The sequence below is a fragment of the Mytilus trossulus genome, chromosome 1, assembly GCF_036588685.1.
Source record: "Mytilus trossulus isolate FHL-02 chromosome 1, PNRI_Mtr1.1.1.hap1, whole genome shotgun sequence".
NCBI classification, from domain to species: domain Eukaryota; kingdom Metazoa; phylum Mollusca; class Bivalvia; order Mytilida; family Mytilidae; genus Mytilus; species Mytilus trossulus.
Genome location: NC_086373.1, coordinates 60,591,487 through 60,707,210, shown reverse-complemented (window position 1 = coordinate 60,707,210; position 115,724 = coordinate 60,591,487). Strand labels below are relative to the sequence as shown.

The 115,724-nt window shown below is 32.3% G+C and overlaps 8 protein-coding genes across 10 annotated transcripts; 3 read left to right on the top strand and 5 right to left on the bottom strand.

Annotated features, from left to right (window-relative positions):
• Positions 1 to 3,406: 3,406 nt before the first annotated feature.
• Positions 3,407 to 13,884, bottom strand: LOC134709251 (RNA 3'-terminal phosphate cyclase-like protein). Its single transcript, XM_063569423.1, has 9 exons — positions 13,673 to 13,884; positions 12,087 to 12,158; positions 11,578 to 11,753; positions 11,082 to 11,156; positions 9,716 to 9,840; positions 9,080 to 9,205; positions 8,351 to 8,504; positions 4,247 to 4,350; positions 3,407 to 3,575 (listed from the first exon to the last, which is right to left on the bottom strand). Exons 1-9 carry the CDS (start codon positions 13,800 to 13,802, stop codon positions 3,413 to 3,415), a joined length of 1,125 nt encoding a protein of 374 aa, XP_063425493.1. The 5' UTR covers positions 13,803 to 13,884; the 3' UTR covers positions 3,407 to 3,412.
• A 256-nt stretch (positions 13,885 to 14,140) lies between these two features.
• On the top strand, positions 14,141 to 21,914 carry LOC134680978 (DNA excision repair protein ERCC-8-like). Its single transcript, XM_063540306.1, has 5 exons — positions 14,141 to 14,446; positions 16,960 to 17,185; positions 17,783 to 18,000; positions 19,525 to 19,625; positions 20,333 to 21,914. The coding sequence occupies exons 1-5, from the start codon at positions 14,274 to 14,276 to the stop codon at positions 20,836 to 20,838; spliced, it is 1,224 nt and encodes a 407-aa protein (XP_063396376.1). The 5' UTR covers positions 14,141 to 14,273; the 3' UTR covers positions 20,839 to 21,914.
• A 6,254-nt stretch (positions 21,915 to 28,168) lies between these two features.
• On the bottom strand, positions 28,169 to 36,425 carry LOC134680962 (choline dehydrogenase, mitochondrial-like). Of its 2 annotated transcripts, XM_063540287.1 has the most exons (4): positions 36,290 to 36,425; positions 34,464 to 34,556; positions 31,204 to 31,378; positions 28,169 to 30,662 (listed from the first exon to the last, which is right to left on the bottom strand). In XM_063540287.1, the coding sequence occupies exons 2-4, from the start codon at positions 34,528 to 34,530 to the stop codon at positions 28,217 to 28,219; spliced, it is 2,688 nt and encodes an 895-aa protein (XP_063396357.1). In that variant the 5' UTR covers positions 34,531 to 34,556; positions 36,290 to 36,425; the 3' UTR covers positions 28,169 to 28,216. The 2 variants fall into 2 exon arrangements, with proteins under 2 accessions (XP_063396357.1, XP_063396365.1); XM_063540295.1 differs by lacking the exons at positions 34,464 to 34,556; positions 36,290 to 36,425 and having other exon boundaries at positions 31,200 to 31,320.
• Positions 36,426 to 37,225: 800 nt separating this feature from the next.
• Positions 37,226 to 40,928, bottom strand: LOC134709242 (calponin homology domain-containing protein DDB_G0272472-like). Its single transcript, XM_063569413.1, has 6 exons — positions 40,808 to 40,928; positions 40,494 to 40,693; positions 39,516 to 39,839; positions 39,114 to 39,166; positions 38,080 to 38,350; positions 37,226 to 37,627 (listed from the first exon to the last, which is right to left on the bottom strand). The coding sequence occupies exons 2-6, from the start codon at positions 40,660 to 40,662 to the stop codon at positions 37,290 to 37,292; spliced, it is 1,155 nt and encodes a 384-aa protein (XP_063425483.1). The 5' UTR covers positions 40,663 to 40,693; positions 40,808 to 40,928; the 3' UTR covers positions 37,226 to 37,289.
• A 6,571-nt stretch (positions 40,929 to 47,499) lies between these two features.
• LOC134680955 (GPI mannosyltransferase 3-like) lies at positions 47,500 to 64,805 on the bottom strand. Its single transcript, XM_063540273.1, has 8 exons — positions 64,667 to 64,805; positions 60,534 to 60,912; positions 59,508 to 59,625; positions 58,251 to 58,477; positions 51,478 to 51,627; positions 50,687 to 50,944; positions 49,748 to 50,299; positions 47,500 to 48,970 (listed from the first exon to the last, which is right to left on the bottom strand). Exons 2-8 carry the CDS (start codon positions 60,863 to 60,865, stop codon positions 48,676 to 48,678), a joined length of 1,932 nt encoding a protein of 643 aa, XP_063396343.1. The 5' UTR covers positions 60,866 to 60,912; positions 64,667 to 64,805; the 3' UTR covers positions 47,500 to 48,675.
• Positions 64,806 to 68,270: 3,465 nt separating this feature from the next.
• LOC134683259 (uncharacterized) lies at positions 68,271 to 73,742 on the bottom strand. The gene has a single exon (XM_063542476.1). The coding sequence runs from the start codon at positions 73,740 to 73,742 to the stop codon at positions 68,271 to 68,273; it is 5,472 nt and encodes a 1,823-aa protein (XP_063398546.1).
• Positions 73,743 to 74,447: 705 nt separating this feature from the next.
• On the top strand, positions 74,448 to 90,821 carry LOC134680940 (putative oxidoreductase YteT). 2 transcript variants are annotated; one of them, XM_063540263.1, is made up of 11 exons: positions 74,448 to 74,655; positions 75,579 to 75,663; positions 78,094 to 78,167; positions 78,861 to 78,920; positions 79,620 to 79,784; positions 80,440 to 80,625; positions 83,108 to 83,206; positions 83,726 to 83,956; positions 85,869 to 85,935; positions 89,109 to 89,203; positions 90,443 to 90,821. In XM_063540263.1, exons 1-11 carry the CDS (start codon positions 74,530 to 74,532, stop codon positions 90,572 to 90,574), a joined length of 1,320 nt encoding a protein of 439 aa, XP_063396333.1. In that variant the 5' UTR covers positions 74,448 to 74,529; the 3' UTR covers positions 90,575 to 90,821. The 2 variants fall into 2 exon arrangements, with proteins under 2 accessions (XP_063396333.1, XP_063396328.1); XM_063540258.1 differs by lacking the exon at positions 80,440 to 80,625 and adding an exon at positions 80,213 to 80,401 and having other exon boundaries at positions 74,451 to 74,655.
• A 4,450-nt stretch (positions 90,822 to 95,271) lies between these two features.
• On the top strand, positions 95,272 to 114,605 carry LOC134680931 (NADH dehydrogenase [ubiquinone] 1 alpha subcomplex subunit 7-like). Its single transcript, XM_063540246.1, has 4 exons — positions 95,272 to 95,419; positions 107,572 to 107,636; positions 110,409 to 110,570; positions 114,472 to 114,605. Exons 1-4 carry the CDS (start codon positions 95,342 to 95,344, stop codon positions 114,524 to 114,526), a joined length of 360 nt encoding a protein of 119 aa, XP_063396316.1. The 5' UTR covers positions 95,272 to 95,341; the 3' UTR covers positions 114,527 to 114,605.
• The last annotated feature ends 1,119 nt before the right edge of the window (positions 114,606 to 115,724 follow it).

The window sequence follows — 115,724 nt, the reverse complement described above, 5'->3', positions numbered from 1 at the left end:
GGCATAAGCTCACTTGGCCCTTCGGGCCAGGTGAGCTAAAAAAGGGGTCACTGTTCATTTAAGTTCACACTCTGCTTTCGAAAAAAACATACATATTTGAAAAAAGACTTTTTTTCTGTTGAACTAATAGGAGAAATAAAGGTAATGTCGAAATAAAAAAAGAACTCAATTACAGAAATCACTCAAATTTTACTATAGTTTAGTTTAATTACAGCTTATTTGAAAATGGTAATAAAAAATAAAGGTCACCAATGAGTTAAAAAATACATTCCCATTTTAATGCCAAAAAATGGCATTTTTGCACCAAAGGCCAAGGGAGATAATTTGGAGCTTTTCAATGATACATTTTGAAAGTCATCTGGGGCCAAAACGAAATTGATTTTATGAATGATTTTTGTTTCATATGATAGAGTAAGAACTAATTTGTGATGAAAACAAAAAAGTTCAAGTTTTTTTCTGAAAATTTTATACCCGCAAGCCTCCTTAAATTATTTTATTAAATTCTATTTAATATCTCTTGAAATGGCTGTTTGTTTAGTTTTCCATTTAAGCTAATGCTCAATACTATGCCATTGAAGATTTTTTGCAAATGTGCAATATTGTGATATTAGTTTAAACATATTTATTTATAGTAGATAGGGAAACAAGTTTTGCAACTTATATTAATCCCTTTCCACTTTGCGGGTGCGAGTGCTGCCTTGTAGCAGCATTAGCCTACTCTTTTTTGAAATCTACAAGGGTGCAAGAGATATGGCTCTCTCTTAACACGGGTCAGCCATTTATCGTCCCCTTTCGACGGACTATCATGGTTTCCTAAAGACCATACTCGCAAATGGTGTCAAGGGAGAGATGAAATATGAGTTCCTGAAATTTTCATCGAGAACGGGAATCGAACCAGGAACCTTTGTGTTAGTATTCCGATGCAATAACCACTACACCACGGCTCTCAATACTGTGCAATTGAAGATTTCGTTATTACGAAATACTGAGTGTGCAATTGAAGATTTCTTGCAATTGCACAATACTCACAGTAATAATTTACACATCCTCTTTGGTGTGTTTCTCCTGCCATATCAGTATTTTTTGCATTTATATATAAATCAGATATAATCAATGGAAAAATGGAAATAGTTATCAAAGGTACCAGGATTGTAATTTATTACGCCAGACGCGCGTTTCGTCTACATAAGACTTATCAGTGACGCTCATATCAAAATATTTTAAAAGCCAAACAAGTACAAAGTTGAAGAGCATTGAGGATCCAAAATTCCAAAAAGTTGTGCCAAATACGGCTAAGGTAATCTATGCCTGGGATAAGAAAATCCTTAGTTTTTCAAGAATTCAAAATTTTGTAACAGGAAATTTTTTAAAATGGCCACATTATTGATATTCATGTCAACACCGAAGTGTTGACTACTGGGTTGGTGATACCCTCGGGGACGAAACGTCCACCAGCAGTGGCATCGACCCAGTGGTGTAAATAGTTATCAAAGGTACCAGGATTATAATTTAGTACGCCAGACGCGCGTTTCGTCTACATAAGACTCATCAGTGATGCTCATATCAAAATATTTTTAAAGCCAAACAAGTACAAAGTTGAAGAGCATTGAGGATCTGAAATTCCAAAAAGTTGTGCCAAATACGGCTAAGGTAATCTATGCCTGGGATAAGAAAATCCTTAGTTTTTCAAAAAAAATCATAATTTTGTAACAGGAAATTTTTTAAAATGGCCACATTATTGATATTCATGTCAACACCGGAAAGTTTGAAAGAAAAAAAAAAGAAAAAAATTATCCACACCCCATTTTTTTTAAATTTGTAACCCCCTTAGAGTAATTACCCCTAAACTTTCCCTTTGTAGTATAGTACCTTGCAGTCTAATTTCAGAGGGATCCAAACATTTAAACACAAGTTATTGTCTGAAAACTTGTAAAAAGACTTGCTTTGGTCCCCTTTAGGCCCCTTATTCCTAAATGTTTAAGGCAATTACCCCCAAACTCAATTCAAGCCTTTCCTTTGTGATATGAAGCCTGGCACTACAATTCCAGAAACACAAGTTTTGTCTGGAAACAGAAAAATGCTGGTTTGTGGCCCCCTAATTCCTTAACACTTGGGACAGTTACCCCCAAACTCAATCCAAGCATTTTCTTTATGATAAGGAACATTGTGGTACAGAGAGATCAAACACTTTAGTACAAGTTATTATCCCAAAAACTGCAAAAGAGCTTGTTTGCCACCTTTTTTTGCTCCTCCCAAAAGCAATTCAAATCTTGCGTTTGTGATATTGAACCTTCTAGTAAAATTTCATAGAGATCCATTTGCTAAACCTAAAGTTATTGTCTGGAAACCAAATGTGTCGTCAAAACATCATACCAATATACAACGCAAAAACCTTTTTTGTGGTCATACAAAAATTCAGCAATTCTTTTTTAAAAAGGGACATAACTCAAGAAAGGTAAAGGTGACGCCACCCAATTTCAAGCTTGATCTATATTATGACTTAATAAGCATTTTGTAGAAGTTTCATAACATTTGATTGAGACCAACTACAGTTAGAGAACGGAAGCAAAATTCAGCAACTTTTCCAAATGTAAAGGACATAACTCTAAAAAGATTAGTGACGCCATCAGAATTCAAACATGATCTGTGTATTTGGGTAATTAGCATTGTTTATAAAGTTCTTACATTTTGTTGAGGCAAACTAAAGTTAGAGAAAAGAAACAAACTTTGGGACGTATGTATGGACAGATGGACCAAATTGACAAGGGTAAAACTTAATGCCCCCTCTACTAATGCGGGGGCATAAAAATTTAAAATAACAACTAATATGTTGTTATTGTCAAAGTGACATTGTGTTATCTATAAAATTCCAACAAAATTAAATTATGAAAAAAGAGAATATAATGCGCTGACGATTTTCATTCAAATATGGTCAGAAATTAATCATATAAATATATAGCCCATGTATGAGACTAATAATATAATAGACTGAAGAATTACAAAACAGGAGTACCATATGATCAATTCAGCAACACATATTGTTACTTTACCAATACAGGTTGATTAATGGGATCATCAAACAAACTTTAAGAAACCTTGAATCAAAATGGAAACTGGTTTAAAGGGAGACAACTTTCAAACTTATCTACAGCAGATAATGGAATGGACTGTGGATGCAACAAATGTAGCTCAAACTTAGGACAAATTCAATGTTTTTTCTACAAAACTTTGTAAAAAGGCATAAAACTTTGTTTAAAAGGCAGAAAACTTTGTAAAAAGGCATACAACTTTGTTTAAAAGGCAGAAAACTTTGTAAAAAGGCATACAACTTTGTTTAAAAGGCAGAAAACTTTGTAAAAAGGCATACAACTTTGTTTAAAAGGCATAAAAAACATCAACACTATCACAGTGGTCAAGATATAGCTTTACTGACATTAGCATAGCCCACCCCAACACAAGTCAATATTAGTTTATCTCCACCAAGTTGTAAATCTTCATTTTCTTCTGTTTTTTTCTCTGTTTCTATTTTGAACATCACTTGGAAAAAGTCTCTTATGTGCTTTAAAAATTGAATCCTGAAAAATACATAGAAATATTTCATTTTAAAAATGTAATGTGCTAGCTTAGCCTATCTGTAATTGATAAGATTTCTATAAGATTTTATTTGAGTTGTATGATGATAATACACATGGTTTGGTTTATTAAAAACATGCATATGTTCATATTCCTTGATAAATGAAAAAGCACAAAAAGGTAGCACCTTAAACAAATGAAGTGAATATATTCTCAATAGTACCAATTTTTGTGAACTGAGGCAAACTTGCGTTTTTGTGGATATTTGATTTAATGGTTTTGCTAAAGTCTGCATAAAAAGGTATAGGAAATATTTAATTTCTTCGACATTTAAATTCATTGTTAGTCTGTACTGGCGAAATACATGAAAAGTGGTATTCATTTCAGGACCCTTTAAAGCTTATTATGGTGTATGGGTTTTATGGTGTCTTATAGTTGTTAATGGTATGCCATTTGGTCTCCGGTGGCTTATTGTCTCATTGGCAAACACCACATCTTCTTTTTATTATATTACCAAATTAAACAAATCGTTTTCTGATTTTTCAATTTGTTTCTATTTATGTAACTTATGCATTATTGTAGAAAACACTTGGTTATATTTTCTGTTCGATTATATCACTTCTTGTTTATCTTCATCATAAATATTTGAAAATGTCATAAATGTTAAGCCTACATGTATGGTGACAATTCTCCTATTTGAACTTTAGAAACATCTTGCTGGCCTAGTACCATAAATAAAGCTGTCAAAGCCTGGTTGTTGGAGTCCACACAGCCACCCTTAAATTATGCAAAATATAATTTATTATTATAACACAATTTCACTAAAATATTAAAAAGAAGTTGCATTAAAGCATACACAGAACTTTCAAAGTTGTTTATAAAATGATTTCCCAAATCGATTTTTGAATTCCTAATCCTTTTCAACACATTTTCCCCCAGATATTTGACACAGAAAACAAACTTGCATCAGAAAATTTGAGATTGGTTGATTGATTGTTTGGTTGCTTTATGCCGCATTAGCACAAAAAGGCTACCCGTCTTTTGGTATGTATAACGCGCACATTTATACCCTAGGTCATGTTTCTTGTAAGAGGGGTGCGTGTTATACGTGTACATGACTACAAACAATTTCTTAGTCTTTTTTTCAGGTCCAAACTCCGACAAAGAAATTTCAAAGTGAAGTGAAGAGTATGGAATATTTTTGCTAAAACCTCGATTGTTTTTATGTTTTACATGTCATAATTGTAATATATATCGTATTGTTCTTGATTTGTCATGTTTTATTCAAATAAAATACATTTTATATCTTTGTTGTTACGTTTATTGTGTAAATTTGTCCATCTGTTTTGCAATCCAGAAATTTTCCAAGTCTTAATAAAGACACAATAAGGCCCGAGACCACAATTAATTCTATCATTTCTTTATAACGTTTTGTCGCATTAAAAAAAATTTGCCTGCTCTTTTTGTCTAATTTTTTGTGTGAGTAATGTACAGTTCAAGTCCCAAAACATATGCAATTTTCAGAGAAATTGCATGTTTACATCATACAAATTTAACCAATACACATCCATACCCCTATAGGCAAGTCAAGAGATGTTCCGAAAAGTGTAAATAGAACCTTTTTGCACCTGGCCTAATCACTCTTTCCTTATTATTTCCTCAGTTAAAATAAAACATCCAAAAGTTTATTTCAGCTCTCTTCTTTCATTCCCACCCCAGAAAAGCTAAGAAATGAATGAGAAAGGGAAAGAAAAAATACACTATAATTAAAGGGAACTATATTCGTGAACAACGAAAAGCCGGGTCATTAATTGTGGTCTTGGGCCTATTAGGGGCCAAAAACTTGACCAATTCCAATAAAACTTGGCATGATTTAAGCTTAGTGTTTTATGAGTTAGTTTACAAAGTTTCATAGCCATATGATATATATTAGATAATGTGTCATTTTTTATATCTCAACTTTGGTTGCTAAATTGTGACGTATAGATAGAAAAATTTCAACTTTCAAATTTTGGCTTCAAAAATCCCCCCAAAACACCAAATTGCACTTTTTTATGTCTCAATGTATAAGATATTATCTATTCAAAGTAAAGGATAGAATACTTAATGTATGAGACTTATAAAAATTTGACAAAAGTTAATTTTATATGTGCCTATGCCAAAAAATAGAGGTTTTCAAATGAAGGGAGGCCTTATATGAAATGTAATATTTTCCACTTACAACAATTTTCTGAAGTTGTTAAGTTAAAACAAAACATTTAACATATCATAAATATTCTTTTCATGTAAATATAAGTTTCAAATAGTATAACACATGAGTTTTACTTGGTCTTAAGCAATGTCAAGCTTAAAATAACAAGTTGTCAATTTCGGCCGTTCCCTATAATTCCATATTTAATTGCATATAAATGATATTGGAGATGGAAATATGCTTCTTTTTGCCCAAATCCTTGCTGAGATATGATCAAATATGAAGCCTGGATGTAACAAGACTGTTGCTTTTAACTATATATGTAGACAGTATGGTCTGATGCAAAGTTTTTTCAATTTACTGTTTAGAACCTGCATGAAATTTCAGTCTTAAAATGTCAATATTTTAACCACCAGCCATCCAACAGAAGAAAATAAAGGTATTCTGTGAAACAGACAAGTTTAAACAACCAGTAATAAGTGCTTTTGATATAGATTCAGTGCAATCTGTTTAAAGAAATACAATTTTTAAGTGCATAGAACTTCATATTTCACTTGCTTCGTACGGACTGCTAGACCTAGACTATTAAAACAGCACATTTTGCACTCTTTTTATGCTTTTATCCACTTTTCTTTGTGTTCAGAGTTCACAAATGAGTAAAACACATGAAATAAATACCACAAACACAAATAGATATCAGAAAAAAAAATGTCAGAGAAAAATTAAGAATGCTGCTTTTGCAAAAATATTGAAAAAAGTGAAAAAGCTACTTTTTGGGCATATTAGCTGAAAAGTGACTTTTTTTACAAATTTCTATCAAATAAAAGTGGAAACCGTTTCTTCTCATATAGTTTGACAAATAAATACCAATAGATCATTCAGAGAAGTTGTCAAAGTATAAATTCAAAATTTGCTGAAATGCACCTCTTAGGCCCGAGACCACAATTAATTCTTCTATCATTTCTTTATAATGTTTTGTCGCATTAAAAAAAATTTGCCTGCTCTTTTTGTCTAATTTTTTGTGTGAGTAATGTACAGTTCAAGTCCCAAAACATATGCAATTTTCAGAAAAATTGCATGTTTACATCATACAAATTTAACCAATACACATCCATACCCCTATAGGCAAGTCAAGAGATGTTCCGAAAAGTGTAAATATAACCTTTTTGCACCTGGCCTAATCACTCTTTCCTTATTAAAATCAGTTAAAATAAAACATCCAAAAGTTTATTTCAGCTCTCTTCTTTCATTCCCACCCCAGAAAAGCTAAGAAATGAATGAGAAAGGGAAAGAAAAAAAATAAAGAAAAAATACACTATAATTAAAGGGAACTATATTCGTGAACAACAAAATGCCGGGTCATTAAATGTGGTCTTGGGCCATAAAGCTTTTGCTGTTGATTAAATTAGCCTCTGTATTCCTTGTTGTCATAACTTACTGTTTTTGTATGTTTTCATCATAGAGAGTTGAAGATAAAGTGTAAGAAAATTGAATAAACCACGCTCGTTTTGAAAAGATAAACCGCCATTTTTTCTAATGTATTGATCAGGTGACCGCAAGTCATGTGGGTCAGTCATGTGACTTAATATTGTAAAGTGATGATTTACTCTATGAAAAATTTATTATTAAAAATATGTTTTTACTTTGTAACTTTTAAACTTTTAAACAACTGTTTAAAACCATTCAAGAAATTATGTTTGAAAACATGATAATCCCATAATTGCATGAATTGTAACCTGAAAGAATTTAATTAGGAACAAGGTCAACCTGTCACTGATTTGTTTTGACATCGATTAGACCCGTTGATTGAGGTGTGATAATCCGGATTAACAGCTAAAATCATCAAAGAAAAAATAAAAACAATGAGATTTTAACAATTTATTACAGCACTAATGACATTAATTATAATTATTAGACTGATTCATAATTATTTTATTGTTTGAATCAGAACAATAATTTGGACATTTAATCTTGTCCTTGATACTCAAACAATTTATTAAATTTGGATTAAAATATTTATCTCAATCTAATAAAATTCTTATTCATTTGTTAAAATACTTTCAATTTCATATTAATTACGTATTCCGTACGGAATTCTCGGACATTGGTGTCCATTTAAAAAACTTCCTGTTTACTGATAAACTTCCTGTTTGCCGATTTTGAGCTGTAACTTTTCCGAAAATGTCTAGGAATATTATATGACCATTAAACTTTTTTTTTCTCTCGTTTCTTGGACCACAAAGGGGGTGTGCACTATACACACCAAAAGACGGTATATCGAGGCGAAGAAAATTTAAGAATTTCTTTTATATATTTTTAAAATCACAAATAACAAAAATGTATAAGGTAGATATGCTCTAACATTTTCATGAAAGACATTTTCTGAAGGACACTTAAAGGGAGATCTAGATAAATATTGTTTTTTTGGGAAATTTCGTTCTTATCTAACCCCAATCAAACTCAAAGACTTTTACGTATACATAATAAGAACACTTTCTTTATCACGTATGTTGACTTAAACCTTAATCTACACTGCAAATGATAATGTTTATAATAAACTGCAGATTGCAGAAGAAGTCAACATACCCTATATATTTCCTCCAGTAATAATTTGGCTCCATTTATGCCAACATCTTCAGGAACAGAAGGTCCTGACCCTTTAGGATTAGACACTACCTCTGCTGTAAGAAAGGTTCCATTTAATGTCTCAGCTACTAATGTTAAACCATATCCTGGAGATCTGTAATATAAAATATATGAATAACCTTTCAAGAATAAATTTATCTGTCCTTAGACCCAATTTTGCATTATAAATAAACCATTCTCGTTTGAATTGTTTTACATTGTCATATTGTGGCCTTTTATAGCTGACTATGTGGTATGGGCTATGCTCATTGTTGAAGGCTGTACTGCGACCTATAGTTGTTAATGTCTGTGTCATTTTGGTCTCTTGTGGACAGTTGTCTCATTGGCAATCCTACCACATCTTCTTTTTTACATTAGTGTTGTTTTACAAAAAATAAATATTTTTCCATTGAATAGTTCTTTAATTTCATTTGAAATTTAATTGTTATCCGACAGATGAGTGCAGATCTCACACTGAAGGGTTTCATTTTCACAGAAATATTGTATATTTCTTTTAATTTCAATTGTACTCATCTTTTTTATGTGGCAAAGAATGACAAATTTTAAACTCTTTTTTTTTTTAAATGGAAAGAGCATATATATTCCTGAACCGTAACAACACAGTTTTTAGATAGATATCAAAATATTCGATTTTGCAGTGCTATGCATTACTTGACATCAATTACTTACTTTCCAGAGTGGCTTCCCTTGTAATGATCTGTATAAATATATATATCTGGTATAAATTTATTCAGTATACTTCTGGCTGCCTCAATTATTCTGTTATTTGTTACTGGTGAAACTCTCACAGACCATCTAGATAGTGTTAAGGTCAAATAAAACTGTAGAAAAAACTTCTATAACTGATCAAGTACATTAGAATTGGTGTGTGACTTCAATCAAGAGCATATTCAAACCTATGGTTTATTGTGATATTTTTTATTCAATCTTTAAGTTCCTTCGTAATAAGGGGAACTAGTATTCATATTTTCATTTTTGTTTCTAATTCCCTTAATATTTTCAGTCATTCTTTATAATAATATTTTCCCTCTTAAGTTACTTTTCAAATTTCATAGTTTCCTACTTTCTTTATTTATACTTTAGAGGTATGTGACAGTGTTACTAACACAATTGTTTCTTTTAGCTTTTTAGTTAATATTGTTAAGTTATTATTAACAATAAAACAATGTATAAGTTTAAATTAATGATTCACTAAAATTCTAAAATGGCATACTCTAAAAATATCAATAACACTTCCTTAGAATGTACATTTCATACAATTTAAAAAAAAAACAATCACAATTATAATGTTCAACATAAGGATACGCCACACCCCTGATACGTTTAATCTTCCCTGGGTCTGTATACTGCAATGGACGTAGTTTCTGTCGACATGGACATGTAAAAAAGATTTCACCACCACCCTCTGGGGCCGCTCCTCTTTTTAATATCTATTAAAAAAATCATAAATCATAATAATTCATTGCATTGGTGAAATTCTATCAAGTTTTCTAATTCATGGTCTTCTAACATGTATATCATTTTTTGTTATTTGTTGTAATAATATCAATTATAGTAAGTGGTGTACCAAAAATCAATATAATCAAAACATATTTTATTTCTAAATTTTCAGTGACAATGGATTATTAATTTTCAAAATCAACCATTGCTGAACATTTCAGGAAAAAGATATTTTATTCAGCAAACTGTAAGACAGCTGTTTTTTTGTTTTTTTAAGTGTGTCACTCACTAAGACATTAAGTATGGAGACTATCGCAAGAAATGCAGGCATTATTTGTTTCAATTTAATAATGTCTACATTTCATTATTGAAAAGCCAAAACATTTTAAAGATTAACTAAAATTCACAAACACTAGAACTTTTTTCCCAAAGTGTCATTCAAATTATCTTTGAAAATCCAGCTGCTACTTAATGAAGAGTTGCTGATACAAAATTAGGTATGGGACCAACAAAGGGACAGTCTAATCATACTACATTCCAGATCTGATATATAAGAGCAAATATCTGTTTTTTTTCTCCTCTGACCACTTTGTTTAAAAACTAGAGGCTCTAAAGAGCCTGTGTCGCTCACCTTGGTCTATGTGAATATTAAACAAAGGACGCAGATTGATTCATGACAAAATTGTGTTTTGGTGATGGTGATGTGTTTGTACATCTTAATTTACTGAACATTCTAGCTGCTTACAATTATCTCTATCTATAATTAACTTGGCCCAGTAGTTTCTAAGGAGAAGATTTTTGTAAAACATTACTAAGATTTACGAAAAATGGTTAAAAATTGACTATAAAGGACAATAACTCCTAAATGGGTCAACTGACCATTTCGGTCATGTTGACTTATTTGTGAATCTTACTTTGCTGAACATTATTGCTGTTTACAGTTTATCTCTATCTATAATAATATTCAAGATAATAACCAAAAGAAGAGGAGAAGATTTTTGTAAAAGTTAATGACGCCGGACGCCGCCAAGTGATGAGAAAAGCTCACTTGGCCCTTCGGGCCAGGTGAGCTAAAAAACAATTTGCAAAATCTAAAATATTTTAATTTCTCCTTACTTTTTTAATGATGGATCTAGCAAATTTAACCTGTAGACAAGGGATACATATTTTTATCTATATTGACCCTAACAAATATGGTACATACATGTATATATATATATTTAACACTAACCTTCAACTCCAGGAATTCATCTGTACCCAAGAATCTCTTTAATACTGGTAGTGTTGACAGTTTTATCAGGTCGACCTGTAAATATAAACCATTGTTCAAGTAAATTATCCATTAGGACTAGTAAGGTTATGTTAAACCCTTTTTCCTTTAATCATTGATAACAATGACCTTGACCATTGCCAAACCAAAAATTTTCTTCTCCCTTTCCTATATCTACAATGTGTATAATTTTCATTCCAACCAAACAAGGAATACCAAAGTTATCATGAAATGATATGTTTTAAACAGATAGCATGCATAGTTGGATAGACAAAACATTACCAAAATATTTTTTGGAAGCAAAATAAATAACACAAAGATGTGAGGGTGATTGAGTTTTTTGTTACCCCTCTGCTTTCTCTCCTGACAATGTTTTTCTCAGGGTAACAATAAGCTCTATCACCCTCTAATTAATATGTTTTATTAATAAAATAGACTTATCCCCAGGCCAACTTACTGATGGATCTGTCTGGTCATTAGTTACACCTCTAAGTGTAGCTCTCAATGGTGTCTTTGTAAAAGGTGCCAAACATATTAAACCTTCCAGGAAATAACCAATACCTCTTTGTGGATTACAATCATGTTCTATTTTCCCTCCAATTAATATGCCAGGCTGGTATAATAAACTGGTTCCTAAAAATTGAAAACAAAACAACAATTTGCATTTATTTAATGTTGATACATTGTAGCTTAATGCAAATTCTAATGTAGAAAATTAAATTGGCAATAATTTCCAAGGACACATGATTGATTAGCAATGGACCATGATGAAGGGTCAGGTTGTAAATTATTCATGGTCATGATGGAAATAAAAAATGCAAATGTTATAACAAATCAACTGCATATACCAAATATCCCATTTTTCCTCAATTTCAAACTAACCCATTTTTTCATTTTTAAACCATATACCCAAAACATTTTCAAGAATAAATAATGTAACATATATTTACATCGCATTAAGCATACCTGTTTCACTTATTACAACTTTTGAACCATTTGTCACTTTATCCACCAATCTTATGAAACTAGCTTCAAATTCTGAAATAAAAATAATCATGTACATGCATGACATGTGAGAATTGCAAAGAATTTAACACAATCAGCTATATCTTGTTATAAAATTACTTACTGAAGTGGTGACATCTTTACTGCTCATATTACATGTATTACTTATATTTCAGTGAATTTTAAGTCTGCTACTGTTTGTAAAAATTTTCATTTTTGCAATGCGAAATGCTGAAAATCAATTAAAAAGGGGCTCTGAAATCCCTTATATCATGTATATAAACACAAAACACAAGTGGAGTACTTCACCTGACTTATCAACATATCATTGCATTTGATGTTGACAGAAACATGTATCTAGGATGTCTGAACTAAAACTAGATGTATAAGAATGAGACACAAATGATCCTGGTTAGAAGTGTTCAGTAAAAACTATTATTTTAATGAAATTTTCAACATCCAATAATTTTGAAGCCTTTTAAAGTCTCAGGGGTGGATCCAGCCATTTTTAAAAACAATAACTCACCTTCATTTAATTTTGATAGCTTAATGCATGATTGAAGATGAAATGCTGCTGAGTCTGTAGAATAATGTAATGACAGATAAGATTTTGACTATCTTATGTATCTGCAGTCTTCATGCTTAACCATATCAAAGGCATTTCAAATTTCCTTTCAGCCCTGAAAAATCGTCTCCTCAAGCATTGTCAAGCAAACAGAATCTAGCTTAAACTTTACAAAAAGTGAGCTACGGGCCTGTAAATTTTACAGTGAGTCAAGAAATTATAATGTATATCATGTATATAGCCTGACAACTTTGTGGCTGCGCTATAAAAAGTGGAGAAACTTTCTTATTGCTCACAACATACATATTTATGATCATACATCCTTTGAGTCAGATTCAAAAGATCATACAAGCAATATCTATGTTTTACAATTTTACAATATACACAATAAAGTCACATGTACACATACATGGCAGTTGGTAATCATAAATAATCTAATGCATAACTGGGTATGAATACAACAAGGACAATATTGAGTGATTGTTATATGCATAAGCATTATATGGGGACGAAGTCGCCTATTACAGTATAAAATGAATGAATGAACTCAAAATCGTTCAATTTTTTTTGTCGCGTTTTTGAATTTCCGGATCTGCGCAGAAATCTACTTCCGTTTTAGTCCAAATAATTATGACGTCTTGAAAGGCTATTATAATTTTTTTCTTTGACGCCTTACTTCGACATGTAAGGCGTCAAAGAAAAAAATTATAATAGCCTTTCAAGACGTCATAATTATTTGGACTACTTCCGTTTCTGCTCTTGTTTGCATGAGACTTTGAATAAAATGTATTTATCATTCTAAAAAAGGAACTAATACTAATTCATTTAAAAAAAATAATGATTGTTTATTAAAAAACTTTACCTGATGACAGCGTTTCTTTGTTTACATTGAATATGACATCATAACTTAAATAAAGTCATGTCTATTTGTTCAAAAGCCAAAAGGGGGAGGGTATTTAGAAAAGTGTGTTTTATTGTTAACCTTTCAAACCAGGATCATCGTCTCTTGCACGGATTTTCTTTATTTTAACAGATTTTCCACTTAATGTTGCTAGAATAATTCTTTGTCGCATATAATTGCATCCTTCGTATGTTAATGTATTCCTCGCCATGTGGATTTTTGTCTTTTTATTTTTCTTCGGTGTCAAATATTACTTTCCACATTCCTCTGCAAATATCGCCTTTTCAAGCGTAATTGCGACGCAATAATATAACACAAATTATGTCAAACATTACCGGTAAAACATTTTTTATACTTTTTTCAATAAAAACATGATATTACTATATTTTTAAATCTAATATATTTTTCTGAAATTTCAAACTGCAGTCAAAACAACAATTTCCGTCGAAAAGGTAAATATTATTACTAGCTATAAGTTACAGACTAAAAATATCTAATAAAACTCAGGGTCGGGGTATTAATTCATAATTTATGACAAAGTATTGAATGTAAACAAAATGCACTGTCAACAAAATCATATGAAACAGTGAGGGTCATGTTTTCTTTAAGCTATTACACAAGAACTGTGTGATGATGAGAAACATTAGAAAAATTAAGACGTGATCAACTGTAAATCTTAAAAATGTTGAAATTTCTGTTTGAAAGAGAGCAAGGTTTACTTGATCCACTGAACTTGAGAAGAGCTGAATCAACAAGAAGGACATTTGCCTTAGAATTAAGTAGACATAGAGATGTAGAAATGACCAGTCAGGGCGCTGTTAATTCCATAGATATTGATTTGATAGAATCAAGATAGTAGGTGTTAAAACATTTTCTAATTTCCATTTACGATTTACTAGTCCGAGATAACTTAGTCAGAGATTATGCTGACGTCCAACAGCTGTTTTGCCAGGCCGTTTGACGTCAAAGTAATCTCAGACTAGGGATAACTCTTGAGTTCAATGGCTGTTTTGTCAGACAAGCTGAGAGGTCCCACAGCCCCACTAGCAAAACAGCTGTTGGACGTCAGCATAATTTGGACTAATGATTTACCAGCTGTAAGCTTTCATTTCAATCTGGCGCCAAGTCGATCCAGCCCCATATTTAAAGTCGATCCCAATTTAAAAAGTACATGAGAAAGTTATAATTACAATAACAGATTAGCATACATGATGACATGTGAATCTCCCGACGGGAGTACAAAACTCCCGTTTTCAGGGGTCCCCTCCCGTCCTCCCTTTGAAGAGGAAAAACTCCCTTGCAGAAAAATATTCATGAATGAAATTTTCAGTCGCCATTTTTACTATTTTGTTTACAAATAAATATACTCTAATATGAATTATAGTACATTGTACATAAACATGTAGTCCAAATAATTATGACGTCTGGGAAGGCAATGCGGCTATTTCAATTCTATGGATCAATCTGGGGCCAGAAACTACATTCAGTATATTTAAAGTCCAAGTGTTCTGAATAGACTTATTTTTTAGCCAATTTAATTATACAATTTTTTTGAAAGGTTATGCAGTATTCTGTGGTAGGACATTTGGTTAAGTAAGTAATTAGAACAACTAAAAGAAGAAAAATCAAACTTACATTAGCTGAAATGGTGTAAAGAAAAAATATTTTGAAACATCTTCTTGCTTTAAAAATATTGCTGAATGTAAGTCAGCGTGATATTTTTTGTTGTGATGCCAGAAATTCTCTTCCGACACAACCTACGTTCATGACAATATATATTGAAACACTGACACATATTTATTATTCTCAGAAAAATTAATGAATGATCAACTTAGATTCTAGCTACATTTGATCAAAATTGAACATCATAATTTATTACATGTACATGTACAAAAATGATGTAAGAATGTAAGATATATACAAATTGTTGAGATACCAATGATCAGAACTACATGTATGAGGTTTGCCTTGCTGAAGCACATGCTTACATTTATTACATTTACATGTTAGATTGATTCCAGTCAGGCCAATGCCTCGTGCAAATATAGTTTTTTTTCCTAGAATTCCTGCAAAAAATAAAAATGTAAGAGTGAGTGTTGAGCAATAACAAATAAAGCTAAAAAAATGTTTTTACACGAAGCATTAGATGAAATTTATTAAACAGATAACTTGAGGGAAACTGATGACAGATATAGGAAGATGTGGTGTGAGTGCCAATGAGACAACTCTCCATCCAAGTAACAATTTAAAAAGTAAACCATTATAGGTTAAAGTACAGCCTTCAACACGGAGCCTTGGCTCACACCGAACAACAAGCTATAAAGGGCCCCAAAATTACTAGTGTAAAACCATTCAAACGGGAAAACCAACGGTCTAATCTATATAAACTAGTTTTGTCAAATCGTTCATTTTTGCCTAACTGGTTACTCGGATAATCGTTCGACCGATTAACCGGTTAACCGGTAGTTTTAAGTTGTTGTTTGAAAGCCTTATCTATAGTACCCTATATATATACACACATTGATATATATAAGAAGTGGTATCAGAGTCAATTGACAACCTTCCGTCCAAGTCATAAATTTACAAATTTAGAATTGAAGTTTGTCCTTTGGCATTATCAGGCATAAACCGATTATTCTTTCCTTTTCTCTTGTTGTCGATACTGTGAAGTGTTTCAATTTGAAATGATTAAGCATTGTTACTCGTACTATCACGTATACAATGAGTACATTCACACTGGTTTGCATAACCAAAATTTTTAAGTTAACATTTCGTTTATAGTAAAACTAAGCCTTGCACGACGGAGGTTGAACATTCAGATGTGGGTCTACACAATATTAGATCAAAAATGAAAGGATGAAGTGAATCGTAAACTTTAATATTATTACTGATTTAAAGTAACTGTTAAAAAAACATGTATACTAATTATGTTTCTGTAAGATATTGCCCAAAGCTGAGTGACAAGTTCTAATTAATTTTATGTTTTTAGGATTAACAATAGCAATCAATATACTGGAAAATTGATCTGTCAAATTAATTACCACGACAACAATTTTTAAATAAAACACAAATATTTAATGATTTCAATAAAAATTTATATCAAATCTATCAAAATTGAACAAAAGTCCGGTTAACCGGTTAGCGTTTTTGTTATTTGGTATTCGGTCGTTCGACCGGTTAATCGTTGACAACACTAATATAAACAAAACGAGAAACACATATATATTACATAAACAAACATCAACTACTGTACATCAGATTCCTGACTTAGGACAGGTGCAAACATTTGCAGCACATCAATGATTATGGATCTTTTTTGCTATAAAGATTTTCCTAAACTGAAATGATTTCTCTTTATTTTTTTTCAGTCTTTTATCAGGATTTTCTGATGGTACAGCAGCAATTCATGACGTAGTGAATCAGACGGGAAATGTAAAATACACCTGTAAAGTGGTGTGTAAAATAGACAGACATAATCGTTATAAACATAAGACAAGTATACAGTCAGTATGTTGGTACCCACTAGATACTGGAATCTTTACAACCAGTGGAACAGACAAACTTCTCAAAGTCTGGGACACAAATAATTTGATAGTAAGTATAAACATGATAAATGAAAATTACAAGACATTGAAGCTTATTAGGAACACACATCTTCTGACATGTACATCTACAATGTTTGTTACTTGTAAAATTTTATTTATTGTCAAAGACTCAATGTTTGAAAATCGAAATTGAAATCAAATTCTTTCAAACATTCTTATGATTATTGTTAAGTACCAAACATGCTAAACAAATTAATCAAATATGTCTACAGAGACTCATATTCAATAAATAACCATGAATATTTGTATGACAATACATGTTACAGTGTGTATCAGGTATTTTTTACTTGTAGAACTAAATGACATGAGATCCTATTTGACATGTAGAAGTTTGTTTTTTATTGATGGGAGATAACTCATGAAACCAAATAATCTGACTTGTATTATAACAAACAAAAAAAACTGTCTTTTTTTATGTCAGAGCTCTGACTGATATTGATCAACAAATCATGTTACTCTATTTGATGATTAATATATATATATAACTACAGTGCTTGTGATGTTGATTATCTCTCTCTTTTTTACAACCAGTGAATGCATGTTGTGTTGGTTTGTAATTTATGAATATCACCCTTTTTTGTTTCAGCCAGTGGATGAGTATGAGTTCAGTGGAATTGTATATCAACATGACCTCTCCCCTGTTGCCACAAAACATTGCCTTATAGCAGTTGGTTGTCAGAGTTCAAGGCTGAAGCTGGTTGATTTAAAATCAGGGGCAAGTTCACACATGTTAAAAGGTCACCAAAGTTCTATATATTGTGTTAAATGGTCTCCGAAAGATGAATTTATCTTAGCCTCTGGTGGGTAAGTGAATATACAATGTTTAGAGAATTTTCCTCCTTTGGAGTTAATTTTTTTTGTGATTAAAATTAATAGAATAAAAGTTTTGTATATATCTGTATTAAAATAGATATAAGAAGATATGGTATGAGTTCTGATGAGACAACTCTCCATCCCAGTCACAATTTTTAAAAGAAAAACCATTATAGGTGAAAGTACGGTCTTCAACACAGAGCTTCAAGATGCATGTAGATATAGTTCAGGAAAAAGTTTGATATTTGGCTGTTTAAACATTAGCTGCTTCCATTACAACATAAAGATTAATATTCACATAATTTAATTGTATACAGATAATTCAACTGTAGAAATGTCTGTTAAGAAATTACAAAGAAGTGTAATCATTTATTCTTTTTGCAGAAAATTTTGCAAGATAAAAAGGACATAATTAATATAAGAGGAGAAGCATTAGTCCATCCACACGTTGTATGTACATTGATGTATGAAGAAGGGAAATTATTCAAGTCATACATCATGTACATTTAAAAAAACAACCCACTTAATTGAAATCAACATTATGCATCTGTGTAACATTATTTATATGACCAGTAGTTTACAATTTCTCTCTTATTTCCAGAGCTGGTAACCGTGTATTTATATGACCAGTAGTTTACAATTTCTATCATATTTCCAGTGCTGATAACCGTGTATTTATATGACCAGTGGTTTACAATTTCTCTCTTATTTCCAGAGCTGGTAAACGTGTATTTATATGACCAGTAGTTTACAATTTCTCTCTTATTTCCAGAGCTGGTAACCGTGTATTTATATATGACCAGTGGTTTACAATTTCTCTCTTATTTCCAGAGCTGGTAAACGTGTATTTATATGACCAGTAGTTGACAATTTCTATCTTATTTCCAGAGCTGGTAACCGTGTATTTATATGACCAGTAGTTTACAATTTCTATCATATTTCCAGTGCTGATAACCGTGTATTTATATGACCAGTAGTTTACAATTTCTTTCTTATTTCCAGAGCTGGTAACCGTGTATTTATATGACCAGTAGTTTACAATTTCTATCATATTTCCAGTGCTGATAACCGTGTATTTATATGACCAGTAGTTTACAATTTCTTTCTTATTTCCAGAGCTGGTAACCGTGTATTTATATGACCAGTAGTTTACAATTTCTCTCTTATTTCCAGAGCTGATAACCGTGTATTATTATGACCAGTAGTTGACAATTTCTATCTTATTTCCAGAGCTGATAACCGTGTATTTATATGACCAGTAGTTTACAATTTCTCTCTTATTTCCAGAGCTGGTAACCGTGTATTTATATGACCAGTAGTATACAATTTCTCTCTTATTTCCAGAGATGATAACCGTGTATTTATATGACCAGTAGTATACAATTTCTATCTTATTTCCAGAGCTGATAACCGTGTATTTATATGACCAGTAGTTTACAATTTCTCTCTTATTTCCAGAGCTGATAACCGTGTATTATTATGACCAGTAGTTGACAATTTCTATCTTATTTCCAGAGCTGATAACCGTGTATTATTATGGGATGTAAGAAGTGCTAAAGGTGCCATGAAGGTGTTAGATCAGTATAATGGTAAAGCACCATCAGATAATACAACTGGTTAGTAAATTAAAGACATAGAAAATATGGTTAGGCCTACTATGAGTATCATTTGTACAAAGCAGAGATAAAAAAAGTATTCAATTCAATTCATGACATTACATTGTTATGTCACAAAATGCAACCATGAAATTTCACAAGTTTCTTCAAATATTTTGTTTATTTTAATTCAATGTTATGAAATTGCCTCACTAATGGACATGTTGTCTGCCAACCAAAATAATTGATCCCTATGAAACATACATGCCATGTTATTTTTGTTATATATCTTACTCAGCATTTGGAAAGGGTATTGAAGTTGCAATATCATTCAAAGGTGTTTAATGAGGGTGGATTTTGTAATGCAATGATATTTTTTACCTAAATATTTTTTACTTTTTACCCTTGCCAAAAATACTGTTTTGTATATGTTTTATTCTAAACCTTTCTCTGACTATCTATATCAAATAAGGAGTGCAAGTGTCAGTTTGATAAGATGTTAGATCTGTTTTGAATTAATTATACATGTAGTGAAATGATTGTAAAAAATGCAATGAATTTATACAGAAAGTTGTTATTTAAGTTGTATTGTTGAGGTGAGGTTTTGCTTTATGTAATCATGTAGATGTGTTTCCTTTTTCCTATTTTGTTATTTGAATAAATGGCCTGGTTAACCTGGGGTTTTATTACATGTATTTATTTAAAATATATATTATTTTTACTTTTAGGTAACACAGCACATCATGGTGCCATAAATGGACTTACATTTACATCAGATGGTCTACATCTTATTTCGTATGGTACAGATAACTGTATCAGACTGTGGGATGCTAACTCAGGGAAAAATTGTCTCATAAACTATGGAAATGTTCCAAACGATACGAAAAAACTAGTGCAATTGAGTGTGAGTAATGGATGCTCACCAGACGTCTTATTCATTCCAAACCGATCAAATATTGACATGTTCGACGTTTATTCTGGTGAAAAAATTGACAGATTGAAAGGTCATTATAATTCTGTGAACTGTTGTAAATTTCATTCCCCTACGCAAGATGTATACAGTGGCGGTAATGACAGAAATATATTGATATGGACACCAGATACAGACTCATCATATGATGACCACTTAAAAACTCAAAGTGAGTTACATATAAAAGAGAACTCTGCTGATAAAGTACGGTCAGCCAGACCTACTGTTATGATTGACACTTGGAGTAGCGATGAAGATGATTAAATTTGATTTTTCATAATGTTGTATAATCTTTGACAAGTGTAATTTTGTTGATGGTGTGAAAGTGATGAGAAAGATAAAAATTTGTTAAAGGGATATCCAAATGCATAATATAGTCATAAAAAAAACCTGTGCCATAAACGAGGGTTTGGATGGGGTTAAATGATTAAAGAATAATGCCCTTAAAAAATGAAGATAAGAGAATAATGGGCACAAAAATAGAAGATTAGAGAAAAAAAGGGTTAATTTTTGGAAGATTAGAGAAAAAAGGGGTTAATTTTTTAAAGATTAGAGAAAAAAGGGGTGAAAATTAAATGTTTACAGAATAACAGACCCCCCCATCCAGACCCTCATAAACTGCCATTGCAAAAATTGAAAACCATCAAAGACAAATAACAGTATACAAAACTCAATACTAAGCAACACAAATCCCACCATAAACCCGAAGGTGCTCTTATGTGCTCTGGAAGGATTAGAAAATCCTATTTCCCATCGGACATCTGTCTTGTTACTACTTTACATTTACACTATAATGTATTATATACATTTGTATTATAGATGAGACTTAAATAAAATATTGAATTGAATTGAATACAGTAAGTTACAAATGTATATCAAGCATGTTAAGAGATTAAGCATTACACAATATCTGAATGTGGTAATTGAGTCTTATTTAAATAAGCCTAATACATCACCAAAACCATTGTTCATGTAAATTTTCTAAACAAAAGATTTGGACCTACTCATGTACTGTGAAATTTGGTAATTGAAACACTTTTTTTTCTAATCTGAGATAGGAGTAGATTGTTGATGATGTGATATAGGTATTACTTTATGGCAATGGTGCAAACAAATGGTGTTAACCATTGATTTTTTCATTACGGTTTATATATTTCACTTGGAAAAAACTGTTTAAAAAACATACTTTTTCATTAGATGATTCATTATGTTATGTGTTACTTGATCTTAATTTTGTGCTTAATTGATTATGCAATATATTTGTGTGTACTTGTATGAATTATTTATAAGTAGACTTTGTTATTTAAAAATGTACTGAAATAAAAAAACAATGCAGCTATTTTATTGAATTAGTTAAACATGTTAAACTCAAGATTGTTGTCCTTGTTACTTACTATTATCCATGATCATTCATGGTCAAATAAAGGGAGTTAAAGCAATACAATGGTACTTGTAGCAGAAATAGGATATTTAACAAAACCACCTACACTCAACTCTGAGAAGTGAAAGGGGCTGGTCAGTATGCATTGTTGATTGTTATCTTTTCTGTAACTTAATAATACTCTTTCACTAAAAGATAATGTAGGAAGTCATTTACAGGTATACAACTGCTTAATGGGCCATCTCTATTTCTGCATCTTTGAACTGAAAAGGTCATTCTGCACACATGAAATATATGAAAGGATCTTAGAATTGAACATGTAGATGTACAATGTATATCTAATTACATTATTCAACACTACCTAGATAAATGAAGTAATTTCATTATTTAATACATTTATTTTTATAAATATAAGAAAATGTTTTTTTACCAATGAGTTGACCCTCAACCAGAGAAAAAATGACCCAAAAAAAATTGTTGCTATCTGAAAATTTGAAGTTTGCCCTCTCCTTGCTCAACTATTCAATCAATTTTAAAGTGCAACATAGTGATGCATTAGTCAACTTAGATGATCTTCTCACTGACTAATTTAATTAAAATATTTTTTTTCTGCTTAAAAATTCTTTTTATGACTTTTACTTACTTGTATTTAAATTTTAATGTCAATCTACTATATATTATTTATAACTTAGTCTATACATTTGCTGTGTTCTATTTTTGATGGAAAGAAGCTAAGTCACTCAATCCTGACTCCACAGATCGATTTTCATTCAGTATAAGTCATAAGTTGTGACTATTTGGTTGTAAGCGGTTTTGGTGTAGTCTCAAAGGTGTTATCTGACCATGTCTGTACATTTCATTGATTCTTTTAATAAAAAAGAGCCCAAAAGACTTGGATGAAAATTGCTTTAGTGCACCATACGACCTTCAACAATGAGTAAAACCCATACCATATTGTCAGCTATAAAAAGGTAAAATGACAAAACACCTAACTGTTACCAAAAAAACCCAACAACAGCTAGATTTATGACAACACAATAAAATAAATCAAGGAAACCAAGGAAAAACGGGCTTCCTACCTGGGACTGGTATATTTGTACATAAATAATGTAGCAGGTAAAAACATGGCAAATACGTTTGTGAGTTTTTAACCCTCTCCTAACCTGGTACAATTGAGTAACTGCACAAAATAAAAATAAACTAAGAATTTTGTTGGAAGTGGCTTGACTCATCAGATTGCCACATGCACAAAGAATTTAAAAAAAAAAACTATAAGAAAAAAAAAACTGTTCCTCAGATTGTGTTCCTTTGTCAAAGTATTTAAATTTTTGCAAGTTCATCTCTCCTACTGTATAGATACAATAGCCATGATAGCTATTATTCTCTTTGGAACTTATTCAATTTAACAATTAAAATTTCTCCCTGGAAAACCACTCATTTATTTTTATACGACCGCAAAAAATTAAATTTTTTGATAGTATATTGGTATTACGTTGGCGTCATCGTTGTTTAAATACTTTTGGCTTTCGCACTATAACTTTAGTTTAAGTATATAGAAATCTATGGAATTTAAACACAAGGTTTATGACCATAAAAGGAAGGTTGGGATTGATTTTGGGAGTTTTGGTCCCAACAGTTTGGGAATAAGGGGCCAAAAGGGTCCAAAACTAAACTTGTTTTGTTGTTTGATTTCATAAAAAAATGAATAATTGGGGTTCTTTGATATGCCAAATCTAACTGTGTATGTAGATTCTTAATTTTTGGTCCCTTTTTCAAATTGGTCTACATTAAGGTCCAAAGGGTCCAAAATTAAACTAAGTTTGATTTTAACAAAAAATTAATTCTTGGTCTTCTTTGATATGCTGAATCTAAACATGTAGTTAGATATTTGTTAATTGGCCCAGTTTTCAAGTTGGTCCAAATCAGGATTCAAAATTATTTAGTAAGTATTGTGCAATAGCAAGAAATTTTCAATTGCACAGTATTCAGCAATAGCAAGAAATCTTCAATTGTACAGTATTGTTCAATATCAAGAAATCTTCAATTGCACAGTATTGCATAAAAGCAAGAAATATCTAATTGCTCAATATTGTGCAATAGCAAGAAATTTTCAATTGGAGTTATCTTTCTGTGTCCAGAATAGAAGTTGGATCAACTTAAATCATTGTTTTATACAATATACAATGTATTTTCACTTTTACTACCAACTGATGAATTAAAACAATCTTTACCATTCAGTGATAACAAGCACTTTTTTTTTAACATTTTAATATTTTATGATGTATTTAAATGAGCAGTTATTGTTGCAAACTCCATTATAAATTTGACTTGAGATCAGTTTTGGAATAAGGGAAAGGGGATGTGAAAAAAAAATTGGTGGTGGGGGGGGGGGGGGGGGTGTCAATTTTTCTCATTTCAGATTTCATAAATAAAAAGAAAATTTCTTCAAACATTTTTTTTTAGAGGATTAATATTCAACAGCATAGTGAATTGCTCAAAGGCAAAACATTTTTTTTAAGTTCATTAGACCACATTCATTCTGTGTCAGAAACCTATGCTGTGTTAACAATTTAAGGATTATGTACCCTTCTGTTGATTCAATGCTAAACATATGGAAATTTTATAGAAAATCCACTGCCTTTATCCTTGTACTGTCATATTTGGCAATTTAATGACTGATTGATATAGGAATATTGCATGCAGTGCTAGAATTAATTTCCTTAAAACAAGTTTATTCATGTAGTTATTGGCTAAAACAAATAAAAATATGGACCAAATCAAGTACACCTTTTAGGGTGCGCTCGACTCTAGTGACTCAGCACGAAGTATTTTTGAATTTACAGGTTGGTTAGAACTTTTTGTAAAAAATAAACACTAGCACATCATAGAAAAGCAAGTAAGTAATCTATGTTTCAAATTTTATAACAACAATCTCTGTATTAAAGGCTATTATTCATTATATCCACAAGTGCCTGTGATTATATCTATAGGTTTGATACAATTGATGTTTGAAAAATTCGTACAAAAATGGCTACAGAAGGGTACATCAAACTTAATCACAATCCAAATATAGAGCAGAATCCAGCTTGAATGTTGTGTCCATACTTGTCCCAACCGGTCAGGGTTCAACCTCTGCGGTCGTATAAAACTGCGCCCTGCGGAGCATCTGGTGATAGCTGAAATTTTGGTTTGTCATGAGTAGAGAAATGATATCATAACAATTTTTTAAGCTTTACATTAATCTCTTTGTTCAGTGATTTTTGTCTATTATCATAAAGAAAACCTAGTGTAGAGTGCCACATGCAGGGTGTTGGCTATGACACGAGAAGGTGGCTTAAAACAAGAGAGCACACACTGAAATGTCTCGCCTTCTTTACCAACCTTGATATTATGTTGATAGTTCTAAATATAAAGCTTTACTACAATTATCACATAAACTTAACATGATCCAAAAAAATGATGCCAAAGGTCAGATAAACCAAACTGGAAATACATGTACACCTTAATAGACCTTAATACAATCATTCCATACACCACATATGCTATAAATATAGTTGACCTATTGCATATCTAAGAAACAAACGTTACCGCTGAGGTGTTTGAAGTACATGTATAAGCAGGAAAAGAAAATGCGTGCATCCTTCTTGAAATGTCGAAGATTTAACCACTGTTGTGGTGTTAAAATTTATTTTCACTAATTTTTTCAGTACATTAATTTTTCAATCATTGCATTAATTTCGATGTGAAATATTAGAATCTAATATGCAAGGAATATAATCAGAGGTTTAATATGAAATTTGCAATAACATTTTTTTGTGTCTTATTTCAAATTCCATATTTTTTTTATAATAATTTCACAAAAAAGTATTTGATATGTTAATATATAACTATAAACTTAGTTTTGTTTATTTGAAAGAGGCAAATACAAATTTTGGTTAAAAGTATACATTTCAGGGGAGATAATAAAGTTTCATTTAAATTAGTATACTAAATAGATCAGTAAAGTATAGATCTAGATCACAGGAGTTTGAAATCCATGACAACCACTGAAGTCACTGAATTACATGCTCTTGACTTTGGACAGGCACATACATAAAATTGAGAATGTGTCAAATCGACAACAACCCGATCATAGAGCAGACAAGAGCCGAAGACTCTTGGGGCCGAAGACCACCAATGGGTCTTTAATGTAGCGAAAAACTTCCGCACCCGTAGTCGTCCTTCAGCTGGCCCCTTAAACAACATATATACTATTACAGTGATAAAGCACGACATATTAAACGCCAAATTATCATGACACAAGAAACTAAAATTAAAAATCATACAAGACTAACAATGACCAGATGCTCCTGACTTGGGACAGGCGCAAAATTGCGGCGGGGTTAAACATGTTAATGAGATCTCAACCCTTTCCCTATACCTCTAGCCAATGTAGAAAAGTAAACGCATAACAATACGACCATTAAAATTCAGTTCAAGAGAAGTCCGAGTCCGATGTCATACATATAAATGTGGCGGGGTTAAACATGTTAGCAAAATCCCAACCCTTAGCTCCCCTAACCTGGGACAGTGTATAACAGTACAACATATGAAAGAATTATAAAAATCAGTTGAAAAAGGCATAACTCATCAGTTGGACAAACATACAAGTGAACGTGACCGGGTACATCCAAACAACAATAAGACACTAGATCTGAGAGTACTCGAAGTTATAGGGACAGCTATGTACATTTTAAAGTAGTGATATGCTATCAATTTTAATGTTAGTAAAAACAAGTTTTATCAGAAGTTCAGAATATTGATACAAGTGTGCATGGTGTGATCTGATGTTGTACTATAATGTCATTCATTTTAGATTTTAATTAAATTGTACGTACAAATCATTTCAGTAAACGTCATAATTTTTTTTTTTTATTATAATAAGAGTATTAAATTTTGTACAAATTCAAAGATTTTAACACAATGATTTTACAATCTGATTAAATTCAGATCCATCTGTACTCACTGCATCATAAATGTAAATGTTCATCAAATTAAACTTTCCCTAAAAATACCACTTCTTAATGCGTTCTTATGAAACTAACAGCAATATAGGCAAATCATGACAGTGTTTGTTATGTTCCTTTGTCAACTTTTATATTATATCCCAGTTTTTTAAACACAGATGTTGCATTTTTTTATGCATGGGAAAGAATTGTGAATACTAGTATATTTAAGCTTCTGGCTTTGTTCAATTTGCTGTGCGGTTTGAGCTATATCTGTGTCTGGCAGATTGAATTTAAGAATGTTGTATTAAATTATAAGCCTGACACCTTGTGGTAACTATTTACACGACCAAGTCGTTGCCACTGCTGGTGGACGTTTCGACCAGTCACCTCGAGGGTATCAACAGCCCAGTAGTCAGCACTTCGGTGCTGACATGAATATCATTTATATGGTATTTTTTTTTTATAAATTTACTGTTTGCAAAAGTATAAATTTTTCGAATTACTAAGAATTTTCTTATCCCAGGCGTAGTCGTATTTGGTCAAACTTTTTGGAATTTTGAGTTAATGCTCTTCAACTTTGTACTTGTTTGGATTTCTACCTAATTTGATCTAAGCGTCACTGATGAGTCTTAGGTACATGAAACGCGTGTCTGACGTATTGAAGTATAAGCCTGGTACCTTTTGACAACTATTACAGACCAAGCCGTGTCTTCGAAATGAATGATAGTACTCACAAAAAACCTAACTAATAAAATAATACGAAAAGATTTGCAGCTAAAATAATTTACCATTAATATAGAAGAGTCGATCTATCAAGAAAACTCGCTTGAACTATACGAGATGTTAGGTAGCTGTGTCCGTGTGTTATATATATTTGTATTTGAGAAAAAGGAAATACAAGTATGTCGTGCAATTGGAATAAAAATATAGTCGATTAAATTAGATATCTAATGATTTAAACTAGAAAATTGATCAAATTAGTTTAAAATTTCAAATTTTACATTGACTGTGGAAAGCTCTTCCAAATGTATCCATATTTTTTCTTCTCTCTCTTTGGTCTATTCCTGCATGCATGCATTTCGCGGGTATTCAATATTAATTTTGCTATTGGAGAAAATACGACAATCAATAGTCATCCTACCATGCTTTGCTTACCTAGATTTGTTATTTTCAAATGTTAGGCATGTATATAATTAAGAAATCAAAACTGTAGCAGGATTGCATGTACAGGAACTTATGTTTAATTTGAATCATATATGCTGAGTTACAATGCTTATCGCTGTGTTTCCAAAGTTTCAGGTCTAAAAACTGGGACTTCAGACTTTGGAAGTGGTTTATGTCCCATGATAATGTCCGATGCTTTTTCCGCAATCATTATTGTGGGTCCATTTAAATTTCCGCTTATAATTGCAGGCATTATGGATGCATCTACTACTCGCAATCCCTCTAAACCAAATACTTTAGTTTGTGAATCAACCACAGCCATCTCGTCTGATGACTGTCCCATTTTACAAGTACAGGATGGATGATAGTTGGTATCAGCCGTTCTTCTAACGTATTCGTCAATTTCAGCATCACTTTGAACATTTTTGCTAGGGTTAATTTCATCTCCGACGAATGGTTTAAATGCCTTCTGTTGGAATATCTCTCGAGATAGTCTTACAGATGCCCTCATGTCTTCAATATCTTCCTGAGTTGATAAATAATTTGCAACAATTTTAGGATGATCCTTAAAGTTTTTTGTTTTCAATGAAACGTGTCCTCGGCTAGTTGGTCTCATGGTTCCAACATGCATCTGACAGGCATGTCTGTCCAACATTTCCCTACCATGATTATCCACTCCCGTGGGAACAAAATGGAATTGGATATCTGGATGTGTTACACCTGGTTTACTGCGGATGAATCCACCAGATTCAAAATGAGCAGTGGCCGCATCGCCAGAGTACGTAGAAAACCATTGCAATCCCGCCGTAATCATGTTAATGGGATACTTCCATTGATATTTATAAAGGGATATTGGCTGTGTCAACTCATATTGTACACGTACATCTAAATGATCTTGGAGATTTTGTCCCACTCCTGGCAAATGTTGGACCACTGGTATATCAAGTTTTCTCAAATCATCTGCGTTTCCAACTCCAGAAAGCATTAACAAATGAGGCGAATTAATAGCTCCTGCACTTAATATGACTTCTTTGTTCGCGTAAACCTTTCTCGATTCTCCATTATGTTCATATTCAATCCCAACTGCTCTTTGTTTTTCAAATAAAATCCTCTTTGTAAAAGCCTCGACTTCTGTCGTTAGGTTTTCCCGCCTAAGTACCGGTCTTAGATAAGCAGAAGCTGTACTCCAACGTTTACCGTAGTGAATTGTCATGTCCATCCAACCAACCCCTTCTTGCTGGTACCCATTCATATCATCAGTTAAAGGATATCCAGCCTGTATGCCTGCATCAATAAACGCTTGAAATAGTGGATTTTTAGAGGTACCACGACTCACATTCAGGGGTCCCTTTCCCCCTCTGTAATCATTCCCACCAAGTTGATGACATTGAGCCTTTCGGAAATAGGGCAAACAATCGGAATACGACCAGGATTCTGCTCCTAACGTTTCCCAATTATCATAATCTAATGCATTTCCTCTAATATAAACCATTGCATTGAGAGATGACGATCCGCCCCAAACTCTTCCTCTAGGCCAGTACATAACACGGTTATTAGTACCGGGCTCTGGTTCTGTGTTGTAGTACCAGTTATATTTGTCGTCATAAAGATTGTACATTAATGCAGCTGGCATATGTATTTTCCAAGAATTATCTTTGGGACCAGCTTCTAAAAGCAGTACTGAATTGTCTTTGTTTTCTGACAATCGGTTTGCTAGAACACATCCTGCAGATCCAGCTCCGACAATCACATAATCATAAGTATTGCTACCAGAATGTGTACTGTATTTTTTACTCGATAATTTAGAAAAAGAAGTTGAAAGACCTATTGGGTAATTTCGTGCATATGTAGAAAATTTTTGCTTTCTTATTACATTTGAATCACTGAAACGATTTTCTTTTACATGATGAACATATCGATTCTTGTCTTTCTCTGGAATATCCATAATTAAAGGAAATATTCCATCTATATCATCAATAACATGGTCAGAACCGTGTAGATCCTCTTTTTTACCGACACCACTCAAAACACCTATCATCAAACCAAGATCAGCGTTCTGTGACATTTGTACATCAGCTTTCGTATCGCCTACCATCACAGTCTTAAGTGGATCAACATTAAGTTCCTTGCATATTCTTAGCGCATTGTCAGGCGCAGGTTTAGGCACACTGTCGTGGTCATTTCCACACATCAACCGGCTTATGTATCTATCAAGGTCAAGTTCTGTAAGAACCGCTTCGGTTCCTTCTCTGTTGTCAGAAGTGCATACTGCTACCTTGATCCCATGATCGATTAAAGTTTCAAATACCCATTTAGGGTTTCCAACAGCCTTCAAATATTTCTTGTGTTCCCCTTCTGTCCAAATATCTTCGATTATTTTCATTGATTCTTGTTCTGGTACTCCATGGCTATTCAAAAGTTTGGCGAGTTCAATTTTAGAATGCAATGCTGTTCCTTCGGCGAACAACCCCGGAAGCATTTTGTCTGAAACGGGACAGAAACCAATGGTCTTATAAATTTTGTCATCTATGCTCAATCCAGTTGCTTTTTGTACTCTGGAAAAAGAAAAAGGAAACAAACAATAAAACGTATTCTAAATCCTTTTGTAATTTTTTATTTAAAAAAAACTACTCAAATATAGTATAGTACTGTAAGTAATTATTGTATTAAACCTTTAGTTAGCAAGACTCCAACACAGGTGTTTGATGCAAGGGACCTGTTGTTATCTCTATCTTTCAAATTAAACACATATAAAAAAAGAAAAAGGAAACAGGTGAGTTTTTTCACCCAAACGACTATGGACTCAAAAGTATAACGCATCTTCAATTATCGGTTGAATTAATGATGTTTTTTTTTGTTTTTACAAAACTGTGATTTTCGAATGGTCCAATTCAGATGCGTATGACTGCAACAATTTTAACGGATTTCGTTGTTTTATTCGTATCATAGGATGTCAGCCGTATTTGATTTTTAATAGACGTGTTGCATATTTTGAACACTTCACACTTAATCGGTTTAAATGTCAACCCGATCGTCATAACAAGATGGACCTACTTCTGAATTAAAACCTATATAAGTTAAACAATTTGTACCTACTTTACAGCAAGTTCCCTCGACCATGGTGCCCACATTGTATGAAAACATATAATTGTTCCATCTTTGTCAAATATAACTAGTTCTGTGTCTGTTAACCTTTTGACAGTAGCAATGCCTCTGTGATGCAGTTTGATGCACCTTCCATTTAATAGCATACGAGGAATAACATTTTGACCTGCAAATATAATGCCTCATTATTGTTACACAATATATATATATAGAGACAGGAATCTTTGGACATTGAGTGCGTAATGAAAATTTTACAATCTGACGAGGAATTCGCCCTTTTTTATAATCAAAGATGAGTAAAACAAATGCAGCAAAGTCAATACAAACTTCAAGAATTAAAAAAATAAGTAACAGATCGCATGACTTTTCCGAAATCATTAAGTACAAAATCAATTTTCATATAATTTTGTCGTAAAAATTTCTTCAAAGTTATAAAAATATCTAACACGTAATAAGATATCTCAAGGTATACAAGATATATTTCATTAATTTTAGAAGATTTCTCTCTTTTCTAATTTTAAGAGATATTTAAAGAATTTTAAAAGACATCTCATAAAGTATATCAACTATCTTAAACTGTATGAAACAGTTTGTAAAGGAACTTATACCAGATATCTTATAAAAATGAACAAGATATCCCACACAGTTGAGGGAATCGTATCGAAAACAAAATTAACTATGAACGCTCTCTTCAACACGAATATAAAATGGCAGGTAAATCAACCATTTCTTAACTTATATGTGCATCAGGATCCGATAGTCATTTGTAACTATCCAAATGTTCTAAGCGATATGATATCATCTTGTTCTAAAAGAAATCCTCTAACCTCACAAGGTATCACAGAGAAGAATTAAGTATTTTACAAAGTTGTTCTGCACAAATTATTATACCTTTAATAAAGACAACAGTAGTATACCGCTGTTCGAAAGTCATCAATTGATTGAGAGAAAACAAATCCGGGTTATAAACTAAAACTGAAGTAAACACATCAACTATAAGAGGAAAACAAGAGTGCACACACTGAAATGTCTCGCCTTCTTTATTAATCATTGATATTATGTTGATAGTCCTAAGTATAAAGCTTTATTACAACTGTCACATAAACTTAACATTAATCAAGATAGCTAAACAGAGACCAATGAACCATGAAAATGAGGTAAAGGTCAGATGAACCATGCCAGGCAGAAATGTACAGCTAACAATGATTCCATACAACAAATATGACCTATTACTTATAGTTCAAGAAAAATAGACCAAAATACAAAAACTTAACACTGTGCAATGAACCGTGAAATTGAGGTCATGGTAAAAAAAAACCTGCGGGACTGACATATAGATCATATAATATATCCATACATCAAATATAGTTGACCTTTGGAATATAATATTAGATAAAAAGACCAAAACTTAAAAACTTAACTTTGACCACTCAACCATGAAAGGAGGTCACGGTCAGATGACATCTATCCTCTAGACATGTACACCTTACAATCATTCCATACAACAAATATAGAAGACCTATTGCATAAAGTATAAGGAAAACAGACCAAAAACACAAAAACTTAACTATAACCACTGAACCATGACACCTGCCAGTTGGACATGTACACCTTAGAGTCCTTCCATACGCCAAATATACTAGCCCTATTGCTTAGAGTATCTGAGACATGGACTTGACCACTAAAATTTAACCTTGTTAACTGATGCATAAAATTAGGTCGAGGTCAAGTGAAAACTGTCTGACGGGCATGAGGACCTTGCAAGGTACGTACATACCAAATAAAGTTATCCTATTACTTATAATAGGAGAGATTTCAACATAACAAACATTCTGAATTCTTTTTTCAAATGGTCACTGAACCATGAAAATGAGGTCAAGGACATTGGACATGTGACTAACGGAAACTTCGTAACATGAGGCATCTATATATAAAGTATGAAGCATCCAGGTCTTTCACCTTCTAAAATATAAACCTTTTAAGAAGTTAGTTAACACCGCCGCCTCCGCAGCCGGATCACTATCCCTTTGTCGAGCTTTCTGCAACAAAAGTTGCAGGCTCGACAAAAAAACGAAACAACAATGCAACACACACAGAAACGAGCTTTAAGATAACAACTGCCATTTTCCTGACTTGGTACAGGACATTTTAAGAAAAATGGTAGGTTGAACCTTGTTTTTGGGCTAGCCAAACCTCGCGCTTTTATGGCAATGTTAACTATAACACTAAAATGAAAACATTACATGACAGGACTACAGTAAAAAAAAATGCAAGAATATTCAGGACAGAGAAATATACAAATAAACTTTAAACTAGGACAGAGAAATACACAAATAAACTTTAAACTAGGACAGAGAAATACACAAATAAACTTTAAACTAGGACAGAGAAATACACAAATATACTTTAAACTAGGACATTGTTATTAAAGGTATCATGCTCATAATGTAATACACTATACGCGTTTGATTATTGTCCACATAAGACTCACTCATTCCAAAAAAGTTGCGCCAAATACGGCTAAGGTTATCAATGCCTGAGATAAAGCATATTATATACGATATACATATAGTATCATATTCATTATATCTCTTTTAAAGTTTATAAGATAACTGGACCATAAAAAGTAGAAGATCACTCACTCTCTACATCAAAATGACACAGATATTTACAACTATAAACCACCGTAACTCCATCAACAAGATGTAAACCTCATACTGCATAGACAACTATAAAAGACAAATGTAAAACAATTCAAACGGGAACACTAAGGCCTAATGTATACACAAAATAATGATAGAAAAAACAAATATGATATACACAGAAACAAACGAAAACCCTGAATTACTTATGAACTTTTAAGTATATATTAGATACCTAATACACATAATCTATATGTAAATATATGTGAAATAAATGAAAGAAAGTAAATAACTAAAATAACTTTCTAATAATTTAATTTTAGATATCGAATGAAATATCAAAGATATCACATACCGACGAAGGTTGATTTGAATATGTTATGTTATAAAGTATAATCTTAAAGTTTTTATCTTCAGTTAATAACTGTAACGAATGTCGCATTTTTCAAATGTCAAGATGATCACAACTTCACAAGTCAAGGTTCAATATTTGCATCTGGATGACTCATAAAAATGAATGATTTTTTTTAACAAGCGTAGAATTATCAAACGTTCAATTTCTTCAATGTCTTTCCATGATGTTTATAGATCGATGTAAATTAAGCTTACCCCGGTTGCTGCATATGTCCTTTCTGATGCATTTACTGAAACCGAAAAGCCTTCTGTGGAACAACATGGCTTTCAATAGTATGACACCTCAATCTGCAATAAAATTGAAGTTAATTAAATCGATATAACGTGAAATATATGATTGTACCTAGATATCCAGTACTGAACTAAACTTTTAGATGAAAACGAATCTCTGAAACCACAAGCATTACAGTTCCTAAACGAACTCGTATTTCTAAGGTGTATTTTTTTTACAAAGACTTTTATGTTTCATACGTGACAAGAAGTTCCACAATCTATGGAAGATTCTCTTTCTATAAGTATATACATGCATAACACACATATAAAGCCTAACTGTGTATTGCTACCTTAAGTGTAAAATATCAGCATCAAAGGCTTCGCGTTTATGAACTGAACAAAATATCATTTTACAATCACATTCACATATATTGTTTCAAATACAAAACAACGATAATACCATCTTTTTCACTGTGGTAGGGTCACAGTGAGTATGGTCTCTAGTCAGGAGCCTCTGGCCTTTGTTAATCTTGTATGATTTTTAATTTTAATTTCTTGTGTATAATTCGGAGTTAAGTATGATGTCCATTCTCACTGAATTAGTATAGATATTTGTTTAGGGGTCAGCTGAAGGACGCCTCCGGTGCGGAAGCTTCTCGCTGCATTGAACACATATTGGTGACACTCTGCTGTTGTCTGTTCTATGGTCGGGTAGTTGTCTCTTTGACACATTCACCATTTCTATTCTTAATTTGATCGGGAGAGATACGTTTGCGCCACAACTTTTTATCTCTATTGGCCCATAGGGATGGCGGGAACAAAGCACTGTCATCTACATATGTGGCCAAACAATCTGCTAAAGCTTCTATTTTCTTGTCGTATTAAATCTTCAGCAAAGCAATCACCTACTTCATCTGGGTTCAGACAAGCTAATCCAAAAAAATGGTGTAACCACTTGCTAACATCACTAAGAATTAATAAGACAAAAATGATACTAAATATACATTAATCTTTCATATATATGTGTTCTGGAAAATTGGCGCAAATGATACCCCTGAAAACCAGTAATTGGCAATGGCGCAAAAGGAGTGCTGCCATTTGATCTTCCTATAGCATATAAAGGCATGTCCACAGGCGTTTCGCTTGTATGGCTTGCATGGGTAACTATTTCAGAAGGTCAAATATAATTAAATGGAGTTCAATTACACGGAGATTATAATAATTGTATAGATCAAATTAATGTTTATATGCCAATTGGTCATTAATGTTCATTTCTGCAAAAATGCCTGTGAAGTAAAAACTGTGTTTTTTGTATGTAATTGATATATTTGATCCCGTGCGGTTATGTACAGATTGGATTTCTTTGAAAAAAATATGAATGGAGAATGAATTTCTTATAGTAGAGATATTCGTTAGAATGAACCCCAGCACGACGTCTGTACCCGTAAATGTGTGTTGAGATCCCACCCTTGTTATTGAACGTACTCTTTTTTTTTCTTTTTTTTTTAAAAGGCCATAACTGAGTTTTGATGTTATAGAATACTCTTCCATTACTTAAAACTAAGACGATCCAAATATTGATTAATGAATATGGGACCCTTTCATATGAATGATAAAGCGATTTTGGCCACTACATATAGATTTAAAAATAAGTATTATAGGTGGTAAAAATGTCCTCCATATACAAAATTGTGATTGAGAAATAAAAAGATCTAGTTTCTTTGTGTATAATAAATATGCACACTAAAACAAACTGCTACTATTTTTGATAAAATTTATAACTATTATATAGAAGAAAAAAACATTACCTGTTAATCGATGACCGTTATTACTAAACATAAAGTTGGTTTGTGTGTACTCGGAGGTGTTTTTATATAATACAAAGTACGAAGGGCAAGATAGACAAATTTTATCCATATAGATAAAAGTTTTACAATTATATCATGATTTTGAAGAATATATAATATTGGTTTAAGTCTATGATTAGGCATAATGTATCTTATCTTCTTGTTATAAAATGGGCAGTTTTTTTCTCATTTACATTGTTTCACATTTTTTAAGTCTTTTATTATTGTCTATATACAGTGTGGATTTTGCTCATTGTTGAAGGCCGTACGGCGGCTATACTTGCTTTCAATGACATTATTTGAATTTGGCTGGAAAAAGTTCTAATTAGCCGTAATACACCACAGCGCACTTTTTAAAACACATGTCGCTAGGCCATGTATAGGCGACAATCGAGGCCGTTTCGTTTTACCTGAGTCCGTGTGTGCGTCCGTCTGTACGTCCGTCCGTACGTCCCGAAATTGGTTTTCATCAGTTTATCTCAACTAAATATTGTGAAGCATGTACACATTATCTCAATACCCCCAAAAAAACCACAGAATTATGAAGGCCGAGTTTGGGTGACGCCACTTTTAATTTTCTCTTGTTATGTTCTTGTATTTGGAAACAATGATGAATATACCTCAATCAAGATATAAAAAGATTATACACAATGCATATTACCACCAAACACAGATCATGTTCGGTTTTTTTTTGTGGCGTCACTTTTACTGTTTCCTGTTATGTACTACCTGTATATGAGAAGTTGTTGTGGTAATTTGTGGAGGAAGCCGGGGAACCGTCGACCTTCAGCAGCAAAACTTAAATCCTAGTTATATATAAATGCATAATTCCATTTTGACGTCTCATTCAGAAAAAAAAACCCATGAAAAACATAGATAACAAAAATATAGAAAATTTAATATAATACAAAACACAGTGATGAAAATAAAGAAAATTTGGTATAATACAAGAAATGATTTATCAAACTACAGCTGCATCCTTTTCCTGACCGGTGTTGCAAGAAAAGATTTGCAAAAATGCCTGAATGTTTGCTGAAATTGAGTTTTTCTTTCCGCCATTATCAATGTTTTCCATGGTTTGGGACTCTTTCTTCTTTTCATCTTTGTTTTTCTTTGTTTTGTTTTTCTTCATAGCCTTTACACCATCATTATTGCGTGCCTCTTTCATCTCCTGACCCTCATTATTCTCTTTCTTTGTTTTACTTTTCTTTATATCATGTTTTTTGTCCTTTTCAAGCATAATGGGGGTCTTTTTCTTCTTTTCATCTGTTACATCTACTTTCTTTATCCTCTTCATTTCTGTAAACACAAGTGTTAGTATATATCATGCATTTTTAAGGTCACATAATATTAAACTAGGGAAAGTATTAAATGAGACCACTTATTGATTAAAGACCAATAAACAAAATATTTTTTTTTTTTTTTTTTTTGTATTCAAAGTTTAGTTCAGTTTTAACTTGGTATCAGCTATTTAATCCTGTTTTAATAATATACATAAAGTCATGTTTGATAAAGAAAATGCTGCTATTCAAAGAACATGAAACAGTACAATATATATTGCGCTAAAAATTAACTGGACAAGGAACTGAACTTTTAACAATTTAATAAAACAATTCTAGTTTGTACTATATACTATGTTTCTTTCCCCAAATATCCTGACATTTGAAAATACTACTCGTCCTGTCAAAGGCGTCCATATAGAATCGTTTAAGGAAAAAAACTGGAAGTGTACATTTCAATAAAATGAATACCTTTCTCCAACATCTTCTGAGCTTTTATTTCAATCTTGACAATCTTCTTTCTCCTCTTTTCTTCTTTTTTTCGTTGTACTTTGACGTCCTTGTTGTACCGTTTCATAATTTGATCTACCAACTTTAAGTGCAATTGTACAACTTTTTCCTCCTTTTTAGCAATTTTTTCTCTTAATTTCTCGTCTTTTTTAATATTTCTTTTTATCCTCTTTTTGTCCTTTTTTGTTTGTTTGTTAAGAGCTCCATTCTGTTCAGAATTCTGGACAATATCCTATGAAAATATCACAACATGTATATATAGTTGTTATAATATAGTTGTACTTGAACATGTTACACTTTCACATGTAAAAAAATATTTATTAACCATACCTTTACAGGAATGATACTAAACATATTGGACAGTATACAAGATCCCATCAACTATGCCTTCTGACTACGCCGAAGAAATAAATTGATTGATTGATGGTTGCTTAACGTCCAGTAGCAAATATTTCATGCATGTTCTGTACGAGAACGAGTTGACAATAAACACAATACTAGGTAGGTCTTGTAAAAGAGGCCATCCGGGGTGATGGTCGGGGAAATTTGGATTGCCATTGGAATAGATGGTATTTGGATAGGGACAGAAATTTGCCGTGTAACTGACCACCTACGGATCATAAAGCAGTTGTTGTTGCAAGGGTTCTTCACGCGCAGAGAGCATGTCACTTTCATTTCCCGAGGCATCATGCATATTTAGCGTCCCCATTCTGATCGGTTGTGGCTGTATACTTGATACATTCGGCAGTCAAACGGAAGCCCCATTTTGGCAAGCGTTTTACTCCTGGTCGGAAGAACAATAAGCGGCCATATTTCTATTCCTTAATAACCCTTGTGGCCCGAAGAAGAAAAAGACACAAATCAATACAAACAATATTTTATTTAGAGAACAGCCCTGTCGCTCGTGGTGAAATATTAAGCAAAAAGTGCAAAACCGTGTCCAGATCAGAAAAGTTCAATCCCCCATGACTTATTTCTTAAATATTGTATTGTACCTGGAAAAGATATCCGGCATTCTTTAGCAATTTTTCTGTTGGTCCTAAAGCCTCTAAAAATAAAATACCCTCATGAATATAACGATCAGTAGTGATCAGAATTGTCATTTTCATTAAAAAAAAAACTACAGAAAAACCTGACAAGATAACATAAGATTTACAGGTCCAGTAAATGATGATAAGGATTTCCACTCTCTAACAACGAAAATACCGAAAACGGCTTAACATTTTTTTCAAAATATACTAACAGAAAATATGCTACTGTTCAGGTAAGAGTAAAAAAATCAACAAAAAACACGGACATATTAAGGAAGAACTGTTTATGATGTTAAAGTGTAAAACAAATCAGAATTAAACCTTTTAAAATAAAACAAGTGGCAATGGAATAAATTATGTCATTACCTGCTAATTTTATGTATGCCTCTTTTTGTTCTTCTACACTCATAGATTCCTCTTGTTCTGCTGCACTCGCAGATGCCTCTAGCTGTTCTGGTGCGCTCAAAGATTCCTTTTGATGTTCTGCTCTAATTAATGCCTCTTGTTGCTCTGCTGCACTCATAGGTGCACCTTGACGTTCTGGTCTTAAAGATGCCATCTGCTGTTCTGCCACGTCTAATGCCTCGTCCAAGTCTTTCAATTCGTCAGATATATTACCAGTCTCGTCTTGAACTTTCAGCCCATACTCTTCACTTTCTAAATCGGTTGTTCCATGTTCTTTTAATTTGTCTAAATAGAGCAACACGAGAGTATAATTTTCATTTTCTTGCACATTTAGTGCTGCCAGAGACATATATTAAGGCCATACTAGGTACATTTCAATTAGAATACAACCTATCAACTCAAGAAAAGTATCTGGAAAATTAACAACTCGTATAAATACGATTTTGACAAGATTTGGTCTACGGTTACGAAAAATATAAGTAGTTCGAAATGTTTATAAGAGACAATCTTGATTTTTTATTTCACTCAGGAGTGTAAGCAATGACAGGGTAGGGAGATTACTGACATACCTAACTCCTTTATCAGGACAGATTCTCTATCCTCAGCTATGACAGGGGAGGGAGATTACTGGCATACCTAACTCCTTTATCAGGGGAGATTACTGACATACCTAACTCCTTTATCAGGACAGATTCTCTATCCTCAGCTATGACAGGGGAGGGAGATTACTGACATACCTAACTCCTTTATCAGGGCAGATTCCCTATCCTCAGCAAAGACAGGGGAGGGAGATTACTGACATACCTAACTCCTTTATCAGGGGAGATTACTGACATACCTAACTCCTTTATCAGGGCAGATTCTCTATCCTCAGCTGTGACAGGGGAGGGAGATTACTGACATACCTAACTCCTTTATCAGGGGAGATTACTGACATACCTAACTCCTTTATCAGGGTAGATTCTCTATCCTCAGCTGCTCTTATGTCTCCTTCTACATTTGCCCACTGTTCGTATGTGAATTCAAATGACGCAACACAAATGATTGCTTCACTGAACCCACCTACTACTTTATGTACTCTTTCTTCTTTTTCTGCTGTCCACTCCATTCTGAAGTTGTCCTGTTGATTGTTGAGTCAACTGCAAATTAAAAAAAAGCATTATGAAATCCGTTTAAACCCCCTCCCTTTACCCCCTTTAAAAATTTGAACAACAAATCAAAGAACTTAAGAAAAATACTTTAAAGTAACTTACCACTCTTCGCTTCCAAAGTCTATTTTCTTCAGAAATGCTGCACGAGATCAATTTAGACGTCTAAAAATTTATCCTTGTGCAACTTATCGAAGATACATCGACGATAACGTTGTCAGAAGAGATGTTTATGACGTAGATGAATGGTTTAGTCACTATAGGGAGCAACCAATATACTTTAAAAGGGGTGTGGGTTATTGCTTTTTGTTTGAGTCAGAAAATTTTATTTTTATTTTTTTAATCAATCAAATTATTTGCTCAAAATTTAACACTATAAGGTATGGAGGAAATCAGGATTCAGAATCCTTTTTTTTGTCCTCTGATTGTGATTGAACAGAAGAATATTTGTTTCATTAATTTGGCAATACATGTAAGAATACCTTTTTCACTATCCCCCTCTTTTGGTTCCTCACAAGAGCAAAGTTTTTTCGGACTTTCTCAGATTCCTACTTTGTGGTATAAAGATCATAAATTTTCATTTTCATTTCATTTCTGAATTAATAGTAAATAGTTAATGATACGTCACCTTTTAGAGTGACAAAGGATTCCGTCTGTATGTTTGTTTGTCCGTTCGTTATTGTATAAATTTTGTATCCGCATCTGCTGGACAAAAACTACCCCCCCCCCCCCCCCCCCCCAGCAGATGCGAATATAAAATTTACATATTATTTTTTTTACTAAATACTATTGACATTATTTGTTTTTGCACCTATCATATCATTTTGTCATTAGAATACATTTTTGGTTTAATTTCAAATGACATCATATCTGCATATAACAAAATGACGGTATATCTGCCTATCCTCCTTAACCTCTATTCAAACTTAGAAAGACATCTTAACCATATAATGATTTGTATTCTTTCTTAAGTTTATTTTTTTGGGATTGTAGAGGGACGCGGATGATTCTTAGTAAAGAACCTTGCCATTGCATAATGTTTGATCTACCGATATTTTTCCTTCGTTACTCCTCTTAAACCCCTTATTACAATTTATCTGGACACAGTATATATATGTTCCTGTATTTATTTAACTTTATAACAATCTTAATCATATATACATGCGACCTTTTTTATTTCATCATAATAGGTTTGGGGTTTCCATGACAATTGTAACTTTTGCAAGGCGTTGGGGTATAATTTTGTTAGTTCTGATCGCCCAGTACGTCTAGTTTTTATCAAAATTATTATTTTCTTTTCCCTGTTGAACATTGTATCTTTAATATTGTGTGTAATGTTGTACGCTGGTAATATTTTCGTCTTTGTGTTAGTCTGTTTTACTTCAACTCAGTGTGCCGTGTGCAATCTTGTCGCCTATTCTACTTCTTAAACATTTACCCATAGAATAAAAATTTTATTCAGCAGTGACAGTATCACAGGGAAAGTAAGGGTATAAAGGAGTGCGTAACTCTGCGGCATTTTCATTTCTCAAATATTTGTTACTGAAAGGCAGTGGCTATTTGACCGGCACTGGCAAAATAGCAAATTTGCTATTTAGCCTGCTCTGATTAAAATATATCTTACTGGAATTAAAATGGAAGATTAATAATTAAATATCGGAATTTTATATGTAAAAAACTTTGTTCCAGGAATGACAAAAATGAATCCCATTTGAAAACGAGACCAGTTACCTGATTTATGTTAAAACAATAAACGAATTGTACAAGTCTGTGCTATTGTACAATAATGTGCTATTGTTTAATCATGTGAAATGGTTAAATCATTTGCTATTGTAGGTATATTGTACAATCCTATGTTATTGAACAATCATGTGCTTTTGCACAATACTGTGCAATTGCAATCATGACTCCCTAACATGCAGTTGCAATAGAAGATTTCTTGTTCTTGCCGAATAAATATTGGAAAATACTGTGCTATAGCGCAATATTGTGCAATAGAAGATTTTTGGCTTTTGCCTAATACTGTGCAAATTGAAGATTTCTTGCTATTGTGCATTACTGTGCAATTTGAGATTTCTTGGCTATTATCCAATACTGTGCAATTGAAGATTTCTTGCTATTGTGCATTACTGTGCAATTTAAGATCTCTTGGCTATTATCCAATACTGTGCAATTGAAGATTTCTTGCTATTGTGCATTACGTAGCAATTGGAGATCTCTTGGCTATTATCCAACACTGTGCAATTGAAGATTTCTTGCTATTGTGCACCACTGTGCAATTGGAGATCTCTTGGCTATTATCCAATACTGTGCAATTGAAGATTTCTTGCTATTGTGCATCACTGTGCAATTGGAGATCTCTTGGCTTTTATCCAATACTGTGCAGTTGGAGATCTCTTGTGATTAGGCATTACTGAGCAATTGGAGATCTCTTGGCCATTATCCAATACATCTGCAATTGAAGATTTCTTGCTATTGTGCATTACTGTGCAATTGGAGATCTCTTGGCTATTATCCAATACTGTGCAGTTGGAGATCTCTTGTGATTAGCCATTACTGTGCAATTGGAGATCTCTTGGCTATTATCCAATACTGTGCAGTTGGAGATCTCTTGTGATTAGGCATTACTGTGCAATTGGAGATCTCTTGGCTATTATCCAATACTGTGCAGTTGGAGATCTCTTGTGATTAGGCATTACTGTGCAATTGGAGATCTCTTGGCTATTATCCAATACTGTGCAGTTGGAGATCTCTTGTGATTAGGCATAACTGTGCAATTGGAGATCTCTTGGCCATTATCCAATACTGTGCAATTGAAGATTTCTTGCTATTGTGCATTACTGTGCAATTGGAGATCTCTTGGCTATTATCCAATACTGTGCAGTTGGAGATCTCTTGTGATTAGGCATTACTGTGCAATTGGAGATCTCTTGGCTATTACCCAATACTGTGCAGTTGGAGATCTCTTGTGATTAGGCATTACTGTGCAATTGGAGATCTCTTGGCTATAATCCAATACTGTGCAGTTGGAGATCTCTTGTGATTAGGCAATACTGTGATATAGTGCAATACTATGCAATTAAAGATTTCTTGTGATTAGGCAATACTATGATATAGTGCAATACTATGCAATTAAAGATTTCTTGTGATTAGGCAATACTGTGATATAGTGCAATACTGTGTAATAGAAGATATTTGCTTGTGACCAATACTGTGTGATAGAAGATTACTTGCTTTTGCCCAATACTGTGTGATTGAAGATCCTTGTGGTTGGGCAATACTGTGCTATAGCGCAATATTTCTTGCTTTTGCCCAATACTACATGCAATTGAAGAATTCTTGTGGTTGGTCAATTCAGTGCAATAGAAGATTTCTTGCTTTTGCCCCAAACTGTGCTATTGCACAATGTTGTGCAATTGATGATTTCTTGTGGTTGATCAATTCTGTGCAATAGAAGATTTTTTGTTTTTGATCCCAATACTGTGCTCTTGCACAATACTGTGCAATTGAAGTTTTTTGGTTCTTGTGTAATACTGTGCAATTGGAGATTTCTTCTTGAAACTTTCAAAATAATTCAAAATTTCAAACCCCCAAAAATTTCCCCCACTTTTTGAACACCCCCTTGGAGCTTTGCCCCTAAACTCAAAAATTTCAGCCTTCCCTTTGTGGTTTATGGCCCTTTCGGTTCCTAATTCCTTAACCTATAAGGCAATATCATCCAACATCAATCCCAGCCTTCCCTTTCTGATATCGAATTTTGTAGTACAAGTTCAGAGAGATACATTCTATTACACAAAAGTTTTGTCCAGTAACTACAAAAATCCCTGTTGTTGACCCCTTAACTGTTGGTACTTTAACCCCTTACATCAATTCCAACCTAATATTTGGTGTATTGAACCTTCTGGTAAAATATTATAAGGATCCATTCACTTTTACTAAAGTTATTGTCTAGAAACCAAATTTGTATGCATCTTCAAATGCTGCCAACATGGACACAGACATCATAGCATTAGACGAACCCAAAATTTGATTGAGGTCATATAAAAATTGTGTTTTACCTGTATTCTCTGTTTAGCCTTCTTTGGCCATCTTGGTTGGCAGACGAGGTCATTGGACACATTTTTAAAACTAGATACTCAATTGATGGTTGATGTGGCAAAGGTTTGTTAAATTTGGCCCAAAAATTTCAGAGGAGAAGATTTTTGTAACAGTTGACAGGCGATATCGGACACTGGAGACCAAGTCATGAGCCATTAGGCCAGGTGAGCTCAAAAGAAATATTAGAACACGGTCTCACCAATAATATTTTGGCCAGGAGAGCTAAAAAGAAATATTGGAATATTGTCTCAAAATTTAAAATAAAAGACAATTATTATTCAATAACTAAATTTGGATGTAGTGCGTCTTCTGACTGGCTGACATTATTTTGTTATCAGCCCATGGACATAATTTAGTCATGTGACAGTGACATCATCAACATTTTTCATGGTTTTCTACGGTTTAGAATGGAATTTAGAATTAAATAATAAGAAATGAATGTAATATTTTTTTCTGTATATTTGAAATAACATAAAAAATGTGGTGCACACTGTCAAATAACCTGCCACACACATTAATCAGTGTGCACCAAATTTTTTATGTTATTTCTTTATAGACAGAAAAAATATTACAGTCATTCCTTAAATAAAGAATTGATTTACAAGGTTAACCGAGCCTAATGGTTTGTTTACATCACAAACTTTACAATTTTTAATACCTAAAAATTCAGAAGACCTGATCAGTATACAAGTAAAAAAAATCTAAATATATTTATATCTTTATTAAAATAATTTGAAAAATAAAATAGCTACAACAACAAATAATAATATAACAAATAATTATCACAAAGTAAGGAAATAGTGTGTTAAAGCCATATACATATAAAGTTATACACCTGATCATATTAACAGGTATATTAAAACTTATATATAAAAGGTTTGATCAGTTTACAATAATATTTCACACATATAATTCAATGATAAAAATCAGACAAACACCTTTTTTTCCTTTGTGTGAATTGTGTCCCCTTTTTAAATAATTGACATTTGAAAATATAATTCCTCATCATGATTTTATTAAGGACTGCTTCATAAGACAGAATATTTATTCAGATAATGATTGATAGTTTGTAGTGTTTGTCAATATCCAAGTTTATCTTTCCTCTATAAAAATTTTAAATGTCTCCTTAAAAAATGTATTATTTTCACCTGCCTTTTTCTTCTGATAAAATTCACTGGTCTATTTTTTCCAACTATTGTCTTTCTTATCTCAGATAGTTTTTAAAAATTAAATGATCAGGAAAAATAACTAATTTAAGAGGAATAATTTGCTTTATATCAGTGGCAAAAAAGAGGCTTTGTAATTGAGGATGATTTCTTACATTATATCTTTATTTTGGTTTTCAAATCATTTAAAGATCAGCTCGGACTACTATTACCTCCAATTTTGTGAGACATATATTAAAGAAAATGAAATGCTGGTGACAATTTCTCTGTGAACACATATACATAATCTAATATACATTAATTATATAGTGTATTAATCTGAACCAAACATGTGCTGGCCATCTAAAAAATACTGATTCTTTTTTATATCGGACTGTCTGGCGAATTTGTTCTACAGCTGTGACTGAAGTACTAATAGTAGTTAACAGAAGTATTAACAGTAGCTATAACAGTCATTAACAGAAGTATTAACAGATGTTAGCAGTATAAACAGTCGTTATTAGAAGTATAAACAGTGGTTATTAGAAGTATTAACAGTCGTTAACAGAAGTATTAAGTCATTAACATAAGCATTAACAGGTGTTAGAAGTAGTAACAGAAGTTTTAACAGATGTTAGAAGTATTAACAGTCGTTAACAGAAGTAGAAAGTCATTAGCAGAAGTATTAACAGTCGTTAACAGATGTATTAACAGAAGGATGTAAACAGTGATCTAATATCTTAGATAAGCTGCAGTAGTTAAAATAACAACAAAATGACGTTCTGATGCCAATCTGATCTTTTTAAAAATACTCTTCACCATTCATTAGTAATTTATGACTGATTGTTAGTAATTCTAGAATCCAATATATTATGGAATTGTCATTTTATAAACAAGAAAATTGAAAAAATTACTAAATTCCCATGCTTTCTTTAAAGTGGGATTTTAGTGTGTTTTGATGTCCTAAAGTAAAGGATCAATTTATAAATGCAGAACATTTTTCTGAAATTAGTCCAGATACTTCTTTTTCTTATCTTTTTCCTCAAAAAGCATTTTTCTATGTCTCAAAAGGATGACCTGGAATTCTTGTAATCAGATAGTGTACAAACAAGGCCATGATCCTACTTTTTATAATGGTGGTATCCAGAAATTAGATTAACTGATATTCTTTTGATTGTATTAAATACGAAATATGCAATTGTCAAAACAGCAGATAGTGTCTGATCAGAAATTTTTAAGTTATGATATTGATAAATAATAACTATCAAAGAAACAACAACTGACAATAAAAAAAAATAAACATAGTAGAAAGACATACAAAGAAATGCTTTAATATTCAAATTCTTTCATTGAAAGAGTTATTTCCCTTACTTCATAAATGTGTTTTACTACCATTGTAACTTTGTTTTTTCCCTTATTAATAGATTTTGTTAAATTTTCACTTTTTAAAAAATTGTACAGAATTTATTTCTGTTTGAAATAAAGAATTACTTGGCATGAGTAAATTGTTATCCTATTTAGTACTAAGACAAAATTTTACATAGCCTTATAACCCTCACTGGAATTTACCAATCAATTCAAGGGAATATTTTTTTCAACCCTTTTTCATATGCAACCTGATGTGACATACTATGATTTGGTGGTACATGTATTACACCTAAAGGATTACCAATTCAAAAGTTCTTCTTAAATCTCATTTTCAAATCTTACATGATCAATGGACACAACAGTGTAAAAAACAACATTTTGACATTTTAAAAAAATATTGCAAGGGACTTAACTCTGAATGGAAAATAATATATATACTTGAGTTGCTATCTCTAAATTCTCACATACATCAAAATTCACCCAAAATGCATCAAACATCAACTACCACTTCTAAACTGTATTTCAAACAGAGGTATCACATAATTATTTCTAGGACGGATATTGTTATTTTTATATGAGCTTGGTCAGATAGAAACCAACCTTATGCAAGTGCACATATACATGTTCTTGTTAACTACTTTGATTAATTTTGGAACATTCAAATACAATAAATGAAGAAGAATTTTGGTCTTTGTTGTAGTTTTTTTTTTTATAAAAATGCAATTTTTCGAACAGTTACAGCTTTTCTGTGGAGATATTTTCCAACCCGAAATGAATTAACAGGCACATTGTATGTTGATATTCAATTGCATAATGTCCATTTCTATCTAACACAGCTTATATCATGATAATGATCAAAAAATATTTTATCAAAAATAGAAACATCAGCAGCAAGATGATTTTTTTCTGCATAGAATATTGTAAGTCTCCACGCCATAATTACAAAAATAACATGTTATGTAAAAACAAAATATGTTCATTTAAAATGTTCTACACGCTTTTTGGGACAAATACCATAATCCTTAAAGATATTTAATACAAGAACATGTCTTAGAAAAAATTGAAAATGAAAAGTTTCTTAACTATTTTATAGTCTTTTACTAATAAAATTTGAAAGTGATAACTTTAATTGCAGTTGTCTACACTTATAACATTTTTCACAGTTTTTTTCCTTAATCTGATAAGTAATTTCTACTGAAAAAGTGTCATATTCAACATCTATATCTTTCTTTTGGAGGGGGTCTCAATAATTTTAAAGAATTTGTGTGCTATACAAAACCAATAAGCTATTCAGTGATATGCAATTAAAAAATGGTCCCGATTGATAAAAATTGATAAAAATATAACACGTGAAAACAGTTATCATCTACAACTAACGATAACATGGCTGCCTGTTCTACCCTCGGGTAAATGTGTGTGGAAAAACTTGCCACACTGTCTGTACCCACTCTGAGATAAAAATAAAGAAATATCAAACTGTAGAGTATTAAAATAAACAAGATGGCTTGGTAATTGTCTCTTCTGCTGCTTATATTCTATTTTTAGCCAATCTTCTGGATCTTCGTAAAATATGTCCGCTTCGTCTATGTAGTCTTCTTCCTGTTTCAGGTTGGGTTCACATGTGAGAAATCTCATGGTAATGTTCTGATGTAGGTAACTAAAATAACAAATTATGTAAAATTACTATCAAGTATCTGCAGTCCTAAAATCTTAAAATCATGTTGAGACCTTGTTCTTTGAGCTTAAAATAACAAAACTTTTTGTGCATTTGATATCATAGATTTAATTCTTTTAATATATAAGAAATACTGTGGATTCATTATTATTCATGCAGCACAACTTTTTGTTGATTTCATGGGGAAAGGTGATCATTATAAGTTTTCAAAGAAATACAAAATTTGTAAAAACCTTTAAACCAGATGATACGTGAAAAGTAAACTTTGGAAATTAGTAAGGCGTTCATTATCACTGAACAAGTATATATTTATTTAGGGGCCAGCTGAAAGACGCCTCCGGGTGCGAGAATTTCTTGATACATTGAAGACCTGTTGGTGACCTTCTGCGGGTTTTTCTATGGTTAGGATGTTGTCTCTTTGACACATTCCCAATTTCCATTCTCAATTTTATTTCAATGGCAATGAAACGGGTGCCAACTCTAACAAGATTTTTGTTTTTATTGGAGTGCAGAAGTAATCTCATTTTGTATGCATCATATAAAACAAGCTAGATACTTTTCTGCAGATACTTTACAGATATAAATGTGGATTTTTTTTTATAAGGATGCTTATGTAGTAGGCCTTTCAAGGTAACTTTTCAATGCTTTTCTCAGTAGAACTTTTCAAATTTGAAACGGGTGAAGAATTATTTTTTTTAAATTTCTCCTAATTTTTTATTATTCAGTTACAAATTGATAATCTTATTTGTAGTTCCTTACCTGTAATAAGGTGTGGAATGGCATGGCATTAAAAATAAAACATCCATATCCTTCTCTAGGCTTTCATCATACAAGTACTTCATAACAACAGTCGTCCCCCTTTGGTGCAACACTCCAAAATACATGGCAGGTATCAAATTTAGTCCAATTAATATGAACACTAAATATTTAGCTACTGTCAAATTATGTTTGTGTTTTCTTTGTTGTTTTTCAAACGGATCTTCACTTGGTGATTTGGAGGATGGACTAGAAGATTGTGTGGTGTCAGTGACTTCAGCAGCACCATCTACTTCCTGTGATTCATCAATTGCACCATCAATGACATGAACAGTTCCTGTTGACTGGTGTATGATGGGTGTAGTGGAATTATCACTGCTGACTAGACTGTCTGAGCTACTTGTAGTTTTTGTTTGTTTACTTTCAGACCGTTTCTTTAGCTTTTTCTTTTTAATTCTTGGTTTTCTGCATAAACTGTTGAAGTATACTCCACAATAATGCATGGACATTGGTAATGCAGGTAGTAGGAATCTGAACTCCTTGTGTGATAAGAAGCTGTGAGGTAGAAAGGAAAAAATATTAATATTGAAATTAATATACAAGTAATTGATACCTGACTAGTGTTCTACTACACTTTGTCTCGTTTAATTCAACTTGGACAATGTAGAAACAACCACTTTTTACAGACATTACATATAATAACAAAAGTGTTCAATTAAGTTTAAATACAGAAGGCTGTACACACAATATAATTATCCTTGTCAAACCAACTTGAGTGAAGAAACGGCCCCTAACATTGCGTTAAAGCATTAAAAACTCTCAATTCAGCTATAAAAAATTAGAGTATAATAAGCCTAAAACTTGAAAACATAAAAGTTCCTTTTTTTTTAACACTAAATGAAAACATAAGCATTACATTGTAATTTTTAAAAACTTACTTACCTGTAGAAAAATATCGTCCAAACAATGAGAAATAAGAGAACTTTATTTCTGGCCTTCCATGCCCCCATTACAAAAGGAAATAGATGACTGGTCATAATGACAGGATAACCTTGTGTGATGTACCAATGCCAGGGGTGTGTCCCGTAAAATGAACCTCCTCCTTTAAGGACATTGAATTCTATGAAGTTGTATTGCACTAAAATCCAGTCTCCATAATACCAACGGTCAATGATACAGCTAAATACCAACATGACAGAACTGCAAGAAATTCAGAAATGATGAAAATTAAAATGGGTAAACAGACATACTTTTGCATGTCAAGTTCAGTTTCATTCTTTTATGACTTCAGTAAACAGCAAACTTTTCAATCTAAAGTTTTAAAGATTTTGGTCAAAGATTGAAGCAAGCAGAAAAAAAACCTCAGTAGATAATTAAAATTAAAATGAGATGAAGGATGTCTGTTGATAACATTGCCATTGATCTCACTATGCATAAATACAAGAAAAAATCCCAAAAAGTTATTGTGAGATCAACAAAAGATCTTTACTGAAGGTTAAGGAGATATTAACCTGACTAAATAGAAAAAGTGGTGCAACTCAAACTGTTCGTTTTGAAACAACAGTAGTAATTTTCTTTAAATTCTTTTGGAAAATTTGCATGGAAGCTATTTTTCCCATCATCAATTCAAATATGTCATAAAAAATACATTCATGTGCTACTTTAAGCGATAAATGGGGTCAATATTTTTAAATTGCATTTAACTAAAAAAGCAAATATATAACATAACTTACCCAATGAAAAAATAGTGTTTAAGAATTTTGAATATGTTGTGAGATGATTGTTGTAGATGCCAAGAACACATTAATAACCAAATGATGGCTGCTGTTGGTCGGACTAGAACTGATAAGGATGCAAATACTAAAAACTTTGTCAATGATGTACTGAAATTAAAAAAATAATAATTAGTAACCTCTGTCATCTTATATATGACATTTTATAAACTTTTTCTTGCATAAATTAAAGCCTTTATAGGATTATATATTTTTTTACATTGGTCAGTTCAAATTGAAATATATTCAATACTAAGGAAATCAAATTGACCCACATGTCTGGTGGAAAGAGTGGACTTGAATAATTTTAAATCATGTTTAGGTAAAGTGTGGACATAAACAATCCCTGATAGGTCCATGTAACACAGTTGTATTTTCTGTAGTTATTTAGAAGAATAAGTATTAAGTATGTGGATGAAATGGACTAAATGTGAGAGAGAAAGAGAGATTGGGGATGTCATCTCCCAAAAATAACATGTAAAGGTTGCTAGTTATATTCTCCCAAAAATAATATGTAAAGAATACTTGTTATCTTCTTCCAAAAATAATATGTAAAGGTTGCTTGTTATCTTTTACCAAAAATAATATGTAAAGGTTGCTTGTTATCTTCTCCCAAAAATAATATGTAAAGGTTGCTTGTTATCTTCTCCCAAAAATAATATGTAAAGGTTGCTTGTTATCTTTTACCAAAAATAATATGTAAAGGTTGCTTGTTATCTTCTTCCAAAAATAATATGTAAAGGTTGCTTGTTATCTTTTACCAAAAATAATATTTAAAGGTTGCTTGTTATCTTCTCCCAAAAATAATATTTAAAGGTTGCTTGTTATCTTCTTCCAAAAATAATATGTAAAGGTTGCTTGTTATCTTCTCCCAAAAATAATATGTAAAGGTTGCTTGTTATCTTTTACCAAAAATAATATGTAAAGGTTGCTTGTTATCTTCTTCCAAAAATAATATGTAAAGGTTGCTTGTTATCTTCTTCCAAAAATAATATGTAAAGGTTGCTTGTTATCTTTTACCAAAAATAATATGTAAAGGTTGCTTGTTATCTTCTCCCAAAAATAATATTTTAAGGTTGCTTGTTATCTTCTCCCAAAAATAATATGTAAAGAATACTTGTTATCTTCTCCCAAAAATAATATGTAAAGGTTGCTTGTTATCTTCTCCCAAAAATAATATGTGAAGGTTGCTTGTTATCTTCTTCCAAAAATAATATGTAAAGGTTGCTTGTTATCTTCTTCCAAAAATAATATGCAAAGTTTGCTTGTTATCTTTTCCCAAAAATAATATGTAAAGGTTGCTTGTTATCTTCTCCCAAAAATAATATGTAAAGGTTGCTTGTTATCTTTTCCCAAAAATAATATGTAAAGGTTGCTTGTTATCTTCTCCCAAAAATAATATGTAAAGGTTGCTTGTTATCTTTTCCCAAAAATAATATGTAACGGTTGCTTGTTATCTTTTCCCCAAAATAATATTTAAAGGTTGCTTTTTATCTTTTCCCAAAAATAATATGTAAAGGTTGCTTGTTATCTTCTCCCAAAAATAATATGTAAAGAATGCTTGTTATCTTCTCCCAAAAATAATATGTAAAGGTTGCTTGTTATCTTCTCCCAAAAATAATATGTAAAGAATACTTGTTATCTTCTCCCAAAAATAATATGTAAAGGTTGCTTGTTATCTTCTCAGGGTTGCTTATTGAATTTGAAAACAGGGCCCAGAGTAACTTTCATGTCCATATTTTTACTTTATAAGAGTTTTTTTCTCTTGTCTAAACATTGCTAAAGATTATGAATTTTTAATTTTTATGGTATAATTCTTTTAATATTTCTACTTCAGAAATCGAACTGATATTTTGCGTATCTTCTTATTAACATTTGTTATTACCAGGTAATGATTTATAACGTAAGAATGTAAGAACATTTTCAAAAGACATTGTAGAGTATTTTCATTGAATTTGAAATTTTTCAGAAAAGCTTATTGAAAATGTACATTTCTAAAACAATTTTGTTTTACCAAAGAAGTCATGTAAGTGTATATGATGCTTATAAAAGAGTTCAAATAAGTTAACATCAATGTATATTTGGGTATAAAAAACTGTTAAAGATAAAATAAATTAAAGCATGCTGTTCAACCGAAGCATTGACAATTTGTGTACCTAACAAGTCATGAAAGTGTTTCTAATGTTTTAAGTAAACATGGTAAAGATTTCAAATTAGTTAACATCAGGGAATATTTGGGTATAAATAACTGTTTTAATGTCAATATCTTAAAGATAATATCTCTGAGGGTGCCACTTCCTATATAAACATGATAAAAGGTGATAGAACGTGCTGTGCTATTGGAATAGGTCACATTCTCCAACTTGATAATTATGTGAAAAGTTGGGGAAAACTATCAGAAATATATCATAAGGACAATGAAGTTCCAATGACTTGTTATATGAATAGCGCTGTAGTTTTGTTTTTCACATCCAAAAGGCTTGCCGAAAGTAAACATTACATAAGGAATCTAAGCCTCAGAGCTTTACACTCACAGCAAAGGGACAATTCCTCCATTATATGGGAAAAGGTACATTTCTACCTTCGAAATATATGACATGTATGAAAAGATATACATTTTTAAAATCTAAATTTTATGAAAAGAGAGGGGTAATAGGAGCTCAGTGCTCTCTTTACCAATTAAGTATGGTAGTGATTCCAAGGATGAAATAACCTGAAGCCAGGCCACACTTAAAAATAGTTTGGTTTGCCCAAACCCTACCCAAAGGTAAAAACAGTGGGTAGGTAGGTAGGCATTTTCTTTTTTTTTTGGCATAAGGAAATTGATGTGTCAGATGTTATTTCACTCTTCTTGCATATTGATTGAAAAAAAAAATCACATCAGGACAATAAAAGATTTAGAGTCTGCAGCTATGTTTTGGGAAGGTAGGGTTCGGGCAAAAAACAAACCTATTCTTTTTATAGCCCCAGCAGTTTCATCTTATCAATATTAATTTGAAGTACCGAAGAAGTCCAGCAAGTGTTTATAGTTCTATCTGTAAATGAGTTCAAATGAGTAAACATCTGTGTATATTTGGGAATAACTGTTGTAATTATTATCACATGTTCTAGTAAACAGAAGTAAGCTTTTCTGGTTAACAATATTAATGTTGATATATCTAACAAGTCATGCAAGTGTTTATAATACACTAAGTTAAAGAGTTCAAATAAGTTAACACTTGTGTATAGGTTAAACAGTTAAACCAGTACAAACACATGTACATGATGTACATGACACGCAAATGTACTCTTCTTTCAGTAATCAAAATATAGCTAATGAATATTTTGTCCTCATTCTTATTTTAAGATTTATTGGTTACATGTTCCTGATCATGGACAATAACAATTTACACATAGATATAGGAAGATGTGGTGTGAGTGTCAATGAGACAACTCTCCATCCAAATAACAATTTATAGAAGTTAACCATTATAGGTCAATGTACTGCCTTCAGCATGGAGCCTTGGCTCACACCGAACAAAAAGCTATATAGGGCCCCAAAATGACTAGTGTAAAACCATTCAAACGGGAAAACCAACAGTCTAATCTATATAAAAAAAGAGAAACATGAAACACGTATAAATTACATAAACAAACGACAACTACTGTACATCAGATTATATACATGTATATATGATGTGACTACTTCAATGTAGTGGGTCTCATTGGGGTCTAAGCATGATGTGGGATTGCCAATTTTTTGTAAGCGTAACACGTGAAAGTCAAATTATTGTTTCCTGATAACAGGAAATCAGGTCCAGCGGGACATGGGGAATGACAAAAAAAAATGAGAATTGCTTACATACATAGTGTAGGCAGGATACCGGAATCTGACAAAACAGTAAGTGGGATCCAGGATTGGAACCTCCCAATGAGACCCCCAATGTAGCATAGATGACTTTTGTATAGAATGAGATGTATACCACTGTATACAGATAAACATAAATATTGTAAGATACATGTACATGTACTTATTTAAGTTTTGATAATACAATTTATATTTCAACTCAACTATTTTTATCATATAATCGATTATCAAATTACCTTACACATTAATTTGGTTACCAAAACTTTCATTTAATATCTAATTTATTAATCAAAGAACAAATTGATAACTGCATCCATCTAAAGCTGATCAATAATCTAATTTACATTACATATTATTGTTTTACCTGTATTTGTGATTTATCAATTATTTATCAAATTGTATTTCAGTTCATACAATATTTGCTTCAATATGGATAATTTACTAGCTATGTCAGTCTGTATGGTAAACTTTTGAATTTACTGGCACAAAGCTGAATTTTACGAAAATTTTAGATAGATTCTATTGGCATGTAGAGGTGATTTTCACAAGCCTTGGCTGACAGGCCTGTGATAGAGCAAGAATACTACTTTGTTCGTGTTATCTACTGTGTTTTTTTATAAGATGTTAACACTGTAACTTTGAGATGCAGAAAATTGTCTCTAGTTAAAGTACATGAGAAATTAGGTGTTCTGCAAGGAATGGTAACATATAAATTTTCCACATCAGTCCTATTGCAATGAGTTCAGCATGTCAAAGCAGGAAAGAAGTAAATTATTTGGAAAGGGCCAAAATTTGTCTACTCATCAAGCCTTACCATCAGGGTTCCTAAAATGCCTTGCTCTCATAAAACTTTTGAGTACAATTATTGTTCTCAGACTCAAAAATCAACCAATCAAAATACTGGATTAGGTCAAGCTTTAAAGCCATGGCTCATACTGCATGCACTGAACAGCAAACAATAAAGGGCCCCAAAAATGACTAGTGTTAACCGGTCTTATAACCCATACAAGAGTGCACATACTGAAATGTCTCGCCTTCTTTACTAATCATTGATATTATGTTGATAGTTCTATGTATAAAGCTTTATTACAACTGTCACATAAACTTAACATTAACCAAAATAGCTAAACAAAGACTAATGAACCATGAAAATGAGGTCAAGATCAGATGAACCATGCCAGGCAGACATGTACAGCTAACAATGCTTCCGTAAATTAAATATAGTTGACCTATTACTTATAGTTTAAGAAAAATAGACCAAAACACAAAAACTTAACACTGTGCAATGAACCGTCATGGTCAAATGAAACATGCGGGACTGATCATAAAATATTTCCATACACTAAATATAGTTGACCTTTGGCATTTAATACAAGATAAAAAGACCAAAACTCAAAAACTTAACTATAACCACTGAACCATGAAAATGATGCAAGGTCAAATGACATCTGGCCGCTAGACATGTACACCTTATAAGCATTCCATACACCAAATATAGTAGACCTATTGCATAAAGTATAGGAAAAACAGACCAAAACACAAAAACTTTACTATAACCACTGAACCATGAAAATGAGGTCAAGGTCAGATGACACCTGCCAGTTGGACATGTACACTTTACAGTCCTTCCATACAACGAATATACTAGCCCTATTGCTTAGAGTATCTGAGATATGGACTTGACCACCAAAACTTAACCTTGTTCACTGATCCATGAAATGAGGTCGAGGTCAAGTGAAAACTGTCTGACGGGCATGAGGACCTTGCAAGGTACGCACATACCAAATATAGTAATCCTATTACTTATAATAAGAGAGAATTTAACATTACAAAAAATATGAACTTTTTTTCCAGGTGGTCACTGAACCATGAAAATGAGGTCAAGGACATTGGACATGTGACTGATGGAAACATGAGGCATCTATATACAAAGTATGAAGCATTCAGGTCTACAAGCTTCTAAAATATAAAGCTTTTAAGAACTTAGAAGTTAGCTAACGCTGCCGCAGTTTCAAAATAACAAGCTTTTCATTATGACATAAAACTAGTACATAATGAAGAAACAAAATAAGCAAAAAAAAATATAAAGGTTGATGAGATTTTAGCCATTGAAATTTTTGGCGGGAAAATGTTCTCTCTTGACTTTTCATAGCTTTATCATTGACAAGTTTACCTTTTATAAGATTTTTACAGATGGTTTATAATTATACAATAAAAAGATTTATAAAACAAGAATGTGTCCAAAGTACACAGATGCCCCACTCGCTCTATTGTTTTCCATGTTCAATGGACTGTGAAATTGGGTCAAAAGTCTAATTTGGCTTGAAAATTAGAAAGATCTTATCATAAGCAGCAAGTGTTCTAAGTTTCAAGTTGATTGGACTTCAGGTTCATCATAAACTACCTTGACCAAAAACTTTAACCTGAAACTCCCATTTTCATTTTCTATGTTCAGTTGACCATGAAATTAGGGTCAAAAGTTTAATTTGGCTTTAAAATTACGAAGATCATATCATAAGCAACAAGTGTACTAAGTTTTAGTTGATTGGACTTCAGCTTCATCAAAAACTACCTTGACCAAAAACTTTAACCTGCGGACGAACAAACGAATGGACGAACGGAGCCACAGACCAGAAAACATAATGCCCCTCTACTATCGTAGGTGGGGCTATTGTAGGTGGGGCATAATAATTGATTGATTGTTGGTTGCTTTATGTCACATTAGCATAACAGTGCTATATCACAGCAATTTATAAAATGGAAAATGGGGGTCAATTGGAAAAAAATTGTTAAGGCTTTTAAATGGATAAAACCACAGGATTTCGAAAATCTGACAAAAATCCCAAAACATGAAAAACTAACATCCTTAAGTTGTCTAGAAACGTACCTTTTACACTTTGGCCAGGGATAATAATACAGTGCTACAGTAACTAGGACTGTTTCCATGGAGTTTGTTAGAGTTCTGGTAATACAGTAGAACATGAACCAAGAAGTCACCTGACAGAATAGTGACCACTGTGCTGTAGCTCGATCTGTTAGTTTCCATGACAACTTAAAAAGGTAAAGGTCACCAAAAGCGGCAAACACTCCTTGAAGAATTCTGGGAAGTTTAATCTATAACAAAAAGTAACATACATGTATATCTTAGTAGTATTCAATACATCTTTATGTGTCTTATTCTAGTGAGATTAAAACTACCATGTCTACTGTGTATTCTTATATTTTTGTGGGTACTAATTTTCATGGATTATGGAAAACCTGCATACAAGCCTACAAAAAATGAGTCATATTTCATTTCATGGTTTACCTGTACCCAGGAAATCCAGGAAAATTAGTATCCAACAAAAAAAAAATGAAGCCACAGCATTGATTACACTTACTGACTTCCCTGTTTCCATTCTCTTACATGTACATTAGTTAAACGGGATGAGATGTTTAATTGGATAATACATGTATTTCAATTCATTTTTAGAAAACTTTAGGCAAAAAAAAAAAGAGAAAGAAATTTTATTACAAAGCACTGACAAAGTGTCATCTAATCTCTTGTCCCCAAAATGGCATTTCCCAGATTAACAACAGTGGTGTCTATATATCTAACAAGTGTTAAAACAGCTCTTTAAAATAAATGAATTCAAATAAGTTTTAACAAATTAACACCTATTTACCTATATGTATGATACAACTTGAGGATACTGCAATATGTTCTATCAAAATACTAGAAAGTACATGTATCCCTGATCAAAATTCTGTCCTGATTCTATGTCAAAAAGATTTTTTATATGTCCTGCTTTTATGACAAAATAAATATTTTTATATATGCTGCTGTTATATGTCAGTTTGGTAAGGCCAAGACGTTTGGTTTAGTTAACATACTTTTATGAGAGTTGACAGCAAAATTTTTTTGGTATTAAATAATCCTGTAGCTTTCAATCAGTTAGAAGATATAAATTATTCTTTAAAAATTATTATTCCAGTATTACATGTATTAGGAATATCTTTAAACACAAATGTAACAATTCAGTTACAATGGTTTCATTAGAAGCTTTTTTGGTGTTTTGTCAGATCTTCAGCATTTCATACCAGTACATTTTAAACTATGAACATTCAGAAGGAATTTGCCTGATATAACTTCATATGAACTTACCAACAATATTCTGGAATCTAGTCCAAATATGTACAGGAATTTATAAAGAGAAGAAAATACAAAGGGATATAGGTATCCCCTTAATCCATGTTTCCATTCCCACGTTAAATAACCATACCTTAAAAAAAACAGAAATAATATTGTATTAATAAATTGTCTTCCTGAGCATATTTTCTCAAAAATATTTCCTTCAAATCAAATACAAATTATACATTGTAACATTTTTTTTTATTGTTTATAAGCCACATACAATGTACACTTATACTTACATGTTACTTTTCACAAAAAAATCATAAAAATCTAGACGCCATCTAACATGTCTAATTAATTATCAAGTTGACCTCTAAAGTCATCCAACATGTCCAATGACCATATAAGCCTTGTAAACATAAATAGATATAAATAGATTAAGCAAATATGTGCTGTTGGATTAATCTAGGTCTATTTAATTTCATATTATAGATGAAAATTAAATGTTTATTATCGCTAACGCTTTTACTTGTCATATTTGTATGAGAATGATTTTTTGTGGATCTAATCAATCAATCAAATGATTTACCTTTGTTTCACTTTAAATGTTGACATTTTTTCCCTTTAAAGATTTTTACACATTTAATTCATGTGCTTTCCATCTCAAGCAAAAGTTTATAAGCCACATACAATGTACACTTATACTTTAGGGTTAAATTGAAGTTCACATGAATAGGGATTCAATGAGGTGGAATTATTCACTTGCAAGTGAATAATTCAAAATCAATGTTTTTAGCTTATTTTGACAAAATTGAACCATACTGGCTGCTACAAGCGAATTATTATTTCACTATTTGCATTTCATTAATGTAAGAACAAAAAAAATAAAAATATATTAGATTTTTTTATGTATCTCATAGCTCATGTAGCTATTGCCCCTTTAAATCTTTTACATATATATACATGTATTAAATATATTATAAAATTTACAAAATTTTTAACCAAATCTATCTGATTTATTATTGTTTTAAAATGCAGTGAATATAAATTGCATACCCAAATGACATATTATGTGCAACTTCAAGTGACTGCCAATATTCATCAGGAACAAAAGACGTTTGGATGAGCAGAGCATTGGATATTCTGAAGGCCAGCAATCCCAAAAGTATTGTCTTTTCTGATGACATAATCTTCTTCACTACAGATGGACCAAGAATCTCATCCTCAAACAAATAGCCCTCTTCTTCTTCGTCCACCTCATGCTGTTGTTCATCGTCAGATGTGATTGGTGAGCTTGGGCAACTTGTGCGGGCTTTGTTTAAATCATCCTGACTGTGTTTTATTTTACGTCTGCGGATAGTCGCAGACCCTTTTCCATCTTTAGTCATCTCTTCTGAGAATCCTGTTTAAAGCTCCATCACATATATACTAATGCCTACAAAAGTAAAGAGCTATTTAGGATAATTAGAACTCAATTTTCCATATACATGTGATTAATATTTCCAAGGGGCACAACTCTTTATAACATTTCACGTTTTAATGTAATCTTTTACAATGGTTAATTAGCACTGATTTTAGAACTTGTCAGAGACAATGCTGATATGAGCCTACGAACATGATAAAATAAGTGATTTGTTAGTTTGATAAATATCTGGTAACTTCACGGGTAAGAATTGTACATGTGCAGATGTGAGAAAACTAACAACAATAGACAAACAGGTGGAAGCCCAGTGTTTCTTAATCCATTGCAACCTTTCATGTGGGGGTAAAAAAAATATGGTTGGCTTTCAAATATTTTGTAGCTATACAGTATCAAAACGTATGACTATTGTTATTCCAATTTTGTTAAAAACATGTATTATATATAAAGTGTGGTTAGCAAAATTGCATCTATTTTGACAGTTTTGTCACCTATGTATCATGCCTATATGTTTATCATGTTTATGTATGATCCAGACAAAAGTTTTTATTGTTTCAACCATCGTTAATAGTCTGTGTTTATTTTGAAACAAAAAATAGGAGGGAACATGGGGATAATAAATTCAGAATGAATCCTGAATCACCTACAGATTTGTCTGTGCTAATTCAGTCTGCACAGAAAACTTTTTCATCTACTAGTCTGGAAACTAAAATATCTAAATTTGTCCATATATGACAACTGTATGTACAAAATGTACAATGTATATTCAGAAATTATTGCATGCATTTATTTTTGCCATTTTGTCATTAAATGCGATTTTACTTTTTACGATTTTGAGAACAATCGTGTTAAGGTTATATAAAATATTTCAAAATGCGAGTTGAAATTTTTGCGTTTACAACTCTGTCGCAATTATCGCAATAATAACCAGATGCTCCGCAGGGCGTAGCTTTATACGACCGCAGAGGTTGAACCCTGAACGGTTGGGGCAAGTATGGACACAACATTCAAGCTGGATTCCACTCTAAATTTGGATTGTGATTATATATATATAGGCTGTTGAATATTAATCCTCTCAAAAAATGTTTGAAGAAATTTTCTTTTTATAAATATGAAATTTCAAATGAGAAAAATTGAACCCAATTTTTTATTCACATCCCCCTTTCCCTTATTCCAAAACTGATTTCAATTAAAATATTCTAATGGAGTTTGCAACAATTACTACTCATTTAAATACATCATAAAATATTAAGATGTAAAAAAACTGCTTGTTATCACTGAATGGTAAAGATTATTTAAATTTACCAGTTGGTAGTAAAAAGTGAATATACATTGTATATTGTATTTAACAAAGATTTAAGTTGATTCTGGACAAAGAAAGATAACTCCAATTAAAAAAAAATTCTTGCAGATATTTCTTGCTTACTATACTGGACAAAGAAAGATAACCCTTAATTAAAAAAAAATTGCTATTTCACAATATTGTGAATTTAGATATTTCTTGCCATTGCACAATACTGTGCAATTGAAAAGACTTGCTATTGCACAATACTTAATATAATAATTTTAGATCCTGATTTGGACCAACTTGAAAACTGGGCCCATAATCAAAAATCTAAGTACATGTTTAGATTCAGCATATCAAAGAGGCCCAAGAATTTATTTTTTGTTAAAATCAAATTTAGTTTAATTTTGGACCCTTTGCACTTTAATTTAGACCAATTTTAAAACTGGGCCAAAAATTAAGAATCTACATACACAGTTAGATTTGGCATATCAAAGAACCCCAATTATTCAATTTTTGATGAAATCAAACAATGTTTAATTTTGGACCTCGATTTGGGCCAACTTGAAAACTGGGCCAATAATCAAAAATCTAAGTACATTTTTAGATTCAGCATATCAAAGAACCCCAAGGTTTCAATTTTTGTTAAAATCAAACTAAGTTTAATTTTGGACCCTTTGGACCTTAATGTAGACCAATTTGAAAACGGGACCAAAAATTAAGAATCTACATACACAGTTAGATTCGGCATATTAAAGAACCCCAATTATTCAATTTTGATGAAATCAAACAAAGTTTAATTTTGGACCCTTTGGGCCCCTTTTTCCTTAACTGTTGGGACCAAAACTCCCAAAATCAATACCAACCTTCCTTTTATAGTCATAAACCTTATGTTTAAATTTCATAGATTTCTATTTACTTATACTAACGCTATGGTGCGAAAACCAAGAAAAATGCTTATTTGGGTCCCTTTTTGGCCCCTAATTCCTAAACTGTTGGGACCGAAACTCCCAAAATCAATACCAACCTTCCTTTTGTGGTCATAAACATTGTGTTGAAATTTCATTGATTTCTATTAACTTAAACCAAAGTTATTGTGCGAAAACCAAGAATAATGCTTATTTGGGCCCTTTTTTGGCCCCTAATTCCTAAACTGTTGAAACCAAAACTCCCAAAATCAATCCCAACCTTTCTTTTGTGGTCATAAACCATGTGTCAAAATTTCATAGATTTCTATTAACTTAAACTAAAGTTATAGTGCGAAAACCAAGAAAATGCTTATTTGGGCCCTTATAAAAACCTTGCAATATTTTCTGAATTTACAGTATATAAAATTATGAAAATTTTCACTGGTTGGAATCAATATTTACTAGTCATGCTAGTCTTGGAATTTGACTTGTGGCTAACCATGCAGACTGTGCTATAAACATGATAAAAGGTAGGGAATTATCATTTTTTAAATAGAACTTGCTTGGGTAAGACAAGTAACATGAGTAAGTGATAAATACTTGAATCTCTCATTGAATTTGACACTAAATAATTTTCTTTTTTACGTATTGAGAGTCTAGAAATTCAAAGGAATAATTTCACATGTGCATAATACATACATTTTTGTAAAGGAAGAACCTGTCATTTATCAGATGGAAGTCAGACGCATAACCCTAGCTTGCTCTATTAAAAGTTTTCAGCACTTCATAATCATCATTCTGTCATGTCTGCCGGGTGGCATAGAAATATCTCCTTTTCCAAAAGTATGTAATTTTGATTCCCGTACGACTGAGTGAGGATAACCATCTTGATAGATCCCGAAATCCTGAGGTCCAGAATTTAAAGAAATTTAAATAACGACATCCAGAAATTCAAAATTCCAAGATCCAGAAACAATCAATCTGAAAATCCTGACATACCCGTAGCCAGGGGGTTGGGACGGTCTGTTGGGACGAACCCCCCTTTGAAAACAAATAAGCAATGTTAAAGACAACTTTCTGTTCAAATTTTGACTGTTAAAGTAGAGTTCATGAGTCCAAATAACCCCCCTTGGAAAATCCTGGCTACAGGCCTACTAGTCCAAATTATTCTGACGTCTGGCAAGACTATTTTAATTTTTTCTGGGACGCCTTCCCCAGAAAAAAACTAAAAAAACCTTGCCAGACATCATAATTATTTGAACTACAGGCCTGCCTAAGATTAAAAACACTCCATCCCGACGTCCTGCAACAGCCATTATAAGCATAGGATCCTAGAACTCTCAGAGACACAATTTGCTTGAAAAGATACATGTATATGGACACTGGGCCCAGCTTGTCTGGCTAAACAGCCGTCGGACGTCAGAGTAAATAATTATATCTCGGACTAATGTCAGAACAGCACTCAGGACTCACGACAGGAGGCTGATGACCTGTCAACTGGGCGATCTGTTATCATACCTTTAAAACAAAACTCTTACGTTATTCTTTTATAGGAGACATTGAAATGTTCATATACCTTGACTGTGTAATGATCAACAAGATCTGACAGGAGTCTGAGAGATAACCAAAATCGATTGCATTCATTGATATTTTTTACAGATCAGCGTCAAAGTTTTTCTTGCAACACTCTATTAAACCCTGAATTGAAAGAGCTTTACTGATTATGATTGTCCGGGAAATAGGGAGATAACCCTAATATTATTGTCTGTAAAAATAGAAATGACAGCATGCACTTCATGTTTTTGAAATAATATTACTTATAAGATATAATTATTTATTCCTGATATATGTATAGCACTCTCAGCTATGATTATAAGTAAATTTAAACTTTTGACCATTTTAATTCTTGTAAATACATGTATATGCAGTTGTTGTTTCTTTTAACACTTTCCTACACCCTAGCACATATAAATTATTATATATTTTTTAAAAACTTTATGATGACAATCCTATGAATTAATTATGATATCTATTATTTAGTGATCATTATAACCTAATTCAGTCATCTGTATATAATTTGAATTAATTGTTTCCCTATGTTTTAAGGTGTAAATAGTTGCTCAAACTATACCCTTTGGGTAGTGCTCCACATTTAATGGAGGAATATACAAGTAACTGAACTGAACTGATTGCATCAGGTTAAAATCATTAATCCATTCTGGTTTCAAATAAGTTAATCTTTGAAAGTGTAATTACCAAGACGTTATTTAGTAGGAAAGCCTAAAAACACTGAAAAATAAAATCTTTATGGACTTTCACCTTTACTTGAACATTTAGCTTCACTACATTTTTTTATTGAAAAACAGAGGATTTGATTGTCTGTCCCAAATATTTATCTTTTGCTATTCATATCAGTATATTTTAAGGGACATCATATATCTTATTAGTCTTATTTCTTTAAAATATTGCTAAATTTTTAATATTTTTTTCAGGCTTTTTTTAGTACTTGAGATAAAAAGTATAACTCGCCCCTACAGAAAAAAAAGTTGAGGGCCAGTTGATGGCCATGTGGCGGACAGTTGAGGGCTAGCTGTTTTACGCAAAATAGTTGAGGGCTAGGTGTTGAGCATCTTAGCTCAACTCAAACCTGGCCAAGCACTGTATGTTGGATAGATGTCGCTCAACTGGCCCACAACTGAAGCTGGCGCGCGCCTTTTAGTTGAGGAAAAGTTGAGCAATTGGTCTTTGATTTTCATATAGTTGAGCAAAAGTTGAGCTTTCAGACTTTGAAATTATTGTAGTTGAGCAAAAGTTGAGCATTCAGACTTTGAAATTATTGTAGTTTAGCAAAAGTTGAGCATTCAGACTTTGAAATTTTTGTAGTTGAGGAAAAGTTGAGCGTTCAGACTTTGATTTTTTCTTTATAGTTGAGCAAAAGTTGAGCAATAAGAAATATGACCTGGTGATATAAATGTTATGTGCCATCTGTTTTATATGTCTTAGTGCAAATGGACAGGAAGTATAATTATAAATGTACACAAAGTTTGAGGCAAAATTAAGGGAAGCACATGTTTTCAATTTTATACATTTTTCTGTATTTTAACTTAACTAAATCTTTGACATAAAGATAAAAAAACAAACAGTATTTCTTTTATTAGAGGTCGGTCATTTAAAGACGTATCTACCGTATCTTATACGTTGACGTATCCGCATCTGCAGATATACCAAAAATCAGTATGTGATACCGAGCTTTAATTGTATGTACTTTCAATAAAGTAAATGGGCGACTGATTAATTTTCTAATGCAGAAATTTACAAAACAATTAAGAAATATCGAGTTTTTGTGGAATATGTAACCCGACTTTTAAAGTTTGCCGTATAGTTGGAACAGTTTACAGGCATGATAGGAGTGAATACGGTAAAATCGTTTGTTGGTGTATGAACTTGTGCTCACGTAGAACCAAATTGTTATTTGACAAATAGAGTGATACTCAGTACCTTTCTATTACCTTTTATGATAAAACCGCAAATGAACAATATTCAAAGTTCATGACAAGTATATAAGTAGTACATTTGATTTTTTTTTGTATTTATTCATATAAGATCTTGAAATATTTTTTTAAATATACGGATTATTAAAGGATTGTGTACGAAATTTCGTGTCCCTGCCCTACATTGGTTCCTTTTAAAGGGCGTGTAAAAGTAGTTGATATAACCCCTTATTTTTTTTACAAACACCACTATCACAAATATTGAAAGTGTATGTTTGATTGTTTCCAAGATATTCCAATTAATTTTTTTTTAGAATGAAGCATGTATTATTATTAAGCTCGGGATCATATTATATTTTTTTATATATCTGCAGATGCGGATACGTCAACGTATACGATACGGTTGATACGTTTGTAAATGACCGACCTCTAATATAGAACATATAAAATATTTAAGATTTAGGTAATTAACAGTTATTAGTAGGGGTAAATCTCAAAGTGATCACACTGTCACAATACCCAAAAGAACCTCAAACATTTAAAATTTGAACTGGGTTTGAGCATGCACATGGCAAGCAAAGATGTCTTCTAGCTATCATGAATAAAATATAACTTTTACAATGAATGTAGAAAAAAAAAGTTACAAATTACTGTATTGACATTGAAAAGTGCAGTGTATTCTTCTGATGACATGACTCTTGGATTTAGGAAGATTGATGTTTAAACACATATTCTGGAAACATCTGTTGGTAAGTTCATTGGATTAGATTTGATTTCCACCATTTTGAAAAAGTGTATAATTATGCTCTTTTAGGTCAAAATAGTGATATTTATAGTGTTTTCTTTATAAGGAGTGAAGAAAAAAATGAAACAATATATTTATGCATTAATTTATATATTGTCAAAATGTGTAAGACAGGAGACATGTTTGTTTTATTATTAAGACAATTTGTTTTAATAAAATAAGAATATTCTAATATTATGAATTTGGTATAAAACTAGAGATCTATTTTTGTTTGCTAGATAACTTCTAAAAAGCAAGGATATAGCATTTATGTAGTCTGTTGTGAGTTAAGATCTTTCAGCAGTATTTTGGCTATAAAAATACACAAATACACAATTTAAATATGTTTTTCTACAATGTGTAGTCATCAGTTTGCAATTACCACATAATGCTCAACTTTTAATGACCTGGCCCTCATCTATTGGCCACCTAGCCCTCAATTTTTAATGACCTGGCCCTCAACTGTTGGCCAGGTAGCCCTCAACTCTAATTGCTCAACTGTTGGACACCTAGCCCTCAACTATGATATTTTCTCAATGTTGCTCAACTCATTTGCATAAAGTTGAGCATTGATAGTTGAGGGCTACCTAATTTGCATGGCAAAAATCCAGCTATCCTATCTTAGAGTGGTATAATCAGACTTTTTAGGCACAAATAAGAAATACTAGTTGGTTTTACTTGTATTGATTCTAAACTCCATTTGCACATAAATCTCAACGTCATAAGTAGCATGACGTTACAATACATACATAGCGGTACCGCGAACGTATAATGAACACAGTCCTGAACATCCTGGGGGCCCGCGAATGATAATTTAAGCAATAAATAAAGAAAAAACTTTAAAATGAAATAACTATTGTCTCTCAAATGAAATAAAACTTTAACTTTTTACACTTAAACAGTCTTTATGTTTTACGGAACGGTTGAATCCAACTTTTGATTTTCTCCTTGGCATCAGTTTTTGCTTTTCTAGTTGAAGTAATAGTATTGTCACTGGAATCACACGGACTATCTGTTGATAAGAGTTCAAGTGGATATAGCTTACTTATTGGTCTAGATGTCGTGCCATTTTTAGTGCGTAAAATGGCAGACCTACAAAGTCCATCTCTCCCATAAACTAACTTAACGATAATCGCTATATTCCACACTGTCCTTGGGGTATCATCATGAATCTGTACAATGTCGCCCACTTTAATGATTTGAGTGTTATTTCCGGTGTTTCTATGTTGTTCCCTAAGTGAAGTGAGATATTCTCGTCGCCATCTGTTCCAGAAGTCGTGAATAATGCGTTTTTGAACACTAGATTGTCTATTTGCTGTGTAATGTGTTAAGTTTTGTACGTTCTCCTCACTGCTGAAATTAATTGTTCCTGAATACGGTAAAGTTTTAACCCGTCTTCCATAGAGAAGATGAGACGGTGTAAGCGGTTCATCATCGGTAAGGTCCGTTGATACGTGGGTTAACGGACGATCATTTAATATAGCCTCTATCTCGATCACAATTGTCTCTAGCACTCTAAAAGTAACTAGTGCTCGTCCTAACACTTTCTTTATGCAATTCTTGGTCAAGCCGATCAATCGTTCCCACCAACCACCATACCATGGGGCACGTTTCGGAATAAATTTCCACTGAGTTCCATATATGTTGAGTTGTTCCTGAATAGAAGTAGATTTTGTAAGCATTTCAATTTCCTTCGCTGCTGCGGTATATGTTGTACAATTGTCAGACATCATGATTTTTGGTAACGATTTGCGGCTGGTGAATCTCCTAAACGCTAGAATGAATGTTTGTTCTGTAAGGTCTTCGACGATTTCCAAATGCACAGCTCTAGTGTTAGCGCAGGTGAATAGACAAATATATGCTTTACTAGTACTGTTGCTTTTTGTTCTAACATGCAATGCTCCTGTGAAGTCGACACCGGTTACGGTAAACGGTGGTGAATCATTAAGTCTGTCGGACGGCAGTGGTGGTGGGTCGGGTGTATGATAGGGTCTTCCTGTAATTTTACGGCAAGTAACGCAATTACGGAGTATTGATTTAACACATTGTCGAATCGACGGAATCCAGTAAGACTGGCGAATAAATGTCACTGTACTTTCTAATCCAGAGTGAAAATTCTTTGCGTGTGCATCCATCACAATTAATTTACAAAATCTGTCTTTGTTCGGTATTAGTACTGGAAATTTAGCTGATTCATCAATAGGTGCATTGTTAATTCTCCCACCACAACGGATAATGTTCATTTTATCCATGTACAATCTAAGTTGCTTCACTAGCGCATTTTTCTCTGATTTGTTGTTTAAACTCTCAATAACATCCGGGTATTTACGCAGTTGCGAATCTCGAATCCATGAAGTCGAAGCAGTCCGAATTTCATTGACACTAAGATTTCCTGTTAGTTTGTCATTATTTCTACAGTTGTTTATGAATCGGTACATGTATGCAGTTATACGCAAAAGTTTTTGGTATGAGCTGTAGCGTTGTATATCCATAATTTTACTTATTCCTTCATAAGATCTGATTTTCTGTTGCGGTTCACTAGTTGATTGTCCTTGCTCAATGGTAGTGCTAAGAATGTGTGATTCTTTATTCTTCCACTGTGGCCAGTTTGATTTGTCAGTGAGCCATTCGGGTCCTTTCATCCAAAGATCCAATTTTAGGAATTTGGTTGCAGTTACTCCTCTCGATAGCATATCTGCCGGATTTGAATCTGTCGGACAGTACTTCCATGTGTATTCTTGCGTAATTTCGTTAATTTCCTTCACTCGATTACTAACGAAAACGGGTAATTGTTTCTCAGTAGTAAGCCAACTTAAAGTTATCTGACTGTCACTCCATAATGTGACGCTTGTAACATCCAAGTGCGATTTCAAATGCTTGACGAGTCTTGCGCCTATCAAAGCTGCACTGAGTTCTAACTTCGGAATTGTTAACTGTTTCAGTGGTGTCACTCGATTCTTTGACATGATAAGTACGGTTTCTTTTCCACTGACTAAATATGCGCATGCTCCATAGGCTTGCAAGCTTGCATCCGTAAACACATGTAATTCTACATTGTCTGATTTTTCTTTGAAATACGGTCTATTAATTTCCAAATGTGAACATTCATTAATATCTTTTAGTACATACTTCCATTCTGTTGTAATTTCAGATGTAAGAGGTTCATCCCAATTTAATCCTTTCCCCCACAAAGTCTGCATAAGCATCTTACTACGCACAGTAACTGGACCAATAAGTCCGAGTGGATCATAGATTTTAGACGATTGTCTTAAAATCTCTCGTTTTGTCATACGTGTATCTTCAATATCGGTGTATTCCGGTTTGGCGAAAGTAAGTGTGTCGTTACAAGTGTTCCATCTCAATCCAAGCACTTTTATGAGTTCATCTTTGTCTAATACGCTGTGTGAATTTGCGCGGTCTCGCAAAAGTTGAGAATTTGAAGCCCATGAGCGCAAGTTAAATCCTGCTCTAATGAATAAGTCTCTTGATGTATCAAAATATTTCAGTAATGCACTCTCTGTAGGAAAACTCGACAGTATATTATCAACATACAAATCGTTCTTTAAAGTGTCAGTATATTCACAACGGTTCTCTCTCAAGTGTTTTTGTAGAACGGAATTCAGTATGAATGGCGATGAAGTGGCTCCAAATAATACAGACTTAAATCGGTAAGTTGATAGTGGAGTTGATGGGTCTGTTGGTGTATCGAACCAAAAGAAACGTGTGACATCTCTATCCTGTGTCTCTAATCCAACGTTCAAGAACGCCTTCTCTATATCAGTAGTAACGGCAAATTGGTGTAAACGAAATCTTAAAAGAATGCCGACTAAGTCATTTAAATTGGGTGGAGTAGTCATCAAACAATCATTAAGACTAGACGATTCTGGTGTTGCTTTACAACTGCAGTCGAATACGACCCTGATTGGTGTTGTTGTTGAATCTTTTCTCACAGCATGATGCGGAATATAGTGTATTTTGATCTTTTCATCGGCCTCATTAGTAGTATCCACTTTCTCTATGAAGCCCCTTTTCTCCTGCTCAGCCATTATTTCTCCATATTTTTCCAGTAGTTTGGGTTCTTTGCTAAGTCTTCTTACTGCACTTTCCGTCCTTCGTTGTGCAATGACTTTATTTGTCGGTAACGTAGGGTGATCCTCTTTCCATGGTAACGTTACAAAATATCTGTTGTCATGGTAACGAATTTGTTTCTCTTCATAAGTCTTTTGAATATCCATCTGTTCTTCTAACTTTGTAGTGTCAATTTTCTCGGTAGCCAGTGACTCTATTTTCCAAAATTTCTCCAAGTCGTACTCATCGGTTTTTGTTGCGATCATCACGTTCATCATTGAAGCTCTCTTGTATCCATCTGTGTCAGAGTTGTGTGAATGTAGCGTTCCAGACAACAGGTATTCGATTTTTGATTGAACAGCTGTCGGTCCTTCGCCTCGGATAATATCATTCTGAACAATTGACCAGAAGTAATCAGCTCCAATTAGAATAGAAATTTCAAAGTTTTCATCTGCTGTTACTGGGTGAGCTAATTTGATTCCTGACAAATATGTAAGTTTTGCTGCTTGGCGTACATAGGTTCTCATCGGTACTGCGATCTCTGGAACGATCAAGACTCGAATCGGAAGTTTACCCTCTGTAGTTATGAGATATACCAATCCTGTACTCAAATGGCGAATTTTAGTACTATTTGCATTGTCTCCAAATCCGGATAGGTTAACGCTTTCAGTTCCAGTAGGTTTGAGTTTCAATTTTTCGGCTAATTCCTCTGTGATAAATGAGCGCTGTGCGCCTTCGTCAAACAATATTTTTGCATCAAGTATTTCATGTTCTGCACTTACTGGGTTAATTGCTGTCTTCAAAAGTACACGATCTGTCGATTGCGAGTGTAAAACAGTGTCTGGTTCCTCCGCGTTGTGTTGAATTGTGCCTACGGTTATATCCCCTGTTGGTTTGTTGTCTTCATTTGTTTTAACATTGTCTTTGCAAATGCTGGTGTGATGACGTTTGTGACACTTGTTGCAAGTTTTTGTAGATTTACATGCGGACAAGCTATGGTGTCCTAGACAGTTAAAGCATAAACGATCTTTTTTCACGATTGACATCCGGCCATTGTAATCAGATACTTTAGTGCAATTAACAGACGAGTGTGGCTCCTTACAGTACGCACAGAGTGGCTTGGGTTTAGTGTTAGTTGCGTTTGTATTCTTGTTACCTCTATTTCGATTACTATAATTTGTATTTGTCAGAAAGGCGGCGGTAGCTGTAGGGTGTTCTAACTGTTCTGAAGTTTTGCCTGCATCCATAATATAAAGTTCATCGAAAATTCCACGGCGTAATTCATTCAGTTGTAAATCTGTAGATCTATATTGTCTGGCAAGATTTCTGCGGATTTCACCGGGTAGTTTGTTCATAATAATGGGCACTAAAAACGCTCCATATGTGTCTTCACTTTGACCTAATGACTCCAATCCTCTAATGTGTATCTCAATTTCATCGTAGAAGTTTTTCATGCTAAATATCGTGTATTTAGGGGCTGGTATATCAACTAGTGCTTGCATATACTTCTGTCTTATTACATGCGATTGTCCATATCTTTCTTGCAGTAAAGAAATAGCTTTCTCATAATTTGCATGTGTAAGCGCAAACCCTGTGTCGGTTTTCAATGCCTCATCATGGAGTAGTGACTTTAAATAATTAAATTTCTGAACGTTTCCAAGAGTAGTGTTTTCGTGAACGGATGTCTCGTATGAATCCCAAAATGACTGCCACTGCATAATATTACCATCAAAGGTAGGAAGATTCAATTTGGGCAACTTGTTGTACTCATTTAATCTAGTGTTACTACGTGAAAACTGAGTTTCCGGTACACGGAAGTTTGAATTACATGTATTCTGTTTATTGTATATCTCGGGTTGAGCATAACTTTGTTGATCATGAGCAGGTTGAGCACAACTTGATTGATCATGAGCGGGTTGAGCATGAGCGGGCTGAGCAGAGGCGGGTTGAGCAGAGGCGGAATGTGAAGGGCCGCTATAACTGACGAAATCTTTTGCATTAGTACTGAGTGTGGATGTATTGACAAGAATGAGCTTTTGTATTTGCGTTATTTTTCCATCTAATGTGTAAGCATACTCATCTGAATCGACGATCTCGGCTTCTACTTCTCCTTCGTCAAGATTTTCTAGAATGTCCTCATTAAGTTTTTGTAGTGTCTCTTGTTTCTTCAACAGATTGTTCACAATTTTAGTTAACTCTTCAGTGTTCACGGGCTCGTCTCCGTCGTCTCGGATGTCCTCAAATTTCTTCAAAAGTCGGGAAATAACGCTTCTGTGTCCTGCACGTATAGAACGTAGTTTGGAACTCATCTTGGTCCTACGGCACCAATATCTTAGAGTGGTATAATCAGACTTTTTAGGCACAAATAAGAAATACTAGTTGGTTTTACTTGTATTGATTCTAAACTCCATTTGCACATAAATCTCAACGTCATAAGTAGCATGACGTTACAATACATACATAGCGGTACCGCGAACGTATAATGAACACAGTCCTGAACAATCCCTCAACTGGCCCTCAACTATTTGCTCAACTGATGGCCAGCTAGCCCTCAACTGTCCCTCAACTGTTAGCTCAACTGGTGGCTAGTTGAGCAATGCAGTTAGCCTAGTGATCATTTTTTCTGTATGGGAGATCCAAGAGTTGAGATTTTAAAAAAGTTGTACAGTTTTTCGATTTGGTGTAGGGTATCATCCCGATATTCATACATGTCATACATTTGTACCTCAACTGAAATGCCAATATCAGGATTGAAATAAGTCAAAATTCAGATTCTCACCAAATCTAATTTAAAAAAATGAGTGGTAATTATATTAGATTTGGAAGTTTTTCTGATCAATCATTGTTCAATTAAAAAAACCACTTTTGCATATAACATCTGTGCTAGCCACTGCCATGATGAAATATTAATTGAAACAAAGAAGAAACAGTCTGTATACAAATAATTGATTACAAAATATATATATTCTCATTCAAATAATATTAAACAGAAGAGTTGGGGAGCTGAGTTTCAAGTGATTATAAAGTGTTGTTCGATATAAACAAAGAAATCCATTCCCTCTTTTGAAGTTGGCATGTTGTATAATTTTAGGAACAATGTCTCATCATTTTGCTCATTCAGCACCAGAAAAAACAAAGATAGTGACAGCTATTGTTATTGGAGCAGGATGCAGGGGAAGTGGTTATGCTAGTTATGCTTTATGTGATCGGCACCCATTCAAGGTACAGTATTCAAAATGAATAATTTACAATTAAATCCAAAGAAACCATAAAACAAATAAATTAATGTATACATCATGTGTATTAATGAGTTTTCCCTGCTGATCCACAGGCACTTGTCTCAGAAAAAAACCACACTTTGTATAAAGGATTTTTTCTGAGACAAGTGCCTGTGTGCTGACCATTAAAGGTCAATCAGCATATACTTGGTTCTTACAGGAGGGTTGTAATGCCCAACAGTCTGTTTCGGCCATAGTTAGTGTCGAACTTGTTAAAATGTTACTGTGGTTGGTACATTGTACATACATGTACATCATGTACATAACTAAGAGATGGAACTATGAGTATTAAAATAAAGACAGAATAAACAACTTGAATTAAGAAGAGAGCTTTATAGAGGCTAACACACCATTCTTATCAGCAGGGTTAAAGTTTTCTCTTAGATCATCTCTTGCATCTTTTATTCTTATTAATGAGGAATGATAGGACCTTTATCGGGACTCCAGGATCGGGTGTTTTTAAGCTCTGTATTTCGGGATTGACCCTTTTGGGTTCAGGGAATTCCTTTTTTTGAATTTCGGGACCTCTTGACTTCATAATTTTAAGCCCAGGATTTCGGGATTTCATGTTTTAAAGTCCTGGATTTCGGGATCAGGACCCCTCCTATCCCCCCTCATTATTGAAAACTATTGGTTAAATAAAAAAACTTTTTTTTTCAATTTTGTTGGAACTCATGTATTTTAATCACATATCCATTCAGAAACAATTTGAAAAAATTTTATCTTATTAACCATGTTAACAATAATGCTCAATTACATTTTCAAAAACCTGAGTATTTGATAACTGAATTACTTCATGTACTTATTGCCTTTCAATGATGTAGAATTACCAATTTGACATGTTATTTTCCATATCTACTTTTCTAGGTGATAGGTGTGGCAGAACCAAGGGATGACTTTCGAAATAAATTTGTTGACAAATACAAAATTCCTACAGAAAATATATTCAAAGGTATACATTTAAAAAAGGTTGAAAAGATCATAGGCAAATTTTGTGATTTTTTATGTGGAAATTAGATTAGATGCGGACTTAGAGTACTTCAGAAAATAATGCCATCCTTGTGAAGAAAAGCAATTAAAGTTAACAGAGTTTTAAATATCTTTCATTTTTGAATTGCTTCACAAAAAAAGAAATGGTATATGAAGTGTAAGATATTTGTGGATATTAGAAATCTACCAAAAATCATTGGACAACATTTAGTTTATTAAAGGAGAAGGTTCACAAAGGGCTAATATTGTATTTGTTCTGTAGAGTATCAAAGTGATTTGGGGTCTATATATAGCTAACCTTCGGCCAAATATAATTTGTAATAAATTATATAGCAATTAAATAACCTCTACTAAAAGATATACATTGTACGTATTGTCAAAATTGAACCTACCTTGAACTATTTGTGTAATGTGGACATCCAAATTTAACAGCATCACATGATTATTGAACTTTCAGATGTGTTTCCCAATCTTTGAAAACTCCTGCTATTCCTTTACATGTACATGAATGTGGCTTATTATATGCATTGATATAGTGACATATGTATAACTAGCATCTTTAACTTATCATATTTTATTTAAATAAAATTGAGAATGGAAATGGGGTATGTGTCAAAGAGACAACAACCTGACCAAATAAAAAAACAACAGCAGAAGGTCACCAACAGGTCTTCAATGTAGCGAGAAATTCCCGCACCCGGAGGCGTCCTTCAGCTGGCCCCTAAACAAATATATACTAGTTCAGTGATAATGAAAGCCATACTAATTTCCAAATTGTACACAAGAAACTAAAATTAAAATAATACAAGACTAACAGAGGCTCCTGACTTGGGACAGGCGCAAAAATGCGGCAGGGTTAAACATGTTTGTGAGATCTCAACCCTCCCCCTATACCTCTAACCAATGTAGAAAGTAAATCTTTATTATTGATTTAAAAAATTTTATAAGTTTTTGTATTACAAATGAATGTTTATGAAAGTAATCTAAAGGAATGAATTGTTAAAAAAAATATTCATTAATTGTATCAGAAAATCAAAGTTTTCACTGCTAAAAATTGATGTTTTACATAAAGTTTGTTGTTAGTAATCAAATCATTTTCTTATTTGATATATATAAAACATGCTCTTATAAGAGGTAGTTTGTAAGATCTTAAGATGACAAGGGTATGGTCAACAACTGTGTCAAATCAGAGAATGAATAGAAAAAAAGATTTACTGATGCAGCATTCAACAGTTACGTGTACAGCAAAGACTGGTCAACCAGGTGTCCGTTTGAAGTGACCTGTCAGGGGTGTGTCCAGGATATTTGAAAGGGGCGGCTTAGAATAAAATATTTCGCGAAATGAAGCGAGACGAAAAAATTTTTGGACCTTTTTTTGGCTTAAAAACATAAAATAATAGAGAATTGCACTAATGTAACAGTTCCTGACTTGGAGCATGTATATTTTATAGTTAAAGTGTCAGGGTGTGACATTTTTTATGCCGAGTTCTCTCCATTAATTGTCTATGGTATATTAAAATGATTGGATGGATCTTAACAGCAGTAGACCAATAACGAGAAATTCCAAACCAAGGGTATAAGGAGTTACTTAACATTTCAATTCCTAGGCCAGGATTTTATGAACGAGAGGCGTGATTACGGTTGAGGGTCCATGGGGAAGCTCAGAAGCTCCTGAATTTCAACAATTTATCATCGAATTATGAAGTAATCCCTCTATTTTTTATTAAGTTCGAGTTTCGTTGAACGACACACATGATACAAGACAAATAAACACTGAAGAATAAAGTTCTTTCGTTCTGAGTATTGCTTTAATGTGGAAATATACATATTTCTAGTATACATGTACCTTGACGCAAAACCTAAAATGAACACAGAAAAATACTGACGGACTCTCATTTTCAATTACTAGAGTGGATTCATTAGAACCATTTTACGTGGATTTCTCATGGCGTAATCTAAGATATAAGACACCTTGATACGATTTTAAGGTCTTTTGACGGTTTTTTTTGGGACATCCACATCTTTGGCGAATTCTTTATCACATCAACAACAATGGATACTAATCGCATAGTCGAATACGCCGGACTCCGAGAAACAAAATTTTACGGTTGATGATGACCCATCAGATTGGGGAATCAGTATAAAAAGAAATCAAGAGTATGTGTTTAATAAATGAATATGATTAATTGCCATTATTCAATACAATACTAGCAGATTATAAAGATATTTTTTTTTTTTTTTTTTTTTTTTTTTTTTTTAAAGGTTCGCCCATTACGCCCTTACCTGAACCCGCCCCTGCCTGTCTTCCCCATACTGTAACCTTATTAGCTTGCATATTAAAGATATGGCTGAATTTCATTTAAAAGTAGAATGTACTTTATTTTTGTTTAAGACTGGAAAGATGCAGCCCAGAAAGAGAAGATTGCAGACTGTGTAATAGTATGTACTCAGGATAAACTTCATAAGGTACTTTCAATTCTTACTTCTTAGAAATTTGATATGTGAATATATGAAGTAGCTGCTATAATTGTACATCTGTCCCTCTTGCCAAATTAGAGAAAACATTTCAAACATTCAAAGGAATATATCTTCCCATGTGGAAAATGGTCACTACGGATATTTGCTATAGAATTTACTGCATATTGTTAGGCCTACATGTATGTTAGTGCATATGTAGAAAACTCTTTTTCAATCTTAAATTTAAAACCCCTTGGAATTCTGAAATAAAACTTGACATGATCATTAAACACTTGGAAAAGGTGTGTCCAACACTAGGGAAAACAACTACACTAAAGGTCAAGGTCAAAAACTTAATTGAACTTTACCACATCTGTGCATATGAAGAAAACTTAGTCCTAGAAGCTGAATGATGAAATATGGCATGAATGTTCATCACTAACTAAAGGTGTGCAAAGAAGAAAATCATACATAAAGATAGGGGGATGGTAATTATTTCAGCTTAAAAATCTGCAGCAATTTCACGTTAAATTAGTGTTGCCTTAAATGGGTGTAAACTAATATTTGAATAAAATAACACATAATTATCGGTTAATCCATTTGGGTCCCATTCTGATGGGGGCCCTAAGTATCCTCTAATAAAAATCCCTCTTTTCTACATATAGAGCATCAAAATAAACACTGCACATGTTTCTTTTACAGGATCCAGCAGTTGCATTTGCTAAACTGAAGTACCATATTTTGTTGGAAAAACCAATGGCAGTAAGTTACAACAATCAAATATAATGATATACAGAATGTATGGATAAATTTGAATATAAACAGGGATAAATTATTTAACAATTATTTCTTTTCAACTTTATCATTATTTATAGAAACAAATAAACTTTGTTATATGAAGAAATAACGCACAGAAGACACACTGAAATATTTTTTCTGTGGATTCACTCATGGATACCAAATTTGGTCTTCAAAGACCTCATGTGACACATCTTATTTGGTAGACTCAGACATCCTTTTAAAATTATTGTGTTGAAGGATGTACTGTCACCTATAGTTGCTAACCTTTCGCTTTTGATTTCTTATGGAAATTTGTCTCACTGTCAATCTTCGTATTTTATACAAATGTACTCTACTGGTACCCTCTGTGAATATTGGTATCTGATGAGCAATAGAAACTCCTTCATTCTTCAAATTTGTTAAAAAAGTATGATTAATATAAAATAGTATACTGTGGAATAGTTATCATTCTATGGATACCAATTTACATGGGTTTCATGGGTACAGGTGAACCACTAATTTAAATGCTCAAAGAATAACATATTTTAGATAGACATTGCAAAGAAAGATTGGCAATACCAGAAAATAAAATATCCACAAAATTGCAAGTTTTCAGCAATCCATAAAAATTGACAACTACGAAAATACTCAATATGATCAGTATTCTAATTTTTATTTCAGCCAACAGAAGAAGAATGCAGGGAAATAGTCAAAACATGTAAAAGTGAAGGTGTACTTTTACAAGTTTGTCATGTACTTAGATACAGTCCATGGGCCATGAAGATTAAAGAAATAATAGACAGTGGTAGGATAGGAGATGTTGTTAATATACAACATTTAGAACCTGTAAGTATACAAAGTGGTGGATCACATCTCCATTTAATAAGAATGGTTCAAATATCTGTACCACAGGAAATTATACTGTACCCGTTTTCACTGCAAAGCATTAAAATTGATATTATTGACATACTTTGATAGCATAGATAAATTTGTGAATGAAATTAATTTTAACAAAATTTTCCATTTTTTAACTTAATTATCTCCCTTTTTGAAAATTTTATAGCACATTCATTTCAAAATATACCAATGTATATAATTGAATTTTGTATAGAAAAAGAATGATATTTTTACAAGAAGATTTATCATATAACTAAAAAAGAAGTAAAAAAAGTGACTGAGTAAATTAAACCTAACATAAAGTAATCAAAGAAAGTCATTGACTAAATGAGTATTACTCTGCTTCATTGCTCATTGTAAACTGTTGACCTTTTCAGGTAGGACATTGGCATTTTGCACATTCCTATGTCAGAGGAAATTGGCATAAAGAATCAGACAGTTCTAGTTCTTTATTGGCTAAATGTTGTCATGACCTTGATCTTATTAATTATTGGATGGGATCTAAAAACAGATGTGAAAAGATTTCATCTTTTGGCAAGTTAAGCCATTTTTCAAAGGATAACAAGGTTTGTAAAGAAATTTAAGCATAATTTACAATTTTCAGGTTGGTCACTGGCATTTTGCTCATTCGTTTGTCAGAGGAAATTGGAGCAATGAAATGGAAAGTTCAAATTCCTTGCTGCAGAAATGTTGTCATGACCTTGACCTAATTAACTTTTGGATGGGAAAGAATACGTGTGAGAAAATTTCATCATTTGGTAATCTGAGTCATTTCTCACAAGAACATAAGGTCAGTTGTCCTGCATGGTTTCTTCTGACAAAATGTGCAAATCACATGGGAATATAAAAAAGAAGATGTGGTATTATTGCCAATGAGTCAACTATCAACAAAAGACCATAATGTCAGACACAAACATTAACAACTATAGATAACTGTATGGCCTTCAACAATGATCAAGGCCCATACCTCATAGTCAGCTATGAAATATCCCGATAAGACAATGTAAAACAATTCAAACGAGAAAACTAATGGCCTTTTTTATGTAAAAAAATGAACGAAAAACAAATAAGTAACACTTAAACAAACGACAACCACTGAATTACAGGCTCCTGACTTGGAAGTTGTTTTTTTTTCTTTATAGAATATATAAAATATATTTTTAACAATCAAGTCATGTTTTCTGCATCTTGCAATTATAAATGATCTTAAGTTTCAAGTGGCATGACAGATTTGTTTATATTTATCTGCATATACCTGCTCTTTTATCAGCAGTTAAGTGTTGACCTGTACCTGAGAATATAACCATTCTCCCAGCTTTTTGGCTTTTGTGGTTTGGAATTTTTCTAGGCAATAGTTAAAACAAAATGAATATTACCTATATATGATCACATATTATATTTATATTTGAAATGTTTTGAACACCTATGCAAACAATACCATATGAAATGAGTAAATAAAGCTTATACATTTATAGTATGAAGCTAGTATGTTAAGACATTATGAACTCAACACATGTTATACCATGCTGCATTAAATCTAAAAGTCATTGAAACTAGTTTCTAATTACAATGGTTAGAAAGTAATTGAACCAATAGGTGAGTATATATGGTTCATTATCCATTTTTAGATGGTGATAGTTCCTTGTCACCATCTTATGGTGTTTTATTGGTAAATTTTACAAAATGCGAACTTAATAAACAATCAACTCATAATCATGGAGCAGGTGGAAATAAGTGAGATGATAGACATGCAATAGAGACATGTTAATAGTTTTAATATAATTTCCATATGTTTCTATTGTATTTTTTAATACTTTGTCATATTAATTAACAGTTGATAATTGATTTGGCATATTAAATGTTATGTTTTAAAATCAATTAACACTAATTAACTTCCTATTTTGTTTACCCTTTCTTTCATCACATGTTTTCCCTTGAAAAAGTGCTGCGTGATTGCCAAAGTACTATCAGGAGGTCTTGTGGTCAAGGTTACAATCAATCTTTTGGCAAATTAAAGAATGGAAAGACAATATTTCAAAGAAGTAAATTTTTGATGATTTTGATATGATTAATGAATTTCTTTGAAAACAAAGTCGATGTTCTGACATAACATTAAATTTAACGTAGCAGAGGGGTCATAAAGTTTTTCACTCTGTCTATTTGCCCCAAAGTTGGTTTCTGTTCTTTAACTTTTTTGGCCTCAACCAAATGTTATGAAACTTATACACAATGCTTATAATTACAAACACAGATCAAGTTGAATTTTGGTGGTTTCACTATAATCTTTCTAGAGGTATGTCACTTTATATTTTGAAAAAATTGCTGAATTGTTTGTTTTTATTCTTTAACTTTAGTTTGCTACAACAAAATGTTATTAAACTTATACACAATGCTTATTACCACATAATGCAGATCATATTTGAAATTATGTTGTGTGACTTATACAGTTCTTGAGTCAAATACCTCTTTATAATCATAAAAATTGCTAAATTTTTCATTTTCATTCTCCTACTTTAGTTTGCCTCAGGGAAATGTTATGAAACTTACATACAATGCTTATTACCACATAATACAGATCTAGGTGGAAATTTGGTGGCATCACATTTACAGTTCTTCAGTTTATAAACATAAAAATTGCTGATTTTTTTGTTTCGGTTCTTTTATCTTTAGTTTGCCTCAACCAAATATTATGAAACTTGTACACAATGTTTAAAACCACAAAACACAGATCAAGCTTGAATTTTGGTTGTGTCAATTTGGCTGTTCTAGAGTTACATGTACGTCTGTTTACAAATTGGAAAATTGCTGAATTTTCTGGTTCTGTTCTTTAACTAAAGCAAGCCTCAACCAATCAAATGTTATGAGACTTATGTTTGTATACACAATACGGTACTTATTACCACAAATAGCAGATCGATTAAAAGTTTGGGTTGTATCACTTGTACTGTTCTTCAGTTATGTGACTTTATAATATATGCAATGGGGGCATCCATCTTTGTCCCATGGACAAATTCCACATTTATTTTTCTTTGTTTATTTATTTATTATCTGTAGTAAAATTGCTGAATTCATAAATTGGAAGTATTTCAAATTTAGTATCTTGAATTTCATACACTACTACAGACCAAACCATTAAAATACCATTAACAAAACAATAAATCTCATGAATCCATTAAAATCACGCATTGTCAGAAAAAAAATAGTTTTGTATAATTTTTGCATATAAATGTATCAATTTTATTTTAAATAATGTCATCTGTTTTCTGATGAAGCCAAAGGGAGCTGCATCTAGGTGTTTAGATTGTCCATCAGCCATAGAGCGTGTTTGTCCATATTCTGCTAAAAAAGTTTACCTTGAAAAAATAGCTTATGTGAGTATTATGTTTGGTGCTATCATACAGGTGCATTGTTGTATTGAATACTCAGTCTGGTAAAACAGGTTGAAAATTGTTTTGTAAAAGTTTTTTTCTTCTTATTTTATTAAGTGACAACTTCATAAACTTAATTTCAAAATAAAAAATTCAGTTAAACAGTTTGAAAATTTTAACGGTCACACAGGAGTTTGAACCTGAATCATCATATTGCTGGCAATTTTCACAAATAACACATATGAAAAAAGTAGTTTTTTTTCATGTTGTGCATTAATTTATGCATCCATAGGTTTGTTTATAAAACTTTACAAAATTGGTGAAATTGGTGAAATTATTAAAACCTTTTGATTTTAAACATATTCTGAATTTATAGCTGTACGTTTAATTAACATATTGATTGTGGATAGAAGTTAAAAAAGAATATTCCCATGGATGTGCATATATACAAAAATGGAAGCAGAGAATACCATTAATTTAATACATGTTAATAGTGATGGAATGCTGAAAATCTATTTTCAGGGACACAAAGGTTGGCCTTTGTCCATTTTGCATTCATCTCCAGATATAGAAAATATAACAGAACAATTGAAGACTGGACCTTATGGGAAATGTGTTTATGACTGTGATAATGATGTTATGTCCAATCAAGTGGTTAACATGCAATTTAAAAATGGTGCTACGGCAAATATGACAATGATTGCATTTACAGAAGCTACATGTGACAGAAAAGTTACTGTTTTTGGAACTAAGGTGAATATATAATTCCTATGAAAATATGGAAGTTTAAAATAGATTACAGCCAGAGGTCACCTTCGCTTGGTTAATATACTAGATTTTTACTGATTACACAGATTTTTAACAGATATATACTGTAAATTCAGAAATTAATGCGAGGTTTTTATTATTGCGAAAAATGCGACTGAGTTGTAAACGCAATAATTTAAATTCGCATTTTGAAATATTTGATATGAATTTAACAGGATTTTTCTCAAAATCGTAAAAATTAAAATCGCATTTAAGTCTAAAATGTGAAAATCGCATTTAAGTCTAAAATGACAAAATCGCAATAATAAATGCACGCAATAATTTCTGAATTTACAGTACACAAAATTTTGTTTTTATATTCATAAAAATGTAATATATAAATATAAGGAAGAATTTAAATTTGTATTGTACAAGTATATTCAAAGAATAATTATAAGATTACTATTCACTTTGTTTGTCAAATGGTTAGAAATATACTGCAATATATTGTGAGGTGAATTCATTATCATCCTTAGAAAAAAAGAAAAGAAAAAAAAAGATAGTTTTATGTAAAATGATTATATGATTTGCCTACCTGACAAACTTTTGAATGCTACTTATTTGTTAAATGTCTTTACTTGGTTGACATTTTAGTGACCATGTTGCTTGAACTAATTATGTTGCATATGTAAAAGTTATATATTTGTACATGAATGGAATCCTGGGGTTTCACGAAAGGTAAAATTATTATAGCTGAGAAGCAATCAATACAAATTTTCAAGATATTGGTTTGATAGAGCAGGGGTTTAACCCCACAACCTGCTTGCATCTCAGGTTAAAAAGCTTGCTATTTCGAAAAAGATTAGCTATATTTGTAATTCATGTGATATTATTTGCCTTGTAAAATCCATTGGAAGTACTTTCTTTGGTATATGATATACATTTATGATGGTCTCACGGTAGGGTTTTAACCTGAGATGCAAGCAGGTTGTGGGGTTAAACCCCTGCTCTATCAAACCAATATCTTGAAAATTTGTATTGATTGCTTCTCAGCTATTATAATTTTACCTTTTGTGAAACCCCAGGATTCCATTCATGTACAAATATATAACGTTTACATATGCAACATAATTAGTTCAAGCAATATGGTCACTAAAATGTAAACTAAGTAAAGACATTTAACAAATGTAGCATTCAAAAGTTTGTAAGGTAGGCAAATCATATAATCATTTTACATAAAACTATCTTTTTTTTCTTTTTTCTTTTCTAAGGATGTTTCTTTTTCGAAATAGCAAGCTTTTAAAAGACTGTTATTAATTGATAATGTAAAAATAAAGACACTTTAAAAGCAGAAGAAGGATCTAAGGGCTTGTTTTTGAGATGTAAGGCATTGAAAAGTTTGGAGGAAATAAGTCTCTCTAGTTTTTTTTTGTAAACTTAACATTGGTGCCTTTTTTCTTTCAATAGCAATGGAAAAAAAACCCATGGATTTTATAAGATTTTTAAAGATAACATTACAAACCATATGTAATAAAATTATGAAAAGAAATGTAGGGGTTTAAGTAGTAAAATAAATTAAATGGTACTACATGGATAAAATCAGAAGATTCCCAAATTCCGGCAAAAATTCAAAAATAAGAGGAGCGAACTTCCTTAACATATGTAAATTCTTTATTGCACTCTTTGCTGTTTCATCAAAATACTTAATATACAGAATTTCACCAAGTATCACTGCTACATACACTATTATTACTGAATATCAAAGGAGAATATACAGTAAAACTTATTTCATTTCATATTAAATTTGTTGTGTTATAAATCCTATTGACTTTGAATTTATAATAAAAAATCACAACCATGGTAAAACTAAATGATAAACAGATGAAATGCTTAAACTGAAATTCATTTGTATTTACAGGGAGAATTACAATGCCACGGAGCAGGGCACTCACTTGTTTTATATGATTTTACTAGGGGAGATCATGGTAGGTAACTTCTACAGTCAAATTACTCAAGCATTTTCAAATTCAGAGGAAATAAGATCTGGTATTTTCTTAAAAGAGGAACGAAAGATACCAAAGTTACTGTCAAACTCATAAATCTAAAACAAACTGACAACGCCATAGCTAAAAAGGAAAAAGACAAACAATAGTACACATGACACAACATAGAAAACTAAAGAATAAACAACACAAATCCCTTAAAGCTTAAAGATCACTATCAGCTTTTTAAAAGAGAATATAAAAAGTGTTTACCCTTACATTATTCCAAAACAGTCATAACCTTTCAACTTTTGTTAAGGTAACACAATACCAAATGACGTTACGCCACGAGTTATCGTTCCTGACGTTATCGAATAACGTTCACACATGATGTATGTATACAAGCCAATGTAGCAGGTTCTGCAATCACAAGGTGATTTTAAATTAAAAAACAAAATTTTGGTAACTATGTGACATTTTAACGGAAACTTTTTCTAGATGCAGAGTGCCGAGAGTTTTGATGCAATATGGAACGGTTAACTTATTTGACATAGAATGCTTTATCGTTGTCCCACAATTCTTCTGCTCACTGTTAACCTTTAAAAATGTATTACTTTACTTTTAAATATCCGGCTGTGTCTTTAATATTTAAGCATCTGCACGATTTATCTATATATGTTCTTATGCATAAAAGATTGAGTTTTGTCACTTAATTTTATTCTTGGTTTATATTTGCAATACATACTTATTCATGATGCACGCCGTATCCCCATGAAATTTTCGTAGAAATCTAATCTATAGAAACTTAGGATGATGCGTAATAAAACAGGAATTGTACAACTATTAATTCGTGTTAAAATGGTCTTTAAAAAAAACGCTGGAGCAAAATGGGAAAAGGTTATCTGGATGAGAATTTGAAAGAAATTAGGCGAAAAAGAATAATACATTGTACAATCAGACTTTGAAACTCATAAAGAAAAGAGTTTGTTAGTATGGAATGTAAAAGAGTGGTTTAACTTTGTTATTTTGCCGAACTTTGTTATTTTGCCAAAAAACATTCCCTGTGTTCCAAGTGTAAACAGTCTCTGAAATTCATTGGTCTGTAGAGAGTGAATCCGATATAGTTTCTGAAACATTTATAAAATAAAGTACTAGTTTTGTAATTTTGTAAACCAAATCTACACGGGACAGACAGCACATTCAGAATGAGGTCTGAGGAAGTTAACGTGGACTGAGAAATACATGAGAACTTGATTCGGCAAAAATAAAATTTAAAACAATTCAGGTCCAGTTAAAGTCTGATTAAAGACAGCCCCATGTATCCACTTGCGTCTATAAACGCAAGTTGATAGTCAGGACTGGCTCTTGTCAAACTGGTTCCGTTACAATTTTTTTCTCTCGAAATTTACAAGCAAACAACTGACTAACTTTTTATTCAAACGACAGAAAGAGACTTGTTTTGTAGTGAGAACAAATACATTTTTATATTTCTGACAATTACATAATTTTTATATATTTTTTTTATTCTACGAATTACACCACAAGGGTGACTAGGGAATAGAACTAATCACTTGGTCTTCTTCGGACCGGCAGTAAACTGCTTCGAAAGTGAGAAGTCTATCTGACTGTGCGGGATGTATCAAGTTTGCAGCCACATCCGGTCAGAATGGGGACATTAAATCCGATGCCTCGAAAAAAAAGAGAGTGTTATGCTCTTTAAAAATCAAAAACCTTTGCAACAACTATTTAAGGGGTCGGTAGGTGGCCTGTTGCAAGATAAAATTTCTGTCCCTATCCAATATACCCTCATTTTCCAGTGTCATTCCAAATTTACTCTACCATAATCCCGGAACGCCTCTATTACATAACCTACCAATTGTGAACTTTATAAAAATTTGAAGGTATTTTTCATGATTTTAATCAAATTTTAGAATTAAGATCTTTTATCTTTCTGGTGATTTATTCATGAACTATTATCATAAGATTCACGTTGAACCAACCAGTTCAAGCAAATTTCAAGTATATATAAAAAAAAAAAGAAGATGTGGTATGACTGCCAATGAGACAACACTCCACAAGAGACCTAAATGACACAGAAATTAACAACTATAGTTCACCATACGGCCTTTAATAAAAAGAAAAGCCTATACCGCATAGTCAGCTATAACAGGCTACGAAATGACAATGTAAAACAATTTAAACGAGAAAACTAACGGCCTTATTTATATAAAACAATGAACGAAAAACAAACATGTAACACAGTAACAAACAACAACCACTGAATTACAATATGCTCGTTTGGTGTGAAAATTAGACAAAATTAATGTTAATTCATTTGAGCGAAATTTCCATGTGCAGGACGAAATATTTCATATTGCATTACTAGGAAATTTACTACACCCGACAGAGGAAATGAAAATAAAATAAAAAACCATTCAGATTCCGACACATATTTTGGTTTCCATTTCTCTGAGTAGGAATAACGTTACATTCTGTATTCAATAACGTCACACGTTTTCGGCCAAATTTTATGGGTATCAGTCAACTTTGAAGCCATTTATCTCAAAAACAAGGATGGTGACATATAAGTTTCTATACGTGTATGGATTCAGAATGCAATCCTGGATATTATGTTAGTTTTTTGTTTTTCTCCGTACATAAGAACATAGCCATTCATTGGAAAATCTAAATAAGCAAGCCGAAAAATAGGCATTTCCCCTTTATACCTAAGTAAATCTGTCGTCAAAATTGACGTCTTCTTATGAAAATACCAAGAAAACAAAAATGGTGACCCCCATGTTTTATTACATATTCCGATGTAACTTGATTCAAAGAACACGTGTGCCAAAAAGTTTTGAAAACAGGAGATATGCCATTCGGTATCGTGTTACCTTAATTGATAGTTGAAGAAAAAATGGTGTTTGGTATAAAGATCAAACAGTATACAAAATCTTTTATTAAGTGCTGTTTGACCATTTAAATTGTATCAATCTTGGGTAGATAGATAATCTTAATCAAATAAGATTATCTATCTACAACACTCAGCTATTTTATTTTTTTGATAATTCATAACACATTGTACTTTCTATACATACCTGTCCTCTCCATCCCAGGTGGGACATCAAGTCAATTATGATACCTTATACTTATTTATATAATTATTATATGTATTTCAGATAGAATTGATACAACAGCAAAAATGATGAAGGGTTTATCAGGACATGGTGGTGCTGATTTTTACTGCATGGACAGTTTTGTTGAAGCTGTTGTTGTAAGTATACATGCAGTATAATTTAGGCCAGCATTTATTGAGCCCTTATATACAGTTTACTTTTGTGTTTTAGGTTTAGTTGGTATTAAGTTTTACCTTGGTCTTTCTGTCCCTCCATCCCTAAATAGGATTCAATTCTCTTACTTTAGTTTGACTCAATCAATTTGAAATGTTTTTAAACTTAAACACAAAGCTTATATTTCCACAAAAGTCTGATCTAGTACAAATTTGGTTTTTGTAACTTCTTGAGTTATGTGCCTTTATAATTTTGTATGAATGCAGGGGCATCATCAGTGTCTCAAGAACACGTTTTTCACTTATTTACATAATGTTGTGTTATATAAAGCCTTTCATCTATATAAAAACTATGGATAAAAAAGACTGTGGGATATATATTAACTGAGACAGCAACCCATTACCACAAAACAAAAGACAATTAAAGGTAAGGATACCCCCTTGAACAATACAGGTGTCAATACCATTAATAAATATTTGGCTCCTAATTTTGAATTAATTTGTATGGCCCTGCAACAAAGTTGTCAGTGACATATAGTTTTACCCTTGTCCAAATTTCTGTAACTCCATCATTCCGTCATTCCGCAACAAACCATTATACAGTTTTTTTTTCTGAACTCTTTATATGTTGGACTGATTTTTGGTATGTGAGTTTGTTTAATAAGATGAGTGACAGATCAAGTTTGAACTTTGTTCTGCTTCATTTGTTTTTGTCGAAATTACAGGCTTTGGACTTTGATAAATTGTTGAAAATCACAGTTATAAAGACTTTTTTCTAAACGCTTTCACATATTTGACTGATTTTTGAAATGTGAGTTAACCATGATGAGTTACAGATTAAATTTGAGTTTCTTTCCACTTCACTAATTTTTGTAGAGATTACGGGCTTTGGACTTTGATATATTGTTGAAAATCTCGGTTATATGTTTTTTTTTAATGCCTTAAGATTTTGAGCAGATTAAGTATATGTGAGATTACAATCTTGTTTGTGTCCACATGTGTTGTTGAAATTGCAGATTTTACAAATTTTTGGAATGGGGCCATTCGTGTCGTTTTGACACATCTAGTTAATAGATACATGTACTATTAAAGATTTGCCATCACTGCGACTTCACTCCCTTTTGACAAAGATAAAGTTTGAAGTAGGAAAACAACTGACAACATCATGACTTTTAAAATGGCTGAGATAAACTATATGTGTCTAAGTGATTTCTTTTTTTACAGCAAAATGATCCAGAAAAAATCCGGACGGGACCAGATGAGACTTTATACAGCCATATGTTGGTGTTTGCTGCTGAAAAAGCTAGAAAAGAAAACAAAGTAGTATCCATGTCCCAAGATGGAACATTTACTTGATGTCTCTATGTTATAACTTTTCATTTAAAAATACACATCAAATACACCATATAATCATATCAAATCAATTGCCACAATTGTGATTTTCATCAACTTGCAGTTATGAACTTTATTGAGTTTCACTCATTTGTTTTATTTTTGAAGAAGTGTATGTACATGTACAATTTATATATGAATGATATGATTTTTTTCATACAATCTGAATCATTTTACTTTAAAACTACTAATTAAAACAAACAGCACTAGACTTAGCCTGTTGTTCAGGGTCAATTATTTGTAAGTGTGATTAAGAAGCGTTTTTTTTTTTTTAATTTCTCATTTTTATATAGATTAGACCATTGTTTTCATTTTTGAATTGTTTTACACTGGGTTTTTTGGAGCCCTTTATAGCTTGCTTTTTATTGTGAGCTAAGGCTCTGTGTTGAATACTGAACTTTGTTCTATAATTGTTAACTTTTATACATTGTGACTAGAATGGAGAGTTGTCTCATTGGCACTCATACCACATATATTCACTAATATTTATTAATTTGACAAACTGATAACGGAAAAGCTCAAGCTTGTTTATAAAAATAATTCTTTCATTACAAGATACATTTGTACTTATTTAGAGGTGTTTTTTTATGTCCCACCTAGGATAGTAGAGGGGCATTATGTGTTCTTTCTGGTTTGTGCGTCCGTTTGTTCTTTCGTCCATCTGTCTGTCTGTCCTTCCATCCATCTGTCCTTCCATCCGTTTGTCCCCCTTCAGGTTAAAGTTTTTGGTCAAGGTAGTTTTTGATGAAGTTGAAGTCCAATCAACTTGAAACCCTGTACACATATGCCCTATGATATGATCTTTCTAATTTAAATGCCAAATTAGTTTTTGACCCCAATTTCACGGTTCACTGAACATAGAAAATGATAGTGCAAATTTCAGGTTAAAATTTTTGGTCAAGGTAGTTTTTGATGTTTTTTCAATCAACTTGAAACTTAGTATACATGTTCCCTGTGATATGTTCTGCCTAATTTAAATGCCAAATTAGAGTTTTAACCTCAATTTTATGGTCCAGTAAACACAGAAAATGATAGTGCGAGTGGGGCATCTGTGTAATACATTGTTTTAAAATTCAAGGTCTACCTTTATATTATTTAAATTTTTTATCATTTGACATGAAAAAAATTAAAAGTTTTAACAAATATATTTAACTTAAAAACTCTTCTTAATTTTCTTTGTTGAGGGAATTATTTATAGATATAAAAACACTGGCTAGTAGCCATTTAGTACAGACTTGCTATATCAGGTCTGTTTCAGGCCATCAATAAACCATAGAAAATTTGGTAAATAATGCAAAATGTTATCATTTTGTTACAGGTTAATCTTCTTTAAAAGTTTCTGTTGTGATATTTTTACTTTAAATGTTTTTGATATATATATATTTATTTCAAACATTGACCTAGCATTAGCCAATATGTCCAAGTAAATAGCATGTAATCTTTAGTTTTGCAAATTAAATATGATGGGATTTTACAACTGAGTACATTAATTGGCTGTAATTTCAGTTTGTAAAAAGTGAATTGACCTTTTTTACTGAAGTTTGTGAAAAATTGACACATTTATAAGGATTATAAAAATAAGAATTACTAAATTTGTCATTGCAAGCATTAGCGGATGTCACCCTTCTCCCATTGCCACTAAGTGGCAGCCATTTCAAAAATTGTTTAATAGTGAATGCACATACGTGTATGGCTATACATCTTTCTGTAAATTTTCAGTACAGCTAGTTAGATAATATTTTAGAAATTGACATTTTTGCCGTTTCCATGGCAATGGCAGCCATTTTGAAAATTTCAAAGTCAAAATATAAGGTTATTATTGCTTTTTACTAAAAATGCTCTGAGAATAGAAAAAAAGAGGGTCACTGTCCTTTGTTTTGAATACATTCCAACATAAAATTGATCATATGAGTTATCTCCCCTATGAAGCAAATTAGCTGTCCTATTTGCAAAAAATTGTGATCCAAGATGGTGAAATACTACTTTTTAGATTGTCATTTACAATAATTTGACCTCATTTATAATAAGGAAAATTATTACGCTGAATAATTTATAGCACTTGGAAATTATTTACTATAAAAGAATATTGAAAATTGTAGTCTGAGATATGTAACATTATAACATTTATTTTGTTTTGTTTTGTTATAAATAATGTTGCAAGTTGTTAATTGTTAATTTGTTGATATTTTAAAAAATAATCATTTATTTAAATATTAATTTATTTGTTATCTTGTTATAGTGCAACATTTAATACATATGAATTTTTAAATAAAATCTATTATGGCTATCATTCTTTGAGATCATGCAGTTAATGACAAATTTGAGGCTCAATGACATTGTTTTGATGCCCTCCAATGATTTTGTTTGCCTTTAATTACTGGAGAATAATTTTTTTTCCCCTGGAAAAGAATCCCAATTTGAAATAAAAAGGCTTAAATTATTCCCAAAAAGACAACTTTTTTTCCCAAACAGTGCAGTCTCAGTAGTAATTGTGCATAAATACAAAAGAAAAAAAACTCATTTAAACATTTTTTATACCTAAAATGACTATGTGCAGATTTAATGGTCTAATTATGTATCATCACTGACAATAAGGAGTCTTATTTCAAACGAGGGTTTACCTCTAGAAAGGGGGTCTGCAAATTGAAGATCAAGTCAAATTCATGGTTTATTATAAATTTCCCAATTTGATAACTAGAGGCTCTAAAGAGCCTGTGTTGCTCACCTTGGTCAATGTGAATATTAAACAAAGGACGCAGATGGATTCATGACAAAATTGTGTTTTGGTGATGGTGATGTGTTTGTACATCTTACTCTACTGAACATTCTTGCTGCTTACAATTATCTCTATCAATAATGAACTTGCCCCAGTAGTTTCAGTGGAAAATGATGGTAAAAATTTACAAATTTTATGAAAATTGTTAAAAATTGACTATAAAGGACAATAACTCCTTATGGGGTGTCAATTGACCATTTTGGTCATGTTGACTTATTTTTAGGTCTTACTTTGCTGTACATTATTGCTGTTTACAGTTTAACTCTATCTGTAATAATATTCAAGATAATAACCAAAAACAGCAAAATTTTCTTAAAATTAACAATTCAAGGGAAGCAACCAACAACAGGTTGTCCGATTCATCTGAAAATTTCAGGGCAGATAGATCAATTTTACCAGAGTCAGATTTGCTCTAAATGCTTTGTTTTTTGAGTTATAAGCCAAAAAATGCATTGTACCCCTATGTTCTATTTTTATCCATGGCGGCCATCTTGGTTAGTTGGCTGTGTCACCAGACACATTTTTCAAACTAGATACCCCAATGATAATTGTGGCCAAGTTTGGTTTCATTTGGCCCAGAGTAATTTCAGAGGAGAAGATTTTTGTAAAAGGTAACAGACGACGCTGGACTACGACAAGGACGCAAAGTGATGAGAAAAGCTTACTTGGCCCTTCTGGCCAGGTAAGCTAAAAATGACACATGTTTTCCCAATAAAAAAGGGTAGAGGAAGTTTTGAAAAAAGCCAACAATATCACTGCCCTCACCTGAGTGGATGGGGCATTAAGATTACCCTTAATGGTTTGTACATCTGTCTGTCTGTACATCAGCACATCCTGAAATTAGTTTCCATTCTTTAACTTCAGTTTGCCTTAACTAAACATTGTGAACTTATCTGTCCCTTCTTTTAACTATTTTTCAGTTCTTACCAAGCAATATTAATCAATTATGGACTTTTGACGAGGTCAATACAGTAAATATGGACCTGCTCAGATTAAATTAATCGAGGATGAGGTCACTTAAAAAATTTGATAGGCCAATATGTCCTTCGGATCATATTCAAGACAAAGATTGGCGAATTCTTGTACATTTTAAGATTAATATTATTAAAAATAAGAGGGTTTAAGTCTGATTTGTTGAGCAAAATTGAAGCATAAAGAAAATTCTCATGAACATATCACACTTTTACAGTCAAGTCTTCCGGATTGCAACAGTCGCATCTGAATTTTCTAATAATTCATTGCATGGAAACTTCGTTTATATCATCAGAGACATATAATCTGGGAACAGTATATCTAATTGGAAATGAATCTGATACGCTTTTCAGTTTAAGATTGATAAAATCTCAGAATCCTAGAGACTTCAATATATATGTTCCTGATATAATACATATTATGTCTCTGATATCATCCAACATAACAAAAATCTGATATATTTGATGGCAAATTGAATATTTGTTATATTGATCTTCCGTAGAATATCCCCAGAAGAGATCCAGATTCATTTTTTTAACTCTTCACCAGGAGACATTCAGGAGATTTCAACAGAAGAAATTCTGGGGATGTCCAGAAGAGACCAATAAAACACGCCCATTGGAATTCCGACAGTCTGGTTAAAAACACATCACCCAAACACTTGTTTTAAATTTAATAAATCTATCTAGTCTAATGAACTATTTCCTAAACTGTTTTTTTTTTTTACTTTATTTGTCTAGAATTCTTAATCTTTATGCAAAACCTCAGCAAAAAATCGACCAACCACTCTTGTTTGTATATGAGACATTAATTTGTGTCCACATTTTGTCATTTCAATTCGGAAAGTTAATAGTGTCTATATCCGAGCTTGTGCCATTTATTTTTTCCAAGTCTGGTTCGGCGTCTGGTTCCTTGTTAAACTTCTGATAATAAAATACGTTACAAATTCTATTCAGTACCAGATCGTTTGTTTCAATGAGAAAATGTCAAATTTCAAGGTATCGCAAGTTGGCAGAAAAGTCACCCCGCTTCTGTCTTTCATAAGAGATTTTTTGCGACAGGTATAAACTAGATAAGATATTGGCACACTAACACTTTTATGGGTTCTTTTTCTTCATCACGACAAAGATTGAAGACTTTTCTTTATTCTATAGAAACACATAAACGGCAACTTGTTTATTTATGACAACTGCATAACCGTTGTTATTGTCGAGCCTGCAACTTTTGTTGCAGAATGCTCGACATTGGGATAGTGATCCGGCGGCGGCGGCGTTAGCTAACTTCTTAAAAGCTTTATAATTTAGAAGGTAGAAGACCGGGATGCTTCATACGTTGTATATAGATGCCTCATGTTACGAACTTTCTGTCAGTCACATGTCCAATGTCCTTGACCTCATTTTCATGGTTCAGTGACTACTTGAAAAAAAAAGTGAAGATTTTTTGTAATGTTTAATTCTCTCTTATTATAAGTAATTGGATAACTATATTTGGTATGTGCGTATATTGCAAGGTCCTCATGCCCGTCAGACAGTTTTCACTTAACCTCGACCTCATTTCATGGATCAGTGAACAAGGTTAAGTTTTAGTGGTCAAGTCCATATCTCAGATACTATAAGCAATAGGTCTTGTATATGGACCATAATTTGCTATTGGGCTCCGTTTCCTATAACTATAGAAAAGTGATAAAATGTGAATTACTGTAAGAAAAGTTGCAACTACATCTAAAGATGCCATTATTTTTATCAACATACAAGTGTATGCTACTCTTTCCTAGAATTTTTTTTAAAATATACGAATTTCAAAGATTCTACAACCGTATTTTTGTGTCGTTTCTCGCGTTACTTATTGCTTCCGAAGAGCATAACGCTGACTGATGTATAGATAATCGTCATCGGCAAATTCGTAACTTTTGCTTTCAAATAACAAAGAACATCGACCAATAAGAATAGTGAGAAGAAAATGCCTAGAACTATAAGTATTTATGTAGCAGATGTAAGAACAGTGGCGTGATTTTTGTGTCCGATTTCGTAACGCAATTTTTAGATGATGTAATCTGCTTTGTTGTAATAGAATTCTTAAAAACAATATGCAAATACGAACTCTCGCGAGATGTTCAAACAGGTAATTCCAAGATGGTTTACATTCTTGTTTTGATCTTCGTAATAATTAAGTAAGAAAATTACGTTGTCGTTATGCGTAACATTTCACACGAAACAGAAGTCCAGTTATTTATTAAAATTGTTTTTGTCCTTAAGTTCTAACCATTTCCGGTCATACGTGAAACACGTGACTAACATGTGATAACGCCATTACGGCTGGATATACGAAATACTAGGTCTAAACATTGTTTTTGTTTCCAACAGGATGTTAGCAAACATAATCTGTAGACTTGTTTCGTCTTGTTAAAAAGAGAAAAATACAATTGTCAAAGAGATTGCGCCGGTGGTCTGTTATTTTTCCTATGTGCATAATGTTACATACGATACTGTGTGAAAATAAATGCCCAATGACTTGACAAAATTGATTTCATATTTGACAGAAGTTAGAACACACTTCGTTTCCCGATAATGACGTGAAGAGTCCTTGGAAAAATCAATCGAAATTACGTCTCTTATCATTGTACCAATGCTCATTGGATTGATTTAACTTCAGCAGTAAATATTACTGGATATTTAAGGTGAATAAATATAATTTAATAACAAATACATGTTAATATACCGTTACACTTAGAATGTACAAAGTTGGAATCCTGTCACAGTTTTTAATTAATATTTTTCATTCATGTTCTGCAAACACTTATCAGAAACGCAATAAACTTGTCAAAGGAGAAGTAAACTTTTACCATGCATGACTTGAAAGGAAGTACTTTATTGATTTTAGCCCACTAAAGAAGGTTAAAATGTGGAAACCATGTAGATGGTGTACAGGTCAAAAGTATCACATTGTGCCTATTTTAAAGATTTTAATTCCAAGTTAAAAGTTTTTTACTTTACTGGATTTAAAGAATGTTACATTGCCAATGATTTGGAATAAATTGTATATAACTGGAATATCAAAACCAAATATAAATACATTTTTTGGGGCTTAAACATCAAGATACAACGATTATGGTATCCTGTATCAATGGAGAAAATATGGAAAATTCTGAATATAAATTGTACTAATTGTTTTCAAAACAAGCACATATTTAGGAGTTTTATAATACTGTTACATTTAAGATGGATTTTAAGAAAAAGTATACTGTTCAGATTATTTTAAGCAGATTTTGCAATAAAATAAAACTAAAAAAATGCTTTCGGTTTCTTATGGTTTCCTGTCAGGTTTAAAAAAAACTTTAATATAACATTGAAAATAGATTTTAAATATTAACATGAAGCAAGTAACACTAGTAATGGTGTTTATTTATGCCTTTTGAATTATATTGTGCAAAATAAAGAAAATAAAGATTGGTTTCCTGTTTGGTTTCATGTCACGTAAACGGTGAATCAAAATGTATTAATTTTTTCTCGAAAAACTCAATTGTTCCATTCATACTATTCTAACACCAACACAACCCACAAAATAAAAGTTAAAATTTTAGAACTTATAAAAAAGGATAAAAAAAGAAACCAAAGGCCGAATACCAAATTATGGTCCATATTCAGTGTATGGAAGGACTGTAAGGTGTACATGTCCAACTGGCAGGTGTCATCTGACCTTGGCCTCATTTTCATGGTTCAGTGGTTATAGTTAAGTTTTTGTGTTTTGGTCTGTTTTTCTTATACTAATTGCAATATGTCTACTTTATTTGGTGTATGGAATAATTGTAAGGTGTTCATGTTTAGCTGACAGGTGTCATCTGACCTTGACCTCATTTTCATGGTTTAGTGGTCAAAGTTAAGTTTTTGAGTTTTGGTCTATTTTTCTAATACTTTATGCATTAGGTCATTTATATGCAAGTTAACTCGTACCAACGGAAACTCGTACCATGTTAACTCGTACCAAAAAAGTTAACTCGTAACACAGGAAAGTCGTACCACTGCAAACTCGTACCATCAAAAATATATAAAATATTAAGAATATTTTTTGTAAACTTAATAAAACTAATGTTGAATTACTTGAATTTTATACTGGATTTTATAGACAAAAATATGATTTTTTTTTCTTCTAAAAAGCTTTATTTTTTAAGCTGATCTTTCAAAGTAGTTATAATCCAGAAGAAAGAAAAAAAATTGCTTTAACTGTATCTTAAGTTGAATATCTATATCCAAATTAAATTAATTAATGCTGTAATCCATGATCACACATTGAATGCTTTGTTTACAATTGTTGAAAGCCATGTGCTTTTTGGCGGGAAAATTCGGGAACAGGAAACGGTTACATTTCATTGTAACTTGCTATTTATGAAAGGTAAGAATTTCATTCATGAAAAATTACTTTGGAATGATTAAAAATTAAATTCAATAATTTTCAGTAAAAGTTTAAAAAAGTCTTTTCATAAGTAAAGAGACAACAAAGCAAATCTGCCACGGTATTTTCTATCCAAATTTTTATAGACAGGGAACATTAGCTACAAATTGGTCATTGTACTTTCAAATTATATACATTTTACAGACTTGAGAGGTATTGAGTGAAAGTAAATTACATACATCATAAAACACCATTTAAATGCATTTAAATAAGTTGGTACAAGTTAGCAGTGGTACGAGTTTGCAATGGTACGAGTTTTTGTAAAGTGGTACGAGTTGACGTTGGTACGAGTTTACAATGGTACGGGATAACTATAATTCATTTATATTTGGTGTATGGAAATATTTTATGATCTATATGTCTGTTACGCAGGTTTTTTTTTACCTTGACCTCATTTTCATGGTCCATTGCTAAGGGTTTAGTGTTTGTGTTTTGGTCTCTTTTTCTTAATTTATAAGCAAAAAGTCAACTATATTTGTTGTATTGAAGAATTGTTAGCTGTACATGTCTGCCTGGCATGGTTCATCTGACCTTGACCTCATTTTCATGGTTCATTGATCAATGTTTCGTTTTCTTGGTTAATGTTGAGTTTATGTGACAGTTGTAATAAAGCTTTATATATATTTTGGTCTATCAACATAATATCAATGATTAGTAAAGAAGGACTGACTTTTCAGTGTGTGCACTCTTGTTTTGTTTAATTGTCGTGTTATGTGTTTTCGTACGTCTTATGTTTTCGTATCAATCACATTTCGTCGGTTTTGACTGCATACACGTACATTGTGGCGTGTTTTTCGGTTTCTATATATGCAACATCACTTTATAAAGAGCTATTTAAACTCAAGAAGGCAACAGGTTGTCATAAGTGGAGAAATGTCCAACAACAAACATGTCTCAGCTGGGGTACCCCAAGGGTCTATCTTGGGTCCTATTTTATTTCTCATTTATATTAATGACATAGTTAATGACATCGAATGTGATATTAAACTTTTTGCTGATGACACCTCAATTTATATAGTGGTTGATAACGAATATTAAACGGATAGTAGCTACGATTTTCATTAAAATTACTTTTTTAATCTATATGCCGGATTTTGTACAAAAAGTTAAATAAATATGATTAAAACAACTACTGGTTACTTTCCATTTATCATTTAGAAGCTTTTTAACGTTTAACACCTAAATTTATTTCTTGTCTATAGATACATGAGATAATAATTCGATGTTAGGCCCAACCCTTATTTATATGACCTATGTTGATCTGAAATGGTACGTGAATTTACAGTTTCTGCGAGAAAAGAAACAAAAAAAGAGGTGCAGACAAATTATTGTAAATTAAAAATAAAAAACGGCGATGAGATCGGAAATAAAAAATCTCTCAAAACACCTGCGACGCAGGGTAAGTCAAACCGAAGTAGCTGACGGTTTGTGTAACTTGTTTACATTACTTAAAAATTCCAGATCATGTGAAAATAAATCGCAACGTGTTCATTATTGTCAAAAATATTTTAATAAATTTACGGGCAGGAATCTCCAACCTTAGAAGAAATTAGAAATCAACTTCCTACAATTTAGTATTATTCTTCACGTGTATCCTTCATGAAGGCCCCTATTCAACACACAAACACGTGTATACGTTATCGGCATTGTTTGGTCATACAAATGTAATAACAAGTGTATAATATCGCCATTGTTGGAGAATCTTGGGTTGGAATAATATGCCGGTTTTTGTTATATTTTTTATTTACATAATTTGATAAATGGCGTCAAATACGTACGTTTAATATAAAGTAATTATCAAATACGTAAGAAAACAAAAAGCACGTGTTCATATCTATTTATATCTTGGATAGCTCACTCGCGGTGTCGGCAAAGTTCGGGAAGTAAACCCGATGCATAATTAATGAGATGAATAGGCACGCAACACGATATGAATTATCAATTATTAACACTTCTGTCATGTCTGTAGTTTATGAAAACTTTTTAGTGATCTTATTGCTTATTTTTAGTACATATCTTTGATTTTTGAAGCTTAAAAACTTGTTCATAATTTTGTCAAAATCGTAGCTACTATCCCTTTAAGCTGCAGAAAAGCTAAACAAAGATATTGAGAAAATACATAATTGGTCTAACCAATGGCTTGTCAATTTCAACCCAAACAAAACAGAAATAATGACCATTTCAAAAAGGCACCATAAACCCCACCACCTGCCAGTGTATACATGGTATATGAATAATAATATCATAAAAGAAGTTGAGTCGCACAAGCATTTAGGGGTTATTATAAATGAAGATAGAAGCTGGAATAATCATGTAAAAATGATTATTGATAAGGCTATTCCCAGATTAGCATTATTCCGAAAGTTAAAGTTTAACATGTTTAAACTTAAAATGAAAAATTTAGAAACTATTTATGTATCTTTCATACGCCCAGTCTTAGAATATGGGGACATTGTCTGGGATAACATACCTAATTATTTAAAAACATCTCTGGAAAACTTACAACTAGAAGCAGCAAGAATCGTTACAGGTGGTACTAAGATAACATCGAGACAGTTGCTGTACGATAAAACTGGTTGGGGAAACTCTCCAGTCTCGGCTTGATAAACATAAGTTATTTAAATTTCATCAAATGTTTCACGGAGATTGTCCTGATTATCTTTCTGTGTTAGTTCGAAATCAGAGACTTAGATCTACACGACCACAGGACTAGGGGGTCTTCAAATTTACAAACTGTATTATGCAGAACAAGCTATTATCAAAAGTCATTTCTACCAGCCGTAGTAAACCTTTGTAATAATATTCCAGACGACATCCGTCTAAATCTATCATTGTCATGATTGTGTCAATCAAAATCGGGTTTTAAGACTTATCTCTCTCAAAATATTAATAAAATACCATTGTTTTTTCACTTCGGCTGTAGAAGAGAACAGATATGTTTAGCAAGACTAAGACTCTAGAGTAGTGTTCTTATTATATATAAGGGACCATCTATTTAAAAAATATCTAATCGAGAAGGCATTGTGTTCCTGTGGTCGAGTAGAAAGTACCTCTCATTATTTCTTCAAATGTGCAAAATATAATGAAATTCAAAGGGATACTATCGGGACGATCTCTTGTTCTAATCTAAAGATTATCTTATATGGGGATAGTCTAAAAGCTGACAAGGACAATATGCAAATATTTCATAAATAAAACAAAACGTTTTGAAAGTTAATCTAGTATATTTATATATATTATATATTATAAAATGACTGAATAAATAGTCAACGATTACAGGGCAATGGATCATGTAATATGATTCTGTACACTACAAAATATAATATACATGTATAACAAGTCAAGAAGGGTACAACATCACCATTAAATAACTATATAAAATGAACAAATATTAGATATTTCGGATAACAGATATATCCTTCTTCAATAATAGCACGATGTCAAATGAATCATGTCAATGCATGTATATTCAAACTGAGAAACTTTTTCTAAATCTTGAAATTTATACAATTTAAGCGAACACCACAGACATTAGTACAATTTTAAAATTTCCAAACACGGGCAAAGATTACAAAGATATGTATGCCAAATGAAAATAGTTATTTTCGATGTGAACTGGCACAACTCTAAATTGCCAAAGGTTATGACAGTTTAGATGTTATAACTGCATCGAGGGCAGTCTTCAAACAAAAAAACTAAAAATGTCCTGACAGATCCAAGTTGGTATAATATTTCAAATTTGACAACGGTAGGGCAATTGCAACAGAAACAGCCTCCCAAACGAATAGCCTGTGGGCCTGGCTAATCTTGTCAGTATAGCCAGGCGTGTATCAATGTACTGCCTGTCAATGATTGGTTAATACTAATTTTGTCCTCAATGTTTGTTTTACATCTGTATCCAATCAATTCTTGTTTAATATCAACTAGTAAAAATTAGACTGTAATTGATTTTCTTTATGAATTGATGTATAGTGTTATCATATCTAATTAGTAGTATGATGATAATTAGTAAGCAGAAAAGGGTTAATTCTTATCAGCAATCGCCTGGTGAGAAAGTTAAAAGTTTAAGATTTCACATGTCCAAGGTGTCAATTGGATTCCAATTGTGCTGGTTCACATCAAACATCAAAATTTATGCAAATATTCATTCAGCCTCACTTTAGATTCAGAGTCAACTGGCACTGAATCGATCACATGGTATTTGTTCCCCACCTGACCCTTACGAATAGCAGTTTAATAATGATAAGAAAAATAAGTTTTATCTAATGAGGTAAAATAATTGAACGTGGCTATGTGCTTATACACTATCCCGAATGAATGGAGCCCTGTATTTTAAACTGGTATTTAAAAAAAATATTTTGGAACTGTACAGCCAGTATTGAAGCCGAAGTTACTGGAAACAAGTGATGAATGGAAAATTAGTGACTCAATCTATGTTTTTTCATTTATGCCCTCTGGGGAAACTGTCCGTAACTTTCTTATCCAAAATCTTTCCCAAGCGACTGTGGACCTTCGACCAACCCTCGTTGTGGTCTATGACGAGGATATTTGCTCCTGGAGACGACTGACAGCCTTGGATCCATATAAATTTGACATACTATTATGAGTGGTAGGGATGAGCTGCTGGCATACAGTAGGTCACTATTTCATGCTCCATGATATACATTGTACATGATATATATATGAAAAGGGCGAGAAAATCAGATTAAATATATCAATAGGTTGATATTATCACTTGCAAGATTATATCATAAGTAGGTATTTCTACTGATGCTTGTTATAGATGCTCTAAATCTGACTGTTTTGACAAGTGCACCTAATTAACATTTTAAAAGTTTGTATACATGAAGCATTATAACAATTATTTAAAAAAATTCCATAGTCATGATAGTGTCAGGTTCCTTCAAGAGGGAATGGCAATGCAACTTTATTAGTTTTGCATTATATAATATTAAACCCAGTGAAAGAGTAACTCTCTGGGGTGTTATTACATTTATCTGACCAAACACATTTGATTTTCTCTTCATAGTGAAAGATATAAAAGGGGCAAATAGAGGAAACTGTTTATTAATAAGATGTGACAAATTTATGGAAAAGCAAGGTGTGATTATTCAATATAAACCTGTTGATGAGCAGAACCAAAAAAATCTGTACATTAAAGTACCAGAAAATGAAAAATATCTAAATATATCAATAGGTCTGTTTTTATACGACTGCAAAAACTTTTAATTTTTTTGGTCGTATATTGGCAATGATTGGTATCACGTTGGCGTCATCGTCGTCCGAAAACTTTTGGTTTTCGCACTATAACTTTAGTTTAAGTAAATAGAAATCTATGAAATTTAAACACAAGGTTTATGACCATAAAAGGAAGGTTGGGATTGATTCTGGAAGTTTTGGTCCCAACAGTTTAGGAATTAGGGGCCAAAAAGGGCCCAAATAAGCATTTTCTTGGTTTTCGCACTATGACTTTAGTATAAGTGAATAGAAATCAATGAAATTTAAACACAAGGTTTATGAACACAAAAGGAAGGTTGGGATTGATATAAAGAGTTGAGATACCAACAGTTTAGGAATAAGGGTCCCAAATAAGCATTTTGCTTGGTTTTCGCACCATAACTTTAGTATAACATGTATAAGTAAATAGAAATCTTTGAATTGAAATTTAAACACAAGGTTTGTGACCATAAAAGGAAGGTTGGGGTTTGGGAGTTTTGGTCCCAACAGTTTCGGAATAAGGGGCCCAAAGGATCCAAAACTAAACTTTGTTTGATTTCATCAAAAATTGAATAATTGGGGTTCTTTGATATGCCGAATCTAACTGTGTATGTAGATTCTTAATTTTTGGTCCCGTTTTCAAATTGGTCTATATATTAAGGTCCAAAGAGTCCAAAATTAAACTTAGTTTGTTTTTAACAAAAATTGAATCCTTGGGGTTCTTTGAGATGCTGAATCTAAAAATGTACTTAGATTTTTGATTATGGGCCCAGTTTTCAAGTTGGTCCAATTCGGGGTCCAAAATTAAATTGTTTGATTTCATAAAAAATTGAATAATTGGGGTTCTTTGATATGCCAAATCTAACTGTGTATATAGATTCTTAATTTTTGGTCCCATTTTCAAATTGGTCTACATTAAGGTCCAAAGGGTCCAAAATTAAACTTAGTTTGATTTTAACAAAAAATGAATCATCGCGGTTCTTTGATATGCTGAATCTAAAAATGTACTTAGATTTTTGATTATTGACCCAGTTTTCAAGTTCTCCAAATCGGGGTCCAAAATTAAACTTTGTTTGATTTCATCAAAAATTGAATAATTGGGGTTCTTTGATATGCCAAATCTAACTGTTTATATAGATTCTTAATTTTTTGTCCCCTTTTCAAATTGGTCTACATTCAGGTCCAAAAGGTCCAAAATTAAACTAAGTTTGATTTTAACAAAAATTAAATTCTTGGGCTTCTTTGATATGCTGAATCTAAACATGTACTTAGATTTTTGATTATGGGCCCAGTTTTCAAGTTGGTCCAAATCAGGATTTAAAATTATAATATTAAGTATTGTGCAATAGCAAGAAATTTTCAATTGCACAGTATTCAGCAATAGCAAGAAATCTTCAATTGGACAGTATTGTGCAATAGCAAGAAATTTTCAATTGCACAGTATTGTTCAATAGCAAGAAATCTTCAATTGCACAGTATTGTGCAATAGCAAATATTTTCAATTGCACAGTATTGCGCAATAGCAAGAAATATCTAATTGCACAATATTGTGAATGTATTTTCACTTTTACTACCAACTGATAAATTAAAACAATCTTTACCATTTAGCATGTTTAGTGATAACAATTAAGCACTTTTTTTTTACATTTTTAATATTTTATGATGTATTAAAATGAGCAGTTATTTTTGCAAACTTCATTAGAAATTTGAATTGAGATCAGTTTTGAAATAAGGGATAGGGGGATGTGAAAAAAAAATTGGGGGGGGGGGGGCAATTTTTCTCATTTCAGATTTCATAAATAAAAAGAAAATTTCTTCAAACATTTTTTTGAGATAAATTTCTTCAAACATTTTTTTGAGATGATCAATATTCAACAGCATAGTCATGATAGTGAATTGCTCAAAGGCAAAAAAAAAATTTAAGTTCATTAGACCGCATTCATTCTGTGTCAGAAACCTATGCTGTGTCAACTATTTAATCACAATCCAAATTTAGAGCTGAATCCAGCTTGAATGTTGTGTCCATACTTGCCCCAACCGTTCAGGGTTCAACCTCTGCGGTCGTATTAAGCTGCGCCCTGCGGAGCATCTGATTTGTTAATTGATATATATGACCATGATGACAAGGTATATACATTTTGTATTTTTGGAAAACAAAATATTTGAAAAGGGTACATGGGGTACTGGATGTCTCAGCTGCTCAACCCAACCAAAAAAATATGGAAGTTGCCCCAGAGCTGCTACCCTTTATTTTCACATAAAAGGTTAAAGTGAGGTCATTCTTATTGATATAATTATGTACATGATCATGATGTAGAGAACATTTTTTTCAAGAGCACCTTACCTAATTTTTAAATTCTTACTTTTTAAAATTATGTATTCATGTACTGCCACGTCCACATTTTACTTCATACAACATTTGTACAATTATCACACTGAATATTTCTTATTTTATCTAATAGTCCTTGGAAAATCTGACCTCAATTATGTATTTGCTGCAGCTGTTCAATAGTTATACACAGTCAGGTTTTTTTTTAGTGGCAGGTGATAATGAAAACCAAAAATGTAATTAATTTAATTAGCACCTGTTAACAATATAATTACGTTTAAGAAGCAAAAAAAGGATCAACGGGATGATGCCATGCAAATGTCAAACGTTGTATGAGAATTACACATGATTGTTTGATGAAAATGTAGTTTACTCAGTCAGTCTTCATGATAAACACCTTAGCTGGTGGTCTTCAAACTCTTGTGGTTAAACATGAGACTGATCTACTTGTCCTGTTGTTAATAATTAACTTGTTAAAGGCTAACCCGAATAATTCAGTCGTTATATTCCGCTGATCTACGAAGGCTACATTAACGCCTGAACGTCTTCCTCGTTCTAAACTGTCAACCGGAAAATTCACACCGCTTTGCAATATAGGAATTTCGATTTAAATTGGCAGCTAAGGAAGGAGGAGTTCCAGATGTTAATTGATGTTAAATGATGTTAACTGATGTTAATTGGTGTTAATTAATTATTATCGGATTTGTGTTAATTGAACACAGGTGCTTGGTAAGACAATTACAAGACAGTTGCGCAGACTCATTATCCTGATCGCCGCCGATTGGCTCTCTCTCACAGAGAGCAGGCGACGCGGCCAATGATCATAAAGAGTTCAAGCCCTCGTGTGGGAGAAAATCGGACACGGAAAGGGCTTGAATTATTCGAGTTAGTTAAAGGCCAAAATAGTTATAAAAAAGGGAGCCAACTTATTATTATACAGATTTAGACCTCTATAATATAAGTCAAAACAATAACTAGAGTTAATTATCTCTGATCTCTGACTGGGGCATACAATTTTACCTAACTGCAATATATGTACATACAAACTATGAATGGTTCTAAATAAAGCTTATTTTGAAAGATATTCTTAACTCTTTTTAAAAGATCCACATACAAATGTTAACAATATCATTTATAGACATCAATTATGAAAACTGCTAAGGATGTACTATTTTCGTTTAGATTGGATTTCATTTTTTGCCTTTTTTTATGTTGTAGACCAGTAAATCTAACAATAACATATACAGAGAACCATTAAGATATGAAGATCAAGTTGTAAAAAGGTAAGAATACATAAAATAGATGTTGGTTATATATCAATGAGACTGTATCAAATGGACACACAAAAAATACCTTAAAGGCATCAGTTCAAAAACATGAACATGATGAAAAGGAAAAGGAGACTTATGGTAAATGTTAAACTTTGTAAAATTACCATTGAATTAAACAACTAAAACACCTACATTTATGTTAATTCAATAATTGATTATAGTATTTTATATTCAAATGCAACATCAACCCAAGAATACCAAAAAAAAAAACCCACCAACAAAACAAAGCACAAATGTCATGAAAACATTGAATAAAGGAGATTTAAAAGACATTTAGTATATTCCATGGAGACAGCCACATTTTCATACCCAAAGACACACACAAAAAGACAATTAGTATATTCCATGGAGACAGCCACATTTTCATACCCAAAGACACACACAAAAAGACATTTAGTATATTCCACATGGAGACAGCCACATTTTCATACCCAAAGACACACACAAAAAGACATTAGTATATTCCATGGAGACAGCCACATTTTCATACCCAAAGACACACACAAAAAGACATTTAGTATATTCCATGGAGACAGCCACATTTTCATACCCAAAGACACACACAAAAAGACAATTAGTATATTCCATGGAGACAGCCACATTTTCATACCCAAAGACACACACAAAAAGACATTTAGTATATTCCATGGAGACAGTCACATTTTCATACCCAAAGACACACACAAAAAGACAATTAGTATATCCCATGGAGACAGCCACATTTTCATACCCAAAGACACACACAAAAAGACATTTAGTATATTCCATGGAGACAGCCACATTTTCATACCCAAAGACACACACAAAAAGACATTTAGTATATTCCATGGAGACAGCCACATTTTCATACCCAAAGACACACACAAAAAGACAATTAGTATATTCCATGGAGACAGCCACATTTTCATACCCAAAGACACACACAAAAAGACATTTAGTATATTCCATGGAGACAGCCACATTTTCATACCCAAAGACACACACAAAAAGACATTAGTATATTCCATGGAGACAGCCACATTTTCATACCCAAAGACACACAACCAAAAGGCATTTAGTATATTCCATGGAGACAGCCACATTTTCATACCCAAAGACACACACAAAAAGACAATTAGTATATTCCATGGAGACAGCCACATTTTCATACCCAAAGACACACACAAAAAGACATTTAGTATATTCCATGGAGACAGCCACATTTTCATACCCAAAGACACACACAAAAAGACAATTAGTATATCCCATGGAGACAGCCACATTTTCATACCCAAAGACACACACAAAAAGACATTTAGTATATTCCATGGAGACAGCCACATTTTCATACCCAAAGACACACACAAAAAGACATTTAGTATATTCCATGGAGACAGCCACATTTTCATACCCAAAGACACACACAAAAAGACATTTAGTATATTCCATGGAGACAGCCACATTTTCATACCCAAAGACACACACAAAAAGACATTTAGTATATTCCATGGAGACAGCCACATTTTCATACCCAAAGACACACACAAAAAGACATTTAGTATATTCCATGGAGACAGCCACATTTTCATACCCAAAGACACACACAAAAAGACATTTAGTATATTCCATGGAGACAGCCACATTTTCATACCCAAAGACACACACAAAAAGACATTTAGTATATTCCATGGAGACAGCCACATTTTCATACCCAAAGACACACACAAAAAGACAATTAGTATATTCCATGGAGACAGCCATTTTCATACCCAAAGACACACACAAAAAGACATTTAGTATATTCCATGGAGACAGCCACATTTTCATACCCAAAGACACACACAAAAAGACAATTAGTATAGTCCATGGAGACAGCCACATTTTCATACCCAAAGACACACACAAAAAGACAATTAGTATATTCCATGGAGACAGCCACATTTTCATACCCAAAGACACACACAAAAAGACATTTAGTATATTCCATGGAGACAGCCACATTTTCACACCCAAAGACACGCACAAAAAGACATTTAGTATATTCCATGGAGACAGCCACATTTTCATACCCAAAGACACACACAAAAAGACATTTAGTATATTCCATGGAGACAGCCACATTTTCATACCTTAAGACACACACAAAAAGACATTTAGTATATTCCATGGAGACAGCCACATTTTCATACCCAAAGACACACACAAAAAGACATTTAGTATATTCCATGGAGACAGCCACATTTTCATACCCAAAGACACACACAAAAAGACATTTAGTATATTCCATGGAGACAGCCACATTTTCATACCCAAAGACACACACAAAAAGACATTTAATATATTCCATGGAGACAGCCACATTTTCATACCCAAAGACACACACAAAAAGACATTTAGTATATTCCATGGAGACAGCCACATTTTCATACCCAAAGACACACACAAAAGACATTTAGAACATACCCGGTAAGTAGAACTACCTTAAGATTGCATAATAGTCTGACTGGTCCTTAATTTTAGAGAAAAATAAAAATGAAGATAACAGTATGCACAAATTTTTGTCTTGCCTTGCAAATATCTTTGTCAATAAAAATAAAATTAACGGTACCAATTTTCTTGCACCAGATGCGCATTTCGACAATACATGTCTCTTCAGTGATGCACGTTGCCAAAATATTTGAAATCCAATGCTTATATAAAAGATGAAAAGCTATATCAAAAGTTAATGAATTCTATTCTGTACAGAACACAACCACTGCCATGTTTACCTGATGGTCCCTCTAATAAATTGTCAAATAATGCGTATTGTGGAAGAGATGGACGAAGATTTTGTATGCCTCCAGAGAATGTATACAATGCAAAAGTAGCATTAGCAGCGGGAAAAGCTATAGAATCTGGCACTTCAGGGTGAGTTGTTGAAAATATTGTGTATTGGGTGGGGCAGAACACCATGTTATTGTGACATTATTACAGAAAAAAAAGTCTTCTGTATATAAACTCATCATAGACACCAGGACTAAATCCAGCATACAAGCCAGATGCAGGTTTCTTCCACTAAAGACTCATCAGTGACACTCGAATCCAAAAAAGTTTAAAATGCCAATTGCATTTTTATTATAGTACAAACATGAAGTAGAGAATGGAAATTGGGAATGTGTCAAAGAGACAACAACCTGACCTAAGAGTAAAAAATTAGCTGACAGCCACCAATGAGTCTTCAACACTGCGAGAAAATCCCTCACTTAGAGGCAGGCTGGCCCCTTAACAAAAATTTGAAATAGTTCAAGTAAATGGACGTCATACATGTACTAAACTCCTAAACATCTAAATGAATCTAATAATAACTAATGTTTGAAATGTAAAATTTTGGGAAGTTACAGTGGTACAGTACCAAAAAACTTGACTAGAATTAATTCGGCTTGTTTAATTTGTATAAAATTGTGACAAAATATTTACTTTGACCATAAGACAAAAATATTAAAATTTCAAACAATGTGAACCAGAATTTTTTTATTGGATATATAGCAGCTGGAAAAAAACTAAGTTTGATCATTGAGAAGTTTAATATTCCCTCAACAATAGAAGCTGGTCAAAAATTTATGCTGAATTTTAAAGAGGAGGGGGGGGGGGGGGGGGGTAGGACTTAATTTTCAGCAAGCGGATGGAGGCGAAAAAATGTATGAGGCAAACTTATCGAAATGTTCTCAATTAACCCATGCTTTATTAGCGAGAGGGGTTGTAAGTTTGAATCCTCAACATTGCAAGTGCCATCTACACCAATCATAATTGACTAGGATTGTAATTTTTCCCACAGAAGGTTAGGAGCTTTTTTGGTTAAACACCAATCAATTAGATAAAATGCATATGCCTATGACAGCAACCTTTTATTCATGCAAGTCCATGAAGTCTTAGGGAAAAAATGGACGGTTAGCATACATTCCCAGGGGGTGCGGGACTGATGGGGCACCCAGGGCTCTCCTTTTCCAGTAAAAATTTGGTAAATTATATAAGGAATCACTGCAGCATGCCCCTTCTTAGGCAGTTAGTTGGCCTTGACTTATGAAAATGTCTGGATCCGGCACTGATTCCTTTCTTGTTTTCCATAACTTGTTCAAACAGAATTGTCCATCCCATTTATACTGCAACAAGTTAAACAATAGAAACAAATTTATAAAGATTAAATGATTTCAAACATGAAGTGAATTAAAGGTGTAAAATTAATAATACTGAAATAATGGATGTCAGGAAATGCCAGAAAGTCCCACACAGTTTCTATCACTAACACTACACCCTGACATAAAGCAACCTTTATAATATAGGATTAAACACATTTTTTCTAGAGGTTATTGATGTGTAAACCGGGGCGATTAACTCACAAACTGAATAAAAGTCCGAAGGACTTTTATGTCAAGTTTGTGAGTTAGAGACCCGGTTTACACATCAATAACCTCTAGAAAAAATGTGTTTAATCCTTATAATTCTTCAGCCAAACATACGCGATTACTAATTTACAATTTTACTTTGATGGCTACTATATGTACCATCAGAAACACAATGACATGTCGTAACTAAGGAGTACACCGCCATCTTGACTTTCTTAAACAACTTAAATGTCCGATAAACGCAACAGAATCTAAAATGAAATAGCACCTACCTCAAAAACTTCATTTTAATTAGATACTACCCGAATATGAAGCGTACAAGTAACGAAATAATCTTCCGTCTGAAAGTTTTCAATCGTATGCCGTCGTGTTTTGCCATGACGTAAATTCGCCAAATCATACGTGAAATTTCCCTGAATTTTATTTAAATCTTATTTTTATACATTTTCGAAGCTTTATTGCATTTATTTATTTATTTATTTTTTTGTTATATATGCATTAGAAGAGAAACAACTGTTATGCAATTGTTTTATAATCTCAACTTGCTGAAAATTCCAATATCCCTGCAAGAATGTGTATCGCGCATAAATAGATTACGAAAGTAGTTTCGGAAATATGGTTTATCGAAGTGTAAACCAAGAGAAAAATTCTAATTGACCAATCCAATTCAAGTATTTATAGATATGCAAATGATATAAGAATTATAAGCAAATAACCATGTATTGTAAAGTTAAACATGTTTAACACACAAACCTTTAGTTTCTATTACCTTTTTCAATACAGAAAAAAATTATGTAGACATATAGTGTATGTCAAAAAGATATATTATTTACATATAGATATAGGGAGATGCGGTATGAGTGCCAATGAGACAACTCTCCATCCAAATAACAATTTATAAAAGTGAACCATTATAGGTCAATGTAGGGCTTTCAACACGGAGCCTTGGCTCACATTGAACAACAAGCTATAAAGGACTCCAAAATTACTAGTGTAAAACCATTCAAACAGGCAAACAAACAGTGTAATCTATATAAAAAAAAATGAAAAACGAGAAACACTTATAAATTACATAAACAAATGAAACTACTGTACATCATATTCCTGACTTAGGATAGGTGCAAACATTGGCAGCGAGATTAAACGTTTTAATGGTACCAAACCTTCTCCCCTTTTCTGAAACAATAGTATAACATCACAACGTAGAAAAACACTTTATATACATGTATATGTTCAAACTACATTGATTTCTATATAAATTGGGGGTTTTAGAATCTAAAGGATAATGGTTAATCTTATTGTTTTTACATCAAAATAAAGACCTTTGGTGATCCATTCATCCATTTCATTTTTTTTATCAAACTACAACATTTTGGTGAATGCACAAGTTTTAAACAGTTGATGGATGAAATATTATGAGAGAACCTAAATTTGTTGATTCTGTTCAGTTAATAAAAAAAATAAGATGATAGTCCATTGGTAGGGACAATAAATGGCTGACAATATCTCTAGCACATAAAAGACACACATTTATTTATTTCTATATAAATTGAGGTTTTTAGAATCTAAAGGATAATGGTTAATCTTATTATTTTACATCAAAATGGAGAACTTTGGTGATCCATTCATCCATTTTTTTTTTTATCAGATTACAACATTTTGGTAAATGCACAAGTTTTTATTATTTAAATTTTTATTTCGAAAAAGAGCAGGCTAGTGCTGCTATCAGGCAGCACTGGAACCCGCAAAGTAGAATGGGATTAATACAAGTTGATTTAACTTATTTCCCAATATGCTAAAAATTTGTTTACACTTAGTCTAATAGAAGAAATATTACCAGCAATCATCTCCCAAATTTGAAATACCTGATAGACATATTCATGATATTTATTGATTTTAATAGTACATGTGGTTTGCAATTTAAGTCAAGTAGCTTGACATACTATAAATTGTAACTATCCATTGGTATTCATCATATATAGTTTTAAATGCAATGTTAGCAGCTGTGAGGAAATAAATTTTAATCAGTAAGTAGATATTGGTTAAATTGTCATTTACCTTATAAATTGATATTTTAATCAGTTACATATTTTCCCAGTATCATTTATAAGTTTACTTAAAAGCTATCCTTTGGTCATCTGTTTATCTAAAGTACAAAAATACCAAAGGTCATCAAATACATGGAAAATAATTGTAAATCATGCTCCTCTGCATTGTCCAATTTAAAGGATTACTGGGTATGTTTTTTGACACATATGACACATACACTAAATGTTAAAGCAATCTATTTTAATATCATTTAAAGTGATAATTACTGTTTGCTAAATAACCGACTTCAGCTTCTTTAAAAGCTTATGCTTGTATAAGGTTATCACTAATCTTTAGTACAGTTCATTTTAATCAATACTATATTTTTCTATTTACAGACAATCCGCTGTTATGTCTAAACGTATTGTTGCACCATCCATGCCAAGAGCTTAACAGACAATATTAGTTAAACAGATTTTTTTAATTGATTGTTTGATATTTATAAAATAATATACATGTATCTTTAAAAGAAGTATTGTCTTAAAGTTTATGAGCCAAACAGATTATTTAAACTCTTAAATTACAGCCTTGTCCAAAACTAATGACGTGAATGAGATCTTGAATACTGTATATTCAGAAATTATTGTGTGCATTTATTATTGCGATTTGTCATTTTAGACTCAAATGTGATTTTAATTTTGTCGATATTCAGAAAAATCCTGTTTGATTCATATAAAAAATTTCAAAATGCAATTTTAAATTATTGCGATAACAACCCTGTCAAATTTTTCATAACAATAAAAACATCACACGATTTCTGAATTTACAGTACCTGAGTAAAGATTGGTAGCACAGAGTATCAAACATGATACTAGATAAATAGATAATTCATTCTTAACCAATATAAAAAAAAAAAAGATGTGGTATGATTGTCATAAGACAAATCTCAACAATAGACCAAATGACACAGAAATTAACAACGGTAGGTCACTGTGAAGCCTTTAACAATGAGCAAAGCCCCAGGAATGACAAATGTAAAACAATTCAAACAAAAAAACTAACAGCCTTATTTATGTACCAACAAATAAACAAAAAACAAATGTGTAACACATAAACAAACAAACTACCACTGAATTACAGGCTCCTAACTTGGAACAGGCACATACATACAATATGTGCTGGGGTTAAACATGTTAGCAAAATCCCAAGCCTCCCCTATTGGCTAACTTTGGACAGTGGTGTAACAGAAGAAGGAACTATAAAAATCAGTTGAAAAAAGGCTTAGCTCATCATGGGTACTTGAACATACCAACAACAAAAAGACATTAAGTACAGATCTGAGAGTACTCGCAGTTACTGACAGCTAGTTCATAGACACTTACAACAAATAAAAATAAAACATGCATCTAAGACTAAATTATCAATCAGTACACATCCAACATCCTATGGATTTAGTGTGGCTACATCATAAACAGTCAGAGAAAAATACAAGTATTGACAGATTGTAACCAAATTTATATCACTTCTAAAAGCAGTTTCTGGAATCATCATTCTGATTTGAAAGTTGTGATGTTAGCTTAGTTATTTCCCTTTTTTTGTAGTGGCTTGGTTAGCTGGTGTGTGCAGTCATTAAGAGCCAGTCTTTCTTCAA

Excerpts from the sequence above, each read along its gene's own strand:
- LOC134680962 (XM_063540287.1), bottom strand. The coding sequence starts at position 34,530 with ATGTTGTTCCACAGAAGGCTTTTCGGTTTCAGTAAATGCATCAGAAAG. Across the intron at positions 31,379-34,463 it reads GGACATATGCAGCAACCGGG|GTCAAAATGTTATTCCTCGT; the intron begins GTAAGCTTAATT and ends TTATATTTGCAG. Across the intron at positions 30,663-31,203 it reads TCGAGGGAACTTGCTGTAAA|AGTACAAAAAGCAACTGGAT; the intron begins GTAGGTACAAAT and ends TTCTTTTTCCAG.
- LOC134680978 (XM_063540306.1), top strand. The coding sequence starts at position 14,274 with ATGTTGAAATTTCTGTTTGAAAGAGAGCAAGGTTTACTTGATCCACTG. Across the intron at positions 14,447-16,959 it reads GATTTGATAGAATCAAGATA|TCTTTTATCAGGATTTTCTG; the intron begins GTAGGTGTTAAA and ends ATTTTTTTTCAG. Across the intron at positions 19,626-20,332 it reads ACCATCAGATAATACAACTG|GTAACACAGCACATCATGGT; the intron begins GTTAGTAAATTA and ends TTTTACTTTTAG.
- LOC134680931 (XM_063540246.1), top strand. The coding sequence starts at position 95,342 with ATGTCAAATTTCAAGGTATCGCAAGTTGGCAGAAAAGTCACCCCGCTT. Across the intron at positions 107,637-110,408 it reads GAAGATCAAGTTGTAAAAAG|AACACAACCACTGCCATGTT; the intron begins GTAAGAATACAT and ends TATTCTGTACAG. Across the intron at positions 110,571-114,471 it reads ATAGAATCTGGCACTTCAGG|ACAATCCGCTGTTATGTCTA; the intron begins GTGAGTTGTTGA and ends TTCTATTTACAG.
- LOC134680940 (XM_063540258.1), top strand. The coding sequence starts at position 74,530 with ATGTCTCATCATTTTGCTCATTCAGCACCAGAAAAAACAAAGATAGTG. Across the intron at positions 80,402-83,107 it reads ATTTTTCAAAGGATAACAAG|CCAAAGGGAGCTGCATCTAG; the intron begins GTTTGTAAAGAA and ends TTTCTGATGAAG. Across the intron at positions 83,957-85,868 it reads TTACTGTTTTTGGAACTAAG|GGAGAATTACAATGCCACGG; the intron begins GTGAATATATAA and ends TTGTATTTACAG.
- LOC134709242 (XM_063569413.1), bottom strand. The coding sequence starts at position 40,662 with ATGGAGTGGACAGCAGAAAAAGAAGAAAGAGTACATAAAGTAGTAGGT. Across the intron at positions 38,351-39,113 it reads ATGCCGGATATCTTTTCCAG|GATATTGTCCAGAATTCTGA; the intron begins GTACAATACAAT and ends ATATTTTCATAG. Across the intron at positions 37,628-38,079 it reads TCAGAAGATGTTGGAGAAAG|AAATGAAGAGGATAAAGAAA; the intron begins GTATTCATTTTA and ends TTGTGTTTACAG.
- LOC134683259 (XM_063542476.1), bottom strand. The coding sequence starts at position 73,742 with ATGAGTTCCAAACTACGTTCTATACGTGCAGGACACAGAAGCGTTATT.
- LOC134680955 (XM_063540273.1), bottom strand. The coding sequence starts at position 60,865 with ATGACTAAAGATGGAAAAGGGTCTGCGACTATCCGCAGACGTAAAATA. Across the intron at positions 59,626-60,533 it reads GCACATAATATGTCATTTGG|GTATGGTTATTTAACGTGGG; the intron begins GTATGCAATTTA and ends GTTTTTTTTAAG. Across the intron at positions 51,628-58,250 it reads CCCTGGCCAAAGTGTAAAAG|TACATCATTGACAAAGTTTT; the intron begins GTACGTTTCTAG and ends TTTTAATTTCAG.
- LOC134709251 (XM_063569423.1), bottom strand. The coding sequence starts at position 13,802 with ATGGCGAGGAATACATTAACATACGAAGGATGCAATTATATGCGACAA. Across the intron at positions 11,754-12,086 it reads AGTTGTAATAAGTGAAACAG|GAACCAGTTTATTATACCAG; the intron begins GTATGCTTAATG and ends TTCAATTTTTAG. Across the intron at positions 9,206-9,715 it reads AAACGTATCAGGGGTGTGGC|ATGGTCTGTGAGAGTTTCAC; the intron begins GTATCCTTATGT and ends AACACTATCTAG.